The 144,179-nt window shown below is 43.1% G+C and overlaps 1 protein-coding gene across 3 annotated transcripts; it reads left to right on the top strand.

The window, feature by feature from the left end:
* Window positions 1–46,160: 46,160 nt before the first annotated feature.
* Window positions 46,161–133,645, top strand: HERC3 (HECT and RLD domain containing E3 ubiquitin protein ligase 3). Of its 3 annotated transcripts, none has more exons than XM_063458641.1 (25): window positions 46,161–46,246; window positions 72,702–72,968; window positions 76,940–77,099; window positions 88,024–88,100; window positions 90,126–90,347; window positions 93,078–93,169; window positions 95,318–95,448; window positions 104,170–104,330; window positions 107,504–107,577; window positions 110,227–110,351; window positions 110,795–110,854; window positions 111,732–111,843; window positions 114,035–114,224; window positions 116,905–117,068; window positions 117,460–117,573; window positions 122,974–122,997; window positions 123,079–123,168; window positions 123,729–123,899; window positions 124,433–124,576; window positions 124,728–124,894; window positions 126,508–126,574; window positions 127,054–127,136; window positions 127,792–127,975; window positions 129,412–129,514; window positions 132,675–133,645. In XM_063458641.1, the coding sequence occupies exons 2-25, from the start codon at window positions 72,740–72,742 to the stop codon at window positions 132,881–132,883; spliced, it is 3,153 nt and encodes a 1,050-aa protein (XP_063314711.1). In that variant the 5' UTR covers window positions 46,161–46,246; window positions 72,702–72,739; the 3' UTR covers window positions 132,884–133,645. The 3 variants fall into 3 exon arrangements, with proteins under 3 accessions (XP_063314711.1, XP_063314713.1, XP_063314712.1); XM_063458642.1 differs by lacking the exon at window positions 46,161–46,246 and adding an exon at window positions 69,451–69,520; XM_063458643.1 differs by lacking the exon at window positions 122,974–122,997.
* Window positions 133,646–144,179: the final 10,534 nt, after the last annotated feature.

Raw genomic sequence — 144,179 nt, 5'->3', positions numbered from 1 at the left:
ATAACTCCTCCCATAATAAGCTCCACCCGCACATTCTCTTGACCAATCAATACAAATAAGAATTAACTTCCTGCTTGACCGCATGGCTTGTCCAGCACAATGGAGGAGGGGAATACTACATCCGGTATTCTTGCACATGCTCCGTACACTACTGATCGTATCTTGCCACGTGCAACTAACTGATCGATACGTCAGCATATGCACGTACACATGCCACGTGGTAATCTCGGCCTACTAAATTTATTTTTACCGAGACTCCACCACATTCCCCCCTTTGATGCCTCTTGATATTTCACAATTACTTGAGGCATCACTTAACCTTGGTTTGCATACACCGCAAGTTACCATGAACCAGACCAGACTTGTCTATGATGTGAATCTTTCAACACTCATCTTCCTGCATTGGTTCTCCCTGATCTAGAGCCTTATATTTATAAATTGCCATTATCTGTGCAGCAGCCTTCCTCTCTGCTATATTTTCTATCAGGCTTTGCACAGACCTAACTACTAAGGGTATAAGACATGGCAGGGGTAGACACAACATTAAAATCAGTAGGACTCCACCTACCAATGCCTTAAGCCCTCCAAACTGCTCATACCAGCTACCAAACCAACTACTTGGATTGTACCCTTTCCATACCTGAGTAGGCACATGTGCTAGTTTAACCATATGGCTAGTAAGCTCAGCTATTGCTTGCCCTTCGTCATCTATTTGAAGACAGCAATTGCTCAGGTTAAGTTGTTATGGTACTTTTTAGCAGTAAACCAAAATGTTTAAATGTCTATCTGTTCCTGTCCAAATCAATAAAATTAAATTGCGTATATACGCTGAAGTAATTAAGTCTGACACACAAGGTTCAGGTTAAAATAACTTCGAGAAAATTTATTGGCAAGTGATTAAAAAGCGGACGCGCAGGCCCTTTTAACCCCTTAAGGACCAAACTTCTGGAATAAAAGGGAATCATGACGTGTCACACACGTCATGTGTCCTTAAGGGGTTAAGAGACATTTTACGTCATCATTGATTATTAGAATATCAGCAAATAAACATCATTAATTGGATTAATTGTTAAGTGTCGGGATTAGTGTCCACCTATCAATATTATTAATTGGCTCAAAAACTAAGTGGTTAGTCCCGTATCCACCCACCAAGAGGTGGGATTGTTCTGGACACGGGTGGGGGACAAGGGGTCTTGAGCGTCATTTTACACGGTCGGTGATCTCAGGCCTCGTGGCCAGGTGCAAGGTCTCTTATGAATAGAACATTTCATTACTACTGTGTTCTCATGGCCTTCAAATTATACTATGTTGCAAATCTAAGGAAAAGTCAGCAATTCCTGTGTTAATCATGTCTTTATAGAAAATACAGTCTTTGTCTATTGTATTAGATGTGCTGGGAAATTCTGTCATGTAAGGTAGTTTTAAAATGAACAAGTTAGGTTATGAGGACAAAATGGAGGATTGAAGAAGTCAGGTTAGGAGGACAAAATGGAGGATTGTCACAGTATAAAGTTAAAATGGAGTTAGTGCAATAATTGAATACACATACAATAAGGATTTTTAAATAATCCCACATCAGTCCCCCCTATGAAATGTTAGATTCTAAGAGATAAAACTTTATTAAGTTAGTACCAGGAAGACGTGTTAACCCAAAGGCACAGAAACCCCGTGGCCGCTAGCTAGGTGTTAATGCAAAGTGCAAGACTGTCCCTAGATCTGACCCTGATAGGCTGACTCATCCGTCAGTATGGCTCTCGAACACTTCACACCCATGGGTGTCCCATGGCGGCTAACCCACCACTTCTCCACACGGGGCCTTTACCATTCACTGACAGATGCTGTCCCTAAGCTAATCCCTTCCTAGAATTCCTGCACTTTATCAACAAAAGGGATTGTTTGCAGCGGCAGACAGGGTGAGTTGATGTCTTGGAAATCTTGGTCATCAACTTCGAGATGGGTGAAAGTGGGTGCCGCTTGGTCAACAGTCTTCATGAGGGATTTTCTCAGACATGGGAGGATACAACAAAAGAGAAGAGCAAAGATAAAAAGAAAAATTAGTATAGCCATACCAATATGCATTAAAGCCTTTTGCCATCCTGTCATCCAACCAAACCATCTTTCCCAGGGATCTTGTATCCCAGAATTCCTTTTCAACTCTATAGACAGGTCATTTAATTTCTCTATGGCTAATGTAACTTTACCATTAGGGCCTGTGTTTTCTGGGATATAGGTACAACATGTCAAGGTGTCGGGCAAAATTTTACAAACCCCTCCTTTTTCGGCTAAGATCATATCTAGGGCCATTCTATTCTGAAAAGCCATTTGGGATGTGGCCTGCAATTGTTCGGCCAATCCCTGGAGGGCGTCTCTGGTATAATTAACAAAACGCTGTTGATTATAATAAATGTAATTTATCCAATTTAAATTCTTGTTTGTGGTAACTATGGCAAAAAGTGATTCAAATCCTGCAGCAACTTCATCTCTTGCTTTAAATTCATTGGGCACCCCCCTAGGCACCCCAATGGCATCAATATAAACATGAGGATCAAAACTTCCTTTTACTGGGGCTTCACGCTTAACCTTAGTGTGCCTGGACTCATGGGTGACGAGGTGTGTATCAGAGATGATATGTATAGGCATAATTGCTAAAAACAGATTCCTCTATATCTACTGGCAGGATTAGAGGTACAGTACCCAGGTGAGGCCGGGCACCACCACACACATAGCATGCAGTTTTATTATGCTTATTAGCATTATATTTCATCCATTCTAACCATAAATTTACATCATTAAAACCTGTTTCAGCGGCCATGGTATCTTCAAAGGTGGGGTTAGCAATGGCCATCATGTCTTGAAAGGTCTGGATATGAGGTTTTAATGGGTTAGGGACCATATGGGTGGCCCCTTGCCACTCAGAAGAGTTGCACATATCTTTTAGGAAGAAATGCCCTAATTTACGGTAGGAACCCTTTTTCCAATACATTCCCATCACATACTGGTCTGCATCCGTTGGGCTTGGATGCTCAATGTTAAGGATTAATTTCATTGGCGTACCTCCCCCAGGCTTTCTCAAAGTCATTCTCTGGAGAAGGGATCTACCTTGATCATCTACTTTAGATAAGGCACTTTTTGGTTTGTAACCCCAGGCAGGCCCGGCATTCCATCCCGCCGCCCCCCAATGGTTACAATTGTGCCCCCATTGCTTGTCAACTACACAAACATATGGGTCTTTTGAATGAGGGATATCTCTGTAAATACTCTGGATTTGTGATGTGGGGAACGGGCATTCTACAATATCACAATAGTCAAAGGTGTAAGTAGCCACATGGGTGCATGATGAATTGTACCAGAAGGTATACCCACTAATATCTTTGGTGATGGCTACTTGTTGGGCCTTTATGAGGCTAATTAAGGAGAAGGTGTACCAGAGGTACATGCTTGTGCGGTATCTGCTTCCTTGGGGGCTGGAGATTTCTTGCAGTGGGAAGCGTGGATCCAATTTGGCCTACCGGCCAGTTTGACGGAGGTTGCGGTAATCAGGAGAACTTGGAATGGACCGTCAAATCTTGGTTCCAGGGTATTTTTCCGCACAAACTTCTTGACCAGAACCCAATCTCCGGGAAGCAGGTTATGGGTACCTGTATCCAATTCGGGATCTGGAATTGAAGAGAAAACTTGGGCATGTATTTTGTTTAAGGCACTTGCAAGTTCAGTTACATAATCTACTAAAACATCTGATTGGAGCTGTAACTGCTGCGGATAATAACAACCTAGTCTGGGTGCTGTCCCAAATAGAATCTCATATGGGGACAGTGAATGCTTCCCTCTAGGTGTGTGCCTAACACTAAATAAAGCTATTGACAGGCTTTCTGGCCAGGGCATTTTCGTTTCTTGTGACATTTTTAACATTCTGGCTTTTAGAGTGCCATTCATGCGCTCTACTTTACCACTACTTTGTGGGTGGTAAGGGGTGTGGAAGGCTAGGGTCACCCCTAGAGCAGTCCAAATTTCTTTAGTCACTGTTGCTGTAAAGGCTTGGCCTTGATCACTTTCAATGACTTCTGGGAGTCCGAACCTACATACTATCTCTGTAAGTAGGCGTCTTGCGGTTGTTTTTGCAGTGATATTGGCCACTGGGTAGGCCTCTGGCCATCCTGAGAACATGTCCACTATGACTAGATCTTGAAATTCTTTTTCTAGGAAGTGGCGTGGCCACGCTTCCAGAAGGTCAGTTGTTGGGTATTTGACAATACCATTTTCCTGTAGTTGTTCTTCATCCATGGTGGCCCATAGCTTTGCCATGGGCCCAAGATCATTCCATGACCTTGTCTTCAATTTGGTAACAGGAATATGTGGGATAGCAGTATCCCAATGGCGGTAGAGGTAGTTAAGTTGTTGAGGTAGTTGGACCAAGACCATGCTATTGCCTTCAGAGTCACAATAGAAATCTTGAGCAGTGAGCTTCACATCAGTCCAGTGGTAAAGCTCATCTTCATAGCAAGGTTCGGGAGTAATGTCTGGTTTGTACCACATGGTACAGAAGGCGTAATCTGGGCCTTCACAGAGAGGCTTCTCATCTTCATAAAATGTCAAATGTGGATGCATGACTTTCTTGATACATCCACAAAGCAGGTAAATGTAGGTTTCATCTGTGATAAATCCATAATAGATACCCCCCTCAGGGAGTGGAAGAAGAGTGGATGGGTTAAGAACTTGACATCTTTGGATGGAAATGTTGTCAGGTAGAAGAAGATGGCACTGGAGGCGTAGGTGTCTGGCTGGAGACACGTGCTTGAGCTGGACTTGGTTGATGATGGCAGAAATGTCATGAGGGGCCAAAACAACCAGAGGGTGGCCAAGGACCAGGTCTGAGGTTCTTTCTATGAGTTCTCTTGCAGCAAAAACAGCCCTGAGACAGGAAGGAGTCCCTCTGGCCACAATGTCCAGTTGACATGAGAAATATCCAATAGGCCTCTGGCGGCCTCTTAAGTCATTAGTTTGGGTGAGCACTCCTGTTGCGTGGCCTTGTCTTTCAGAGACAAATAATTTGAAAGGTTTTGAGTAGTCAGGTAGGCCCAAGGCAGGAGCAGAAGCAATGGCACGTTTGAGAGCATTGAAATTGTCCAGAGCTTCATTAGTCAAACAGAAAGGGTCAGACTTAAGTGCGTCATAGAGAGGTTGCATGAGCAGGGAGGCTTCTGGGATCCATGCTCTGCAGTAGGAAATGAGGCCTAGGAAGGCATGGAGAGATTTTGAAGTCCTTGGAGTTGGAATATCCAGTACAGCTCTTACCCGGTCCCGGGTAAGATGTCTGGTACCTTGAGATAGGCAATGTCCAAGGAAAATTACTGAGGGTTGACAGAACTGTAGCTTGATGAGCGAAGCTTTGCATCCTTGTTCTGCCAAATAACAAAGCAGACTAATTGAGCACTTTTCAGTAGTGGGTATATCATCTCCACAGAGCAGCAAATCATCCACATACTGGAGCAGAACAACTTCTGGGTGCTCAGCTTGCCATGGGTCAAGGATGGTGGCCATGGCCTTTGCAAATTGACTTGGTGAATTTTGTGCCCCTTGGGGCATGACAGTCCAGGTATACTGTTGCATCTCATGGGTGAAAGCAAACAGGTATTGGCAGGATGGGTCCAGTGGGACACTGAAAAAAGCATTTGCTAGGTCAATGACTGTGAAAATTTTTGCAGATGGTGGGACTCCAGAGAGCAGAGTATGGGGATTTGGTACAAGAGGGGTGTCCAGGACGGTAGCTTCATTGACAGCACGGAGATCCTGAACCATCCTGTACTTCTCTGGCTCACCTTTTGGAGTTTTCTTTTTCACAGGGAATAATGGGGTGTTGCATTCAGATTTACATTTCACCAGGGCACCCTTCTCCAAGAGTGCCTTGATGTGGGTAGAAATGGCAGCAGCCTGTGCTGGTTTTAATGGATATTGTGGTTTTCTTGGTAATTTAGCTCCTGGAATAAGCTTTACCACCACAGGGGGAACATTTAGGTGACCTATGTCCTCTGGGCCTGAGGACCATAACTTGGCGGGCACCTGTGTTTTTAATGCCTCTGGGAAATTGGACCTTAATTCTGCTGCTTTCTCACGGGGCTTTTCTAAATGCAGCATTAGAGGCAAGGAGCACAAGGCTGAGGTGTCTGATTCAGATAGAGGTGTGGACATTTCTACCTGCCCATCCGGGGTGAAGGTGATGGATGCTTGCAGGCGTGAGAGAACATCAGCACCTAACAGGTTAATTGGGCATGTGGAGGATACCACAAAGCGAGCAAGCAGGCTAGAGCCAACTCGTAATGGAGTTGTTAAAGGGCTATGTCTTGGCTGGCCATCTACTCCAACACAAGAGACATCAATATTTGACAGAAAGGATGGGTCTGGCAGGTCTTGTTCTCGCAGAACACTACGGGCTGCACCTGTGTCAACTAGAAATGTGGTAGGGTGGCCTTCAATGGGCAAAGTCACTGTGGCAAGTGGCCCCCCCTTATCCCCTGTAGACACTGCCATTACAGGGGTTACAGACACAGGCTTGCCAATTTCCTAATCATCGGGTTCCTTAATTATCGGAACCTCTTTCTCGGCCTTGGGGGCCGGGGCAGGCCTGGATGGCTTTCTTGGCTCTCTCTTGGGTTCTGGGCAATCACTTTTAAAATGCCCCTTAGCTTTACAATTAAAGCAATGGCCATCCTCCGGTCGGACGCCCTTGGGAACAGGGGTAGAGCGGGAGACCATGAGAGGAGCTGAGGTGGGTCTTCTTGGGGTCTGAGCAGATTCTAACCCTCTGGCAACTAAGAGCAGGGTATCCAGAGGAACAACCTTATATTCTGGGCGGGCAGCAATAATTCCCTTGCGTATAGAGTCTTTAACACCTTGGACAAACGCACCAGACAACATTTGTGAATGAATCTTGTCAGTAAGATCAAACCCCAAATCTGTAAACATTTGATACAGTCTTGCATGAAACCTTTCCACTGATTCTCCTTTATCTTGAATAACATCAGTAAGGCCAGCAGCCTGATCCGCAAGTTTGTCCTTAGCCCATTCTCTTAATTGGGTGCAAAAAGTTACTCCAGAGGGGTAATCAACGTCACTGCTGAGCAGATCTGTACTGAGGTGTCGGGCCATGCTTGGCCAATATGCATCCCCTGCTTTAATAGCACAAATGCTCAGTAGATCACGCCATGCGGCGGAATAAGTCTTTTGAATTTGAACTATCCCTCGGTAGAAGAGCATAGGCTGCTTTTCTGGGTCAGGGAGTGATTTCATTAGAGCACTAGCTTGAGTGGGGTTGAAAGCAACATATTTAGGAGGGGCCCGTTCTCCCCGACCCTTGTGGCCAAAGGGGTCATCGATAGAACGATGAGCTGAGGCTCCCGCAGCAACCTCCGATGAGACATGGGACACCCTGTCCTCCTCCTCATCATCGAACTCTATGATATTGGCTCTTTTACGCGGTGCAGGGCCCGCGTGAGGTGAAAGGATCGGGGGTTGGGAATGAGCCCCCGATGCAGGGGTGGCCAGTGAGTCATAACCTGGGGACAGGTAGTCACCGGGGATTACCGGCATCAGGGCTGAACTGGGGGCCGCCATATCGGAGGCGGGGAAAGGAGTTGCATTAGGATTAAGGGAAGAAGTGGCGGCCATGTTTGATATGGGCACTGTTACAAATCGCTATTTGTAACTGGCCCTTTAAATGAGAAATTGCCCTGCTTCCCTGGATTGTGGAGAAGCATGTTTGCCAGCCTCCTGCCTCATGACTATGGCCCCTGGAAGATTGTGCCCCTGAAAACTTATTAACATTTATTGGGTGTGTATGGCCCTTTAAGAACCGTCTGGGGACATATTGTGACTTTGCTGAACAATGCCCCTTTAAGACTATGTCCCCAGACCGGTAAAATAACTTGTTCCTGGCTTTCCCCCACTTGGTTCAGTAAATAGGGCTTACTGAACCAAGTACCACACAGGCGGACCACCCAGAAGCTAAAGTGTGCAGGCAATTTACCTCCCAGGCTGTGAGGTTACTGCAGGTTAATTGCACGTGGCGGCGGCCATCTTGGTTTCCTCGAATGCGGTCAGCGGTGTATGCTAACGATTCTGTGGAACCAAAATCGGCTACACATTCTGCCGAACACCGCTGACCCTTACCTTCTCCCATACGGAACTTGCAGCTCCAGAGACTAAGTCCCGTTCGAAATGGGACTTAGTCGTTTTTCCGCATGAAATTGACCGGCCGCACAGCCCAAATCTATGGAACTGTTTTGGGCAGGAAATTGTGCTTGCGGTCGGTCATAAAGGACTTCCAGCTAACTTTTGATCCACTGGAGGGATTTGGCTGATTTTTGGAAGTGTTTATGTTTGATGTATGCTGAGTCTGAATATGCAACTTTTATTGAAATTGAATGTATGGTTTTAAAGTTACAGTGTGTGTGTAAAAACTGTATTTTTATTGTATGTAATAATTGGTTTAACTGTTTATCTGAGGGGAGGGAACCTGTGGGCTGTACTATGCTGTTATTGGTTAATTTCATCCTCCCCCTGGGAGTGTCCTGTGTGTACCTTATCCTAATAAAAAGCAGGCTGGGTGTTCCAGTCCTCAGACCTCTTCTGACCCTCAATACGTAGCCGTGTCTCGTTATTGGAGGGAACTGCTATATCACACTGGGGATTGCTATGCGCTGCATATTCCCCTGAGCTCTTAATCACTTAGCTCTTGTAAGAGCTTGTTCCGGATACGCTCTCCTGGAGGAGAGGTCTTCCCCACACGGTCCTGGAGGACAGAAGCCGATCCAGGGTGGAAGGAAGACGGCGCGGCTCCAGTTAAGCTACGGCGGTTGTGGAGCCTGCGGTGGTTGTGGTGTCGTCTGCAGTGCTTGGAGTCCTCTGAGAGCGCTAGGAGCATCCATCAACGGAGGGTACTCGGTCGGGGTACCCGGAGCTCCGTTACATTGGTGGCAGCGGTGGGATGGCGTCCTAGTGCGAGGAGAAGCAGCTCAGAGACACTGGTAACGTTTGGAGTTACAATTGAGGGCAACGCTAGCCATTGGGCAGCGCCCCTGGCTACAACAGGATGGAATCAGCTGGTTTGCGGACAGCGTTCCATGATGAGGAGGAGAAGGAGGCCGCAGATTACAGGGATGCAGCCAGAAGGGAACTCTGGTATGATGCCCTGGAAGATGCCCAGTGGCGGCGAGGTGAGGACCTCCCCAGTGATGAGCAGCGGCTACAGAAGCGTGTGGCAATGCGAATATGTCTATTGGGGGAGCAGCCCCTAGATGAGTGGGTGGCAAGACTGGAGACCCTGGTATGGCGAGAGATCGGGCTAGACAACGCATACCAGGCCCTCTGGTGGCATACCATTCGACTTACTCCCTGGACGGCCGAGCACGACCTACCGGAGGGGGATGATTATGATGGTCCTGGTCTACTTCAGGATGCCATGGAGGAGGATCTTGATTTCGGCAGCACGGAGGAGTCTAGGTTTTGGGACATCTACGACTACCGGATGGGCATGTATGTCTGGGCTGACGAACGCGAGGTGAGAGAAGACATGACCCACCTGGTAACAAGGGAGTGGGAGCTAGAGCAAGACTACCTACACCTGCTCAGCTCCGTGCAGCCCCAACCTACCCGACAAGCAGAACCAGGTCTAGAGCCCTTCAGCTGGAAGGATATCGTAGAGGTTTACTGGGAAGATCCCCAACCCCAGAGTGAGTGTCAGGGAGCCGAAGGTGCCGTCCTTCCCCCCCAGCAGCAGTGTGTCCTACAGAGAGCAGAGACAGTTGGTCCCTCTCTACAGCAACAGGACAATGGTAAGGGAGTGGAGACAGCCGGTCTCCCGCTACAGCGGCAGTGTGTACCCCAGGGGGCCGAAGGTGCCGTCCTTCCCCCCCAGCAGCAGTGTGTCCTACAGAGAGCAGAGACAGTTGGTCCCTCTCTACAGCAACAGGACAATGGTAAGGGAGTGGAGACAGGCGGTCTCCCTCTCCAGCGGCAGTGTGTACCCCAGGGGGCCGAAGGTGCCGACCTTCCCCCCCAGCAGCAGTGTGTCCTACAGAGAGCAGAGACAGTTGGTCCCTCTCTACAGCAACAGGACAATGTTACGGGAGTGGAGACAGGCGGTCTCCCTCTCCAGCGGCAGCCTGTGTTTCCGGGAAAGGAGCACAGCACCCCCTCTCCCCAGCGGCAGCTTACCCTAACAAGGGGAGACACCAATCCCCCAGACGGCGCAGATGGGACCGTGGTCTCTGTGCCTGACCTACAGGGATGCTGGACAGCCTTTCCAGATCCCCAACTACCCTCACCGGGACACCCAGAGGAGGGGGTAAGTACAAATTCCCCTCCCCAGGTAACTCCTAGCGTGGCACCAGAGTTAACAGAGGCAATGTTAACCCCTTCTGACGTCCATGTTCCCTTGGCTACTGAGCCGGACTATGTCCCAAGCATCCCAGCAGACGAGCTGGCAGCTGGGCAGAGTGCAGTCGGCCTCTGCCCTACCTTTATCCCTGGTCCAGAGCCGGATGTCCCGCAGGCTACCCCAGCCGAAGAGCTGGCAGCTGGGCAGAGTGCAATCGGCCTCTGCCCTACCTTTGTCCCTGGTCCAGAGCCTGATGTCCTGCAGGCTACCCCAGCAGAAGAGCTGGCAGCTGGGCAGAGTGCAGTCGGCCTCTGCCCTACCTTTTTCCCTGGTCCAGAGCCTGATGTCCTGCAGGCTACCCCAGCAGAAGAGCTGGCAGCTGGGCAGAGTGCAGTCGGCCTCTGCCCTACCTTTTTCCCTGGTCCAGAGCATGATGTCCTGCAGGCTACCCCAGCAGAAGAGCTGGCAGCTGGGCAGAGTGCAGTCGGCCTCTGCCCTACCTTTTTCCCTGGTCCAGAGCCTGATGTCCTGCAGGCTACCCCAGCAGAAGAGCTGGCAGCTGGGCAGAGTGCAGTCGGCCTCTGCCCTACCTTTGTCCCTGGTCCAGAGCCTGATGTCCTGCAGGCTACCCCAGCAGAAGAGCTGGCATCTGGGCAGAGTGCAGTTGGCCTCTGCCCTTCAAGTACCCTCGGCATGTGGCCTCATTACCACAGCCAAATACCCAGGTGCAGTGACTGTGTGTTGTGGGTGGGCTGTTCCTGTACTTTGATGTTGTGGGGGGGCTACTCGGACATCTGTTTATTGTGGGTTGGTGGATCGACTAACGGAGGCACTGACCGACAGAAGGTCAGGTGCCTGGTTAGTCTTCCCCCCAAAGGGGAGATGTGTTACAAATCGCTATTTGTAACTGGCCCTTTAAATGAGAAATTGCCCTGCTTCCCTGGATTGTGGAGAAGCATGTTTGCCAGCCTCCTGCCTCATGACTATGGCCCCTGGAAGATTGTGCCCCTGAAAACTTATTAACATTTATTGGGTGTGTATGGCCCTTTAAGAACCGTCTGGGGACATATTGTGACTTTGCTGAACAATGCCCCTTTAAGACTATGTCCCCAGACCGGTAAAATAACTTGTTCCTGGCTTTCCCCCACTTGGTTCAGTAAATAGGGCTTACTGAACCAAGTACCACACAGGCGGACCACCCAGAAGCTAAAGTGTGCAGGCAATTTACCTCCCAGGCTGTGAGGTTACTGCAGGTTAATTGCACGTGGCGGCGGCCATCTTGGTTTCCTCGAATGCGGTCAGCGGTGTATGCTAACGATTCTGTGGAACCAAAATCGGCTACACATTCTGCCGAACACCGCTGACCCTTACCTTCTCCCATACGGAACTTGCAGCTCCAGAGACTAAGTCCCGTTCGAAATGGGACTTAGTCGTTTTTCCGCATGAAATTGACCGGCCGCACAGCCCAAATCTATGGAACTGTTTTGGGCAGGAAATTGTGCTTGCGGTCGGTCATAAAGGACTTCCAGCTAACTTTTGATCCACTGGAGGGATTTGGCTGATTTTTGGAAGTGTTTATGTTTGATGTATGCTGAGTCTGAATATGCATACTTTTATTGAAATTGAATGTATGGTTTTAAAGTTACAGTGTGTGTGTAAAAACTGTATTTTTATTGTATGTAATAATTGGTTTAACTGTTTATCTGAGGGGAGGGAACCTGTGGGCTGTACTATGCTGTTATTGGTTAATTTCATCCTCCCCCTGGGAGTGTCCTGTGTGTACCTTATCCTAATAAAAAGCAGGCTGGGTGTTCCAGTCCTCAGACCTCTTCTGACCCTCAATACGTAGCCGTGTCTCGTTATTGGAGGGAACTGCTATATCACACTGGGGATTGCTATGCGCTGCATATTCCCCTGAGCTCTTAATCACTTAGCTCTTGTAAGAGCTTGTTCCGGATACGCTCTCCTGGAGGAGAGGTCTTCCCCACACGGTCCTGGAGGACAGAAGCCGATCCAGGGTGGAAGGAAGACGGCGCGGCTCCAGTTAAGCTACGGCGGTTGTGGAGCCTGCGGTGGTTGTGGTGTCGTCTGCAGTGCTTGGAGTCCTCTGAGAGCGCTAGGAGCATCCATCAACGGAGGGTACTCGGTCGGAGTACACGGAGCTCCGTTACAGGCACTTCCGGGGCAGACTGAGCCGGACTGGGCATGACCGGAACCTGGGGAGTGGCTTGGGGAAAGGGAGGGTAACCGGGGTAGGGCAGGGCCATGGGATATGGGAAGGGGTAGGGCCAGGCAGGGGAGGGCAGGAGAGTAGGGTGGGTGGGTACATTTAAGGAGGTAGGATATTGGACTGGGGCAGAGCTGGTTATGGGAGGAGACAGGACGGGATTGGTAGGGATGGATGCAGAAAGAGGAGGGGTAGTTAGTTGGGCGGGTGCTGACGGGAGGGGATTAGCCATGGAGAGGGATTGCAGGGAGGAAATGGCAGATGAGATGTTAGGATTAGGCATGGAAGGGAGCGTGGGGATGGCTGAGGATGATGGGACTGTTAGAGAAGGGGAAGGGGTAAAGAAAGATCCGTCAGAATTCAGGACCGGGCAGACAGGGGAGGTGATGGGATGGGATTCGGGAGGATCGGGAGTGGGGAACATAGTCAGCTGGCTATCACCTATTGCTGACTGAACCTTGGGGATAGACATCCCCTGGGCGCCATTTTGGGGCGCCGGCTGAGGGTAAACCCCAGCAACACAATTCTTATGATACACAAACAATTTTACACCTTTGTGATTTATCTCTTCCTCAACCCAACCTTCTAACTGAATAGCCTTCGCTACTCTGTACCATGCTTCAGCAGTCTTTAATAAACCATTGTCTGTAAGCTTGCCTCTCATTTCTGCCAATAACTTACGCCAGCTTTCTGGTTGCAATCTTCCACATGAAGGCACAGCAATTTTACATACTTTTGCAATCTTCTCAACACCTTTAACCATTTCTTCACCCTCTCTGTTCTCTACTAAATCACATGCTAACCAGCCCTTGCTGGGCTTATCTAAATCCTGTCCCATAGTCCCTTTACCCCTATACCAGCGTCCTAGATATAGAGAGAGAGAAGGAAAATTGAACAGGAACGTCTACAATGCTCGACTGCCACCCGAGAATCGTGGGACTTTCTCAGGTGCGTCTTCCCAAAACGTAGACTAGTCACTGAATCCGCCTACCCGGGGTGGTAGACACGGATTGGAGCGAGGTGAGAAGTGTGTGACCAATCACTTCTCTTTTAAGAGGAATGGGAGTGGATAGTATAATTATATAGGAAGTGTAGAAAAGATGAAAGGCAAGGAAAAATCCTTAGAGACAGACACAGGAGTTCATGAGACTCCTCATTAAACAAACAAGACAACAATACAGTTGAAATACAGTGCATGCATCACAGTTCAAATAAAATCAACAGTAATTCCTTTCCTTTACTCGTGTGCTTACTCCAAAGTCACCTCCCTCAACCCCGTAGTGTCTCCACTACCTGCAGCCGCGGAAAACAACTGACACCGGTCCGAGTTCCGCCAGCCTCCCTCAACACAGCAGCCCACTGATAGTGTCTGCGCTACCCTCACCCTTGTAGTGCCCCTATAAAAACCCACTTTGTAAGTCTCACTACTCCGTGGCGATGAAAACAGCAATGCCTGCCCGAATTCATCCACCACAAATAAAAAAATTGGAATGGCTCCAGCTCAGCGCTCAAAGCTGGAGGGTACCACCACTCTGCAAGCAGAGTAACGTGCACAGAGAAGCTAGCTAGGCTATCAAAGTGGCACAAGAAGGACCCCCAGGAAACTATGAGTCTACACAATCTCCACAGATCCAACACACCTATTTTTCCCTACGGCCCCAGCCACGAGGCTCCTAAAAGAGTTAAACAGGAAAAGATGACCCCCAGGAACACATCCACAGGTCAACCCCCCTTTTTCCCTACAACCACAGCACCGTGGTTCCTAAAAGGAGTAAAACAGGCAACAGAAGACCCAGGCAAATCCCCTCAGGTCCACCCCCCTTTATCCCAAAAGGGGCAAAATACAAACAGATAGACAGATATACTGAAGACCCAGGCAAGTCCCCTCAGGTCCACCCCCCTTTATCCCAAAAAGGGGAAAACAAGCAAGACAGAACCCCAGGCAAATCCCCTGCAGGTCCACCCCCCCTTTATCTCAAAATGGGGAAACAGGCAAACAATTCAAACACACCCAGGCAACAGATAGACTAAAATGCAGGTAAACAAGTGAGTAACGAGGCACCGGGCAAGATATTACCTGTCTTTGATGTCCTCCCGGGAAGCAGTCACAGACACGTGGACGGGTCAATCAAAGGGGCCGGAACATACCGGTGGCTCTGCAGAAGTCTCTACCGTGTACCTGGAGGTGATCAATCTCCTTTCCTTCCCCCTGGATTCCTCCGTCCACCCTTGTCTTCCTTAGGACGGCTCACCGGCCGGACATAGCCCGGTGCCCCACGTTGGGCGCCAAGTTGTTATGGTACTTTTTAGCAGTAAACCAAAATGTTTAAATGTCTATCTGTTCCTGTCCAAATCAATAAAATTAAATTGCGTATATACGCTGAAGTAATTAAGTCTGACACACAAGGTTCAGGTTAAAATAACTTCGAGAAAATTTATTGGCAAGTGATTAAAAAGCGGACGCGCAGGCCCTTTTAAGAGACATTTTACGTCATCATTGATTATTAGAATATCAGCAAATAAACATCATTAATTGGATTAATTGTTAAGTGTCGGGATTAGTGTCCACCTATCAATATTATTAATTGGCTCAAAAACTAAGTGGTTAGTCCCGTGTCCACCCACCAAGAGGTGGGATTGTTCTGGACACGGGTGGGGGACAAGGGGTCTTGAGCGTCATTTTACACGGTCGGTGATCTCAGGCCTCGTGGCCAGGTGCAAGGTCTCTTATGAATAGAACATTTCATTACTACTGTGTTCTCATGGCCTTCAAATTATACTATGTTGCAAATCTAAGGAAAAGTCAGCAATTCCTGTGTTAATCATGTCTTTATAGAAAATACAGTCTTTGTCTATTGTATTAGATGTGCTGGGAAATTCTGTCATGTAAGGTAGTTTTAAAATGAACAAGTTAGGTTATGAGGACAAAATGGAGGATTGAAGAAGTCAGGTTAGGAGGACAAAATGGAGGATTGTCACAGTATAAAGTTAAAATGGAGTTAGTGCAATAATTGAATACACATACAATAAGGATTTTTAAATAATCCCACATCAAAACTTCCCACATACACCTCCCTCTACTGCCAATAGGTAATCCAAGGCTAATCTATTTTGGTATACTGCTGTCCTCATCCTGGTATTATGCTTCGCTAGAAGATTGAGCGCTTGTGAGGTCTCATTAGTAATAATCTCAACCACCGCCTGTAATCTTATAATACGGTTGAGCATATAAATTGGGGTTCTATAACCAAAGGTACCATCCTCTGCCCACGTGGCTGGCCCATAGTAATCTATAATACGCTGAGGAGGCCATTCATCATCTTCCCAGGCGCCTATCTCTATGGGTCCCCTTTTCTTCCTATGATTCACATCATACACTTTAACACCTAAAGTCTCACCTGTTTCGATAGGTAACAAGAAGAAGGATGGTTTGAGCATACCCAACACACATGCCCCTTCCCAGTCCTGTGGCAACTCCGAATAGGCTTTCTTACCACAGATCCAGTACAAATTTGCTGGGGCTCTCCAACTAGATGTGATGGATAGATCAAACCACACATCCTTTAAATTGGCGTATCTTGCAAACGGGTTAGATGGTTCTGAGACATTTGAAGCCGACCACCAAGTTGTATTCTTTGTATCATCATCATAAGCTTTTTGCCCTAGACAAGTTAACTCTCCTACAGAAGTATTATACATCATTCCTTTCCTCGCTATGCAAACATAACCTATGATGGAGGTCTTTAATCTCCACTCAGATTTACCTCTAACACTCATATGATAATCGGCTTGTGAAGATATTAATTGGTCAACTGCCTCAGAACCGGACATTACCTCCTTTGCTTCCCAAGGCCATTGGTCTCCCATGTTAGTACCTCCACACACATAGCAGTTGGTAACATTAAGACTACCGGCAATACTTTCAGCTAAATCAATGAACAGGTTTTTAGCATTATGGGGGATCTTATTATCTATACTCATTTCTTCATAGAAGGAATGGTATACCTGATGGGTTTGGGAGGTTACCGTATCGGTCTCTATCCCTATAAACAATACTGTCCCAGGGTCTAAACCCGTCCCATATATTTGAAACCCAAATAAATTACCATATTTATCTAAGAACTTGTCGGGGTTATTTATAAGTATATGGACTGGATTGCATTCCATAGACTTACAGTATGGATTGGTAGGCAACTTAGTCACAATCATGTCCTTGTCTGCTGTCTGTCCCCAAGTTGCCCACCCCACACAAGACCAATATGGGCAAAAGTTATAATCTCTATTTGGGCATCTAGGACTCACATACTTATTTTTACTACTGGGACAAATATATTTATCGTTAGACCCATACGTTCTCTCCCATCTAAGATCCCCACATACATTCCACGGCTTTCTACCACTTGATATCGCCTTACACGCATCAAATAGCAGAACACCCGAAGAATGTACGGATTCTAATACCGTTTTGTTAATTAGGGTCCCCTGAGGATCTCCATTCCTGAGAGTCAACCAAATTGTACGGGGTTGATACTCTGGACTGAAGCACTTAGGTTCTCCTACTCCTAAATGGCACACACTATATTCTATATTTAAGTATCTACATCTTGATACATCTCCTTTACACTCGTATTGCGAATGCCAAATTAGGGTCTGGGAAATATGGTTACCTGTTCTTGTAGTCTTAATGCATACCTCACAGCTAGGAGTGTCGGTACCTCTACCTTCCTGAATATAAAAATACACATATAAAAACATTATCAGAAACACATCTTTCGTCGTCATCGTCAATCTTCGTCCGTGCGATGGCACCTCAGCTTCCAGGATGTAAGGGCTGCAGGGAATGGAGTTCTGCTCGTCTTCACAGGGGTCCCTTCGAGACTTTTCCTGACTTTTACACTACACGTTGGTGAGCGGACAGGCTTTATTATGGCCTTCTCACTCACTTACCAATCTCTGAAACAATAAAATTTGTAATCCACAAGGTTCCTCGTCACTCCGACTGAGTCGTGCGCTTTAACCAGATCTTGCAGGGATTCTCTGGATCTGCTGTAGCTTGCCAAGAATCGACTGCTGCTGGTTTAACCCTGGAGTGATGTATCCACGGAGTCACTTCGGCCACTTTTATCGCTGTAGGGGTAGACAAAAGAACAACATAAGGACCTCTCCACTTGGGCCCTAATGGTACATTATTCCACTCTTTAATCCACACTTGGTCTCCTGGGTGGTAACTATGAACTGGGGGATAAATATTCACAGGTAATCTATCTTGTACCCATTTCTGTACCTCCTCCATAGTCTTACCCAACTCTACAACCTGCTGCCGGGTAATTCCTTCTCCCAACTGACTCAAATCCCCCCTTAAGTTACCAAGTACGGGAGGTGGTCGCCCATACATGATTTCAAAAGGAGAGAGGCCCATCCTTCTGGTAGGTGTACTGCGGATTCGCAATAGAGCTATGGGCAAGAGAACGTTCCACTTAAGTTGGGTTTCCTGACACATTTTTGCCAACTGGTTCTTAATAGTTCTATTCATTCTCTCTACCTTACCAGAACTCTGGGGTCTATATGCCGTATGAAGCCTCCACTTTATACCAAGCATATGAGTCAGTTGTTGTAGGTACTGATGAACAAAAGCTGGACCATTGTCCGATCCTATAGAGCAGGGTAGTCCATATCGGGGTATTATTTCTCGTAGCAGGAATCTCACAACTTCTCCTGCTTTCTCTGTACGAGTAGGACATGCTTCTACCCAGCCTGAATAGGTGCACAAAACTACCAGTAGGTAGCGATGTCCACCAGATTTAGGCATTACTGTATAGTCAATCTGTAGATCGGACATGGGGAGTCCCCCCATAAACTGGACTCCTGGTGGCTTTACTGGTCCTTGCCTTGCATTATTTTTAGCACACGTTACACATCTTCGTACAATGGCCTGAGTTAAGTTGGACAATCTTGGTATGTAGAAATGTTTTCTGAGAGATTCTTCTGTACTATCTCTCCCAGAATGTGTCCCGTTGTGATAGTTTTGGACAATTTCTACCGCTAGTGATGCTGGAATGACTATTCTCCCATCTTCTAACTGATACCATTTGTTCTCCAAATACTTTCCAGGTTCAGTCTTTAACCACTCCTCTTCTTGAGCTGTATAAACTGGAGTCCATTGAGACAGTGGAGTTGGTATAAGAGCAGCTATATGTTCCACATATTCCTGTCTTTCTGATTCAGCGGCACGCTTAGCTGCATTATCTGCCATCCGATTTCCTTTGGTTACATCACCATCTCCTCTCAGATGCGCTCGACAATGTATGATACCGACTTCTTTCGGTTCCCACACTGCTTCCAATAGTTGTAGGATTTCAGCTGCGTACTTGATTTCTTTGCCTTCTGAATTCAATAGTCCTCTTTCTTTATACAAAGCTCCGTGGGCATGAGTGGTTAAAAACGCATACTTGGAGTCCGTGTAGATGTTCACTCTTAAACCTTCAGCCAATTGTAACGCTCGTGTCAGTGCTATCAATTCTGCTTTTTGTGCTGATGTTCCTTTTGCCAGTGGCCGAGCTTCTATCACCTTGTCTATTGTTGTTACTGCATATCCTGCATAGCGGATCCCTTCTTTCACATAACTACTGCCGTCTGTGTAATATTGAACATCAGGGTTCTGGATGGGAAAATCACGAAGATCTGGTCTACTTGAGAATACTTCATCCATCACTTCCAAACAATCATGTTGACTTTCAGTAGGTTGTGGCAAAAGGGTAGCTGGATTTAAGGTATTAACAGTCTCTAAATGCACTCTTGGGTTTTCACACAACATTGCTTGATACTTGGTCATACGGCTGTTACTAAACCAATGATTTCCTTTGTAATCCAACAACGTCTGTACTGCATGTGGGACTCGTACATAAAGTTCTTGACCCAGAGTGAGTTTATCGGCTTCAGCTACTAGCAGGGCGGCTGCAGCTACGGCTCTTAGACAAGGTGGAAGTCCGCTGGCCACTGCATCCAGTTGCTTAGACATATAGGCAACAGGTCTTTGCCATGATCCCAAGTACTGTGTCAATACTCCCACAGCCATTCTTCTTTGCTCGTGTACATACAGGTAGAATGGTCGTGTGTGATCAGGTAGACCTAATGCTGGGGCACTCATCAAAGCCTTCTTCACATCTTCAAATGCCGTTTGTTGTTCTTGAGTCCATAAGAAGGGGTCGTGCTCTGTACCTTTGATAGCTGCATACAGAGGTTTTGCCAGTATCGCGTAACTGGGAATCCATATCCTACAGAAGCCTGCTGCCCCCAAGAATTCTCGCACTTGTCTTCTATTCTTGGGTGTCGGTATTTGGCACACAGCTTCTTTTCTCTCTGGCCCCATAATTCTTTGACCTTCAGAGATATGGAATCCCAGATATTTGACAGTTGGCAAACACAACTGAGCCTTCTTTCTAGACACCTTGTATCCTGCCTTCCAGAGAATGTGTAATAGATCGTGCGTTGCTTGCTGACATATTTCCTTTGTAACTGCTGCTATCAACAAGTCATCTACATATTGTAACAATACACACTCTCCTGGGATGGACTCAAAATCCAGTAGATCTTGACTTAGAGCTGAACCAAATAGGGTAGGTGAATTTTTAAACCCTTGGGGCAGTCTTGTCCAGGTCATTTGGCGTTTTGAGCCCGTTACAGAGTTTTCCCATTGGAAAGCGAAGATACATTGGCTTTCTGCGGCAATTCGGAGGCAAAAGAAGGCATCTTTGAGGTCTAAGACTGTAAAATAAGTAGCCCGCCCGGAATTAAAGCAAGCAGGTTATACGGATTGGGTACAACTGGATGTATACTAACAACCGCATCATTGACTGCTCTCAAGTCCTGCACAGGTCGATACTCATCTGTACCGGGCTTTTGAACAGGCAGCAATGGGGTGTTCCAGGGGGAAGTACAGAATTTTAGGATACCATACCGTATGAACTTATCCAGATAGGATTGAATGTTCTTCTTAGCCTTCTGCGGGATGTGATATTGCCGTAGGCTTACTGGATAAACCCCAAGTTTTAGTTCGATTTTAATAGGTGGAATATTGCGGGCCAGTCCTGGTGGGTTGTTCTCTGCCCAAACTCCTGGTATGTTGAATAAGGATTCATCACTCCTAGGGTTTTGGCTAGTCAACGCTGTATAAAGTCGCCACTCTTCTTCCTTTGGTACGGATAATGTCATAATACCTGAAGGTCCATTAAACTTTAAGGATGTTGTTCCGTTTGGTAGGAACGTAATCTGCGCTTGTAATTTGGAAAGCATATCACGTCCCAGCAATTGGACTGGACATTCAGGCATGTAAAGGAATTGATGTTTTACTACGTGGCCTCCCAATGTACAGAGTCGACTTTTAAGAACCGGTTTTGCAGCACTTCTTCCAGTTGCTCCTATTACGGTAATAGTTCTTCCAGATGGAGGAGCAACTAGGTTAGTCACCACCGAATGTTCAGCACCAGTGTCGATCATGAATGCACTCCTTTTTCCCCCTATTGATACATCGACCATAGGCTCCGCTCGACCAAGGGGGATGGAGCCCGGTCGGTATCAATAGTCCTCCATGACCGTGTCAGCGGAGTTTACCATTCGGGAATTGTCAGCGTCTTCCGGATTAAAGGGGGTATACAAGCGGTATGCCTCCAATAATCGGTCATAAAAGACACTGGGCGCTTCATCACTTTTCTGAATCACCTCAACTGTCTTCGACATATTAATGGCTTTCTTCCCTCCGGCTTTCATGCCAGCAATTATAGCGTCTCTATAGGCTTTTAGTTGAACCATATCTGCGCCATTAACATTCCAGTCGGGATCGGTATTAGGATAATGTGTTGCGGCCCATGCTGCTGGATTGGCTTGATTTAAAGTACGGGCGTCATCCTCTAGCGCTTTAATGGCCGCTTGGTTAATCCTAGTCCTTTCCTCATTATTGAACAATGTCATTAATAACTGCTGGCAATCAGCCCATGTCGGATTATGTGTCTGAACTATCGAGGTGAACAGATCGGTCATAGCTTGTGGTTTCTCAGTGTACGAGGAATTGTGGGTCTTCCAATTCAAGAGATCGGTAGTCGTGAACGGGACATATACGAAGACTGGGTCAGCATATACCATTTGACCTGTGGCATCGAGATAGGCTGACCCAGGATTCAAACGAAGAGGCATCTGATAATGTTTGGGTCGTTGGGTACCGGTCAGTTGTCGGGTTAGTATAGGGCTACGTGGAGGGGCGTCGGTTAGAGGTTCCGGTCGGGGGGTAGTAAGACATGAGGATGTAGAAGCTTGATTTTGGGGAAGGTCGGTGAATAGAATATTCCGAGCCGAGCTAGAAGAAGCTTGACCGGAAATTTGAAGTGGTGCCAAATCAGGATAATCGGATCTAACGGGGGTTGGTTCCGGAAGGGGAGGTTTAGTACGAAGGGGGGTGGATTCTGAACTGGAGGAGGAAGCGGAAACGGATGGGGACAATGGGGGAAGGGGTGTAGAACTTCCTGTACTCGTATCACTTCCTTCTACAGGGAAGTAAGGGGGCGGCAAAGGGATCTCGGACTCAGGGGGCGTGTCCAAAATGGGCCTAACCATAGTCCTAGTGGACAAACAAGTCCTGGCCACCATGAGGCGACATTGCTCCTCGTGGCATATCCGAATCCATCTTGGCGAGTCGTTTACGGCCTGTCTCCAACAATCAATAAATGGAAACTGTCCGTAAAGTTCAGGCCTACCTGATACAGCCACGTGTACACGCTGTACCAGAGTTGGATCCAAACTGCCACGTGGCGGCCATGCCGCAACCAAAGTAGGCCACTCCCTAGTGCACAAAGTGACCAAACGTACAGGACACATTTTAACCCCAAAATCACATGTTGTAAATCCCTTTTTAAAATTCTTTACCATACAACCTAAGGGATCCAAAATCGTCGACTCCGACGCGCCCATACTTATCAATGGAGCGTCGTTGACAACGAATACTATGCACACGTTCTATTCAACAGTCACACCCGTTTCTTCCGGCAACAGCACCACGTGGTACAGTTACCAAGTGAAACGTACACAATAACACAATAAACACTCAGGGAATTCCCGTACACACACAGCTGTTACACCAGTCACTAAATAATCAATATTATGCCCTTTGGCGAAACTATACAGTCACCCACGCTATAATTCTCTATATATGAATTACCCGTCTATAACACACCCCAGTAACATCGTCTTTTACAAACAGCGGTTACAGTACGGTTAGCATAGGTCAAAGCACAATTTAAGGTCACAATACAATTATTAGTGGTTATGGTGTTAAACATGCAATAGACGGGGGGCGGAGCCTGACCGGGGAGCTGAACAGACACGTTTACTGAGAGCTCCTGAGCCTGATCCCGGTTTTAGGCAAAAATCAGTGGGTAATCGACAATTCCTGCACCCCAGTTCGCCTTGCCTTGTCACACAGGAGCAGGGGTACCGGGGGACACCTTGAACGCCTACATGCCCGCTGTGATGCTGAACCGGAGGGCCGAGGCCTACATCTCGCAGAGCTGGAGAGAGGCGGCCGCTCTCCCAGCTCACCGAACCTCACAGCACCCGCAGTATCGGACCTCCCTCCACCCCCCAGGACCGGCGGGGGTTATCCCGGTCCCCATCAGCATGTACCATCAGCCCACAAATGATGCAAAAACCGACGACACTCCACAGCAGGTTCTGCACCAGCAGGCTGTAAACCGCAAAATGGCGACCACAACCCTTAACACAGCGCCTGCAGCCACTCAACCCCTCCATGAACGCCTGGATGCTCTGTTGAACAGTTTTTGGGAGAAACTGGAGCAGCGGCAAATACAACGAACCCCCAACCAACCTGCAGTAGTGGGGAAGCGGGAGGCCGCGAGCCGGAGAGGGCAGATCCCGGACATGGCCGCCATATACTCAATGGCGGAGTGCCCTTCTAGGCAGAGGCCCAACAGGAGAATCTCTCCAAAACACCGACCACACCGCAGGAGGGTCGACCGCCGCCGGCGGCGGAGAACCATGAGATCCCTCCACAGTGCCCACAAAGGGAAAGACCCGGCCCAGAGAGGTACCCGAGTCTGTGGACACGAGGTGTGGGCCCAATGTAAAGCCTGGAGCTGGGGAGAAGCTTCGCACCGCACTCGATCCTTCTTCACGTTTACCCCACTGACACCTACACTGCTGAACAACCGACCATCCCTCCGTCCAACACCAACCTTGATCCTGACCGGCATCGGCTGAATGATTCCAAGATCTCAGAAATAATAGGCCAGACCACAAGCTGACGGACACTTTCAACATGGCGCAATATTACCCCAGCAACCTACTTAAGGGATATGATAGTCCTCAGGTTTTGCGTTACCAAATACTACACTTACGTTTTTACTAGTTATTTAAGTTGTGTAATTCAATCATGCAGCCACCAGGTGGCATTTTCTAGTATCTTTCCGCTGTAGTAGTATGTGACGCACCCCTGACTTACTCAAATAGGCATATTACTGGGGGTAAATACTTTGGACTGCTACTGCATCCAGACTAAAACTAAGCTAACTCGAAATCCAGCAGCCTAGGCCGTCGTATGACCATTTTTCTATGCTTGCGTCCATTCTTTTAAATTCTGCGACCAGGATCGCACCTAGCCATAGTTCCGAGCATCCACCTGCCTAGCCCGCAGACTAACATGCACTTAACTTGCTAACTAAACCTGGATGTTACTCAGGTTTCAAGATTAACTGTTTTGTTTTTGCAAAGCTACCCTCTTAACTACTTCATTATACGTAATTTCAACCTGCCACTTAAATCGCCTACAGCATATCTATGGTGTTATATAGCTTACAGACTCTTTATTTTAATAACTCACCTAGATAAGCACTGTTTATGGTTATATTTGCTATGCCGTTATATACTTGTTCTTCATATAAAAGAAAAAATGAGGCTGCCGAATCTCTAAGATAATATCATTGGCGGATCCAGGGGGGGGGCAACGGGGCAATTGCCCCCCCCGAGATTCTCCCCTGCCGGCTAGTGCAGGGCTGACATTGCCCAAGTGCCAGCCCTGCATTGTGCCTGCAGACCGGGAGGGAGATCAGTGATCAGTGATCTCCCTCCCCGGTCCGCAGGCACATTACTGACAGCCGACCGGCAGGGGAGGGAGAGAGGACCCGGGAGCTGTTACCAGCAGCTCCTCCGGGTCCTCCTCTCGCGAGATTTGGAGCGTTGCCGCGGTTACCACGGCAACGCTCCAAATCTCGCGAGAGTGAACTCTAGCCCTGGAGCGCGGGCTAGAGTTCACTGGAACCACTGGACCACCAGGGATTCCCCACTGGGACCACCAGGGATCCAGAAATGTCCCCCCTCCTCCTCAATAAAGGTAAGAAGGGAGGGGGGACATAATATATTTTATTAAATACATTTTTTTTTTTTTTTATTAAAAAGCCTCCCTTCCCTCCTCCCCTCCCCCATACACACTGCCCCCATACACACTGCCCAACATACACTGCCCCCATACACACTGCCCCCATACACACTGCCCCACATACACTGCCCCCATACACACTGCCCCCATACACACTGCCCCACATACACTGCCCCCATACACACTGCCCCCATACACACTGCCCCACATACACTGCCCCCATACACACTGCCCAACATACACTGCCCCCATACACACACTGACCCCATACACACACTGACCCCATACACACACTACACACACTGACCCCATACACACACTGACCCCATACACACACTACACACACTGACCCCATACACACACTGACCCCATACACACACTGACCCCATACACACACTGACCCCATACACACACTGACCCCATACACACACTACACACACTGTCCCCATGCACACAATACACACACTGTCTCCATACACACACTACACACACTGTCCCCATACACACACTACACACACTGTCCCCATACACACACTGTCCCCATACACACACTGTCCCCATATACACACTGTCCCCATATACACACTGTCCCCATACACACACTGTCCCCATATAAACACTGACCCCATACACACACTACACACACTGACCCCATACACACACTGACCCCATACACACACTACACACACTGACCCCATACACACACTGACCCCATACACACACTACACACACTGACCCCATACACACACTGACCCCATACACACACCACACACACTGACCCCATACACACACTGACCCCATACACACACTGACCCCATACACACACTACACACACTGACCCCATACATACACACACTGACCCCATACACACAAACACTGCCCCCATACACACAAACACTGCCCCCATACACACAAACACTGCCCCCATACACACAAACACTGCCCCATACACACAAACACTGCCCCCATACACACACTGTCCCCATACACACACTGTCCCCATACACACACTGTCCCCATACACACACTGTCCCCATACACACACTGTCCCTATATACACACTGTCCCCATATACACACTGTCCCCATACACACTACACACACTGACCCCATACACACACTGACCCCATACACACACTACACACATTGACCCCATACACACACTGACCCCATACACACACTGACCCCATACACACACTGACCCCACACACACTTCCCCCATACATACACACACTGCCCCCATACACACAAACACTGCCCCCATACACACAAACACTGCCCCCATACACACAAACACTGCCCCCATACACACAAACACTGCCCCCATACACACACTGCCCCCATATACACACTGTCCCCATATACACACTGTCCCCATACACACACTGTCCCCATATACACACTGTCCCCATACACACACTGCCCCACACACACACTGCCCCACAAACACTGCCCCATACACACACTTCCCCCTTACACACACTGACCCCATACACACACTGACCCACAAACACTGCCCCACATACAAACACTACACACACTGACCCCATACACACACTGCCCCCACAAACACTGCCTCCATACACACACTGCCCCACAAACACTGTCCCCATACAACACTGTCCCACAAACACTGTCCCCATACACACTGCCCCACAAACACTGCCCCATACACATACTGCCCCGCACACACTGCACACCTATACACACACAGTGCCCTACACACCCTGCTGCCCCCCCATACACACATTGCCCCAAACACACACACACGACCCCCCCATACACACAGTGCCCCCCATACACACACTGCCCCACACAGACATACAGTGCCCCCCCATACACACACTGCCCCACACAGACATACAGTGCCCCCATACACACACTGCCCCCTAACACACACACTGCCACCCTTACGCACTCACACTCACTTCACCACTCACACACACACTGCACCTTTCACACACACTTCACCCCTAACACACACCACTTCTCCTATGCCCTATATCCCAGCAGACCCCAGGTAAGTTGTCAAACTGTTCTTAAACGGTATGACTACTTACTCCGGGGTGGGATCCTGGCACTACTGGCACCATAACTACTACACTGAGCTGTAGTGGTTATTGTGCTAGGATTATTTTTTTAAAATAATCTACAAGTGCCCCTCCCGAGATCAGGCTCTGGATCCGCCACTGGATAATATGTTTTGCGATGTGACATTCCCGACTTGTACAACTTATTATTGTCTTCCCTTCTTTATTCTGTACCCGAAACCTAATATGCCTCAATAAAACAAAGATTGACAAACATGCAATAGACGACAATGATTAGTACTTATATACAGTGTCAGTAAATATACAGGGTTATGGTACCGTGCACTATAATACAGCAACACACTATTAACACTCTCGCTAGACGGCTGAGCTCGCGCTATCTAACAAGATATACACTTTACTAACAATCTTTAACACATATACAATCCCAACTAAACTATTGGCCAGTACCTTGATGGACTACCTAAAACTATCTACATCCGTTTTGGTTAGCCACACTGCCCAAGCACCACATATAGCGAACTAGAGGGCGGAATTTACAACAGAACCCTTTTAGTCTTTCTACTCTATCAATAGTCTAGTGGGTTCCAAATTTACACGCTTTCCCACTTAGCCAAGATAGGTTGAGATCTAGCAAACGATAATGTACATCAGAGTCTGCTTAGTCTCCCGGTCCCTCCGACCTAGCGAACGAATTGTACACCCTAGAACGCTAGTCTAGACAAGACACCGGTGTCCGGCTAGGGCTATTTACACAGAACCCCGCCTGACTCCAAACCAAATCAAACGGTCTTACTAAAGAGCGTTCGATTGAGCGGTGCGCCTTCGCTCCTTCCCTCCGACAGAGGGGGCAGATTCCATACACAGATTTAAACCCCTTATGGGCCTACCGCACAATCGGTATACCCCTAGTGGGTCCGCCGTCTAAAACAGCGGTCGTCTTACCTCCTCGTTCCTGAACCTGAGTTCACACTCATCGACGGGGACACCCCAGCACTTCTTACGTAGAGGCCGATGATCTCCTGGACAACAGACCAGTGGCGCCGAGACGAAGGGAGGTCCACGCAGAAGTTCAGGGGTGCAGCCGTAGAGAACGTGGGCAAAGATAGACCGTCTCACGCCTCTGCCTCTCAGCTACCGTTGAACGATGAGCTTCCCGGCCAATGCACCAAATGATACCGGAGAAACTGACGGAAGCCAAGCACAGAGAGATGGACACAGGTTTCTTCAGGAAGGAAGAGATTCTTTATTCGGTTCACCGATCGGGACTCAGAGGGACTAATGTCACCAAAATACAGCAAGTTCTGAGCCCCGGACAATAGTGCAGGCTTCTTATATAGGCACATAACTCCTCCCATAATAAGCTCCACCCGAACATTCTCTTGACCAATCAATACAAATAAGAATTAACTTCCTGCTTGACCGCATGGCTTGTCCAGCACAATGGAGGAGGGGAATACTACATCCGGTATTCTTGCACATGCTCCGTACACTACTGATCGTATCTTGCCACGTGCAACTAACTGATCGATACGTCAGCATATGCACGTACACATGCCACGTGATAATCTCGGCCTACTAAATTTATTTTTACCGAGATTCCACCACAATATAAAAAAGGTTAGAAGGATAGGCATCAAAACAACTGTACCTAAATGAAGTAGTTTCATGCCCTTGCAGTCTCACTGCTCTATTGTGCTGCCATTTTGTTTCTGTCCATACGGCCTAAGCCAGATCTCCCTGGCTTGTGATTCACACACAGTCTGCAAAAAATGTTCATTTTAATCAGATGTTAACTCACTTTAGGAGTTTTAATCTCTTTCTCTGTAATTTGAACTTTAATCACACAGGAAGCTCCTGCAGAGACTGGAAGGCTTTAAAACAGGGCAGGGTGGGCTTAGAGGAGAACATAGGCAACATTGAAGTGATTCAGTACAGCCTTTGACTTTTTGGTGCCAGCATGCTGTTGACATCAGACGCCACATTTGCACACAATTGTTATTAGCAGGCACAGATCTCTTGTTCCTGGCTGGCCAATGATGGCCAATGACACTGCGGGCACTGGAGTTACACCTATAGCAGCAGATGAGTTAATCTTGTTATGTGCAAAACGCTGAATGTACAGACTTCAAATAACTGAAGTGGTCATGGTGCTTGGAGTAACCCCAGTGGTGTACTAAGGGGGGGGGTGAGGGGGGCGGTCCGCCCCGGGTGCCATCAGGCAGGGGGGTGCCACCAGGGCTGGCCAGGCTTGGGGGTCAGTGAGTTGTGTGGCTGCACCGGTTGCCATAGCAGCAGGGGCGCCTGGCAGCCGACACAGCTCACACGCAGAGGCTGGGAGCAGGAGCTGGAGATCTAACTGCATGGCGAGTTGGGTGCGGAGCTAGAATGGCCGTGGGGGCGGAGCCAAGCTGGATGTGTGTATGTGTTACTGTCTGCCTGGGATTGTGTGTGTGTGTGACTGTCTGTGACTGTGTGTGTATGTGTGACTATCTGCCTGTGATTGCGTGTGCGTGTGTGTGACTGTGTGTTTGATTGTCTGCCTGTAACTGTGTGTGAGTGACTGTGTGTGGGACTGTGTGCATCTGACTGTGTCTGACGGTCTTCGCCCTGCAGTGAGACGGCAGCCGGGATATGGTGTCATCGCGGCCTCAGCGTCATTACAGGGCGTGCAAGGGTCCTGTGCAGGAAGAGCACAGAGATCCCAGCAGCAACCTCTGACCACCAGGGACTGAGGATCCACTCCAGCCCTTCTAGAGCAAGGTAGGGAGGCTGGGTGGACCTCTTATTTATTAAATGTGTGTATGTATGTAATGATTGTATGTGTGTGGGTCTGTGATTGTGTTTGTGTATATCTGTGATTGTGTGTGTGATTGTGTGTATCTCTGTGTATGTGTTTAGTAGATAGCTCCCTTATTTGGTGTCCTTAAATACTGCAATCTAATATAAGGATAACAAATAAGGGATTTATCTACTAAACAACTGAAAATAAGAAAAGGGCGTTTTTAATTTTGATCCTTTAGCTGTTTAGTAGATAATTCCCTGAATTGGTGCCCGTATGCGAGATTTCCATATTTAAAGATACCAAATGAGGGTGCTGTTTAGCAGATAGTTCCCTTATTTGGTGTCCTTAAATATGGCAAGCTCACATAAGGATAGCAAATAGGGAAGTTATCTGCTAAACAATGATCAAAGTTAAGAGGTGTCAGCCAGCCCACAACAAGAAATCTGGGTGGCTAATGTGAATTATATGCAAATGTGTTGTCAGATGCCAGCATGCAGAGCACAGTGTATCTGCGTGTGTGTATATGTATCTGCATGTGTGTATGTCCGTGTATGTGTATATGTGCAGACATCTCAAAATCTCGCCAACACTACACACAAATACACTCATGCATTTCAACGTCAACACTACATACAAACCATACCATTCTATATAACCACATCACTGCATTCAAATACCACACAACACACAAATGCATGCTTGCATTCAAACACCAACACTACATACAAACACACACACCCCTACATTCACTCACTCATACTCCATTCAAAAACATGCACACATTCACACACAAACACTGCTCAGTGCTAAATACATTAAAACATTTTTGATTGTTTTTAACATTTAAAGTTGGGGGGTGGGGGGGAGGTGCCAAAAATAGGACCCGCCCCGGGTGCCAAATGCTCTAGGTACGCCCCTGAGTAACCCTTTATCATCATAGACAGCCCACTTGTAATCTATACCACAAACAATCTACATACATACACATAGGCGTGCGCAGCCTGTTGCATTAGGGTGTGCACCCTAAAGCACAAACACACACGCCGCGTGTATATGTATTTTTATATACACATACACATACATATACATACATACATACACACACACACATATATACATATATATATATACATATATATATATATATATACAAATACAAATATACGTAGGTGCAGTGTGTGTGATTGTGAGCGGTGCAGTGTGTGTGTGTGATTGTGAGCGGTGCAGTGTGTGTGTGATTGTGAGCGGTGCAGCGTGTAAGGGGTGCAGTGTGTGTGATTGCGAGGGGTACAGTGTATGTAATTGTAAGAGGTACAGTTTGTGTAATTGTGAGGGATTCAGTGTGTGTGGGGTACAATTTGTATGATTGTGAGGGGTGCACTGTGTGGGCGACAGGGGTTAGGAGGGGCAGCTACAGGGGTTGCGGGGGTAGAGGGACAGGAGGTAGGGGGGTGAAGGGGCAGTGACAGGAGGTAGCGGGGGTAGACGGTTAGTGACAGGGGTTAGGGGGGTAGAGGGGTAGTGACAGGGGTTAGGGGGGTAGAGGGGTAGTGACAGGGGTTAGGGGGGTAGAGGGGTAGTGACAGGGGTTAGAGGGCTAGTGACAGGGGTTAGGGGGGTAGTGACAGGGGTTAGGGGGTTAGAGGGGTAGTGACAGGGGTTAGGGGGGTAGTGACAGGGGTTAGGGAGTTAGAGGGGTAGTGACAGGAGTTAGGGGGGTAGTGACAGGGGTTAGGGGGGTAGAGGTGTAGTGACAGGGGTTATGGGAGTAGTGACAGGGGGTAGAGGGGTAGTGACAGGGGTTAGGGGGTAGTGACAGGAGTTAGGGGGGTAGTGACAGGGGTTAGGGGGTTAGGGGGTAGTGACAGGGGTTAGGGGGTAGTGACAGGGGTTGGGGTAGAGGGCTAGTGACAGGGGTTAGAGGGGTAGTGACAGGGGTTAGAGAGGTAGTGACAGGGGTTAGAGGGGTAGTGACAGGGGTTAGAGGGGTAGTGGCAGGGGTTAGAGGGGTAGTGACAGGGGTTAGAGGGGTAATGGCAGGGGTTAGGGGGTTAGAGGGGTAGTGACAGGGGTTAGGGGGGTAGTGACAGGGGTTAGGGGGGTAGTGACAGGGGTTAGAGGGGTAGTGGCAAGGGTTAGAGGGGTAGTGGCAGGGGTTAGAGGGGTAGTGACAGGGGTTAGAGGGGTAGTGACAGGGGTTAGGGGGTTAGAGGGGTAGTGACAGGGGTTAGGGGGTTAGTGACAGGGGTTAGTGACAGGGTTTAGGGGGGTATGGGGGCAGAGGCAGGGTGGGGGGGGCAGTGAGTGACAGGGGGCAGAGGGGGGGGGTTTAAATACATGCCCTGGTGGTCCAGTGGGCGCCCTCTCTCTTCAGTCTGCAGCTCCGCCGGGAGTGAGCTGCAGACCACATGGTGAGTCTCGCGATCTCCAGTCAGAGCGTTGCCGCGGCAATGCTCTGACAGGCTGGAGATCGCGAGACACCTCAGTCTGCAGCTCACTCCCGGCGGAGCTGCAGACTGAGGATCAGGGCAGACGGACAGGATGGGCCTCGCACCCGGCGGCATTGTGGGCAAGCCGCCGGGCCCCCTCCTGTGTCGGGTCCTCGCACCCGGCAGCATTGTGGGCAAGCCGCCGGGCCCCCTCCTGTGTCGGGTCCTCGGTCATAGACCGAGGACCCGACATGTTAGTCTGCCCAGAGGTAGTGCAGCACGGGGATGATTAGGGTGTGCCCAGGCACACCCGGCACACCCCGTGCGCACGCCTATGTACATACACATAACACCATAGATAGACCCACATACAGTCATGTGAAAGCGAAAGTACACCCTCTTTGAAAAAGGTTTTACATATCAGGATATACTAACAATCATTTGTTCCTTAGCAGGTCTTAAAATTAGGTAAATACAATAGACAAACAACAATACATAACATATTACACCATGACATGATTTATTTAACAAAAATAAAGCCAAAATAAAGAAGCCATGTGTAAAATATAGTAATACAAGAAACAGCGCTCACACATACAGTATCTCACAAAAGTGAGCACACCCCTCACATTTTTGTAAATATTTTATTATATCTTTTTATGTGACAACACTGAAGAAATGACTCTCTGCTACAATGTATAGTAGTAAGTGTACAGCCTGTATAACAGTGTAAATTTGCTGTCCACTCAAAATAACTCAACACACAGCCATTAATATCTAAACCGTTGGCAACAAAAGTGAGTACACCCCTAAGTGGAAATGTCCAAATTGGGCCCGAAGTGTCAATATTTTGTGTGGCCACCATTATTTTCCAGCACTTCCTTAACCCTCATGGGCATGGAGTTCACCAGAGCTTCACAGGTTGCCACTGGAGTCCTCTTCCACTCCTCCATGACGACATCATGGAGCTGGTGGATGTTAGAGACCTTGCGCTCCCCCACCTTCCGTTTGAGGATGCCCCACAGATTCTCAATAGGGTTTAGGTCTGGCGAAATGCTTGGCCAGTCCATCACTTTTACCTTCAGCTTCTTTAGCAATGCAGTGGTCATCTTAGAGTTGTGTTTGGGATCGGTATCATGTTGGAAAACTGCCCTGCGGCCCAGTCTCCGAAGGGAGGGGATTATGCTCTGCTTCAGTATGTCACAGTACATTCATGGTTCTCTCAATGAACTGTAGCTCCCCAGTGCCGGAAGCACTCATGCAGGCCCAGACCATGACTCTCCCACCACCATGCTTGACTGTAGGCAAGAAAAACTTGTCTTTCTACTACTCACCTGGTTGCCGCCACACATGCTTGACACCATCTGAACCAAAGAAGTTTATCTTAGTCTCATTTGACCACAGGACATGGTTCCAGTAATCCATGTCCTTAGTCTGCTTGTCTTCAGCAAACTGTTTGCGGACTTTCTTGTGCATCATCTTTAGAAGAGGCTTCCTTCTGGGACAATAGCCATGCAGACCAATTTGATGCAGTGTGCGGCGTATGGTCTGGGCACTGACAGCCTGACCCCCCAACCCTTCAACCTCTGCAGCAATGCTGGCAGCACTCATCCGTCTATTTCCCAAAGACAACCTCTGGATATAACGCTTAGCACGTGCACTCAACTTCTTTTGTCTACAATGGCGAAGCCTGTTCTGAGTGGAACATGTCCTGTGAAACCGCTGCATGGTCTTGCCCACCTTGCTGCAGCTCAGTTTCAGGGTCTTGGCAATCTTCTTATAGCCTAGGCCAAGCATAGGCAACCTTCGGCACTCCAGATGTTTTGGACTACACCTTCCATGATGCATTGGCAGCACTTTGGATGTAAGAGTATTATGGGGGATTTAGTCCATAACATCTGGAGTGCCAAAGGTTGCCTACCCCTGGCCTAGGCCATCTTTATGTAGAGCAACAATTCTTTTTTTCAGATCCTCCGAGAGTTCTTTGCCATGAGGTGCCATGTTGAACTTCCAGTGACCAGTATGAGAGAGTCTGAGAGCGATAACACCAAATTTAACACACCTGCTCCCCATTCACACCTGAGACTTTGTAACACTAACGAGTCACATGACACCGGGGAGGGGAAATGGCTTACTGGGCCCAATTTGGACATTTCTACTTAGGGGTGTATTCACTTTTGTTGCCAACGGTTTAGACATTAATAGTTGTGTGTTGAGTTATTTTGAAGGGACAGCAAATTGTCACTGTAATACAGGCAGTACACGTACTACTTTACATTTTAGCAGAGTGTCATTTCTTCAGTGTTGTCACATGAAAAGATATAATAAAAGATTTACAAAAATGTGAGGGGTGTACTCCCATTTGTGAGATACTGTACATCAAGCATGTCTAACTTGCGTCCTGCGGCACGCAAGGACCGTCTTTGCGGCCCGGTGAGCCGCGAGTACATGCTGGTGTTATAGCAGAGTAGGCACCTGCTTTCCCCATATTGCAGGAGCCTACTCTGCTAACACTTAACCGGCCAGGGAGGAGGGCCAGCGGGGGAGCTCAGTGTTCCTGCTCCTCACTGCTCCCTTGCGTGCACCGTCTGAAGTGAAGCCAGGCACCAGAATATGATGGCATCACTAAACTGCGCGCGAGGGAGCAGTGAGGAGCAGGAAGGACCCCAGGGAGATGCCCCACATCGGCTCGATAAAGAAAAGTATGTGTGTGCAAGAATGTGTAAGTGTGTGAGTGAGTGTGTGAGTGTGTGTGTGATTGACTGTCAGTGTGTGTCTGTCAGTGAGTGTGTGTGTCTGTATCAGTGTGTGTGTGTCTGTCTGTCTGTCAGCGAGTGTGTGTCTGTCAGTGGGTATGTGTGTATGTCTGTTAGTGAGTATGTGTGTGTGTGTGTCTGTCAGTGTGTCTGTATGTGTGTGTCTGTCTGTCATTGAGTATGTGTGTGTGTCTGTGTCTGTCTGTAAGTATGTGTGTGTGTCTGTCAGTGTGTGTGTGTCAGTGTGCCTGTACGTGTGTGTGTCTGTCAGTGTGTGTGTGTCAGTCTGTCTGTCAGTGAGTATGTGTGTGTCTGTCTGTGTGTGTCTGTCAGTGTGTCTGTATGTGTGTGTGTCTGTCAGTGTGTGTGTGTATGTTTGTCTGTGAGTATGTGTGTGTCTGTGTATGTATCTGTGTGTGTGTCTGTCAGTGTGTGTGTGTCTGTGTGTGTGTTTGTCTGTCAGTGAGTATGTGTGTGTCTGTCAGTGAGTATGTGTGTGTCTGTATGTGTGTCTTTGTGTGTGTGTGTGTCAGCGGGAGGATCAGATTTGGCACTGGGTGGTAGAGGGGGGTGCTGTGGTTTAGTAGAGGGGAATGCTGTGGTTTAGTACAGGGGGATGCTGTTTTTTTTTTATACTGTACTTTTTAAAATAAACCTACGTTTCTATGAAAATGTAAAGTTGTTTATTTTTTGCGGCCCACATAAACTTAAAATGAGATAAAGAACAAATCCCTGAAAACAGAGATAAATTCAGTGTGTCCAGGTCGTATCTCTGTAGGGGATAACCCTTATAATGCAATACAAAAACGAAACTGGAGTGTGAACCAAGGACAGGTGTCCAGGGAACACTAGTGAGATACTGGTCTGAGTTGTTAGTCACTTAAAATAAAAAATCATTTAATCGGTATACAAAACCATGAACTTAAAGTAAATGTAAAAAGAAAAGAATATAAAAAAAGTGAAAAATAGTAAATAATAAGTGCACTCCAACAGGGAGGAGGGTAGAAAGGTAGCTCAGGGAGCGCAGGGATGAGCTTAGGCAGTGGGTAAAGGGAGGTAAAAGTAGTTTGTAGCTATATACTAGTCCTATGCAAGAGAAAACTGCTCTCTACAGAAATGGACATGAGCTATAGTGGCTACTATGAGAGCCTCTCCAATACCCAGAGCAACAATGTACACAAACTGGTAAACTCCAGGATACTGTAACAGCCTGTGTGATATAGAGTACTTCACACCTGCTATAGAAATAGAATAAATCCTTGGAGTGTACAAACAGCCCGTTAGTAGAACCCCAGTATAAGGTTACATAAGAGGATACAGTCCTAGACCCGTGTTACAAATTGCTTCACACTATCTCCTAAGGTACAATATATCCTCAAAGGCTAATGCCCTATCTGTGCCAAATCTGAGGTATAAACTCATACTGAACCCTGAATAACGCTCCAAACCGGCTACCAACCCTCCTTGCCCTGATTAAACACCCAAAACAATGGTGAAGAAAAAAGTGCTGTGCTTTAAAAGAACATTACTTCTGCCTAACGTTTTTCGGCGCTAAAGAGAGTGCCTTTCTCAAAGGCTATCAACGGAGAACTGGCTCCGGACTCGTGTTAAGTATGTAGTACTGAAAGAAATGAGCCAATCAGTGATGAGTGTGGGCGGCGTTCTATTCAGCCGCAATAGCCGTTTGTGAGTGGTTCACCAATCTGTCAATCAGATGGTGAGGCCCCAATCGGAAACAGAGGGGCGGAGCTAGGTGCCGAATCTGGAACTCATGTATAATGAGTTACCATGGGTACCTGCTCGTGTACCGGTCTCGTTCTTTATAACGTAAATGCATTCATACAGTATGGTATTGCCTTAGTGGCTCAAGAGAGACAGTAATACCCATTCTCCATGTTCTGGCAATGGATAAATCGCCCATGGGGTGGGTTTTTCCCCGGATTTATGGCAAGAACGTATTGAATGGATTACATATGAAGTGCATATGGAGACACAGTTTATCACATGGTGGCTATTAACAAAAAACACATATAGCTGTCGTAGTTCTTTTTACAACAGTCCATGAAAATGACATATTAGTATAATGATACTTGTAGGGATAAGTGACAAGCAACTAATATATATCGTATGAAGGGTTTATGATGCAATAAAAGGGGTGAATGTGAAGCCTTCATTGAGGCCACAAGGGGATAGAGTGTTCAATGTCTGGATCCAATAGCATTCTTTCTGCCTCAAAATCAGATCCAGATCTCCCCCTCTTTTTCCCACAATGACCTTCTCAACCCCTGCAAATTTGAAGCATCTAAATGTTTCACTATGGTGTCCTCTAGCATGTCTAGCCACAGGGGTATCCCTATTTGATGGAACTGAGTGGATATGTTCCATCATACGCCTCTTGAAGGGGCGTATAGTTTTTCCCACATATTTTTTACCACATTTACATGTGAGTAGGTAGACTAGTCCTGTGGAGTTACAATTAAAAAACTGTTTGATAGGGATGGTTAGTGTGCCTGAGGAGTCTGTGATGGATTTGGAGTCTTTATCTATGTAGCGACAGGCCACACAGCGTCCACATTGGTAGGTGCCGTACACATTTAACCAGTTTTCCTTGCTAGTATTGCGTTTGGAAAAGTGGCTGGGTACTAGCATGTCCTTGAGATTTTTGCCTCTTCTGGCTGTTATTGAGACATGTGGGGGGATCACATCTTTGAGGTGTCTATCTTGAGTAAGTAGTGGCCAAAACCTAGCCAAAATCTTTTTCGCTGGGTCCCATCCTGCATCGAACTTAGCCACACATCTAATAGTTTTAGGGGGGCATGGTTTGGGACGGTTGTCCAAGAGATCCTCACGTTCACTTAAGAGTGCTCTTTGGTATGCCTGTTTCAGGCATCTATTAGGATACCCTTTGGCTTTAAACCTTGCCTTCAGTATGGCTGCTTTCTCTATAAAGTCTTCCACAGATGAGCAATTTCTTTTAAGGCGCAAGTACTGTCCCACTGGAATACCCCTCTTTAGTGGGTTAGGGTGGTGACTATGCCAGTTGAGCATATTGTTAGTGGAAGTGGGTTTGCGATATAGAGTGGTCTGAATCGTGAGTTGTTCAGTAATAGTGAATGTGCAGTCTAGGAAATTCAAATATGATAGCCCAATTTCCATGGTCAGATGGAGGTTCAGGTCATTAGTATTTAAAACTTCCACAAATTCTGTGAATAGTTCTTGGGTTCCTGTCCATATGACCAGAATATCATCTATATAGCGTTTCCAAATATGGACGTAGTCCATATAATGTTTAAAGCGCTCTGAATAGACAATATGTTTTTCCCACCATCCCAGGTGCAGGTTGGCATAGGAGGGGGCACAAGACGTCCCCATCGCAGTGCCCTGCACCTGGTGATAGAATTTGTTGTTGAAAAGAAAGAAATTATGAGTCAAAATAAACTTTAAAAGGTCTAGTACAAAGGTAGTATGGTGTGAGTGGCTAGAGCCCCTTGTTTCAAGGAAAGTGCCAACGTGCTGAATCCCACCTATATGGGGTATTGAGGAGTAGAGTGCCTCCACATCGAGGCTACAAAGCATCGCCCCCTGTGGTACTTTGATTGATGTAATGCATCTTAGAGTGTCTTTTGTATCTCTGAGGTAGGACGGTAGTTTTTCTACATAGGGTCGTAGAATTTTATCTACGTAGGTGCTACCTTTGCATGTTAGATTGTTAGTGCCTGATACAATCGGTCTAGCTGTCAAGGGTTCATAGCCTTTATGTATCTTGGGGAGACAGTAGAAGGTAGATATTACTGGATTTTTTACAAAGATACTCGCATATTCGTCCTTTGTGAGTACACCGTGATCAAATGCTTTATCAAGTAGATTTATGAACTCAGAGAGGAATTTGGAAGTAGGATTTGATGGTAAGACTTTATAAGTGCTTGCATCATCGAGTATCTTTTCAGCTAGCTGAGTGTAGTGGAGTCTGTTTAGAATGACAATGTTGCCCCCCTTGTCTGCCGGTTTAATGATAACCTGTTCATTGTCCCTTAAATCGGTTATTGCTTTCCATTCCCTTTTTGTAAGGTTATGTCTCGGTTTAACCTTAAAGGTATCAATGTTCAGGTTCTTAATCATATTGGTTGTAGACTCAACGAACATGTCAATGCTTTTAAATTCACGAAAGTTCGGAGTAAATTTACTTTTTGGATGCAGATCCGTATAAGGTGGGGGGGAAGCATTATCATTGGTTTCAAGAAGGGACACCAAGTCAAGAACACATTGATATTCTCTTTCATCAAAGCCTAGTTCTTTGGCTTTTTTCTCGTCTCTCACTTTAAAGAATTTGTGAAGGGCTAGCTTTCTCCCAAACAAGTTTATATCTTTAATTCATTCAAATTTGCAGAATGGTGGAGTTGGGACGAAAGATAGACCCTTCATAATTACTTGTTCTTGTAACATGGTGAGAGGGGTGTCTGAGATATTAATTATTCTAGTGTCTCCTTCTAGTACCGTCTGCGAGTTCTCCCCCTGTTGCGAGTTTGCCTGTACTGTATGGGTTGTTCCCCCTCCCTCTGTAGTTGCCCTAAAAAAGACACTCCTTTTTTGAGGATTCCTTTGCCTCTCTGTGTGGCTTGTCTAGTTTGCGGCACTGCTGTAGGTTCACTATCTGTATCTGAGGTCTCATATTCAGAGGTAGTGCAGTAGTCCGAGTCTACTCTAGAGATTTTCTTAAAGTGTCTATAGATTCTACCTGATCTATAGTCGTCGTTATCTCTGACAAACTTCTTGTGTTTGCGTGATTTAATAACGTTCTGATACTTATTAAGGTTTTCCTGTAATCTCTGTTCTTGAGTGGCAAAGGAGGGATCGTTACTGCTTTTTTGAATATCCTCTACAGCATTGTTAACTTTTTCATCAATCTGTTTTAACCTTTCTGATTCAAATTTGACTAGAATTTCCATATATTTTGTAGAACACATATTAGATGCTTCCTCCCATTCTTTTAATAGGCTTGGGTCATCCATATGTGTATTAGGTGTGGTTTGAATCCTCAGGCCCCTTGGAATCATTGATTTCCCCAGGTAATTTTTCAAGGATGTGATCTCCCACCCAATTCTAATCTGTTGTTTGCACAGATTACTTAGCGTTCTAAATTTATAGTTGATATTGTCATGCTCGGGTAGTAGAGTGGGGTTACTGTCAGAAAAGACTGATTCTGCATCTACACACCAGGAATTCGATTCCTTCAACTGGGATAGAAAATTATTAGCCATGGCTAGTGAACTGTTAGTGCCTTCAATTTAATATATATTGACACACTTGTAGGTATTGAAACCTCTATATAATAGATTACTGGAAATGAGATAAAGAACAAATCCCTGAAAACAGAGATAAATTCAGTGTGTCCAGGTCGTATCTCTGTAGGGGATAACCCTTATAATGCAATACAAAAACGAAACTGGAGTGTGAACCAAGGACAGGTGTCCAGGGAACACTAGTGAGATACTGGTCTGAGTTGTTAGTCACTTAAAATAAAAAATAATTTAATCGGTATACAAAACCATGAACTTAAAGTAAATGTAAAAAGAAAAGAATATAAAAAAAGTGAAAAATAGTAAATAATAAGTTTGCAGGGGTTGAGAAGGTCATTGTGGGAAAAAGAGGGGGAGATCTGGATCTGATTTTGAGGCAGAAAGAATGCTATTGGATCCAGACATTGAACACTCTATCCCCTTGTGGCCTCAATGAAGGCTTCACATTCACCCCTTTTATTGCATCATAAACCCTTCATACGATATATATTAGTTGCTTGTCACTTATCCCTACAAGTATCATTATACTAATATGTCATTTTCATGGACTGTTGTAAAAAGAACTACGACAGCTATATGTGTTTTTTGTTAATAGCCACCATGTGATAAACTGTGTCTCCATATGCACTTCATATGTAATCCATTCAATACGTTCTTGCCATAAATCCGGGGAAAAACCCACCCCATGGGCGATTTATCCATTGCCAGAACATGGAGAATGGGTATTACTGTCTCTCTTGAGCCACTAAGGCAATACCATACTGTATGAATGCATTTACGTTATAAAGAACGAGACCGGTACACGAGCAGGTACCCATGGTAACTCATTATACATGAGTTCCAGATTCGGCACCTAGCTCCGCCCCTCTGTTTCCGATTGGGGCCTCACCATCTGATTGACAGATTGGTGAACCACTCACAAACGGCTATTGCGGATGAATAGAACGCCGCCCACACTCATCACTGATTGGCTCATTTCTTTCAGTACTACATACTTAACACGAGTCCGGAGCCAGTTCTCCGTTGATAGCCTTTGAGAAAGGCGCTCTCTTTAGCGCCGAAACGCGTTAGGCAGAAGTAATGTTCTTTTAAAGCACAGCACTTTTTTCTTCACCATTGTTTTGGGTGTTTAATCAGGGCAAGGAGGGTTGGTAGCCGGTTTGGAGCGTTATTCAGGGTTCAGTATGAGTTTATACCTCAGATTTGGCACAGATAGGGCATTAGCCTTTGAGGATATATTGTACCTTAGGAGATAGTGTGAAGCAATTTGTAACACGGGTCTAGGACTGTATCCTCTTATGTAACCTTATACTGGGGTTCTACTAACGGGCTGTTTGTACACTCCAAGGATTTATTCTATTTCTATAGCAGGTGTGAAGTACTCTATATCACACAGGCTGTTACAGTATCCTGGAGTTTACCAGTTTGTGTACATTGTTGCTCTGGGTATTGGAGAGGCTCTCATAGTAGCCACTATAGCTCATGTCCATTTCTGTAGAGAGCAGTTTTCTCTTGCATAGGACTAGTATATAGCTACAAACTACTTCTACCTCCCTTTACCCACTGCCTAAGCTCATCCCTGCGCTCCCTGAGCTACCTTTCTACCCTCCTCCCTGTTGGAGTGCACTTATTATTTACTATTTTTCACTTTTTTTATATTCTTTTCTTTTTACATTTACTTTAAGTTCATGGTTTTGTATACCGATTAAATGATTTTTTATTTTAAGTGACTAACAACTCAGACCAGTATCTCACTAGTGTTCCCTGGACACCTGTCCTTGGTTCACACTCCAGTTTAGTTTTTGTACCACATAAACTTAAACCTTGTTTATGTGGCCTGTGCCAGACAATGAGTTTGACATGCTTGCTGTACATAATACTACAGGCAAACCCATAATCACACACAATATATAAAACCAATTGACATACAAACCTAAACATACATGCTATGCTGCAAACCCCTCCACGCACAATACCACCATATATATACACTTGCACAGGGCCGGTGCTAGGATTTTTAGTTACACAGGCGAAGATGCATTTTGGCGCCCCCAACCCTCATTAAAAAAAAAAAAATGCATCTTCACCTGTGTGTCTTTCCTCCCAAGCCACAGGCACACAGGCATCATTTTTCAGTCACACAGTCAAAGTCATACAGGTACACTGTCATACAAAGACAGAAATAATCATACAGAGACATACAGACACATACAGTCAGAGACATACAAGCAGAGATATACATGCATACAGAGACATGCAGGCATATAAAGACATACATGCATACAGAGGCATACCGTCATACAGACACATACATACAGACAGGCATACAGAAACATACATAGAAAGACATTCAGGCACATACATACAGACATACAGGCATAAAGAAACATACATACAGAGACATACAGGCATGCAGACACATACATACATACAGAGGCATACCGTCATACAGACACATACATACATACAGAAACATGCATACAAAGACATACAGGCATACAGAGACACACACATACGTACATACAGAGACATAAAGGCATACAGTTACATACATGCATACAGAGACATATATACAGACATTCAGAGACAAACATACATCCAGTTACATACATGCATACAGAGACATACAGAAACATACGTACAAGACATACAGACACATACATACATACAGAGGCATACCATCATACAGATACATACATACAGACAGGCTTACAGAAAAATACATACTCACACACACACACAAACTCACAGACACATACTCGAACACACACATACTCACATGCACACACACACTGACAGACACACACACACACTGACAGACATACACACACACACACACACATACACACAGTAATTAATTATCTAAATAACATTTAAATTTCCCACCCAGCCTCCCTACCTGGAGTGCTGGCGTGGGTCTTTCATTGGTGGTCCAGTGGGGCTGCTGGGAGGCGTGCGGCTGAAGTTGATTAGGAGGCGGCGAGGGAGCTCTCTGATCTCTCTGACTGGCTCCCTCGCAGGCTGTTTACTGATGCCGCGGGAGCCGGAATATGACGTCATATTCCGGCTCCCGCGGCATCAGCAAAAGGCGCGTGAGGGAGCCGGTCAGAGAGATCAGAGAGCTCCCTCGCCGCCTCCTAATCAACTTGTGCCGCACGCCGCTCCGCTCCGGGGATCCAGGAGGTGACCAGGCAGGAGGGAGCACTTCCCTCCTGCCGGTCACTGGAATTTTGCGCCCCCAGCGCCGGTGCGCCCTAAGGCGGCCGCCTGTGCCGCCTTATGGACGCGCCGGCCCTGCACTTGCATAACACCACAGACACCCAACAGCAAACACCCAATATATACAGCCCACACACATACACAGCACCACTCAGAGCCCACACATAAAACCTCACAAACCAACTACTGCACCCATATATAACACAAAAACATGCCTTTATTTCAGGGCTTGACACATTTGCGTTGAATCTATGAGCCAGCTTAACAAGTTTTTTTTTTTTTTTTAAACTAACAAAGCTTCATTTTTAACAATACAAATAACTGAATGAATGTTCCCCATTGCGATACATTGATTCAGATGCTGAATGGCGCAGCACGGCAATTTGCTGCACATGCGCAATAGCCTCCCAATGCTTTCAAGATTAATTATCTTAGCCATGGAGGTGGGGCCAGCCACAGCGAGACTGACGCAGCATGGGAAAAGAGGTAAATAAAACAGCTGAGGGGTCTGCTCATCTAAATATTTTAACACATTTATTTGTTGTGGCCACGAACATGTGGAATTAGAATTAAAGTACCTATACTCACATAAACTCAGTGACAGACACATACACTAACTGATTTGACACACACTGACAGACACACACATACTCACAGACAGAAACACACTCACTAGAAAACAAACTACCCACCCCGAACTCTGGTTTCACCTATTGATCCGGCCACTCTCTCAGCACCAAGAAGAATAGAAAAATGGGCAGCACTCCAGGATACAAGTGGTCAAAGTTTATTAGAGGCAAAGGCGTGCTAAGAGGGGGGTGGTCTGCCCTGAGTACCATTCAGTTGGCGGAGTGCCTGGGGTGCACTTAGGGGCGCTCCTGTGTCTGGTGTAAGGGACCTGGGCCGCCTCTTTGGAGGGCCCAGGAGTCTCCATGTTGAATCTACTTCAGCAGCAGCTCCTCTCGCAACACGTAAGAGCGTTGCCACGGGTTGCTCAATGTTGCATGCAATGCATGCAGAGCATTGCCATGGCAACCCGCAGCAATGCTCTCATTGGTCGCGAGAGGAGCTGCTGCTGATCTAGATTCAACATGGAGACTCCTGGGCCCCTTTTCGGAATCCAGGCTGCTGTGCCATCAGACCACCAGGAAAATATAATGTCCTCCCTTCCTTACCCTCAGGTAAGAGGCAGGGTGAGTGGGATAAGCCCTCATCAATTAAAAAATGGTTCAACCGATTCCCGACCCTGTTGCCCCAACATCCCTCTGTCACCTTCCTACACCCCTCTGTCACCTTCCTACACACTGCCCCTCACTGACCCTGGCGCTGGGTCAGAGCTCGGCCTCCTTTGACGTCACCCGTTGGGGGCGCTTATGCGCATGCATGGTGAGCACTGCAAGTGCATTAGGCCTCCTCTAGAGGAAAGCAACGTACACTGGACATCCAGTCAGTAAGGCAAACAAAATTTGCCCAGCAAGTAAGAAGTGCCTCTAGTGAATAAAATGAAGAGGTTATAGTGTCCCTTTAACCTATGTATTCTACTTCTGACTCAGTGAAAAGACGTATCCTCTATATACATAGGCATTCTTCAGAGGAAACAACGTTATTAGCATTTTATTTATTGCAATGGAAAATGGATTAGAGCTGCAAAAATAGCCCTACAAAGAAGCCTCCACTGGATATACTTACCCGAATATTTATTTCCTTGGCAAAGCCATGTTTTCCTTTGACTCTGTTTTCAGCTCCAGATAGTTTAGGGTGCCAGGAGCTTCGGCCGCGAGTTATTTCACCCATGTCAATTTTATAAGCTTTCCAAATGACACTGCTTGAAAAACCTTAAAATGATGTATCTACAGAAGTCTCCATTAACGTAGATATGGGCATTTTTGTAGCAAAATCATTTGGGAAGTTTTTCTTACCGTATAGAACCATTTGGAAAGCTTATTAAACTGAAGTTGACTTTGTAATTTCAATACAAATTCCAATGCAGTGTCTTTGAATTTTTCAGAAAGCTTCTTTATAAAAAAAAAACAACTCAAAAGTGACAGCCAATTTAAAAAGCAGTAAATATATTTAGAAATTACTTTGTGCAAATAATATACTTTGATCATGAGCCAAACAACGTTATCACTGCCATAAAACACTTTTGGCACAACATGATGTCATAAAAATGTCCCAGATCATCCCCTTGACCACACCGCCACACACCTCCACTAAGAATTCCACATCCATGGCTATTGGAAAATACCGAGCCTGCAGGTATCCAGATAGTTTCCTAAAAGCAGGAAAGTGAACGAACTCTTTGTAAATGTCAATCAGCTCTCACAGTGAGAGAAGAGCAATATTTAATCCCTACTTTTATACACCCTTAACTCTCATCAATAAATTGCAGTATACTTTCTATTGTTTCTGGACTCGAACTAATCTTGATGGAGCGATGAACGATAAAGCCCGAACACAGCTCTCATCACCTAGTGGGCACAGTAAGGCGACAGCCATCATCCGCCCCATAGCCCTCAATACAGAGCTCGGCAGCCTACTGCCATTGGCCCGAACTGGCAGCCGGTCACAGGGAATAGAGGGAGGAGCCTGTGTGGGAGTCGCTCTGCAAACTTCCCTGTTATTACTGTATATGCCCGGGGCTGACGGATCGGTAACTGCAGGACACACAGGTGAGTTACCCTAACATTCCACATCAGTCGCCAACATTCCACGTTTAGAATCCTACCTGCCACTCACTCAGGGACCAGTCACGGAACTCAGTGGCAGCTTCATGTAGCTGTCAAGATCATAATGGCTGATGAAGGAGGGGTGCATTTTCCCCCTTAAAGTGAGAGATAGACATATTTCACACTGGGTACCCTCAGTTCCGCATTAAGTTGTTCTAGTACGTGGCACCATGTTAGTTCCTGTGCCAGGTGGAAGGCATGGCACGGCTTTGTGGACTGGTTGAGTGGCTTTATAGTATCTTGTGGGAACTCCTAAACAAAACAAAAACTGCCATCAGCAATGTTCGAGATATGCAGCTGGTTTTCTTATTAAGTTTTACCCCTTAAGGACCAAAACTTCTGGAATAATAGGCAATCATGACATGTCACACGTGTTATGTGTCCTTAAGGGGTTAAAAGCCAGGCTTGTGAAGTCAGTGATACTTATCTAGGAGTGATGTGCCATTCAGTTGAACACGATTTGGCAGGATTGTATTAAGTGGGATTTATGTGTTGTAAGCTGTGATCAGGACTGTATGTTCTTACACAGACGCTTCTTTCCAAGATTGGCTACTTTATTTTACAGTATGACAGACCTACAGACTTTGGTTTGTCACACACTAATACGTTTATCATCAAACGCATTCTTTTTGTATAATTGTCACAAATAATGGTTTTATTTTAATTTCCATAATTTCTGTCAGAGTTATACCCTAAAAGGGTTTATTTACTAATGTCTGAATAGTAGCAGTGAAGATCCAAATTGCAAAAACTAATCTACCATAGCCAAACTGTGGCTATAGAGTTGGATAATGTGTTCAAAAATCAGTTTTTAGCCTGTATTTTTTTTTTATTTTTTTTACTAAATTCAGAGTTTAGTGAATAACCTAGAACTGACTTTTAGTTGTTTTTTTTTTACATTCATCTCTGTTTTGGTGTAATGAACCAAAGGCAATTTGGTTCCCCCGTAAATTATGTAACGGAGCTTCCTGTACCCTGGTTGGGTACCTCCGCTGACGGATGCTCCTAGTGCTCACTGAGGAATCCGAGCACTTCTCCAGACACTATAAGCACTGCAGACCCCACAACCGCCGCAGCTTGGTTGGGGTCTCGCCGTTTCCTACCCACCCTGGACCTACGACAAGTCTCCAGGTTCCAGTGGGTGAACCTCTCTTCCTCCAGAGAGTCAAGCGGAATAGCTCTTACAAGACAAGAGCTCAGGGAATCCAAGGGAGTATAATTATTATAGCAACCCTTGTAGTGATATAGCAGTTTCCCCCAATAAGAGACAAGACTCTAGATTGAGAGTGAAGTAAGTCTGTTTAATGGAAGCCACAGCTGGCCTTTTCCCAACAAGGGTGATTCCCAGGTGGACCTTGCTAGGCACAGGGACACAAAGTGTACAAACCAATGAAAACAATGTGACGATGAATGACACTCCCACATACAGTACACAATCCCTCCCCTCTGCCTGTGATATAATTAAAGGACCACTCTAGGCACCCAGACCACTTCAGCTTAATGAAGTGGTCTGGGTGCCAGGTCCTTCTAGGGTTAACCCATTTTTTCATAAACATAGCAGTTTCAGAGAAACTGCTATGTTTGTGAATGGGTTAAGCCTTCCCCTATTTCCTCTAGTGGCTGTCTCATTGACAGCCGCTAGAGGCGCTTGCGTGACTCTCAGTGTGAAAATCACAGTGAGAGCACGCAAGCGTCCATAGGAAAGCATTATGAATGCTTTCCTATGTGACCGGCTGAATGCGCGCGCAGCTCTTGCCGCGCGTGCGCATTCAGCCGACGGGGAGGAGAAGAGGAGGATCGGAGGAGGAGAGCTCTCCGCCCACCGCTGGAAAAAGGTACGTTTTAAACACTTTCCCCTTCCCAGAGCCGGGCGGGAGGGGGTCCCTGAGGGTGGGGGCACCCTCAGGGCACTCTAGTGCCAGGAAAACGAGTATGTTTTCCTGGCACTAGAGTGGTCCTTTAAGGCAGATAATGCATTAACTTAATTATCCCCAGGCAGAAAAAACACACATTTTTACAAAGTCCAAAAGGTACACCAAAATACAACATATCCCCATATCCCCGTAAAACATATCCCCTGATAGCCCTGATCTGGGTGAGCAGCATATCCAAAAATCACCCAGATCGGTTCAGGGGTTCAGGAATTTCCTGGAGGTCATAGTTTTGACCCATGGTCAATGGTCCCATGCCCAAAACAGTTCCAGAGAATTAGGGCTAACAGTCTGTTTCTCTGTCTGGAGTACAAAAGTACATACTTCACATGAACAGAGCCTTTTAAAGTGCATTGGGCAAAGTATATTGCAGGGCCCATAGTCCTGAGGCAAGAGGCTGGCCAGCAGGCCCCTCCAAAAGCCAGTGACGAGGTTACTTTCGTCACAAATTATTTCAGTGAATAATGTAACTAAAATTTCCAACAAATCACACTAAACACCAAACTATGGGAAAATTAAATCTGAAGTACAAGATATATTTATTTGGAAAATCTCTAACTATTCTTTAATCAAAACATAGCCTAAATCTTGCAATTACATTTGAGTTCATTACAATTTGGTGTTTAGTGAATAACCTTGTATGTTGTTTTTTTTAAAACAGTTTATTCAAATAGAATTACCAATCATACTAAACACAAACAGGGTTATTTACTAAAGTGAGAATGCAAAGTGAATTTCCAATTTAAAGGAATACTATAGTCTCAGGAATACAAAGCTGTATTCCTGGCACTATCACTCCCCCTGCCTACCCCCTCCCTTGCGCCCCCCCCTTCCTGGTAAATAAAAGGTTAAAAACCCTTTATTTACTTACCTGATCCCAGCGCCGATGCCCCTCTGTGCTGGGTTGCGGCTCCTCCTCTGCCCCATGACGAGCAGGCTCTAATGGGCATGCGCGGCAAATGCCGCCAGCGCATTAGACTTCCCCATAGGATAGCATTAAATCAATGCTTTCCTATGGGGAAAAATCTGACGCTGGATGTCCTCATGCCGAGCGTGAGGACATCCAGTGTCAGATACCAGACCAAAGGTCCGTTTCAAACCAGTAAACCCTCTAGTTACTGTCTAGTAAACAGCCACTACAGGCTGACTTAGTGCTGCAATGTAAACATTGCAGTTTCTCTGGAACTGCAATGTCCAACATTGCAGCACTAGGTGCAAAAGGGACACTGCACCCAGACCACTTCAATGAGCTGAAGTGGTCTGGGTGCCTACAGTGTCCATTTAAGGCCAGAGTAGATGAATGGAAAGCATAGCTGACTGAGAGAATGTTTCCAGTTTGGCTATTTTCACCTTAAATTTCAAATTCTGTTTGACTTCATCTTGAATTCTCACTCTAGTGAATAACCCTGAAAGTTATTGTTAAGTCTGTAACACAGTCAGACATGCAGCTTGATATTATGTTTGTTTACACATGCCTCATTTCCTTGTTGGTACAATAATGAAAGTGTTTTTTTTTTCTGTGTATTTTGTTTTTATGAAAGAGTTTATACATTGTTAGGTAGTCATGTTCTGAAAAAGCAGTGTGGATTCATGGATGGATTGGAAATTTTACAAATGAGGATTTAAATATTGCCTTTTTATTGAAGTTTGTGGTCCGGGGATACAATTAAAAAATGGTCATGATGTCTTTAACTCTTTTATATAAAACACCCACTCTTTAATGGAATGCCAACTCTCCTTACTCCAAATCAGGTTAAAACAAATTAACCAATTGCACTTGGTCTAAGGATAATATAGCATGTTTTCAAAATTTTAAATCTAAGAAGGAAAATTACATAATTTAGTATGAGGAACGTTGGCTGCCCTGTTCGCTCACTGAGAATTAGGTTTTATACGGAATCAAAAGTGGGGAACATAACTAAAAAAAAAATATTTTTATATAAAAATTACAGTCTCAGTATAGAAGCACCAAGACTGTTACACTGCCAATCATAAGACTGCCAATCAGCAGGGATTACAGGGGGTTTGATGCCTTTTTCATTACTTGTGCAGATCAAGGCCATAAACGCTTGCACACTGGATGGCGGGCAGCCCTTCGAGGCATCCATGTGCAAAGTACCATTGAAGTGCTCTTGAATGGGCAATCATCATGCATTTTATAGGGACTTTTCACAAAAACTAGACTTTGCAGATAACAAATAGGGAAGATGGGAGAGTGGCCCCATATTGAGAATGTCCTGCTGTATCTGGGTCTGTTGGCATGTATAAACTTTATCAACCAATATGGACCTGACAGGGTAAGATTCCCACTTGCCCAATCTCTATTGGTGAATAAAAACTCAGCCTTGTCAAGTGAGCCATGGACATCCAATGGGTATTAAACTCGTGACAAATTGATGTTAAGTGGACTGTGGCAATTTGGAGGTAATACGATGCCAGATGTTTGTGGGTTTATAGAGGATTGTAGTTATGTGGCAAAGGTGTAAAAGTTTGTAAACTTGTTTGACGTGGGGTTTCTTTACCACTTTTTTTTGTTATATCCTGTATGTATAACCTGTATGTCAATTACTTGTCAGATATCCCCATTCTACAGTTGCAAAGTGCTGGGGAATATGTTGGCGCTATATAAATAATAATAATAATAATAATAATAATCTGTGGCACTGTTTGAATTCAGCACCTTCTTACTAACAGAGACTTTACTGGTGATGTGCAGGCAGGGCCAGATTAAGAGCCCAGTGGGCCTGGTGCTGACAATTATGATGGGGCCTAACTACAGAATCTTATCAACCAAAAACACTAAAACAGTCATACCTCTCAAGAGTCATGTATCTGATGGAGTTGGTGTTGGAGGGAAACTCAAATGATGCAGCTATAAGAAAACACATACTCTATGCTAATCTCTTTATCTAATTAATGCTTTCCTCTTTCAAGTAAATCCATTCCCCATAACAGCAGTGTCCATGGGCGGGGTAAAAGGGTGCGCCACTGACGCGAATCATATGACCAGACACTGAGAGACATGGGGACACAGAGACATGGTGTCACAGATACTTGGAGACCAGGGAACACCCGGAGCCATGGGGACACTGAGACACTAGGGACACTGGCTGGGAGACATGGAGACACTGTGTCCCTAGTGTCTCCCTATGTCTCACAGCGTCCCCATGTGTCTGTGTCCCCATGTGTCTCAGTGTCCCCACATCTCCCAGTGTCCCCACGTATCCCAGTGTCACCTAGTGTCTCAGTGTCCCCATGTCTCCCTGCTGCCTTTCCCCCCATCCTTCGCATACCTGAGCTGTAGTCTGTCTCTGCAGGCTGGGAGCTGCTGTCTGGACTCTCTGTGCTGTGTAGCTGCTCCCCCGCGGATCAGTAAGTAGAGAGAGGCAGGGAGATGCTGTAACTTGCTATCCCTGCCTCTCTCCCTACTGGCCGGTGCTGGTATTGCAGAGTAATCTCCGTTTATACAGAGACAAATATTTGCATTTGTATTGCAGGTATTACTGCAATACCGTCACGGCCAGACAGCCTCCAATACCAGCTGTGCCTTAAAATACCAGTCCGGTGGCAAAAAGAGTAGTCTGTAAAAAAAGAAAACATTTTTTTTTTACAATGGGCCTATCCCATGGGCCTGGGCCTGGAGCTGCAGCTCCATCAGCCCCTATGTTAATCCGGCCCTGTGTGCAGGCATCACGAGTGGCATTAAACAAAAGAGTCAGGCTCTGGCAGTTAAACCCCTTATCACTGGGGGGGGGGCGTATCATGCTGCCCTGCAAAAAGTGGAACTTAACGCTGCAGGACAGCATGGTACGCCCAGCGGATCACCGCTTCTCCTTGCGCCGCCATACTTACCCTCTGCTGCAATCTGATTTGGGGGCACTGCCCGGGTTGCCTGTGGCCAGTCCGGCCCTTTACAGTCACATGGCTGCAATAGCAGGCTTCAGCACTGACTGCAGGAGAACTGCCTAGGTTGTCATGCAGTCCCCCAAAGCTGTAATAAAGTTTAAAAAAAAATAGTCAGACACATTTAATTAATGATTTTAAAGCTTAGATCTTATATATGTATATACTGTATGTATACACACACACACATTCATTGTAATTGTATTTTAATATATATATATATAAAATTATATATATATTAATATCAAAATGCATCTAGAATAAAATGATAGATATAGGTATATTTTGATATTTATATATATAATTATATATATATATATAAATATATATATAAAAAAAGTTAAAAATAACCATTAAAGGAACATTTCAGACACAAAAAGCAGTTACGCATGCTGATTTATCTGTCTGGACTCAGAGTGTATATAGATCAGCCTTAGCATTAAAGGGACACTCTAGGCACCCAGACCACTTCTGCCCATTGGAGTGGTCTGGGTGCCAACTCCCACTACTCCTAACCCTGCAACTGTAATTATTGCAGTTTTTTATAAACTGCAATAATTACATTGCAGGGTTAACTCCTCCCCTAGTGGCTGTCTATTAGACAGCCACTAGAGGGAACTTCCTGGGTTCTAGCACAGGAAACCTGTGCTAGAGCGTCGCTGGACGTCCTCACGCTGTGTGAGGACCTCCAGCGTCGCTCTAAACCCCATAGGGAAGCATTGAAATGATTTTTCAATGCTTTCCTATGGGGTGACGTAATGCGCATGCGCGGCATTGCCGCGCATGCGCTTTAGGTCTCCTCGGCCGGTGGGCGAGATCAGTCTCGCCCACCGGCCAACGTAATCACTGGGAGGAGCGTCGCGGAGGCGGAGACAGCGGCGAGGGACATCGCCGCTGTCCCAGGTAAGTGACTGAAGGGGTTTTTACCCCTTCAGTAACCGGGGAGTGGGGGGTGGGAGGGAGAGGGACCCTCTAGTGCCAGGAAAACGGATCGTTTTCCTGGCACTGGAGATTCCCTTTAAAACCACTGACAGGTGAAGTAAATAACCATGATTATATTGTTACAAAGTCAACCTGTCAAGGGGTGGGATATATTAGTCAGCATGTGAACAGTCAGTTCTTAAATTTCATGTGTTAGAAGCTGGAGAAATGGGTAAGAGAAAAGATCTGAGTGACTCTGACATGTGCCAAATAGTGACGGCTAGACAGACGACTGGGTCATAGCATCTCCAAAACGTCAAGTCTTGCTGTGTGTTCCTGATATGCACTTGTTAGCACCTACCAAATGTGGTGAAAGGAAGGACAACCGGTGAACTGGTGTCAGGGTCATGGACACTTAAAGTTCATTGATGCACGTGGGGTGCGAAGGCTAGCCCACCTGGTCCGATCACACATAATAGCCACTGTAGTTCAAATTGCTGAAAGATTTAATGCTGGTCATGATAGAAAGATGTCAGAGTACACAGTGCATGACAGTTTGAGGAATGTGACAAAGAGTTCAAGGTGTTGCCTTGGCCTACAAATTCCCCAGATCTCAGTCCAATTGAGCATCTGTGGGATGTGTTGGAACACCAAATCTGATCCATGTAGTCCCCACCTTAAAACTTACAGGACTTAAAGGATCTGCTGATAATGTCTTGGTGCCAGGTATCACAGGACACATTCAGCAGCTTTGTGGAGTCCATGCATCAGCGCATGGACAGAGCTGTTATGGTAGCATGATGGGGCCTACACGATATTAGGCAGGTGGTTTTAATGTTGTGGCTGATCATTGTATGTGCTTTGCATAAAGCACAAGCTCATGTCTGACAGGCAATAAATGCAGTTTGTAATTTAGAAGTTCACGTGTACTGACTGACCTCAAGATCTGTATCTCAAGTTTCAAGACATTGTGCCATCAGGAGAAAGTACACTCAAGCCTTGTGCCCTTTAAGCTCACACAAGTACACATTTATACTATGAATAAGCATTTTCAAAACAATTTTGTATAAAATATCAACATGGCAATCGTAATACAAATCAGTAACTACATTTTCTCTCTTCATACGAATGCCTGCAGATATAGTTTATTTGTTTCATACAGTGAATTGAATACCGTAATATAAATTTCTATTCGTGAAGAGGAAATAATTTTATTTCTGTTAAAATGTAATGAATCTAGACAAAAGTGTTCTCCTGTTATCGTCTTACTGTATGCCCTTATTTACTTGCACAAGCCCATTCATTGTTTTGAGTTATTTTAAAGAGCAATCACAAAACATCATTACAATTAGTGTTAAATAATTGAAGTATAGTAAGAAACCTGTCACTACATGTCCCTGGGATTGGAGAAAAGGCTTCTTCCCAAAAAGTGTTAGATTCACGGAGCAGTGCTTTGTGTACCAGACATGAACACATTCATCTTTTGATACTATTACAAAGTAATTTTTGCTACTGCACAAAATGTACAGTACAGAGTGCATCAAATGTACAGTGTCATACACGTCGGATATTGCGTATGAAATTCTATTGAAAAGTAAAATGTTTGGAAAAATCAACAAGCACGATCCATTGTGTTCCACGGTAATATCTACTTTTAGAAAATAGTTTTGCTAAAACAGCTAGGTTCCCAAGTTATAGACCCATATTCTACCCAAAATAACCAGCCCCAGCCTGCCAGTGTTTGCATATAAATGCTTAGAATTACAAGCTTGGTGAAATAGTGACAAACAGAGTGACAAACGGCGCCCAAAAGGGGTGTAAAAATTATATAACACTTTTGTGTTTATATAAATATATATATTTTCATATGCTTCTATCGATTCAAGGTATACTGGTATTGGGTAACTTCTAATAACCTCAAAAAAGAAAAAAAAGGACAAAAAATAGTGCAATATGTATCAATATTTAGTCCAGGCAAATAACAGCAGAGCTCTTAGTAGTTCAACAAAGTGTGAGTTGGCCCTCTATACACTTTATACAAAATAGTCTAAATATTGATACATATTGCACTATTTTTTGTCCTTTTTTTCTTTTTTGAGGTTATTAAAAGTTACCCAATACCAGTGTACGTTGAATCGATAGAAGCATATGTAAATATATATATATTTATATAAACACAAAAGTGTTACATATTTTTTTACACCCTTTTGGGCGCCGTTTGTCACTATTTGTATTGCTTGTGAGGTTTTTGGAATCCTCACTGATTTACTGCTGCCCTTCTCTGTATGTATGTAGTAAGCGCTTATTTCAGTTTTTTACAAGCTTGGAGAAAGCAGATTACTAAGGCATTTTCTGTCCGCAGGAGCCTCCTGTGTGAGATTACAATTCAATTTACAGAGAAGGAGATACAAACTTCTAAAGCAAGTTAACATCTTAATGAAAATGAAACAATTCTTTTTATGCAGGATGTATAAGGTATGGTCAGGGGAGGTGTGGCTAGGCTGCATAGACTGCAGAAACAAAAGTGATTTAACTCTATAATGGCAGGGAATTGAGGAGTGAGACATAAGAGGCATGGTCTACACCCATACACTTTCATTAAGCGAAAGCTGTTTCAGTGCCTGTTTTATCCCTTTAACAGCATTATTAAGCCCCAGAGATATGTTCTTTCCCTTTAAAAATGGATTCAAGCATACAGTTGGCATCTGATTTAATATTTTTTTTTCAGTTCTAGTAAGGAACCAAAGTGGCTGCAAAATGTAAACATAATATAAATATTATATAAGTACTTTGCAGTACACTGCCATTTACTGTCATTTGGTTCACAAATTGACCAATAGAGAGAGATACAACTGGTAATAAAACCAGCATTTAGTGACTGTTCCTTAGCCGTCAATCAGCTTTTTTTTTTTATCAATCATCTCTTTTTTTGGCGCCATTGGTAGAATCCAGAATCACTTAACAAAGCGAACAAACTTGGCCATTACAGGTTTTGTTTGGTTCGTGATTCGGCTACATTTTGGCTCAGAGTTTGGGAATTCGACCAATCTTCCAATTTGGACAATTCTTGTAACTATAGAGAATTTTTCCAAGTCAGCCTTTTTTTGTTTTCAAATCATTAGAAATTGGTGTTTAGTGAATGAACTCTAGACATTCCCATAAGGTTGTGTTCATTAATCAGTAATCTCTATGGCAGTTTTTATGATGTTTTCTTAGGATCACACTCTGTGAATGCTGCATATAACTAAATTGCAATGTAAGGACAATATAAGCTGTATTTCAGCTGGCTTCTCTCCCATACTGATTGTCAGGCATTCAGGCAGTATAGCAGAGAAACATAGAAACATAGAAACATAGAATGTGATGGCAGATAAGAACCATTCGGCCCATCTAGTCTGCCCAATTTTCTAAATACTTTCATTAGTCCCTGGCCTTATCTTATAGTTAGGATAGCCTTATGCCTATCCCACGCATGCTTAAACTCCTTTACTGTGTTAACCTCTACCACTTCAGCTGGAAGGCTATTCCATGCATCCACTACCCTCTAAGTAAAGTAATACTTCCTGATATTATTTTTAAACCTTTGCCCCTCTAATTTCTAATCTCGTCTTTCCTAAAAGCTATACATGTTAAGATCCTTTAACCTCTCCTGGTAAGTATCACCCTGCAAATCATGAACCACTTCAGTAGCTCTTCTTTGAACTCCCTCGAGTATCAGTATCCTTCTGAAGGTACTGCGTACAATACTGCAAGTGAGGTCTCACCAGTGTTCTGTACAATGGCATGAGCACTTCCCTCTTTCTACTGCTAATAGCTCTCCCTATAAAACCAAGCATTCTGCCAGCATGTCCTGCTGCTCTATTACATTGTCTGCCTACCTTTAAGCCATCAGAAATAATCACCCCTAAATCCCCTTCCTCAGATGTTGAGGTTAGGACTCTATCAAATATTCTGTACTCTGCCCTTGCCCAAGATGCATTATCTTGCACTTATTCACATTAAATGTCAGTTGCCACAACTCTGACCATTTTTCTAGTTTACCTCAATCATTTGCCATTTGGCTTATCCCTCCTGGAACATCAAGCATGTGCTAGGACTTGCTGTAGCAACCCTTGACTAGCCAAGTGCATTGGGCCATTTGTTTCTAGGTGTTCTGGATAGTTACACGTGAAGCCTGAATGCACACGCACTTGTACACACTATGAAACAAGGAACGTGTACACACCCAGTGAACTATGGTAAGATGGTGGTGGAGGAAATTGTGATTTATACCTGCTTCTGCTGCACTCCTTTGTCACTTTAAAAGCTCCATCAGGTTAGGATAGAGTAGCTACAGCTGTTAGAATTGTGACATTTCTCCTTTAAAGTGAGTCACAGATCTTGGCAATAAAACAATTAAGCATGTTTAAATGGCAGTTAATGATCACTATGTCAGCTGACAGATGATGAGCAGTTTATCAGCAGTCCAGCAGAATGATCAGTGGTAATGAAATAAAAAAAGAACCCTTATGTATAGGAAATTTTCTTAAAAGTCTTGGAGCTTCCTAAAGATAATGCTATATGTCAAGACACCAGCCATTGTTTTAAGTATTTACAGTCATTTTTACTAAAAATTAGCTTCAAGTGTTACACTAAGCACCATAACATTTAAAGTGGTCATGACGCCAGAATCCTGTACTGAAACAGTGCACGTACGTTGATATTTTATATTGCTGTTGAAGGTGTAACTCCAGCTCTGGCAGCCATCATTAGTCAATCTAAGCAAGTGCTAGTTTTAAAGGGACACGCTATAGTCACCAGAACCACTACAGCTTAATGTAGTTGTTCTGGTGTCTATAGCCTGTCCTTGGAGGCTCTTTAATGTAAACACTGTCTTTTCAGACAAAATATAGTGTTTACATTACTGCCTAGGAACACCTCTAGTGGCCGTCACTCAGACTGCGTTGCATTACATAAATGCCTGGGTGAATCCCACTGGAAATTCCTAGGGGACCTCATAAAGGATCTCTTCCAGTATTGTTTGGAAAGGCATCTCTCGTTCAGAGTGAAATATCTCCCAGGTTGAGACATTTTTGTCACGGATTGGTTCTCCCACCACTGAAGAGATGCCAGCCTTTGGCAGGACCCTCTTCATCTGGATTTGTTCACTTTAAAGGTGATTTCGTCAGACGGTCGATTTCTTTAACTGGTATTTGGATCCTCTCTGTCCCGCAGTGGATGCTTTTCTCCGGATATGGTCAACTTCGGGGGCATATGAGATTCCTGCGTTCTCTATGTTCATATGGACTCTTCATCTTCTGCAGTGTCAAGATGCGACGATACTGCTGTCGCACCACTCTGTAGATCTCAACCTTTGTTCCTGCTCTTTCTATAGTTATCATGCGATGATCCCCTGTTCTTCCTCACTCACCCTTTCTCTTTTTGGATCTGGAAGGCAATCCTCATTCATTAGTCTTAAAGGATCACCTACCTCTGGTGGCCTGGACTGTGTCTGGGGATCATGGAATGTGTCAAGCCCATCACCAGCTGCTCGGGACCTGCTTTAGGACTTCTGGTAAGGGGTCTAGATTCCTTTACTGCCCCTTTTGTGACCATCTTGAATTTTCTCTCTTGCATTTTCTCTCAAAGCTAATCCTACAGGATTATCAACATTTGGGATCCTACAATTTTGTAGATTAGTTTGTGGCATCAGTCTGGACAGACCTCCCCGCCTCGCTACTCCTCCTTCCTTTCTGGAAGAATGGCTGAACAATGATGTGCTTTTTAGTTTCGCAGAGTGTCTGAACTTTTAACACCAATTCTTTTTCATTTTCACCTGATGTCTTTCATGATTTCGCATGGGACCAAGTCTAATTTGTCTTCTGTTTTCTTATCTGTTTTTTTCGGGATAGACCTTTTTGTGGCTTGCTGCCTTTGTTATTACATCTCAATTTTCTCCATGTGGTCCAATCTTGCTTTCATATGCACATCCTTTTAACCGGTTGCGACTCCCATGGTGGCTCATCTCGTGGGCATGAACGGTTCCTTTGGTGCCTACTCTGTCTGAGGTGGCTCAGTTTTTTTTTTTTTGCAGTGCAATGAGATAGTACAAACAGTCTTGAGGTGCCCCGACAGCATTCCTCAGGCATTTCCCTCGCTGAACATGCGGGGTTTTGATTTACATGCACAATTTTATAATAATATGTTATAAGTAGGCAGAAGTAGTTAAAGCATTGCAGCATCGACTTAAAGTGTAGTAATAACACGAGTTGTACAAGCTTATATTGCTGGTAAGTTACACAGGCTATTGCAGTGAAGCATGGTTACAGTAGTAATTTAGGTAAAGCTTATGGGAAAACGGTTAAACTAATTCATTGAGAAAGATGGACTGTGAGACCAGCGTTTTAAGTGCTGTATACGCCTAGATTAGTCTAGCTAGGGTAAACAATGATAAATGTAGTAGAACGATAGGAACAAATCGTAAGCAGCTCAACATTAAGTGCAGGTAAGTCATGCTAAGGTAGCTGGCATTTGAGTTAAGCAAGATCACATTTTAAATTCACATAGATAAATTCAAACGATATGCTGCCACAGCGTAAAAACAATAATGCTTATTGAGGTTATTGGCCCCGGGGAGGGGAAAACTGGTAGAGTACTATGTCTGCAGACACTGTGTGGAGATGGAAGGCGAGAGATCGGTAACCTGTAGTAAGTCCCAGTTCGTGAGAGCAGTTCACCCGATGCCTGCTAGTGTCAGGGTACGTTCCCCAAGAAGCATGTCGTCAGGGTCGTGCTTTGTCCGCCGGGTAGGTCCCTTGGGTCTTGGTACGGTAGTCTCCTGCTCGCGGTGGGTGTCGTATGGGTCTGGGTTGAGACCAGAGTTGGCGGCTCTGAGCAGGCAAGGTAAGTCCTCCCCTCCGCCCCAGGCTATCAGAAGGGCCGACATTTTAGATCCACAGGTCCGGCTTTCACTAGGGGCTGAACCTCTCTCCCTGTTGGAGTGGTAGGGGGTCCTGGTGGTCGGCCGCTGAGTGCGGCGGCAAACCCTCCTCCAGTGTGGGTCATGTCTCGAGGTAGCGCCCCGATTGGCCTTCGGCCTGGGTAGGCCAGTAGTAGATGGCACAGGCTTTTGTGGTTTTGATGGGCCCGAGGAGGTCCCCCGTGCCTTACGGCTCTCACCTCTCCGGTCTGTTTCCCGTGGCCGTGCCGGCTTGGTCGTGCAGGGATACCGCAGAGCTTTCAGACGCTGTGGTGGTGTGGGTGGACACAATTTGCTTCGCAGTTTCCGCCAAAACACTGTCCAGTCGGGTGAGTATGTCGTTGGAGTGCGGGAGCCTCGTATCCTCTGCCATTATGGTGGAGCTGCGTGTTTGTGGGTTTGGTTCAGCTTTTGCTCTCCATGGTTGCGTGAGGATTAGCTCTCTCGGCGCGGGCAGTGTGGTAGAGTCTGATCTGTTTGGTCTCTGTCTGGCTCGCCGGGCTGAGTGACAAGCTGCCGCCATTTTGGAGGCCCTTTCCCCCGTTTTGCCAGGAGCTGTTGCGGGCTCATGTGGAGGGTGCCGGGCGCTGGGCTCTCCGGCTGGCGGGGACCGGGATGTCCCCCACCGGTCCATAGGGGGGGGGGGAGAGGTACTGCACCGAGCTTACTGATTGCTTTGTGCGTCTGGCGGGAAAGCGGCCGCCTTTCTCCACCGCCTCCCTCAGTAGGCCCTAGTCTGCCGATGCGGTTCCCGGTCACCCCAGACATTGAGTTTGGTGTCTCTGGGTTCGGGTCGGTTTCCCCTCTTGGGCCCTCTTGTAGGAGGATGAGCGCAGGTTAGCCAGTTTTATTCGACGTTTTGTGCTCGGTGCCTAGGAGCTAGTTCAGAGCACGTCTGCCCTGTTTGCTAGTCAGGCCCCGCCCCCATGGCTCAGTTTTTTTTATCTGAGATTTTGTCTCCAGCTGATTGGTCCCAGGACTCAACTATTGTTAGGGACCAGGAACCAGACAAAGACAGAACTAGATGCAAAAACACCTTTATTAATAAATAGAAAATAAAGAAATAACCAAAAGCAAAGTCCAGGAGGCAAGCAGGGGTCAGGGACTACTTCCCTTAGGATGGGGTCAGGGTACTCCTGGCACCATAACCACTATTGCGGGCTGTAGTGCTTATGGAGCTAGCTGTGTTCGTTTGATATTATTAGGAAAAAAGTGCACTCACAATTTGAAGGGGTTTTTTTTATATGTAAATTTAACAAAAAGGACCAGTGAGAAAGCCACTTACCTATCAACTAAAATCTGCCAATCTGATGGTGGCTTAAAAGTTTATCACGGGAAAAAAATGATTTTGTTTGTGTTTCTTTTTTCATATATTTGAAGTGAAAACTTGTGAACCAAATAAAGAATGGAAAAAGGAACGGCAAAATAAAATAATGGAAGAAGCACAGCAAGGGATATTTTGGAACATGTACAGCATAGGAATAAACAAAAAAAAGATGCGTTGTTGCAAAGGTCCCAGTTACACAGCCTTGTGCTCTTTTTTTGCGGGACCTGTTTGACTGGTCCAGTAGGTAATTTTGGGGTGTGGCTTTAAAGCAGAGAAAATTGTGGTTTTACTAAACATCATATTTACAATAGCCAGACTTTACATCAGAAAGAAGCAAGGTGCACCATAGTTTCATGTCAGAGACAATTGAGGTTATGTAGAATTGTGGCATAAAGTCTTTAAAGAGGAACAGTCACCTTGGAAACCAATGAGAATTCACGTGAGTAGCTTCAATGTTAGAAGCTTGCTGCAGTGCAGAATTGCTCTTTTGTTTTACCTAATCTCCATTGTATTGGTATTTGCTGTGAAAGGAAAAATACACTGCACACCTGCAGTATTTACTGTAGGAAATAAATTGCATACAGTCTATTTCTTAAACTATCAACCTTTAATCATTGTGTTTCATCTTTTTTTCAAACACGAAGAGAAATAAATGTATAAAGTAAAATAGCAACCTAGTTATCATAATTAACAGAGCAGTGATAATTGTTCTCGAAACATTTTTTATAGTCAATTTGTATATGTCCACCCTGTTTTTCTATTCTGTATTTGCTCTCTTGATGACACAGAAAATGTTTGCTTTGTAGCTAAAACTGGATGACTATAGTACGTATTATTTATTATCGTCTCCTTTTAAATTCTAGAAAGACTCTCCAAAAACCATAATTGCTCGCTCTGATTGTAGTGGTTGTGGTGCATGTTTTTCGAGGTTTGTTTTGTGTCACGTGCTTTTATAAAAAAACGAAGCCTATCACGTAGTTTATGACATTATATCAGGGAGTTTCACCATCATTACTCGCTCTATATTTGTGAATCTAAGTAGAATTTACAAATGCTGATATGGTTGCTTTTAGAGTCATAATTGCAAGTACACTATAATGTTGCTGCACTGAGAGTAGAATGTTTATAGCTTTGTTTCTAATAATCATTAGAGTGCAGGGAACATTACTGTAGTTTAATGATACAGGAAACAGCAGTGTACACAATATTAGATTAGAGAAAATCATGGCCCTAACCAAGGCTACTCACACTCAGAACCCTGTTGCAACACATTCTGCAGAATGCTTTCGGCTTCCCTCCTGCATGGCTGGGAGGAAATAACACTTCTTAAGGTTAGTTCCTCCCAGTGCTGCCACAGAAGGAGGAAGAACTGAATATTAGCTGGCAGAGCGGCAATGACGCCGGGACAGAACTATCAACCTGGTGGCACGCCAGGACATGGCTCCTAACCAGGGACAATACCAGTCCAACTGGGATGTGTGATAAGCGTAGTTATGGTGCTTGGAGTGTCCCTTTAAAATGACACTCCAGACACCCCTACACATGTTAATTGCTATGTGTAGTTAAAGTTATGTTGAGTGGCTTATTAATCATCATCTTTAGAATGTATAAAATTAAAAATAATAACAACTTTTATTTTCTTCTTTTTCTTTTCAAAGTGACAAAAATAGTATAGATACAAATCTAGTCACATGTGAAGTGTAATAAACAATATCCCATAAGGCTCGTAGAGAAAGCAACCTTAAAAAACTGACTAACTTGCTCATTTTTGCTAATAAATAAACGTGTAGTGCACCCAACAAGATAAAGAAAAAGCAAAGTGTAGACGTAGAGGGTCTAGATATAAGAGAATAGTGTGTAGTACTGTGACAGGTCACAGCCATTTAACACAGCCGTGGTCAGTCAATTTCCCACAGTTGAAAAATTGCCAAAAACTCACTAGTTTGAGGGCTTAAAACTAAAAAGAACCAGGATGAACCAGCAACCTGCCTCCTGACATGCCTATCCCTGTTTTAGGTTATAGCAGGAAAGTTTAATAAAAGAGCGCAATGAAGGCGGTGTAATGGGGTATATTCATAATGTGCTCCATGCCTAAAGAAGATGGAATATTGAACAAATATTGAACAAAGCCAGTTCTTCAAAGTTATGTGGAACACTATAGCATTAGGAGTACAAATGTGATGTATAACATGGCACCCGAGATGAAGTTGTCTATGTGCCTATAGCAGGGCTTGACAAATTTACTTGGAATCTAGGAGGCAGTTAAAAAAGTTAGGAGCCAGGTATTTTAACGCCAAAAATACCACTCTTAAAGGGACACTATAATTACCAGAACCACTACAGCTTAATGTAATTGTTCTGAAGTCTATAGCCTGCCCCTACATGTTTTTCAGACAAAAGGCAGTGTTTACATTGCAGTCTAGTAACACTCAGACTATCTCTAGCGGTTCATCCTGGATCGGTGCCCCACAGTGTGCAGCACCTCCATTCAGCATCTCCATGCAGACGCTTAATGCTCCCCATACGGGTGCACTGATTCAAGCGTGTTTGCTGCACATGTGCAATAGTCTCCAAATGCTTTCCTATGAGAAAGCATTGTATTGGCCAAAATCGTCAAGTGATGATGATTTCAGCCATGGCGAAACTGGCACAGCCATAGTCCGTAAAAGCACCATTCCCATGCGATCGGAGCAGTCGGTCACCTAAACAGACACACACTCCCAGACAGACAACACAGGCAGAGAGACACACACTCACAGACAAACACACAGTCACAGACAGATACTCACTGACAGACAGCAGAAACACACTCTCACTGACAGACAGCAGACATACACTCACAAATTATGTTTTATTTAAATTTGTCCCCCAGCCTCCCTACCTTTCCCCTTGAGTCCAGTGGGGCTGCTCTGATAACCTTCCTGCTCCCTCACGCGCTGTTTAATGAGTCAGGGCCGGAGTGACATCATAGACTGGCTCCGGGCATCACAGGAGGGCACGTGAGGGAGCAGAGCAGGAAGATTACAGCTTCTTTGCCGCCGCCGTAATCAGTCAGCCGCCTGCCTGCCTCAGCTCTTGTTTAATGAGCCGTCCGCCTCTACTTACTATTAGCCCCTGCCTGTCCGTCCGCCCACCTCTGCTCACTATTATCCCATGCCTGTCCGGCCGCCCGCCTCTGCTCACTACTAGCCAATGCCTGTCCGGCCGCCTGTCTCCGCTTACTCTTAGCTACCTGCCCGTCTGACCTCCCGCTTCAACTCACAATTAGCCCCTGCCTGTACGCCCGCCTCGCCTCTGCTCTCTTACTATTAGCCACCTGCCATGTCTGCCCGCCTCCACTCTCTTTGAGCCGCCTGAGGCTTTTCCCATCTTGGGTTTCCAGTCACCTCGGGGGCTGAAGGGGCTCACTCATCCCAGGCACCAGGACACATTTCCTGTCGCCTAGGATTTGTCGAGCCCTGTCCCTTTAAAACAAACTATAGCTTTGGCAATACGCTAACGCAATAGTGTTTCTTTAAAGGGACACTATTGGCCACTTGATGAATTTAAACCCTCCAATGTAAAAATGTTTTATATTGAAGTGTTCAATGTTTTACATTTAAGTGTTAAAATATGAGGGACTTGGCACCCAGACCACATTATTGATATGACTTGGTCTATGTGCCTATAGGGTCCCTATAAAGCCTGTCTCCAGGTTTAGCAGAGCTCCCTGTATGGTCCTGTTGGTAAGTGGCTAGCCAGCCTGGCTGTAACGCCCCTTAAGTGGGCAGACAAACCCATCCATTATAGGCATTGCTGGTGATGTGAGTGCTGTTTGCATACCTCCCAATGTTGGAAGGTATGTTATGTGCAAATCTAAATCAAAGCATATTCTATTCTGTTATTGGACTGTCTGGCTATCTTCAAATTTAGAGTAACTGTCTAAGATATTTCATAATGTTTATGTAATGTTTTAATTCAAAAGTCTGTTCTCTTTCATGTTTCAATGCGGGCAATGATCAGTCGTCCCCTTAGTATTGCTGTTTTATCTCTGCTCTGGTTAATTAATGTGCTATTTGCTATATAAAAAAAATATTTCTGAAATGTTAATCTTGTTGTTGCAGTTCTTGCTTAGTTATGGTACTTTATGCCACCAATTGTAATAAGTTGGTTAATGCTGTTCGGCATCTAATGGCAAACCTTTAAACTATAACAATTCTGTTATGTGTTTTTATATACTGACATCACTTATTACCAAAATGTACCTCTTTTGGGGGTGAGTATTCCATTTTCAATGCCTCTTTTCCACCCGATTACTTTTTGTATGTTTTGTTTTCTCGTCGTTGGTTTCTAGAAGGTCATATCTATTTGTCTACATGAGTGTGACGCAGAGCTCCACAGTAATATAACTGCCAATAAGGTTTTACAACTACAATAAATAAATATTAATAGAACACTAACATTGTTAGTGTGTCCCCTGCCTTTTTGATTATGGGCTCAACATTTAAAATAAAAATGAAAAACCGCATTTTTACTCGAAGGAACCTCATGGACATTATCCGGCACAAATGAGAAAGTCTGTGCTTGGAAGGATAGGGAAGGCATACTGTAGCTGTAGATCTCGAGTTATTGCAAGCCAAGATATCAAATACCCCCAAGAAAACATACAAAAAGAATTACACAAGTGATCAGCCTGCAGTTCTTAAATTCATTTACTTTTCAGGTGAAGAGCAAAATAGTGACGTGAACGGTGATGCCAAAAGGGATTGCCCATTTTTTTTATATAAATTAAAATAAAACAGAGCATCAAATGGAAAAAAAACAAGTTAAAACAAGTGAGAGGGGATTTTCAGTGTTATATTCGTGAATTTTATTACCAGATCATTATGGCTCTCTTTCATAGTGTTGAGAAAAACTCCCGTAGTTCTGTTTATGACTACTTGGTTCTCAGTAAAATCAATTAATCTCATTGTGATAAACAACATACTGGGTGAAGTGCCACAACTTACTTCATGCCAACGTACAGTACTCCATGGGTGGGCTGCACTGCAGTCAGCAATGCCAGGCTTTTTCTTGAAGCATCACAGAAATAACTGTCTGGAGTTGACCCAGGCAAGTGCTGGCTGGCATAGTTGACCTCAATGACTGATAAGCAGCATGTGTCCTCTATTTAACACAGTACATTTCAGGATCACCACAATCACTGCATGCACTGTGCTATTACTGGAAGTCACAGCACTGAGGCTTTCCAGTAACAGTCCAAGGCAACTGCCAGGCATATGATAGTTTTGCAGTCAGTAGTGCATGCTGGGGTCAGCATCAGTGGGCTATCCCATGGGTATAGTAACCGGGGTAATCACATGTGTGACTGGGTTTATTTTAAAACCGCCCCCCCCCCTACCCATTTTCAATGACTTCTATGCCACTGCAATTTTTTTTTACAGTGTAGAATAGATGTATGGTTAATTAGGGTTAGTGAAGGATAAGTGCTGGTTATGAATAGCAAGGATTAGCGTTAGTTAGGGCTAGACAGCATAAGCAAGGATTAGCATTTAGAGGCGTAACTGGAAAGCACAGCACAACTCTCCCCCCTGTCAGGGCCGATGTACCTGGGCACCGGCTCTAAAGGTTTGCCTGCGGACCACTAATAGGGATATATAAAAACCATCAAAGTTTGACACTTGTTAGTATGATGGCACAGATTGTGTCACTTCTTCAAATAGCATCACTGGGGAAAAGCAAATAGGTATATTACAATTAGGATATGTCTAAAGTGCGATCCTATAAGATCCCCACAAACTTCGCAGTACTCTGGAAATGTGGCAGAATACAAAAGTAGCATACAAGGCCTGTGATTTAGCTTTAAAATTCAATATATAAGTGGAATAAAATGTTATATAAATGGAATAACATTTATCACAAAATTTGCTGGAAATTGGTAATAAAAGAGCCAAGTAAAAGACTCAAATAGCCTCATATGAAATGCCTAGGCCCTCTGTTTAACTGTTGTACCAGGGAATGTTAAGGACATTGACTCTAACGAGCAGCATTCGGACTTTCTGGCCCCTCTAAGGATCTTAGGACATTTAATACTTAGGGACCTCTTGAAGGTACTCTTATACATACAAGCTTGCTGCATAAGGACATTCCTTTATTTTACTTTATTCTTCTTTCATACATGGTCTTATGTTTTGTATTTATTTGGTGTAATAGTAGTTGTATTTTATATCTGTGTATAAATTTTGTATTTTATAAATTTTTCTGGTAGTGTGTTTCTAAACGCGGTTCAGGTTGCTTTCAACTATATTTAAGTTATTCTCTGATTGGCCTAATCGTGTTGCTATATCCAACATTACACGCAAACCCACCTCTTCATTCACACACACAGAATCCCTACAAAAACACAACTAGATTCAAACACACATACATCTAAACACAAATCCAACCACACAAAGATGGGCCATTGACAGATTTCCAGATGCCAAAGCATCATGGTAGTTATACAATATTTGACGATGTGATTTTATCCACCTGTACTCTATAGAGGGGCCCCAAAAATGTGGTTTACAGTTTTTTTTTTTTTTTTTTAATCTGTTATTTTGGTTTTAAAAACGGATTTGTCCTGAATGGATGACTGTCCACAAGGGAAAAATCCACACACGGTTGCATTTTGTTCTGTCCTGAAACTGAGCACCTCTCTGTCTTGGCTACCTGTCAGTCAGCATAGATACCATATAGAGAGAGCAGGAGAGACAGTCAATGTTTCTGGTTCCTATTCTTGTTGCAGTGTGCTGAAGAGTTAAAATAAGTTATCTGTCATTTTCAATGTTTTATTATATGATGTAATTTCCAGAGAAGTGACTGTCCCTCTTGAATTATTTTTTTTTTCTTAATGATTATTTAATACTTGGTTGCATACTGTAGTGAAAAACAGCACTTGATCTGATTTTGAGACATTACTTTGTAATGTATAAAGCCTGAGCCATTGTTTGTACACACGTCTAGACATATCGCCTGTATCCGAGAGGTGACTGCTAATTATGTGGCTTTGGTCATAATAATATATTCTTGTGCTAGACAGGTGACTAAACAGATACACCAAAAAAGACTTGGAGTAAAATTCTCAACATGCTGGAAACATTCATTATATTACCATTTTACTATTGATTTATATATCACAGAGCAGTATGACAGACATGTAACTGTTAGATACAGAGGCATACATACCTATGTTAAATGGCACCCAGAGCACTATGGCATTAGGAATATACATTTACATATGCTATAGTGTTCCTTTAACACTGCAGGTTAACCAGAGCACTGTGTTATACGTGATCTAGGATGTTGCAACAGTGCTGATTTAAAAGTAACACTATGGTGTCAGGGATACAAAGATATAGTGTTAAACTAACAGTTTAGGTCCCCAACCCATCTTAGATCACAATAACAAGGTGATTTTACTCACTTTTTCTCCCACGTTGTATTGGTCTCGCTGCGGCCCTTCCTGGCTTCTCTTCCATGGCTGAGATCCCAAAATTATTTGGAGCTGCGCCAATCACCTTCTCCTCATAGAGATGCATCGAATCAATGCATCTCTTTGGGGAGCGTTCAGTGTCTCCATGAAGAGCCTGGAGACGCTGAAAGTAGGTGCTGCACACAGTGAAACACTGAGATAGAGGAAGCACCTCTAGTGGCTGTCTGAGTGACTGCCACTAGAGGTGTTACTAGGCAGCAATGTAAAAACAGCTTTTTCTCTGAAAAGGCAGTGTTTACATTAAAAAGCCTGCAGATACAGGCTATAGACACCATAACCACTACATTAAGCTGACTATCATGTCTCTTTCATGTACAGCCCAGTACAGCTCCCAGGAGTGTTATGGTCACTGTTATAACAGCTGCATCTTGAGGGCAGAACATGCTGATTGAAACGCATTCCGTACATGTGACCAATGCTTCTCTATAAGAATCATGTGAAATCATTACATGTGCAGATTGGGCTGTGTTAAGTAGACGGTCTTGTCAATGAAAAAAAGACAGGAACACCTCAATGATAAAATAATGATATTTCATTTAAACATGTGGACCCCCTGTTTACTGTACCTAGAAGGGGATCCGTTACACCTCACTAAGCAGACCTTGGGTTGCTGTATCTTTCCTGCAGAAGGAACCAGTATTTTGGATCTCGCCGGCCTTTATAGGTGAGATCAGTCTTATTGACACCTCGCAACCGGCCCTATGTATGTGGGAAAGTCCCTATTTTCCACCCAAATCTCTCTGTCCCATATTTTATCATAATGTCCTTCTTTAGTGGGAGCTTAGTATTCTTGGCGTGTCTGAATTATTCCTCCACATAAATACATTTGTTTAGTCTGTGTAAATAAAATGCATTGTTCATGTTCTACATTTAGTTACATAATTAGTATTAGTAAGTCAACATACATTTCTCAGCCCTGCCAGTGACCACACCCACACAACCATAAAATTAAAGTGTCCTTCTTTGTCCATTTGAAATGTTGGAAAGTGGTATATGTAGGCTTACCGTAATTTTTAGAGTTGAAACTGGGACCAGTTGGGTGAATTACGTTCTTAGCTCAGCACCAGGTGGGGGTGTAAAAGTTCAAAAAGGTTGCCCTATAATCCCTCAGTGACAACAACTACTAGCAGGCATCCAAACCCTTACTACCCCACAGAATTGCTCCAGCCCTTAACAGTCCTGCCCGTGCCCAGGCAGCCATGACATGATTCAAGCTGCTTTGAGATGGCTTCATCCCTGAAGTTGTAAGACAATGACGGATTTGATAGGCCCTTTTATGGATGTTTGAATTCTATCTCTCCATGGCGCCTCTATGGGTGAAGGCAAGAAATCCTTCTTAAAACAGGACAGATTAGACACTTCACTGTTAATGAAGCAGTTTCGGTGCCCTGCCCCAGTCATTTTAACTCTGCAAGAGGAAACATTGCTGTTTTGGAGGGTTAACATGCTTCTAGTGGCTATCTTCCTTACAACCACAAGAGGTGCTTCTGCCCCAACAGCGGAGTGAAACTGGGCTATTCAATCAGATGGTCTCAATAAATGCTAGAAGTCGCTAGAAGTGTGGTGTTTTGCCTCAAATGTGAACTAGGCACCCAATGTTTCTTTATTAGGAAACATTGGATTGGCTGAGATCATCAGTCTTGATGATTTCAGCCAAGGGCACAGAGCTTTGACAAAGAGACCATATAAGGATACAAGTAAATCTTACCTTGGGGCATACACCTACAAAGGTAGGGGAACACTATAGTGTCAGCCATGTTCCTTTAAGGCAAATAGAATGTCTGTAATAGATGACCACAGCTGTTGATAGTGTACACTTTATATCGATTTAGAGGTTCCAGTTCCCCTTCGATTATGTGCGTGCATATCTCAGAAGCGAATAATTTTTATTTGTTTTCTCAAGTATGTGCAAGTGCAGTGTCCAGAGTTGGTAATTAAGTGATTAGTTACAGGTTCGATGAGAACATGTCATTATGCATGGTTTAATTAATTTTCACACTGGCTCTGGTGACTCTTGTGAAAAGTTTTGCTCTTTTTCGAAGTAAGATGTCTGCCATGTACATGGTGGCTTTGAATGATTGCATATCCAATGGTGCCAATACTCAATTCAGCCACTATCTGTGGATGGTTCCACGGCACCACCTAAACATCTGATATCTGTGGCTGACAGAAGTGGGATTAAACAAGGTAATCTGGTAGTCACATGCGTTTGTTATTTCATAATAGATAAGCAGCTCTGGACCCAAAAGACTTAACCCTTCTGCTTCCTTTTTCCTCAACAGCAGGCAGTCATTGTGACAATAAAAATCAAAGAAAATAGTTACTTTCGCACTATCTCAAATCCCTACGCACATTTATAATAACTGGAGGTCATTAGTATCACTCCAAGGGCCATTTAGGTGTAAGCTCACCTGCCACATGAAGGCAAAGCTCTTAGTTGAGTCCTACATTAACAGTTAAGGGTTAATAAGTATGTAGGGGTTTATAAAAATACCCCTCTCTGTCTCAATAGAGATTTTTTTGCCTGAAGCCCAAGCAAGGTGAATTGTTAGTGTAGGACCCATCTAAGAGGCTTGCCTTGACGTGGCAGGTGGGCTTACACTTTAATGACCATTGGAGTGACACAAAAAAAACTCCAGTTATTTAAATGTGCACAGGGATATGCAATAGTGCGCCAGTAAATAATTTATTTGTTTTTTTGTTGTATGTATTGGAGCTGATGTGTACTATGTTTATTGATGCCCCCAGGAGTAGTGGGAGTTTGAGCGCAGGACTTATTGTTGTGTATTAGTCTTTGTGACAGTGCCTGATTGAATCTATTTTCTTTGTCCTGGGAGAGTACACAGGCTTCGAGACTCCACAAAAATGCGATGGTTAAACAAAATAATGCAGCACCACAAATTAAAACTCTGCAGAAAGTGTAGAAATCAGTGGTTAGTCTACATCCTACAAAGGTAGGATGCAGGGAGTACTAGGCTGCAACAAACAGCCTGCATGCCTCACAGATTTTTATGAGAGAGAGAGAGATGAGTACATTTCTTTTTATTTCCGCTTATACCTTAGTATGAGTTAAGAATCTGTTGGTTTTCTATCTTTATTGTGGTAAAAAACAAAACCCCCACTTACTACATGAATAAAATGCGAAATTCAAATTACTATCAAAATATTTTCATTTTATGATTTTTTTATATTTCCTTAGCCTTTGATGCTTTGTCATTTAGCATAGTGGTAAAGACAAAAACAAATGGACTGCGTGAGTCATTTAGGTACAACGTAGCCATCTGTGATGCTTGCTGTGGGAAGTCACTTTCAGACTTGGCTCATTATTCCATTTTGAGCTCTGCAGTGCCCACCTAGAATGTGGTGTAAAAATGTGCACATGAGCTCAAACTGACTTTTTTTGTTTGTTTCAAAAATGCACACATGTCTTTGTTTAGGTTTCCTTAACAACAGCCTTCTACTTTACACATACTGTTTTAGCTGGAAGTGCAGGGTAGGATCATCGTGAACCAATGCCAGCCACGGAGACCAGTTTGTGAAATCTAACATTGTATGCATGCAAAAATAAATGAATAAACAAACTTACTTTTGTGGTCAACAATTCTAGTGCTGATCTAGGCAGAATTCTAAATTGAGATTCAAATAGAAAACAAGTGATCTGTATCAACATCTCTTGAAACTATAAGAGTCGTCACTGAGTGCCAATAACAGATATGGGCTACACAATATTTAACGGTATATATGCACATTGACTGGAAACCCCCATGTTCTTATAATTATTCTAATAGTAATATCCTTATAGTCTCACTAACCTGCTTTCTTTGTTCTTTATTCATGTGTTCCAGGTTCTTAGAGGCTTTATGACTTTCTGAATGTGTGAGCCATGTTATTATGTTGGGGTCAGTCTGTGTTTGGCCAACTTGGGATAGGCCCCAACCCACCACCCATTGTATCAGAGCCCTGCAGATCCAGATTTCCTCTGGCAGGTTCCATTAAGAAAGTGGCCTGCGGGGGACACCATTCTGTATTCGTATTGGAGGATGGCCGGGTGTACAGCTGTGGATGGAATGCTGCAGGACAGTTGGGACAGACTGAGGATGGAGTACAGCCAGGTATGTTTGATCCATGTGTTATGCCTAATAATTATGAGCTTGTTCCAATGAACAATGAGCATTATTATAGCATGTGCATACCAAGGTGTGTCTGCTTTGTACACAACTACCTTCAAAAGTCACGTTTGTGCAGTTGGCATTTCTACATAGGGCTGGATGTGTGCGTGTGTATATAAATATATATATTTTTTGTTTATCAAGGCAAACACAGGTGCTATTCTGCGGCAAATTGCTAAGTAAGATGCAATCACCATGGAAACTCATAAAACATCTCAACATTTAGAACTTTACCCCCCAAAAAAGTCATCTTTCTTTGCCTTGATAGATCTCCCCCAAGGTTTAACAAGTGAATAGACGACATGCAGATACAGTGAATAAACAGGACAAGTGTAGTTTTACATTAGTGTATATTACTAACAATTTTAGTTTCCAGTAGAATCCTTTATTTTTTAGGGATCAATTACAGTTGTTAGGTGCCTGATTCTGCCCAAACTACCAGCAATCCCAGTGCTTTTACACGAGCGTTGAGACCAACAATTGTAAGTTATTTATGTTAATTGTTTTTACTATATATACTATTCTTGTACACTGTGGTGTTAGCTTGATAAAGACCTGTTAGAGGTCAAAATGTTGCTGCTTGTGTGCTACACTATAGTCCGTTTTTTTAGAGCTGACAGTCCTGTTATTGTAGGTCCTGTTCTGATTTTACTATGGGAGATAAATAGAGCACTGACGACATCACTACATCCATTCCTGCTGAAAGGCACACCTTTACCATTAACTACATAGAAGGGGCTGAGGCAATTAAGCATGGTGGAATACCATTAGATGGAGAATGAAGAAGTGAAATTAATCCTTGACAAAACGCTTTAAAATCATTTGACAAAAAAATAGAGGGACTACGCCTGTAGCCTAATTGGTCAATAACCACCACAATTAGAAAATATGATGCTTAGAATATTCTTTATAGTGGTTCAATGAGGACTTCTTACAAATTGCATGCTTTTCACTGGGTCACCTGTGTGTGGAGTGAAGGGGAGCTTAACTCAAAGAGACTGGCCATAGCTCAAAATATTCATAAAAATAGGCAATTGGGAAAGACTGTGTATTTTTATATTATGTGTGTGTGTGTACTGAAGCCTTTCTGTGTATTTTGTGTATACTGAAGTAATGTCAGCAGTGGCACTATTAAAGGAACACATTAGGCATCTCGATGAATTGGTCTGGGAGCCATGTCCCTGCCTGCTTAAACCCTGCAATGTAAAATATTGCCACTCTGCACCTAATCTACTAACAGAGTACTACAGCGTTAGGAATACACATTTGTTTTTATAATGTTCCTTTAATTAGTAATGTATGTTCTGGGATGCACTACCCAAGCATGCATTGGTCCTTAGAATGATATTAGATAACTTTTGAAATTCTGTACAGGCAGAGACAGGGCCATATTTCCCCATAGGCATGCTGTGCACTTGCCCAGGGGCCCCACAGGCCCAGCTTGCCCGGCCGTCAGGGGAGTTCCTTTGATCTCCCCTGCCGGCCCATGGAGAGCGGGCCCTGTTTTAGGGCCATGGGCCCTCTCGGGCTGATGAGGAGATCCTTTGATCTGGGAAGCAGATCGCTACTCCCGCGAGCAGGCTGTGTGGAGCGTTGCTGCACGTAAACCATGGCAACGCTCCACACAGCATTCTGCACGCGGGAGGACAGGAGAGCCTGCAGCCAGACGAGCTGCAGGCATCATAGAAATAACCACCCCCGGACCACCAGGGCTGGCTATGTCCCCCCCTCCTTCATCAAAGGTACGAAGAAAGGAGGGGGGGATGAAGACTTTATTAATGTATAGGATTATTTAAAAAATAATAATTTGATACAATGCACTCCTCAAACTCTGCAACATACATAAATAGCATCCCTCCCCCCCAAACACAGCACCCCTCCCCCCACACACACAAAGCACGCCTCACACAGAGCACCCCCCCACACACAAATCACTCCTCACACACAGCACTCCTCACACACACACACACAGCACCCCCCACACACGCACAGCACTCCGCACATGCACACAGCACCCCCTCCCACCCACAGGGCCTTCTTTCCCCATGGGCACGCTGGGCAGTTGCCCAGGGGCCACACAGGCATGGGGGCACTACAGCCCTGCCTAGTGTGCCCAGCAGACAGGGGAGATCCTTTGATCTCCCCTGTGGCCCATGGAGAGCGGGCCCTGTTTGATAGCTGTGGACACTCTAGGGCCGGTGAGGAGATCAGTGATCTCCCTTACCGGCCCAAGGGCCCTTCGATCGTGGCAGGAGGACACGGAGGCAGGGTGAGGGATATGGGCAGCAGATCGCTCCTCCCTCGAGCTGGCTGTGGAGCAACGATCCACACCATGGCAACGATCCACACAGCTGCAGGCTACATAGAACTTACCACCACCAGACCACCAGGGCTGCCTATGTCCCCGCTCCTTCACCAAAGGTAAGAAGAAGGTAGGGGGGGAAGAAGACTTTATTAATGTATAGGATTATTATTAAAAAAATATATAATTTGCTGCCTGCATCCCTCAAACTCTGCAACATACACACACACAGCACCGCACCCCCCCACCACACACAGCACTCCTCACACACAGCAGCCCCCCCACACAGCACTCCTTACACACACACAACACCACCTCCACACACACAGCATTCCTTACACACAGCGCCCCCACCACGCACACAGCACTTCTCACACACAGCACCCTCAACACACACAGCACTCCTCTCACATACACAGCAACCACTCCCCCACACAGCACTCCTCACACACACACACACACACACAGCACCTCTCACACACAGCACCCCCACGTACAAAACACCCCTCCCCCACACACATACAGCACCTCACACACTCAGCACCCATACACACACACACACACACTTTGTACCCGCACACACAAACACATACACTGCACCCCTCATGTATTCAGCAGACTGTGTGTGTATTCAGCAGTCTGTGCGTGTGTGTGTGTGTGTTTGTGTGTATGTATTCAGCAGACTGTGTGTGTGTATTCGTCAGACTGTGTGTGTGTATTCAGCAGACTGTTTGTATGTATTCAGAAGTCTGTGTGTATGTATTCAGCAGTCGGTGTGTACTCAACAACCTATTTGTGTGTTTGTGTTAATTCAGCAGTCTGTCTGTAGGTGTATTCAGCAGTCTGTGTGTATTCAGCAGTCTGTGTGCGTGTATTCAGCGGACTGTGTGCATGTATTCAGCAGTCTGTCTGTGCGTGTTCTCAGCAGTCTCTCTGTGTGTGTATTTAGCAGTTTGTGTGTGCATTCAGCAGTCTGTGTGTGTGTGTATTCAGCAGTCTGTGAACTGTATTCAGCAGTCTGTGTGTATGTATTGTATGTATGTATGTATGTATTGCATTTCTTGGAGATACTAATCAATATAAGCTTAATTATATCTATAATTTAAATTTATATTCCTGTGAATTGTGTGTAGGCAGGGCCCCAGTGCACTGTTTTGCCTCGGGGGTCCATAATGTTGTTAAGATGGCACTGGGCAGAGGACACTTTCCTACAGGGCCTCTACTGGTATTGAAGACTTAGTGAATTATTTTGATAGTTTATGTCAAGAATTACTTGCAGTCAGTTCCATGTGAATACCTCCCAAAATGTTGCTAGAACCACAGCTGAATTGCAGAATTTTCTGCTTTGGTTATTCTGGGCTAAAATGTGAAATTTCCTTGTCCGTTCTCCAGAATTCCTGGTTTAGTGAATGAACCCCTTGGGAGTCCTGAACTCAGTGAATGTGTTCTGTTAGCCCTTCTAGATTCACCAACCCATTAAACATCTGTTTCTGTAGAGATAAGGAGGAGTTAGTGAGTAATAATCACAGTATCATAGATGCCAATGTTTTTATAATGTTAGTATTATTACCTGATTTGTCACTGCCTTTGTGTGTGTGTTTTGGTTTTTCAGGTCATGTGACCAGCTTGGGAGATAAAAAAATAATTCACGTAGCATGTGGGCAATCGCACAACTTGGCTCTCAGCTGTGAAGGTCAGGTCTTTTCTTGGGGAGCTGGGAATGAAGGACAGCTGGGTCACTCCTCCACAGAAGCTTCCATTCCAGTACCAAGGTATGTACACACCAGACCAGATTCACCACACCAGATTCACAAACAAAGCTGGTATGATATCATCAGGGATACAGGGTGAGGTGGAAGGTATTGCTCACCAGTGTGATTGACTGATCTTTCTGTGATGAGTAGTCCAACACTCAAACAATTAGGAAAGACTTATAGAGACACTCCAGACCCCTAAAGCACTTTTAAACAATAGCAATAGGCACTTTTATAAATTAACCTGGTTACACCCCACTGGCTGTCAATCATACAGCAGGTCCTGTTACTTCCTGGTTTGGTTAACTCAGTTGAGCTAAACTCAAGAGGCAGCAATTGCTCAGAGCACTTGCCTTGCAAAGCCTTCTCATTGAGCTGCATTGGGAAGTTTGTGATTGGACAGCCGCAGGAAATCTGGGCAGGATTAGCAGGGGAGCGATTGCAAAGGCAGAACTGCAACTTTTGCAAGCGGTTTTTAGATATACCTCAATGAAAATAAATTGTAATTAAATGCATGCATTTGGGGAATATCTACTAAACAGTGAGTTTTATTTATTTTGGATTTCGGTGGTGGAGTGCCCCTTTAATGTGTTGTTATAAAGGTATACCTTTAGGAGGTTTGCCAGAGAAAAGGGGTGCAGTGTTTGAATTATATTCTTTATACGCTTATCTGTTATCTCAGAACTGGCTTCTTTACAAAATAACTAAGTACCTTACAACATGGCTTGCCTGGCTGGACAACGTGTCCAAGCTTGAGAACCCAAGATGCATCTCTCCTCTATTGTGAGATGGGCGTTTCCCCTTGGTGCAGTCTTCTTCCTCTCACTCTAAGTACAAAACACAAAAATGCACAACCTAAAAATACAAAGGGAGACCAATAGTGCAGAAGAAAAAAAATAAAAACAAATAAAAAAGGAAGCTAAAATGCACTCACAAACATAGGCATACAAGGGCAGAGTATAATTCCTCTCATTCTACCCTCTACTCCATACTACACTCCTGTTTTTCCTTCTCTGCCTCCCTTTCCCTTTGTCCTCTCCCTGCACAGCTTGCCTCCCTTCACTCCCATCCTAGATTCCATTTACCCCATCCCTAAATACTGGACACTCAATGCCGAATAAGAGATGTATTTTCTCTTTATTGACAATTAGTTTCTGTCTATGATTTTACTCAAACTCGGTGTTTTGTATGTTTCTGCTTCCTTACTTACATTTGTAATCCTTTGTCATGGTATCTTGTCATTGCAAAAACATCAATAATTATTAATTGGCAATAAAGAAAAAAAACCTTGTGCAACACCATTTTTACATGCGGAGCATAATTTTTCAGAAATATATATATATATATTTTTTAAATTCTTTATTTTTAGTCGTGACACGTAGCAATGTGCAGTTGATATTACAATGGCATGGCTTGCACAGAAGCCCGTATGTGCATAATAAAACAGTTTTTATGGGTAGACAGCATTGCGGCTTACGCAGAAGCCAACATTTACACAGTGGTACAGGCTTATTTGTTCAAAGTTGCAAGTAAAGACATGTTCCGCAACTATTTTTGTATAAATATCTATGTCGGTCGTGACGACAAATGGTACCCAATTTGTGTAACACTATGAGGGCTTATGCAGAAGCCAGCATTTACTTATGCATTACAATACTTCGTGTTTACGTTGTTGCAGTTTACGCAAAAGCCTTCGTTAACATTGTATTACTGTGGTGGTTTGTGCGATCACTGCAACATAATGTATTGTCACTTTTAGGTTTTACAACTTCATAACTTCATGAAGGGTTTAACACTAAGCAAAAAAGGAAAGGAAAAGGGGGTATGAAAGAAAGGAAAACCGGGTGGATGACTGTGCTAGTCTCCCCATGGGTGGTGTTGTTTAAGGTGAGGGGCCGTGTGCGTTGGGAAAGAGGTTTATTATGTGATCCAGTCATTGGCCCATGATTACCAAGCATAGCCCGAGTATGTGCATACGCACCAAGTGCAGGCTATCGTAGTTTACCCCTTTCCCTTTGGGTTTGCCTTAGCTATTCAGTGCAACTGGCAGTGCCGTGGTATAGGGGAGAGAGTGGTGGTACGGGGGGGAGTGGTAGAGAGGGGAGATGGGTAGGACCCGCTGCCGGGAGAAGGCAGAGGTCTATAAAAGAGGGGGTGTGGAGTACGGGCTCAGGGGGTCAATGTTTTCTTCCCATGGCTCCCATACTTTGATAAAGTGTGTGTATGTGTCTCGCACCTGTGCAGTGAGTTTATCCATGAGGAAGGCTTCCTTAATGTTGCCTATAACTCTGTCCATGAGTGGAGTGTCTACCTGGAGCCACGTTTGCGCCAAGGCGCGTCTGGCCGCCAAGTTAATATTGTTCACCAGTTTCTGCTCTCTGTTCGGGAGGTTGTCAATCGGTTTGGCTAATAGACATGTCCAGGGGTCTGGCCGGATCGGTTGTTTGAGTACGTCTGTCAAGAGTTTAGCTACCTGGTCCCAATAATGGGAGACTTTCGGGCATGTCCACCACATGTGGAGGTAGGTACCCTTGTCCCCACAGCCTCTCCAGCACACATCTGATGGTGTTTTACCCATTCTGTGTAACTTTACTGGGGTGGTGTACCACCTCATCAGCGTTTTATAACATTGTTCTTGGTGAATGACACATACTGAGGACTTGGCCGCTGCCTCCCATATGTCTTGCCAATCCCCACTATCTAGGGTTTGTTGGAGTTCAGCCTCCCAGTGCAATATGTAAGAGGGTGTTTGGGAGTCTTTCGTGGGGGCGCTTAATTGCTCATATAGGCGAGTGATGAGGCCAGCACACGGTCCGTCAGACAGACATAACGCTTCATAAAATGTGGGCTTTGCTCTGGCCGCTGCTGCTATGTCGGGTTTCTTAGCAAAATCTCTAAGTTGGAGATATCGAAAGTAATCTTTGTTGGTTAGAGGGGCCCTAGTTTTTAGGTTATCAAAGGTGTGGAATATACCATCCTGAAACAGGTGGCAGTAGCATTGGGCTCCGGTGTTCTCGAGGCCTCGGAAGTCCCTAGGGGTCATGCCTGGAGGAAAGGCTTTGTTTTGGAGATAGGGTGTCAGCGGTGAGACAGGGTGCGTGAGGGCATATTTGTGTGCAATAGCGTTCCAGATCCGAATCGAGTTTAGGATGGCTGGGCAGGAGGTACGGAGCTCTGGGCGGTCGGGTCTCGGAACCCACATCCAATACTGGGGGAGGTTGGTGCACATAAGGTGCGTTTCTAGGTCAACCCATCTGTGCGTGTCAGGTGGTGAGTGCCATTCTATGATTTGTGCTAGGTGGGCTGCCAAGTAGTAGAGGTGGAGGTTCGGGAGCCCCAATCCCCCCCTGCTCTTTGGAGTATATAGTGTGTGTCTTGTTACTCAGTGCCTCTTTCCGGCCCAGGTGAAATTATCTATTGCGGTTTGTAGGGGTTTAAGATCATTTTTAGTTACAGCTACGGGTAACACCTGGAAGATGAAGAGGAGGCGTGGGAGAAGGTTAATTTTGATGGCATGCAACCGTCCCATCCATGAAATGGGCTTGTCATGCCATCTGTCTAGGCAGGGCCGGTGCAAGGATTTTTTGCTACACAGGTGAAGATGAATTTTGCCGCCCCCCCCCCCCCCCCCCCACGAATAAGATGTATCTTTAGCGGTGTCTCATATCCAGCCTTTTGAAATCCCCATGTAGTGTATTGTACCCCCCTTTAGTGTGTCTTACACCCCCTTGTATGTCTCTTACAACCCCCATGTGTATCTCCTTTCCCCCCCAGCCCCTTTGTGTGTCTTTCTTTCCCACAGCCCTTTTCTGTGGGTCTCTCCCCTCAGCCTGTTTTTTGTGTGTCCCTCTTTCCCTCAGGCTCCTTTGTGTAACTTTTCCCTCCCAAGCCATATAGACATAGATATATAGCTACACACACATACAGGCACATAGTCACAGAAATATGCAGGCGCACAATCAAACAAACACAGCCATACAGGCAAACAGTCATACAATCAACACATACAGGTACACAGACATACAGTCATACAGACACACACACAGAGACATGCAGACACTGGCATATAGATAATGAGACATGAAGATGCAGGCATACAGAGACATACAGAACAAGGCATACAGATACATACAGGCATGCAGATACATACTTACACAGGCATGCAGGGACATATATACACAGACAGTCACACAAAGATATACAGAACAAGGCATACAGAGACATATGGATACGGTCATACAGAGACATACAGACACAGGCATACAGTGACATTCAGAAACACACGGACACAGTCATAGAGACATACAGACACAGACATAGTCATACAGAGACATGCAGACAGGTATACAGAGCAGGGGCAGATCCAGAACCTAATCTTGGGGGGGGGGGGTAGTGAGTTTCAGTGGGGTAATAGGGGCTCTAATTGAGGAGTTAGGGGCTGTAGTAGGGGGACAGGGGCTGTAGTTGAGAGTTAGGGGCTGTAATTGGGGGTTTAGGAAATGTAGTGGGGAATTGGGGCTGTAGTAGGGGGTTAGGGACTGAAGTAGGTTGATGGCTGCAAGTGGGAACAGGGGCTGTAGTGTGGGGGATATGGGCAGCAATTGGGGGAGAGGGGCTGTAGTGGGGGTAAGGACTGTAGTAAGGGAATAGGGGCTGTACTGGAGTTATGGGGTGTAAAAGGGAGTGGAAGGGATGTGAAGTAAGGGAGTTAGAGGCTGTAGAAGGGAGTATAGGGGCTGTGGTGGGAGCAAAGGAGCAAAGGGGCAATGTGGTTGGAAACGGGCAGTATGGTGGGAAACAGGGGCAGTAGAGGGGGACACGGGCAGTATGGTGTGGGCACAGGCTGTAACGAGGGACACTGAGGCAATAAAGTGGTGTCACAGGGACAGTATGGTAGGGGGTAAATGGGAAGTAGAGGGGGGACAGGGGCTGTTGAGGCGGGTAGAGGAAGTAGAGGGGGAGACAGGGGCAGTAGAGGCGTGTGAAAGGGGGGCAGAGGCAGGGGCTGTAGAGGGAAATAGAGGAGGCACACGGGATAAAGAGGGGGGCACAAAAGCAATAGAGGGGGGCATGGGCAGTATAGTGGGGACAGGGGCTGTAGAGGGGGGCATGGGCTGTATAGGGGGCACATGGGCAGTATGGTGGGGCAGAGGCTTTAGAGGGAAAGAGGGGCTGTAGAGGGAAATAGAGGAGCTGTAGAGGGGCAGTATGGTGGGGCAGGAGTTATGGAGGGAAATAGAGGTGCTATAGAGTGGCACAGGGGGCAGTAGAGGACAGGGTCAGTATGGTGGGGGCAGGGGCTATAGAGGGGCACATGGGGCAGGGGCTATAGAGGGACGTAGAGGGGACATGGGCAGTATGGTGGGGCAGGGTCTATAGAGGGAAATAGAAGTGCTGGAGAGGGGCACATGGGGCAGTAGAGTGGGGACAGAGGCTATAGAGGGGCTGTTAAGGGGCAGGGGTAGTATGGTGGGGCAGGGGCTATAGAGGGGCTGTTAAGGGGCAGGGGTAGCATGGTGGGGCAGGGGCTATAGAGGGGTCAGGGTCAGTATAGTGGGGCAGGGGCATAGAGGGGCTGTAGAGGGGGTGGGGCAGTATGGTGGGGCAGGGGCTATAGAGGGACATAGAGGGTGGGGGCTATAGAGGGGCTGTAAAGGGGGCAGTATGGTGGGGCAGGGGCTAAAGAGGGGCTGTAAAGGGGGCAGGGGAAGTATGGTGGGGAAGTTTGGAGGGGCAGGGGCTGTAGAGGGGACAGGGGCAGTATGGTGGGGGCAGGGGTAGTATGGTGGGGGCAGGGGCTATAGAGGGGGCAGGGGTAGTATGGTGGGGCAGGGGCTATAGATGGGGCAGGGGCAGTATAGTGGGGCAGGGGCATAGAGGGGCTGTAGAGGGGGCGGGGGCAGGGGCAGTATGGTGGGGCAGGGGCTATAGAAGGACATAGAGGGGTGGGGGCTATAGAGGGGCTGTAAAGGGGGCAGTATGGTGGGGCAGGGGCTAAAGAGGGGCTGTAAAGGGGGCAGGGGTAGTATGGTGGGGACGTTTGGAGGGGCAGGGGCTGTAGAGGGGGCAGGGGCAGTATGGTGGGGGCAGGGGCTATAGAGGTGGCAGGGGTAGAATGGTGGGGGCAGGGGCTATAGAGGTGGCAGGGGGAGTATGGTGGGGGCAGGGGCAGTATGGTGGGGGCAGGGGGACTATAGTGGGGGCAGGGGCTGTAAAGGGGGCACTATTGTGGGGGTGGGGCAGGGGCTATAGAGGGAAATAGAAGTGCTGTAGAGGGGCAAATGGGGCAGGGGCACTATGGTGGGGCAGGGGCTATAGAGGGGCTGTAAAGGGGGCAGGGGTAGTATGGTGGGGCAGTTTGGAGGGGGCAGGGCCATAGAGGTGGCAGGGGTAGTATGGTGGGGGCAGGGGCTATAGAGGTGGCAGGGGAGTATGGTGGGGGCAGGGGCCGTATAGTGGGGGCAGGGGGAGTATAGTGGGGGGCAGGGGGAGTATGGTGGGGGGCAGGGGGAGTATGGTGGGGGCAGGGGGAGTATGGTGGGGGCAGGGGCTGTATGGTGGGGGCAGGGGCTGTATGGTGGGGGCAGGGATAGTATAGTGGGGGCAGGAGGAGTATGGTGGGGGCAGGGGGAGTATGGTGGGGGCAGGGGGAGTACGGTGGGGGCAGGGGGAGTACGTTGGGGGCAGGGGGAGTACGGTGGGGGCAGGGGGAGTACGGTGGGGGCAGGGGGAGTACGGTGGGGGCAGGGGGAGTATGGTGGGGGCAGGGGGAGTATGGTGGGGGCAGGGGGAGTATGGTGGGGGCAGGGGGAGTATGGTGGGGGTAGGGGCCGTATAGTGGGTGCAGGGATAGTATAGTGGGGGCAGGGGGAGTATAGTGGGGGCAGGGGGGAGTATAGTGGGGGCAGGGGGGAGTATAGTGGGGGCAGGGGCTGTAGAAAGGGGCTGAAAAAAAAAAGTTTTGATTTAAAAAAAAAATAAAAATAAAAATGCTTCTTCCCCACCCCCTTCCCCTCCCAGAAGCTTACCTTGGGCCAGGGAGGGAGAACCTTTCAACTGGTGGTCGGCTGGGAGGCTGGAGCTGCAGTCAGGACCGCTGGGGAGTCTGGGAGCAGTAGAAGTCCCGCCCCCTTCTGACATCATCAGAGGAGGACGGCTGACTTCACTGCCAGGCTCCTGCTGTGTGCTGGCTGCAGGGAGAGAGGTGAGATTACAAATCCGAGTCTCCAGCCAGAGGCAGGAGATTCGGATTTTTGCGCCCCCCTCTTCTGGCGCCGTAAGGCGGCCGCCTGTGCCGCCTTATGGACGCGCCGGCCCTGTGTCTAGGTCCCTTCGTAGGGCAGTGATCAGTCTTTGGTGGTTTTCTGTGTATAGGTCCGCGTAGGCTTGTGTTATCTTAACACCTAAGTATTTAATGGGCTGTGTACTAATCTTTAAGGCTGTCGTTCGCTGCAGCCATTGGATGTCTGAGTCCGAGAACCCTATTGGCATGCCGACCGAATTATCTATGTTGATTTTGTATCCAGATACCTGGTGATACATGTCGAGGATCTTAAGAACATGGGGAATAGTGTTTCTAGGGTCTGTAACAGTAATTAGTATATCATCGGCATATGTCGAGATTTTAAATTCTTCGGTCGCAACGTATCTGTACGTATGAGTTGTAATAGGGGTTCCAACGCCAAAATAAAAAGGAGGGGGGAAAGGGGGCAGCCTTGTCAGGTACCGTTCTTCAGGTCAAAAGGAGTCGGTTGCGACCCTGGGATTAGGATTTGCGCTTTTGGGGTGGTGTATAGAGCTTTGGTCGCCTTTATGAACGAGGCGGGAAGGTGCATTGCCTCCAGGAGAGCAAACATGTAGGGCCATTGTATCCTATCGAAGGCCTTCTCCGCGTCCAGGGATAGGACCAGAGAAGGTGTTCTCTTCTTGTTTGCCCACCACACTATGTCCACCGCTCGTCTCGTGTTGCCGTAGAGTTGTCTGTTAGGGACGAAACCCACTTGGTCTGCATGGACCAGCTGAGGGAGGATGAGGTTAAGTCTAGTTGCCAGGATCTTTGCATACAGGATCTTTGCATACACTTTAAGATCAAAGTTGATGAGGGAGATGGGGCGATAATTTGCCACCTTGGTGGTATCTCTATCGGGTTTGGGAATCAGGACCACGTCTGCTGTGGATAGGTCGACGTTGGGTGAGTCATCGTCTGTCCAAGTCTTGTACATCGCGGCTAGGCAGGGGATCAATTGTTCCCTGAAGGTTTTGTAATAGGAACCGTCAAACCCATCTGGGCCTGGGGCTTTCCCTCCCTTAAGGGCTGTGATTGCTCTATCTATTTCATCGTTATCTATTGGTGCTCCTAAGGGCGCGGTTTTGTGTGTCGGGGGTAGTGTCAGTTTGGCTTTCCGCAAGAATTCCACGATTTGGTCCATGTGTGTTTTATTCTCTGTCGTGAGTGCCGGGGAGTGGTTGTACATATATATATATATATATATATATATATATTTTAAGTGCACAGTTGGCATAAGTAAAAAAGGTAGCTCATATCTAATACTGTGGATTTGGCATTGCCTTTATTTGACATGTTAGTGTTTTGTTTTTCCCCACTTTCCATGTTCCAGTGGACCTATCAGACATCCTTTTAGTTCATATTAGCTAATGTTGACCATCTGGAAGAGACTCAGACTATGGAAAGTCCATTTTAATGGAGCAGTGATAATGCATACCCTACCTGCTTGAACCTAAAGTTGTGTATTACAACCTTGGCAATCCATGTTGTAATAGCATTTGTTTTCTCATGTGTTGTAGCCTCATTACATATTATTCCAGCCTTTAATTACAAAGCAGTAGCATGTAATTTGATGCAGAATTATCAAGGAGTTGGAGAGAGGGAGACAGAAAAAGCTCTATAATTATTTTTATGCTTCTACCTTAGTGGAACTTTTTCTTCTCCGGATGTTCAAAAGAAAAAAAGGGCATGAACAAAATAAAAAAAGATGACTATTGGAAGTAGTGCATTTCTGGAGCGAAGCTCTAAAGTGGAGCAGCCAGTAGGAACAATCCTCTGGTTTCCATAGTGTGTGCTTCTTATTTGGGGTTTTAATCCAGAATGGCTATGGGTCTGCCTTGGTAATTATTAGCCAGAGTAATTCTGAGTAACAAAATGTAGTGAATTTAAAAGGGACACTATAGTCACCAAAACAACTTTAGCTTAATGAAGCAGTTTGGGTGTATAGATCATGCCTCTGAAGTCTCACTACTGAATTAACTGCCATTTAGGAGTTAAGTCACTTTTGTTTCTGGTTATACAGTCCTATGATATTTCACACAGGGCAAGTTTTTTGATCCGCACTCATAGGGAATCCCCAAAAATAGTAGAAAAAAATGCACATTTATTGTAGTAAAAAAAAAAATACATGTGTCAAGATACTAGAACAGCTGTCCTCATGTATGCTATATAGGTAAAGCATGTGAAAATGAAAAAAAAAAAATTGTGAGTGAACAAAGTATAAAAAGTCCAAAACCTGAGCATTGGAGCACCCGCAGCTGCTGTACAGGGGAGAGACCACCAATGAAGCTAACCCTAAAGAAAGATTAGAGAAGCCCTGGACGCGTTTCTCACCGTTCGTGGTGCTTTCTCAACATGGGCATTCTATGGGATTCCTAAGATTTATAAAGGAAGAGGATGTGCAAAAGGGCTGGTCTGTTGAGACTCACACCCTTAATTATCTAATGGATTGACTAATTGATATGTGAAATTACAGCTTGCTTGTTGTAGCCAAACCTTTGGATTTAATTTCAGTGCAGTTAATTGCAATGCTGAAAAAAAATCAATCAAGTCCTTCGCCCTGATGGTAGTATGAAGTGTTGCTACAATAGCAGAGATATTACTGCTACTCTGCAGCTGATTATGTTGGTTTTGCCAAATGGAGGGACAACCGTGGTTTCCATGTTTGGCGAGATATTTGAGCTGGAGAGTTGTTGTAATAGTTTGGATTACATTTTGCTAAAATCCCTCTGCTTGCTTGTCAACATCAACTCACCATAACTTGGCATATACAGCCATAATGTGTTTCACATGGGAGAATTCTAGCAGAAGGTAACCCTGTTATTGTACCTATTGAACTGCTGTAAGTATGATGGAAACCAGTATATCCATTCTTATTTAATTTGGGAGTTGGCCACATGTTTTTCGTGATTGAGGGATTTTCTTCATTTACTTTCCCGCCTTTTTACTATGAAGTCTTAGCAAACTATTAACAGGAGATAAAAGAAAATTCTAAATTAAACTGAATTTGCAAAAAAAGGAACTGTAAGCATTAGAGGACTATTTACAGGAAGTGTTTAGGAAGATTGTGTAAGTCACATGCAGGAAGGTGTGACTTGGGCTGCACAAACAAAGTGATTCAACTCCTCAATGGCAGAGAATTACGCAGTGACACTGCAGGAGCATTATCTATATACCAAAACTCCTTTATTAAGCTAAAGACTATAGTCTCCCTTTAATGCACATTTATTTTGTTATCAGTAGGATTGTGCTTCTTTCAAGGTTCTGAATTTAACTTTACTTACTGAATCAGGAAAGCAATGCCAGTGCACACGTTGACTTCATAGTTCTGGGGACCCTGTGCTAGATTCTTTTTTGTGAGCCAACCTGGTGTGTACGTTTCTGGGACAAGTTACCAGATGTCTAGTAGAGTGGTTCTCTAACCAGTCCTTATGCACCGGCTCTTTGAGATTTCTCAGTTAAGTGTTATTGAGGACAAAAATTCAAGCTGTGACCCCACCATCTGTAAACCCTGTAATTACATCATTGACTATGTTAGTTATTATGCTATTTCATCGTTGTTTCTTTTCCCTCTTGCTCTCCTTTAGATTTTGAAGTAGCTGAATTAATATGTAAGCCTGTTCTATGTGAGCTAATGTAAGTTGTCTGATATTCCAGGTTAATCAAAAAATTAAGTCAGCATAAAATTCATCAAGTTTCCTGTGGAAACCAACATTGCATGGCTCTTTCAGACGGTAAGAAAATCCTGCAAATAATAATCAATACATTTCATTAAACTGTTTAGAAACACGTTTGTAATTTGTGTATTCTTCAAGACATTCTCCAGTACTGGTAGTTCATTCACATACATTGGGGATAAAACAACTGAAGCATACTTTGCATAAAATATTATATTCCCCTAATGAAGGGAAACTGTTTAATTAACTTTGGTCTCAATTGAAATGATTCCAAAAAACATTTATACTTTACAAAAATTCACCATTTAAAATGAGAAATTAATAATTTGTAATGTTTTTTTTTCTTTTCTAACACATTGGAATCATATAAATTTCTGTAGATAAATCATTAGACATTTTTTCCCCAACAGGTTTGAATAATTTCTGATACTGATACAAACAAACTAAATTGAGGCCTTTATCAATTAAATAAATCTTATGAAGAACTACCCCCAATTTTGTAATTTTTTTTTTTTGCACATTTATCTTTCAGTTTACTGTGCCTTTATTAACAGAAGATAATAAATGCTAATTTAGCATTTTCACTCCAAAGACTAGATTGTCGGTATAAAAGATTTGGCAGATGGCTTCTTCATTTTCTGTTCAGCATTGAATTGCTGTTGGACAGTCATGGCAGCTGATTCTGTTATTCTGATTTTATTATTAAAGCCTTAAAGAGCCCAGGGCACAAGTGACCTAATGAAGATTGTCTGTAGATATCTCTAATTTGGAAGAATATTTTTACAGACTGGTTTTATTGGAGTTTAAACAGGAGCTTTGATGTTTATTCATTAAAGAGACAATCCAGATCCCTAAAGCACTTTGGCTTGCTGAAAAGCTTTATGTGTGAAGAGTGTGTTCCATTTTTTTTTTTAATTTACAAAAAGTGCAGGTATCAATAGCAATTGGCACTTTTAAAAATTAACCTGCCTACACCCCCTCTCCCCCCCCAGCTGTCAATCATACAACAGGTCCTGTTACTTCCTGGTTTGATTAACTCACTGGACCTACACTCAAGGCGTCGGCAATTGCCCAGAGCACCTGCCTTGTAAAGACTTCTCGTTGAGCTGCATTGGGCAGTCTGTCATTGGACATCCACAGAAAGTCTGGGCAGGGTTAGAAGGGGAGGGATTGTAAAGGCAGAGTGGCAACTTTTGCAAGCAATTTTTAGATATACCTATAAAAAGGCATAATTACATGCATGCAACTTTCCATTTGGGGTATAGCTACTAAATATTTTTGTTTTTGATTTATTTTGTATTTGGGTAGTGAATTGTCCCTTTAATATGGAAGTGTACATACACACACACACAGTGTGCAATTCAAGTGTCTGGGTGGGGGTTAGAAGAGGAAGTCTTGCAAAGGCTGCAGAGAACTGCACGTTTTGCAAGCTGTATTTAGTTATACTTATAATGAAATACATGTATGTCTTCCCCGGGGATATATCTACTAAATATCTACTAGATATTTGAATCGGAGAGTTGTTGTAATATTTTGGATTACATTTTGCTACAATCTCTCTGCTTGCTTGTCAACATCAACTCACCATAACTTGGCATATACAGCCATAATGTGTTTCACACATAGTTGGTTTTAAATTGTGTGATGACGAAATTACTACTTTCTTAGGCCCTATCCTATACTACGTGCCAGACCTTAATAATCACTGACCACTGCAAGCAATAGCATACTCACCAGGGGTAAATGTCTACTTGCCAGGGAAAAATGCTCACTCACCGATGGCAAGTGTAAATTCTGAGCCGAGATAACTGAGATTCTTTTACTATATGAGGCATTGTATTCCACAGTTTTAGTGCATGCTTTGCTATTGATCCAGTGCTTTGCTATGAAAATAGTTTGCTGTTACAGATTCAGGATACAACAGTACAAATCGGTGCATTGCATATTTCTCTGCCACTCCAATTGCTTTCTGCTGTTTAAAGTTTATGTAAAAGTACTGAACAAGAATCTTAAATGATCCCATATTGTGTGCAGTCATTTTCTTTTTTTTGCAGTCCTAATGGTAACTTGTGCTTCTTCCAGATGGCCAGTTATTTACATGGGGGCAGAACTGCCATGGACAGCTTGGCTTGGGCAGTGGTTTTGGCTCGCAGTGCAGTGCTCATCGAGTGAAGTCCCTGGAAGGTATTCCTCTGGCCCAGATTGTTGCTGGTGGATATCACAGCTTTGCCTTGTCACTCTCTGGGGCAGTGTTTGGATGGGGAAAGAACAGTGAGGGGCAGCTTGGTCTCAGTGATGAGAAAGGTAAGATACTCATGGAGGTATGAAATCCACAAATGTTTGGAGACTTTTAAAGTATACTTAAAGGGATACTATAGTCACCAGAACAACTATAGCTTAATGTTGTTGTTCTGGTGAGTATAAACGGTCCCTGCAGGCATTTTCATGTAAACACTGACTTTTCAGAGAAACGGCAGTGTTTACATTGCCCCCTGGGGCCACTTTGACTCATTACTGCTGGGAGTTTTATCACATTCCATTATTATGGTGGCTCCAAAGTATAAAGAATCAGTATGGTGGCTGTGTGGGAGCAAGCTTGCAGCATGGTTTAATGTCATGCAATGCATGGTTGGAATACACACACCAATAGCAGAACTAATAAACAAAGGGTCCTGGTGCAAGATTTTTTTTTTGGTGCAAGGCATCTGTAAAAAAATAAGTTATACCTGTATTTAAAAGAACACTAAAGCATTAGTAATACAAATGTGTATTCCTAACACTATAGTGCCATGGTGGGCGTTTAGGACCTCGGCCCACCTGCCGGAAATAAAAAAGGTATTGCTTGAATTTTTCCCTCACAGCCAATCCTATAGGAAAGTATTTGGAGGCTAATGCGCATGTGTGGCTACTTCATAACAAGTGTGTGTGGCGAAAGTAACCTCGCCACTGGTTCTTAGAGGGGCCTGCTTGCCAGCCTCTTGCCCAAGGACTATAGCCCATGTATTAGACCTTGGTTCAGGACTGTGGAAAGGCTTTGATCGTGCCTTTTTCCTGTTATGGAACAGTATACTGGGCTTATCGAACAGATTGTACTTATTCTGTTCGGTTACCGAACAATTAGACCACCCAGAACAGGAGTGTGCTGCCCATTAACCTTCCTGACTTATGTTTAACAGCAACATTCTAAGTAGTTAGCTGGGTGGCCGTAGTTCGTATATGCGGAAACGTGGCGGCGGCCATCTTTAGCCGCGAACACATACAGCGGTGTTTTGTCGTTGAGTGCATGGAACTATAATTGGACACTCAACGGCGCGAACACTGCTGGGACTTTCATCTCTACATATGTTCGTCTGGATTCGTATGGAAAGAGCGGCGATTGGTGGGAGCAATCTCCCGAATGAGGGACATAGACTGAGCATACTCACGAACCGATACGTTTGGTATTTTGACTGTATTGAGTATTCCCGAAAGAGACCGACCGCACAGCCTGATGTTGGGCAGGAGAATCGCATGCGGTGGGTCAAAATATGACTTCCATGGAAATGACTTCCATGATTTTTGGATATGTTGGTCACCCAGATCAGGGCTATCAGGAGATGTAACTCTTGTGGGGTTTTCATGGTTTTTTTTAGGGCTACTTTTGGGGTACTGCTGAAATGTGTGTTATGTCTGGGGATAATTGAGTTAGTACAGTTCCTGATCCAATTATCTTCCATGCGTAGGGGAGGCACTATCTTATTATGTATGGGAGTGTCCTGGATCTGAGAGCCAATGTAATTGTGTACTTGTTTTGACTGTGGTTTACTTTCAGGTCCAGGGGGGAGTGCCCCTTGCATGGGGATTGACATAAAAGGCCAGTGTGGCTAACAATAAACGTATTCCTGCTTACCCTCAACATAGTCTCATCTCATGTGTGGGGGGAATGGCTGTATCACTATACTCCCCTGGGATTATAATCACTTGCTCTTCTAAGAGCATATTGCTACACTCTCTTGGAGGAGAGGTCTACCTACTGGAAGATGGATCCTGGTCTTGGGTCCAGGGTGGCTGGAGGACAGCAAGACCCCAACCAAGCTGTAACACTGGAAGTGGGGACTACAGTGCTGATGGTGTCTGGTGCGGTGCTTGTGGTACTAGGTAAGCACTAGGAGGCTGCGAGTGGCTGAGGCACCCAGTCGGGGTGCCAGGCGGTCCGCCACAAATTGCCTCTAGTCGCTGTATGAGGGACAGCCACTAGAGGCATTTTAAAGGGACACTGTAGGCACCTAGACCACTTCAGCTCATTGAAGTGGTCTGGGTGCAAACTCCCCTCACCCTTAACACCGAGCATGTAATTCTTGCAGTTTCTATAAACTGCAATAATTACTTGCTAGTCTACCAGACAGTCTACCAGACAGCATGTGCATTAGGTCATTAGGATTGTGGGCAGAGGGACATCAGCGCTGGACCCAGGTAAGTGACAGTGACAGAAGGGATTATTAACCCCTTCTGCACCACTGTAGGGGGGGAGCCCTGAGAGAGGGGGAAGCTATAGTGCCAGGAAAACAAGTTTGTTTTCTTGGCACCATAGTTTCCCTTTAAACCCTGCAATGTTAAGTTAACACTGGTCTTCTGCAGAATATAATGTCCCTTTAATGTGTATGTATATGGAATATCATCTGTAATATTTGTTTTTGTAAGTACCAGCAGTCACATCAAATGGGTCTGCTGGCATAGCAACACTGTTTCTGTATTTAGAGGGTTTTATTCATTCGTTCAACTCATGGAAACGGTTTGGTACAAACCATGCAGGCTCTTTTCACCATAACCATTAAAATAAGCTGTTGTGATAATGGTGCTTAGTGTCCCTCTTATCTATCGGCTTACTTTAAAAGTGTTATAACTTCTTTAATATTCAATGAACTACATTGATCGCATATGCTTTTAGACATGTATAAGAGCAAATTTGTTTTCAATTCATAATTATTCATAATATATTTGTTCAGTATCCAAGATGACTAACCCTGGTTCAACCATTTTATGCATTTTGTGTAGTCAGAGAGTCACCTTGTCAAGTAAAGCCTTTGAGAACACAGAAGGTTGTGTATATCAGTTGTGGAGAAGAACACACAGCCATCCTCACTAAGGTAATCAGAAGCAATCTTAACAAGCAACTAAACTTTAAGAGAGCCTCTTCTTCCTCAATAGAAGAAATATATATATATATATATGTTATAGTTATTCACTGATGAATTGTAATGAAATGAAACTAAAATGACAAAATGCAGGCTTAGCTAGGCAAGCAGTGACTATAGGTAAGTTGTGGTGTTTTTTTTTACATTGGCCATTACTGATTTTAATAACAAACATGACATGAGTTGTGCAGTTCATCATTTGTCGGCCTGTAAGTTGCAGACTTTTTTTATTATTATTATTATTTTTTTTTTTACAATAATCTTAAAATTTGCAGTAGCAATCTTGAAAGCTGCTCTGTAATTTTTTTAGGGACTACTTTTTCTTAACCTGCAGGTAGACAAAAGTTGACAAAGCGTGGAGTTTTAGTCTAGCTTCACGTCCTTTGTCAATTTTGTCAGTGACTGTGTACTTCCGGCAGCATTGCATAATTACTTAATTACAGCTCCTAGTAAGCTGCTGGCAGTCCTTCCAAGGAATGGCATAGTCAAAGGTTTCTGGTGCCCACCATGGCACCATGAATAACCGGCACAACCTAAAATAAGACGTAGCACTGTTCCAGGGATCACTAATTATCATTGGGCGATTAGAGAGATGCTTAAATAGGCTTGGCAAAGTGGGAGATATTAAAGGCTTCATCTCATTTAAGTGGTCTGGGTACAGTGTTCCTGACATTTAAAGGGACTCTCCAGTGCCAGGAAAACAAATCCGTTTTCCTTGCACTGCAGGATCCTGCAGTGCCCCCTCACTCCCACCCCCATCCCATGTTGCTGAAGGGGTTAAAAGTGACTTGCCTGAATCCAGCACCAATGTCCCTCAGTGCTGGGTCAGGCTCCACCCACACTCCTCCCCGGCCGACGTCAGCCAGCGGGGGAGACCTAATGTGCGTGCTTGGCAATGGCCGCGTGCATTAAACCTCCCCATGGGAAAGCATTATTCACTGCTTCCCTATGGGGATTTTGGCAACGCTGGAGGACCTCATGCATAGCTTGAGGACATCCAGCGTCGTTTAAAACACTTTTCGTGCTTTAAGACGCCAGAAGTCCCTCTAGTGGCTGTCTGATAGAAAACCACTAGAGGAGGACTTAACCCTGCAAGGTAATTAATGCAGTTTATAAAAACTGCAGTAATTACAGTTGCAGGGTTAAGGGTGATGGGAGTTGGCACCCAGACCACTCCAATGGGCAGAAGTGGTCTGGGTGCCTGGAGTGTCCCTTTAACTCTGCTGTGTAAAATTGTTTTAAACTGTAATGTTTATATTGCTGAGTTTAGTCCACCTCTAGTGAATGACTTCCTGACAGCTATTAGAGGTGTCTCCTTCTCCAGATCCAGTAAAACCCTCTCTGTGAATCAAATGTTGCTGGTAGCAGAAATTGATTGGATAAATGCATCATTTGGGGACATATGCATATTTCTATGTAAAGCATTGGATTAGAGGATATCACTGGTGATATCAGCTTGAATGCGGACATCACTGGAGCTAAAGGCTGAAAAAGAGGTGTTCAGAATCTGGAAACAAGGTAAGTATTCTCTTTTAAGCTTTTATTTTAGCAGCAAAGGGGGGTGGACAGAAGGGAATCTATTGTCCCTAAATACTGATTGATATTTCTGGGACTGTAGGTTCCCTTTAAGTAAGTATATTTTTTTTGAGCGTTACATTTGCTAACGATCTTGAAGCACAATGTGTAAATGTATACTTACGTGGGCATTAACTTGTCATCCACATGATTTATTGATGACTGGTCAATTGTAACTGTAATGCTAATATTGGTGTCTCGGCAAGGAGTGATCGCTGACATTGGGTACTGATCTCTGTAACTCTTACAAGATCCGTGATCCATCAAAATTCTGCTGAGACTTGATTTGTATTTGTGAGGCTTAGTGGCTGAGAACGCATCTTAAATGCCTGACTTTCTATCCACAAGTCTTCCAGGGTTATTCACTAGTGAGAATTCACTTTGAATTCAAAGTGAATTTCAAATGTAAGACCAATTGGAAAAAATTCTGCAAGCTGTGCTTCTAATTCAGCGTTCATTCTGAATTCACTTTGAATTCTTACTTAGTAAATAACCCTGTTTGTCTTTTGCTGGTTTCCTGTACAGTCTGGGGGCCTTTTCACATTTGGAGCTGGGGGCTGTGGTCAACTTGGACATGACAGTCTTCATAACGAAATAAATCCCAGGCGTGTGGTGGAGTTAATGGGCAGTGAAGTGACTCAGATTGCTTGCGGCAGGTAAGATAATCACAGAATGACTGACTAAAATCTGCTTTCCATATGAAGTCCATGGGCCCAATATTTAACTACTCTCCTGCAAAATTATATATTTTTTCTGAGATAGACTGCAGCAGAGAACTAACCCTTTAAAGCAATTTTTACCTTGTGTGGTTTATTTTTTACATTCTAAAGTTCTTATTCTGTTTGCTTTTTTTTATGTGTACAATGCTCATTTTGTTTCGAGTTTCAAAATTATTGGATACCTTTCCTATATCACAGAGTTAACTGGTTAAAATGCATCTTGAATGGTTTGACTACCTAAAGTGGGAAAGCGACAGGGCACTTCTGGCACCATAATACCTGCGTTGGAGTCTAGTGGTTATGGTGCTTAAAATATTCGTTTAAAGGAACACAAAAGAGTCAGGAGCACAAATGTGTATTTCTGATCCTATAGTGTTATAAATTCTATTTAGCTCCCCTGGCCCTCTCTTGCCACCCCTTAAATATAGTAATAATGATACCGGAGAAACTGACGGAAGCCAAGCACAGAGAGATGGACACAGGTTTCTTCAGGAAGGAAGAGATTCTTTATTCGATTCACTGACCGGGGCTCAGAGGGACTTATGTCACCAAAATACAACAAGATCTGAGCCCAGAACTAACTGTGTAAATGCATGATATAGACATATAGCTCCTCCTATAGTTAACTCTACCCCCATATACTCTTTACACAATCAGCTGAACAAAGCCTAACTTCCCTTACTTATTAGACCACATGGCTCACCCAGAACAATGGAGGAGGGGGGAAGTGTTTTCAGTTTCTGCATTCCTGCATTTGCTCAATACGGTGTTGATTGTATCTTAGCTACGTGAAACTAACTAACTGATACACCATTTACACATATGCCACATGGCAATCTTGTCCTAGTAAATTTATTTTTACTGAGATTCCACCACATTCCCCCCTTTGATGCTTCTGATATTTCACAATTCCAGATGCATCACTTAACCATAGTTTGCTTACACCTCAGGTTGCCATGAATCAGAACAGACCTCGTAAGCATCTTAGCATCCTTACAAATTCCTTCAGCACTCCTCATTCTGAATATATTCTCTCTGGGCTAAGGGTTCATACTTGCAAACAGCCATTACATGCGCAGCTGGTTTCCTTTCTGTCGTGCTCTCTATGACACTCTGTATGGACCTAATTACCAATGGAACCAAACATGGTAGAAAGAGACACACTATAATCAACATGACTCCTCCTACCAATGTCTTGATCCCTCCAAGCTGCTCGTACCTACTTCCAAACCAACTACTAGAATTGTACCCGTTCCAGGCTTAAGTCGGTACATGCGTCAGTTTAGCCATGTGGCTTGTGAGATCAGCCACTGCCTGCCCTTCATCATCTATGTGCAGACAACAGTTGCTGAGATTGAACTTTCCACATACACCTCCTTCTATTTGCACTGGAAGTGAATGGAGGACTTTATCAACAGCCCAACTGGTTTACCTGGTAATAAGGCTATGTGCTTTACAGAGGAATCCATAATTGCCTAATGGTAGAATGAGGCTTGAATCCCTGTATTAGAATACAATAACACTTCATGGGCATACAGTTTGGCTGTTAACCAGTTCCCTCACATATTACATCCCTCCTATTGGCAATGAAGCGCGCTAAGGTAGCCAGTGCCACTCATTATCTTCCCAGCTACCTACATTCAAGGATGCTAGCTTCTTTTTATGATTCACATCATAAACTTTAACTCTCAAGGTCTCTGCTGTTTCAATTGGCAACAAGAAGAAGGATGGTTTGAGCATACCTAATACACATGCCCCTTCCCAGTCCTGTGGTAACTCCGAATATACTTTCTTACCACAGATCCAGTACAAATTTGCTGGGGCTCTCCAGGTAGATGTGATGGATAGGTCAAACCACACATCCTTTAAATTGGCGTATCTAGCAAACGGGTTAGATGGTTCTGAGACATTTGAAGCCGACCACCAAGTTGTATTCTTCGTATCATCATCATAAGCTTTTTGCCCTAGACAAGTTAATTCTCCTACAGAAGTATTATACATCATTCCTTTCCTCGCTATGCAAACATAACCTATGATGGAGGTCTTTAATCTCCACTCAGATTTACCTCTAACACTCATATGATAATCGGCTTGTGTAGATATTAATTGGTCAACTGCCTCAGAACCGGACATTACCTCCTTTGCTTCCCAAGGCCATTGGTCTCCCATGTTAGTACCTCCACACACATAGCAGTTGGTAACATTAAGACTACCGCCAATACTTTCGGCTAAATCTATGAACAGGTTTTTAGCATTATGGGGGATCTTATTATCTATACTCATCTCTTCATAAAAGGAATGGTATACTTGATGAGTTTGGGAGGTTACCGTATCAGTCTCTATCCCTATAAACAATACTGTCCCAGGATCTAAACCCGTCCCATATATTTGAAACCCAAATAAATTACCATATTTATCTAAGAACTTGTCGGGGTTATTTATAAGTATATGGATTGGATTGCATTCCATAGACTTACAGTATGGACTGGTAGGCAACTTAGTCACAATCATGTCCTTGTCTGCTGTCTGTCCCCAAGTTGCCCACCCCACACAAGACCAATATGGGCAAAAATTATATTCTCTATTTGGGCATCTCGGACTCATACTTATTTTTACTACTGGGACAAATATATTTATCATTAGACCCATATGTTCTCTCCCATCTAAGATCCCCACATACATTCCACGGCTTTCTACCACTTGATATTGCTTTACATGCATCAAATAGCAGAACACCCGAAGAATGTACGGTTTCTAACTCAGTTTTATTTATTAGGGTCCCCTGAGGATCTCCATTCCCGAGGGTCAACCAAATTGTACGGGGTTGATACTCTGGACTGAAGCACTTAGGTTCTCCTACTCCTAAATGGCACACACTATATTCTATATTTAAGTATCTACATCTTGATACATCTCCGTTACATTCATATTGTGAATGCCAAATTAGGGTCTGGGAAATATGGTTACCTGTTCTTGTAGTCTTAATGCATACCTCACAGCTAGGAGTGTCGGTACCTCTACCTTCCTGAATATAAAAAGACACAAAAATACATATTATCAAAAACACTTCTTTCGACGTCTTCATCCTCAGTCTTCGTCCGTGCGATGGCACCTCAGCTTCCAGGATGTAAGGGCTGCAGGGAATGGAGTTCTGCTCGTCTTCACAGGGGTCCCTTCGAGACTTTCCTGGCTTTTAATAACACGTTGGTGAGCGGACAGGCATTATTATGGCCGTCAAAAACACTCCAAAAACACTCACTTGTAGATCTTTGTTGATGTTCCCTTTTAACAATATTATCTTCGCAAAAAAAAAACACTTTTAATCCAACTCGGTCACACGCTTCAACTGGATCTTGCAAGGATTCTCTGGATCTATGGTAGCTTGTCAGGAATCTGCCGCTGTTTTTTTTTTTTTTTTTTTACCCTAGAGTGATGAATCCACGGAGTCACTTCTACAACCTTTACAACTGTTGGGGTAGATAAAAGAACAACATAGGGACCTCTCCACTTGGAACCTAATGGAACAGTGTTCCATTTTTTTATCCACACTTGATCCCCTAGATGGCAAGAATGAACAGGTGGATAAATATTCACAGGTAATCTATCTTGTACCCATTTCTGTACCTCCTCCATAGTTTTACCCAACTCTACAACCTGCTGCCGGGTAATTCCTTCTCCCAACTGACTCAAATCCCCCGTTAAGTTACCAAGTATGGAAGGTGGATGCCCATACATAATTTTTCAGCAGTACCCCAGAAACAAAAGAAAGCATCTTTGAGGTCTAGGAAGGTATAGTAGGTTGCCCCACCTGGTATTAAAGCAAGCAGATTATAGGGGATGGGTACCACTGGGTGTATATTGACTACTGCATTATTAACTGCGTTTAGATCTTGTACAGGATGATACTCATCTGATCCCGGCTTCTGAACAGGTAATAATGGAGTGTTCCAAGGGGAGGTACAGAATTTTAGGATGTCATACTTTGCACACTTATCCACATAGGTTTGTATATTTTCCTTAGCCCTCTATAATATATGGTACTAACTAAGGCTAACAGGATATGCTCCAAGCTTTGATTCAATGTGTATTGGTGGAATATTGCGAGCAAGTCCTGGAGGATTATTCTCTGTCCATATTCTTGAAATGTCAAATAAGGATTCATCACTCTTAGGGTCTGTATTTGTTATTATAGAGTAGAAGTGCCATTCTTCTTCCTTTTGCACCGATACTGATATTATGCCTGGTGATCTATTAAACTTCAGAGACGTTGATCCGTTGGGTTTAAAAGTTATCTGGGCTTGAAGCTTTAATAATAGATCTCGTCCTAGAAGCTGAACTGGACACTCCAGCATATATAGGAACTGGTGCTTAACCAAATGGCCTCCTAGAATACAAGTATGACTCCTGAGAATTGGTCTAGCAGCGCTTTTCCCAGTAGCTCCTATCATAATTATAGTCTTCCTGAAGGAGGAGCAACTAGGTTAGTTACCACAGAGTACTCAGCACCAGTGTCAATCATGAAAAAGCTCCTCTTTCCCTCTATTGATACATCGACCATAGGCTGCACTCGGCTAAAGGGGGATGGAGCCCAGTCGGTATCAATAGTCTTCCATGACAGTGTCAGCCAGACCGACAAAATCTCTATCTTCTCTATCCCTTAATCTCTGGGTAGGGGAATAGTATCTACTTCCCTGAACACCTCCTCTGTTACTACTGTCATTCCCTCCAAGACTTTCTCTATAGCCACCTCTGTAACCATCTCGTAACCTTCTCTCTTGTCTTATCTATAACTTGCTTTATATTCCCTCTGTGGGCAGTCACTTTTCCAATATCCTTCCTCTCTACAATACGCACAGTGATTCCTACTTCCTCCCTTACTCAGGCTATTCTCAACTCCTCTATTCACCTCCCTTCCCTGTCTCTCTACACTTATGATAGCTACAGCTAGCATATCTGCCTTCATCCTCATTTTACGTTCTTCCTCCTGCTTTGTTTCAATCTCCCTGTTCATATACACCTGAACTGTGATATGGACATTCCTACAAATCCCTTTAACTTTAGCATTTTTCTTTTGATATCACCTTGGGTCTGGCTGACAAATGCTGAGTTGTTCATTCGAGAGTTCTCAGGGGCCTCTGGATTAAAAGGAGTATATAATCTATATGACTCCAGCAATCTCTCATAGAAAGCATTAGGTTACTCGTCTGCTTTCGTAAAGGAATTATGGGTCTTCCAATTAAACAGATCAGTCATGGTGAACGGGACATAAACAAATACAGGGTCTGCCAACTGTAATTGACCATTAATATCAATGTGTGGTGGACCAGGGGTAAGCTACAGTGGCATTTGTAAATGTCAAAGTTGGAGGGCACCGGTCATTTGTCAGGTTAGGGTGGGACTTAGATAGGGTTGTTTAGTCATAGGTTCCGGTCGGGGAGTGGTGAGGTAGGTGGAAATGGATAAATTAATTTTACTGGTCAGTAACTTGGTTAACAAAATGTTTCGGACAGGGCTAGGAGGAGCCTGACCAGTAACCAAAAATTGTAAAAGTGTATTCCAGCGTCCTATACCATTGACCATTTCATCCAGTTGTATTTCAAAACTAATTTACTGTTACTAAAGGCACACAAGGCTCAGTAATTATAGTGTTATGTCAGTGGTTATGGTGTTTTCAGTGATTATGGTATTATCAGTGGTTATGGTGTTTTCAGTGGTTATGGTATTATCAGTGGTTATGGTATTATCAGTGGTTATGGTGTTTTCAGTAGTTATGGTGTTTTCAGTGGTTATGGTATTATCAGTGGTTATGGTATTATCAGTGGTTATGGTAGTATCAGTGGTTATGGTGTTTTCAGTGATTATGGTATTATCAGTGGTTATGGTATTATCAGTGGTTATGGTGTTTTCAGTGATTATGGTATTATCAGTGGTTATGGTATTTTCAGTGGTTATGGTATTTTCAGTGGTTATGGTGTTTTCAGTGATTATGGTGTTTTCAGTGGTTATGGTATTATCAGTGGTTATGGTATTATCAGTGGTTATGGTATTATCAGTGGTTATGGTGTTTTCAGTGATTATGGTATTATCAGTGGTTATGGTATTATCAGTGGTTATGGTATTTTCAGTGGTTATGGTATTTTCAGTGGTTATGGTGTTTTCAGTGTTTTCAGTGGTTATGGTGTTTTCAGTGGTTATGGTATTATCAGTGGTTATGGTATTTTCAGTGGTTATGGTATTATCAGTGGTTATGGTATTTTCAGTGGTTATGGTGTTTTGTAATTGCTGAGAATTATCTGATTTCAGTGGATTCAGTTACTGTTATTAAGAATTCTCCTCACAATTTTGACTGCTAATAATAAAACTGAATACAAAGAACCAGTTGGGGGGGTAGGTAGGCACAGAAAAAGGAGGGGACAGGCATCTGAGAGCCAGAGACAATTAGAGCACAGGGGGACATACCAGCTGCACCAGTTTTTGCTAAAGAATTTAGTTGAGGGATGGTCAGATGGGTCAGATTCCATTGGGGATGGACAGACCAGTTTTGATAACCATCTAGTAACACAAACTGTGTTAACAGTCAAAAACTGGTCATTCTCTACTACATAAGGTAGTCCCCAAAATCACACACATTATATCCCTTTTTAAAGTTATTTAGCATACATTCTAAGGGATCAACAATCTTTAAATCGGCGCTGCCATACTTAGCAATGGAGCGTCTAATTCAAAGAAACACAACAAACACACCTACAACAGTCACATTTGTTTCCCTGGCAACAGCACCATGTGGCACAGTTACTAGGTCAAACTCATACAACAAAACATACAGGGAATTCCCGTACACACACAGCTGTTACACCAGTCACTAAGTAACTAATACTGTGCCCTTTGGCGAAACTATACAGTCACCCACGCTATAATTCTCTATATATGAATTACCTGTCTATAACACACCCCAGTAACATCGTCTTTTACAAATAGCGGTTACAGTACGGTTAGCATAAGTCAAAGCACAATTTAAGCTCACAATACAATTATTAGTGGTTATGGTGTGAAACATGCATTAGACGACAATGATTAGTACTTATATACAGTGTCAGTAAATATACAGGGTTATGGTACCGTGCACTATGATACAGCAACACACTATTAACACTCTCGCTAGACGGCTGAGCTCGCGCTATCTAACAAGATATACACTTTACTAAACAATCTTTAGCACATTTACAATCCCAACTAAACTATTGGCCAGTACCTTGAATGGACTACCTAAAACTATATACATCCGTTTTGGTTAGCCACACTGCCCAAGCACCACATATAGCGAGCTAGAGGACCGAATTTACACAGACGCCTCTTAGTCGATTACTATCAAAAATCTAGTGGGTTCCAAATTTACACGCCTTCCCACTTAGCCAAGATAGGTTGAGAGCTAGCGAACCGAATTTACACAGACGCCGCTTAGTCTCCCGGTCCCTCCGACCTAGCGAACGTAATATACACCCTAGAACGCTAGTCTAGACAAGACACCGGTGTCCGGCTAGGGCTATTTACACCAGAACCCCGCCTGACTAACCAAATCAAACGGTCTTACTAAAGAGCGTTCGATTGAGCGGTGCGCCTTCGCTCCTTCCCTCCGACAGAGGGGGCAGATTCCATACACAGATTTAAACCCCTTTTGGGCCTACCGCACAATCGGTATACCCCTAGTGGGTCTGCCGTCTAAAACAGCAGTTGTCTTACCTCCTCGTTCCTGAACCTGGGTTCACACTCATCGACGGGGACACCCCAGCACTTACTACGTAGAGGCCGATGATCTCCTGGACAAAAGACCAGTGGCGCCGAGACGAAGGGAGGTCCACGCAGAAGTTCAGGGGTGCAGCCGTAGAGAACGTGGGCAAAGATAGACCGTCTCACGCCTCTGCTTCTCAGCTACCGTTGAACGATGAGCTTCCCGGCCCAATGCACCAAATGATACCGGAGAAACTGACGGAAGCCAAGCACAGAGAGATGGACACAGGTTTCTTCAGGAAGGAAGAGATTCTTTATTCGATTCACCGACCGGGGCTCAGAGGGACTTATGTCACCAAAATACAACAAGATCTGAGCCCAGAACTAACTGTGTAAATGCATGATATAGACATATAGCTCCTCCTATAGTTAACTCTACCCCCATATACTCTTTACACAATCAGCTGAACAAAGCCTAACTTCCCTTACTTATTAGACCACATGGCTCACCCAGAACAATGGAGGAGGGGGGAAGTGTTTTCAGTTTCTGCATTCCTGCATTTGCTCAATACGGTGTTGATTGTATCTTAGCTACGTGAAACTAACTAACTGATACACCATTTACACATATGCCACATGGCAATCTTGTCCTAGTAAATTTATTTTTACTGAGATTCCACCACAATAACTCACCTTAATTCCAGCACTGCACGGGTCCCACGGCACTGGCTCCACACCCGATCCACCTCCTTGGCTGACCTCATCAGAATTTACCTATTTCCTATTAAGCTATAGTTGTTCTGGTGACTATAGTGTTCCTTTAATGTCTTAGCATGTAATTTTTCTTTGTGCATAGAACGTCTATGCTCTGTTCATCATTTAATCTGTGCATAAATCATGCCAATATTATTCAATTTTTCACATCTCCAGACAGCACACCATTGCTTATGTGCCTTCTTCAGGATTCCTCTATGCATTTGGCAGTGGAGATCTGGGTCAGCTCGGTACTGGGCAAACCCGTAATGTGAATTGCCCTACCATAGTGAAAGGGAAATGGGCTGCACACCGACGACAGATTCCAGCTCCAGCCGGTCAGTATATTTATTATTGCATAGAATTTGTTAATTTTTCACAATAGCCATATATAGAAATACTAAAGTAAACACACTGTGCTGTAGAATGAAGCCTTCATTCATGGAGGCTTCATTCGTATAACTACATGCTTAAAAGGTTTTTATCAATTTTTTTCCCCATTATTTTGTTTATATTTCTTTTTGCACATTTTCATAACATCTTCTCATGTGCAGTGTGTAACACAAATGGTTTATTTTATCATTTCCCAACATACTTTTAGCCATGGGCACCTTCCATTTTTCTCTTTTAATAGAGCACATTAAACACCACATAAATAGCCCATAAACAAATCTAAAAGGGATAGTGTGCTGCTATACTGCTCCAAATGAGCCGTGGGACCTACAATTTTGAAAACGAAAATGTGTAAAATTGAGAGAGCAAAGTATGTGCGGCACTGAGAAATGTTTGTTTTTTTTCCTACACAAGCGCACATTTTGTGAACAAACAAATAAAAAGTGTAATAAAAAATAAAATGACTGCATGGAACGTACTGATATACCATTGAAAGTCTTAAAATAACCAAATAAGTATATGGAATATTTTCAGGTGGTAGACTTCAAATTTGTCCACAATGAGGAACTGGACCCAATAAAGGCCTCCTTTTAATATTTTTGAATAAACTTTTGAAATTTATTTAACATTGATTAAGAAAAAATATTTAGATTTTTTTTTGTTTTTGTGGGTTTATTGATACATTTTTTAAATATGATATATTTTCGATATACTAATATTTAAAAAAAAATTTTTTAAAGTTTATGCAGATATATTAAACAAATTGAAAATCTTATCCAAAAATATTAAATTGAGACATAATTATGCGCATGCGTCATTGCTGTAATGAAGTTATGCTAATTATCTCAAACTGTGAGATTTGTCTTTAGCTGCTCTTGTTTACAAATCATCAAAGTGCAATTGGGTTAACTCAATGCTAATTTATAATTGTTTGATACATGTCTTCTATTAATAATAATTAGTAATGCATGTGTAACATGAATTGTATTTCTATGTGGGCTCTAGGACACATTTGAAATCAGAGGAAATCTCATTGTATTTTCATCATAAAATATTTTATAAATAAATATGTCAGGAGGACACTGCCTTTGCCAACATATAATATGCGTGGGTGCCCTCTGATAACGAGGGAAATTATAGCTGGACAAACACAGCAAAAGTGCCAACTATTGCTGTAGTCCGTAATTTACAAAATAATCCTGGTTGTTAAGGGGTTAATATTTATCTAGGCTTTCTACCTGCTGACTGCATTCTGTATCTTCCATGTCCTTGAGCAAAGACTAGTGCTTTGGTTTCTGCTTGGGGTTGGTAGCACAAAGCATTTGTTGAGACCAGATATGTTGTGGGAGTAGATTATCTTTATTAAAATGTGCACATTAAGCTCAGTGCTGCCCACAAAGCTTCTGGTTTTCTTAGAGTCTGTACCGGTGGCCATTTTGCACTCCTTCAGGCTTGCTGTGTCTGTCATGCAGTTATGTCATAATTAGAATACACAAAAAAATCATGAAATTGTTTAAAAGTGAACGTTCGCTAAAGTGGGAGGAAATACAATTTCTAGAACTTGTTGTGATTTTATCCACTGTACTTCTTTAAAATGAAGTCCATTGATAGCATTTTTAGTGTTCGATAATCTGTTTAAATGTCAGTATTTGATATAGTGTGTGAACATTCTTGGACTGACAAAAATGTAGAGATGGCTAACAGTGCCATTGATGGTTAATTGACAATGGATGTACAGATTTTTGGTCAAATTATCTAAACTGGGCGCAGTCTATATAACATGGCAACGTGACAGATTTTGTTTCTAGTGTGGCTATTTTTATGCAGCCCGAGTCTCCGCTTCCCTGGCTGAGACTCACACAGCCTCCATAAATGAAGGTTTCATTTTACAGCACAGTGTGTTTACTTTAGTAGTTCTTACCGTGTAGTTTAGAAGTTCTTTTCTCAAGCTTTATTAATTGAACTTTAATCACACATGAGCCAGCTGCAGGCTTTACCAGGTAAATCACAGAGTAGGAGATAAAAAACTGTCACGGTTAGTAACCCAAATACAGAGAGTATGAATCCAGAAAGGTAAGACAGGTTCAAGATCGTGTTGCCGGTCCTTAGAGGTGGCTGGGCTTCACGAAATACAGAGAAATAGATAAACTATCCAAGATCAAGGTATTCCAGAAAGAAGGTCAGTGAGAAAACTAAGCCGGATCAAGATTATCAGAGGTCAGAATAGACAAATGGATAGGAAAGAATCACTATAAAGGACACTAGCAACATACTAAAGGGATCAAGAAACCACAATAGGGCAAGGAACAATGGATTTGGTGTTTATACTATTTAGTATAGCCATGACCCCAAAATGTAGGGGGGGGGAGGGTTGAGAATGATGCAGACCTGGGGCGTGTGGTCACTTCATCATAAGAGGAGGCAGAGAGGAGGAGGGACTTGGTTTGCCAAATCAGCGCACCACATGATCGGCTAAGGGTTGAATATGTGTGCTGGGGTTCTGACAAATACATTGTGCAATGAGGGAAGTTTGAAAATTAGACGTCTTTTTCAGGAGTTTTGTAGGTAGGCTGCATGAGTCAGAATTTAGACAGGTGCGACTAGGGGTGCATAAACAAAGTGATTTAAACCCTAAATATAAAAAAAAAAAATGGGCAGTCAATCTGCAGGGGCATGATCTATACATAAAAACCACTTCAATAAGCTAAAGTAATGGAATGTATTGCTCCAGTGGGTAGGCATCATTTTTAAGTGCTTGCACTAAGCCCTCATAGGGATCATTGATTTAGCTTTTAGATTGCCATTCCACCTCTTCCATGTGTCGTGGAGATGATTCATTACCCTGATTCACTAATCTGTGGTATCACTCCAACATCCCAAAAACATTTGGGGGAAAAAAGGCAAATAGATGTGTCCTTGATTTTTGAGGAATTCACAGTTCGTGTCTAATTTGGTCACTATGTAAATACAATTATGTTTAAAAACAAACTGTGCTTGAAATTATTATAAGGCAAGTTTTATAACTTATCCATTTTTCTCCAGCTGTTTGTAGGGTTTTACCCTTAGGAATATAGTTCATAAAATCCTTCTAATTGCATATTGGTTTTCTCTCTGCTAGATCCCACTTCATATAACATCAAGCAGATATTCTCTGGATGGAATAAAGCATTTGTTCTCTGTTCAAAGTTAGAGGTAAGCCATGGAGTCTTGTAAACTGTATCAACACAACCGACTAGTAACAAAGTAAGGACTGAGATTTACTTTCTCAAAGGAGAGTAAGTTAGGAAGCAGACATATTTCACTAGAGATGAATATCCTAGTTTTTCTGTGTTTTTTTTTAACATAGAACATTCATTTTAGCAGAACCAGCATTTGTCACTCTGGGGATTTGAGTAATAATGCTACCAGGGGATTTTCAGTAGTATTCCTTGAAAGTAACTTGAGCTCAGTAAAGTTGGTAAAAGGTTTAAACAACATATTCCTCTGTTCTGTCATATTCTGAAAAGTCCCATCCTGCTTCTTGCACTAAAGTAGATTGGTCAGGTTTTTTTTTTTTCAAAATGTGTCCCATTTTAAAGTTAGTCTTTGTAAATGTAGTTACTATTTAAAACTATGGGATTCACCCCTTATAATGGGTGTCAGAATGTTTAACAGTATTCCCCTAGCTTATAACGTGACTTAAGTAAGCCAACAGTTACATTTAAAATATCTTGAGAGAGAGAGCTTGGAGGGACACTGTAAGCTCCACAACCTACAATTCATTATCCTAGTCCTTTAAGGACAGTTTAGAGTGGAGTGAGCAGGTACGGTAGCTGTGATTGTGTGGCTCCCACATAGACAGCCTGGTTGCTAGGCATTGTTCTCAGAATGCTGTATAAGGGCTGCTCAGTTGTGACTCTCACACCCATTGGTCCACCAAATTAACGTTGAAGGAAGCGGTTGCCGGGATGTACCATCATATTCAGCTGAAGGGGAGCAGGAAGGGAAACTGCTCAGTGCTAATCCGAGTTAGTGTGAGTCTGTGTATGATTGGTATGACTGTCACTGTATGTCTGTATATGTATTGCTAGTGCGACTCTGTGTATGAGTGTCAGTGTGTGTGTGTCTGTATATGTATTGTTAGTGTGACTCTGTGTATGAGTGTCAGTGTGTGTGTGTCTGTATATGTATTGCTAGTGCGACTCTGTATGAGTGTCAGTGTGTGTGTCTGTATATGTATTGTTAGTGTGACTCTGTGTATGAGTGTCAGTGTGTGTCTGTATATGTATTGCTAGTACGACTCTGTGTAAGAGTGTCAGTGTGTGTGTGTCTGTATATGTATTGTTAGTGTGACTCTGTGTATGAGTGTCAGTGTGTGTGTGTCTGTATATGTATTGCTAGTGCGACTCTGTATGAGTGTCAGTGTGTGTGTCTGTATATGTATTGTTAGTGTGACTCTGTGTATGAGTGTCAGTGTGTGTCTGTATATGTATTGCTAGTACGACTCTGTGTAAGAGTGTCAGTGTGTGTGTGTCTGTATATGTGGTACTGTGTATCTATGTATGCCTGTTGCTGTATGTCTGTGTATCTATGTATGACTGTCATTGTGTGACTATGTATGTGTATCAGTGTTTGGTGTGTGGCTTTGTATGCGCATTATCTGTGTATGATTATTGCTCACAAAAGGGTGTTCCTGAAAATATAAATCCTCACTGTTTCTGTGATTTAATTCTAAATCTGCTCGACGTAGGACCATCCCACTTCCCCACTTCCTACTGAAGAAGCTTTCCCCTTTGGGACATCCCAAGTACTATTACCATACCCATCTGTTTGTGCAAATTAAGTCAGTCTTCTTAAGATGAAGGATCTGCCCCAGGCTGTAGCACTGCTCACTGTCTGGCTCAGAGCACACATATTTTTGTGGTTATGGTGTTTTGACTGTCCTTTTAAACAATGAAAGCGATGAAATATTCTCCAAACATGCCTTTATATTAGGAAGTTCTTTATTTTCCATACAAATAACTGGATGCAATTGAAAAACAAAATAAATTAACATATCGCCATATTGTCATAAAGGTTTTAAGAAAAAAACACAAATGTATCAGCTGTGCCCAAGTAATTTATGTGCTAAACTACTTTATTGTCGTGAAATGAATCAGCACGTGTTAAAATGAAAATGTATTATAGATTGACCTGTTGTCTAAAATATATTGGGTGAGATGTATTCGTGCTGTGTCAGAAAAGTGATGCAAAACATAAAAATGAAATAATCATCAATACAATGTGTCTCCTGGCTCCATTGGTTTCCATGGTGATTGCCTCCCTTTTAATAGCATTTTGATTAAAATCTCCCCAGCCAATCAAAAATTAAAGTCTAGGTGGATGGGGAGAAATGTATTTTAATACAAGAATGTGTTTTTTTGTTTTTTTTTGTGACAGTGGTGAAGGCACTAACATGTTTAAAGTGGCTCTATCATCAGAACATTTCTTTGAAATCTATAATACTTCACCAAAGGAGGTGTATTCATCTTTTTTTAAATGTATTTTTTTTTTGAGTTTTAGAACTATTAACATCAACATTTTAGAAATAGACTAAACAAATTGTAATGAACAATCATTGAGGATAATATAGAAATATAAAAGGATAAAGGAAGCAAACCACATCCCTAAGACACTTGCAAATCAATAGTTAAGTGCTGACTAATAGGATATACATTACACAGCAGTATCTCTGTTACCCTCAGTCTACAGAGCTAACACACTTTCACTCGCTGTTTACATTGAGGTGAGGTGGAGTAACGTCTGCATTATTTGGTGGATTCTGGTGTAATATTTCCTTTTTGTCTGATGTTTCTTTTTCAGAACGTCCAGCCTACTGTTGACTTTCGTTCCTGCACCAATAGAAATGACATCAATCTGATTAATGCAGAGACCATTGATGTGTGGAGGCAAAAAGTAATGGAGCATAGTAACTCCAATTCTATCAAGTATGTTACTTTAATCAATTGATATCTTGTGTATAACATAATGATGTGGTGCTGTTACTAGGCCTGCTCATTTGTCAAATACTGGGCAATGGGCAAAATATGAGATTTAATTTTAAGCAAAACATCCTTCTTGGTGTATAAACTATTCCAATATTAAATTTAATTTTCTGTCTGTTTCCAGTCTGTTTAATGACAATATAACTGCTCACAACTGTTCTGTGCAGTAGGCAAGGTGGGAATGCAGTGGTGTAGCCCATACTCTGTATAAGCCATGTCCCTTGCACCTAACATATCCATTAGTTGTGCCAATTGGCATGCATATTGCAAGAAAAACTGCTTTGTTTAAAATAAACTATGATAGCAACTATGTATTTGTGCGATCACTTATAGGAATACTTATCTCCTTTTTCTCTTTTCCTCTCGTTGCCTTTTGTGTCTTCAAGTTGCATTGTGCAAACCTTGTCGTCCTCTGCATGCTGGAATGGGAGCTTTCTGGAGAAGAGGTTGGTATAGTCTTATCATGGGACAGCCCACCATCAATCCGTCCATCCATCACTTCTTTTCATAAATCATTTTTTTTAACAGGTGCTGCGAGGTATGCTGAATGTTAGAATAGTGGGTCAAATCTCTTTTTTTATAGTTACATAGAAAATAAATGTACACAATTAACAGTTAACTAAAAATTATAATATGACAATATATCTGTCTTATATTTAAGATATTCCCACATAAATCGAGAAAGTGAAAGAATGAGAATGAGTGATAGGTGTAGGCCAACTGGCTGTAGCTTCTTGAGGATCCTGGAAGAAAATAAAAAAAACACCTGACAAACTCATCTAGATCAACAAATGACATGCATATTTGGTTAACTGTGTCCAGTACTAGGTAAATGGACTTTAGCTGTGAATGCTTGGCTTGCAGAACATGGCTGTCTGTCACAAATAATTCCAATGAGTTAGTGTCTATAACAGGGCTAGGCAGCCTTTGGCACTCCAGATGTTGTGGGCTACATCTCCCATGATGGTCTTTCAGGGGATTTGGTTTGGGACTGGCATTCAGGTGATGCAATTCACTTCACTGGTGACATCACATAAAAGGGGCACGTTGTTCCAGCAAATGTGTGCCTTGATGAGAGACAGTACACGCAGCTGCAGAACTCCCCATGTGCAGAGAGCTGCTGAAGTTCTCATGTATAGGTAGAAGGGCTCTTGGTTTACCCTTACACAGCACTTGCTCTAAACCTCAAAACCTGAACTAAAAACCTGTAACTGTGACTGTCCTGTCAAATGAAGGGCAGTTGACAGGTATTCAATAAGGCTCATTTATAAAATATTTTTTCCATATGCTTAGGCAATTTTTATGTTTTTCCAATGTTTGTAGAAATGATGACCATTTTAAAACAAGTCCGAAAATACCTGGAATCAACATGTGCTCCGTGAAACTTTTGTTTGAGAAGCTCCTGAACTCTCATCAGTCCAGACTGCTCGAGCAGGTAACGCACATCCAGGGGTGTGGGTCAATTAAAAGACTATTTACAGTATTTTAATCATTTTCTAAATAAGGGGAAAAAGGCAAAAGTTGTGTGTGTGGTTTTTTTTTTTTAAAGGAAGGAAAGATTATAAATGAAAGGTCACTAGATAAAAATGAATAAAGTCAATGCAAAACAGAGGCTTAAAAGTGTATCATACTTTTTCTGTAGTGAGTTTTTTTTACATATACTGCTTGTTTAAAATGTTGGGAATCTGAATCATTAGCTAGGCCAGGGGTAGTCAACAAGGTCTCTATCGCCCACTAGTGGAAGGTTTGGGATTTCAGGTGGGCGGTGGTGGGTTCTGCAGAAAAAGCCCAGTGGGCCTCAATGGCCGTGGACCAAGGCCAGCAGGATCTCCCTGCCGGCCTATGCAGAGCCAGCCTTGCTGTAAGCCCTCTCGGGCTGGCGAGGAGATCAAAGATCTCTCTCACCGGCGTGCTGACACTTAGTTCCAGGAGAGGGAGGGTAGGGCCTTGGATGCTCTGTGTTCCTCTAGCAAGCAGGCTGGTCGGAGCGTTGCATGTTACCATGGCTCCGATACAGTGCTGTGCTCGCAGGAGGACAGGAGAGTCAGCTGCAGGAACTGCAAGCTAAAGTGAACATGACATCACTGGACCCCCAGGGCTTGCAGAATTATGTCCCCCCACTCTGGTAAGAAGAAGATAAGACTAGATAGATTTTCACATCTCACCCACCTACACACAGCAAAGACCCTATGCACCCCTCACACACACTACCCCGGCTCACACACACACACTGCACCCTCACACACACAGACTGCCCCCTCCCATGGACTACACCCCTCCAACACACAGAGACTGCCTCCTCACACAGACCACAACTCTCTCACACGCACCGCAACCCTTCACACGCGCACAGCAACCTCACACATTCACTGCCCCCTTACATGCACCCTTCACACACACTATACCTCTCACACGCACACACTATACCTCTCACACGCACACACACTACACCCTTCACACACACACAACTTTACAGACACACATAGAAAAAAAATGTAATATAAAACAGTCCTTTCTAAAAAAAGAAAAAAAAAGAATTGCACTTGCGCTATAAAATGAGTTACTGCAGCACTGGTGTGTGGTAAGGAAATTTTACCATCAACAAAGATACAAAATTGGGTAGTAGGTATTAAAAGGTTGACTACTGCTGAGCTAGACACTAAAAATCTTTGCGAAAGAAGGCAAAAACAACAAATCAAAGCAATATCCCACTGTGCCCCAAAAGGAAAAAAAATCCTTGACACAATATTGGCTACTTGAATTGGCAAGCTGTTACCAGACATACTAACCATTTTAACATTTGTTAAAATGGTATTTGTTTTGGTGACTATAGTGTCACTTTAAGTCCCAATGGATTATTATTTTCTTATTAAACCCTGCAAATGAACAGGCTACTATAGATATGTGTGTACTGACCCTGGGCATATTTTTATGATGCTATCATATCTTCTGAGAGATGCCCTTTTTTTTTCTAATGCAAACAAGTTCACATTTTCCATCCTTTCTTTATTTTTTATTTTGGTTTGTCAATCTTTGTTTATTATAATATTTTTCAAAGTATTAAGTGGTACAGAAAATAGAAATAGAATAGCATTTAAACAACACATTAAGGTAAGTAAATACATCCTTCAGGCTGCTACCCCCATCTAAGCGTACACATCAGGGGTTATGTGGCTGGGTATTTACGTGTAGCCTTTCTTTATAATTAAATCTTCCATTCCCCTTATTGTAGCATGGCTCTGCACTTTTTTCCAGTTCTTTAATATCCTTCTTTAAAATCTGTGCCCTGAACTGTGCTGCGTATTCAATGTGGCATCATATCATTGATTTATAAAGAGGCAAAGTAGTTTAGTAATGTTGATATTTGTTTATATAAAAATTGAAGGTAACCAATATTATTTTAGAATTCCTTAGTGTTTTATATAAAGATATGCTGGTTTTGTAATTCCCTTTACTGTATGGTGTGGGTCTAAATCAGAGTACCTCGAACACTGCACCCACTTTCCACACTCAAGAGTATCTGCATTTTGAGAAGAAGCTTGCAGCATATCTTTCACACTGCTTTCAACCTGATAGACCAGGACGTATTTTGACTGTTGCATTACCATTAATATTTTTTCTCTTAGATTATTAAAGGTTTTGAAAGCTTTCTGATACCACAACTACCCAGCTCTCCACCTGATGTGGAAGCAATGAGGATCTACCTCATTCTCCCAGAATTTCCTTTGCTTCAGGATTCCAAATATTACATCACGCTAACACTTCCATTAGCCATGGCGATCTTGCGACTCGATGCCAACCCAAGCAAAGTTCTGGGTGAGATCACAATAAAAGAAATTGGCATTATGGAACTTTATAGACATCACAGTTTCATCTACATATTGTGTAGATATAAATTGTATTTATTGTTGACAAGTTAAGCTTTTTAATCACAGCAGTGAACACTGGTGGCCCAATCCAGAATACGGAGTATATTCTAAACCTGTTAATTTTGCTAACACAATGTAAAGTATAAATTGTAAAATTGAATGGAGTACATTTCATCCACTCATTTATGGACGATATATCCAATTTATTGATATTTCTAAATGTACCATTGATATGTAGCACCTAAATAATTCAAGCTTATCACATCACACTATTTTAGATATGGTGATAGTTGAACCTTGGCGCCGTCTGGCACTATGCTGTCAGACAATTTGTGAACACTTTGACACAAACGTTGCTGCGTTAGCTGGTGTCTGTCAACCAATAAATACTGATTAAACGTGATGTAAGTTGATATGGTAATGCGGAAAATTTAACTTCTGCTGTCTCAGGCCACCTCTCATCAGGAGAACCACCCATGCCCTACACAGCAAGTCAAGTGTCAATCGTTTTATAAACATTTCAATGGATTACAGCCAGATGATGCTTGGAGACTTCTTGCACCACAACCATTACAGCAATCAGCATGGTTATGGTGCCTTTAGTGTCCCTTTTAAATTGTGTCCTCTCATGCACAGATTATTACAGTATATAAAACCATATTGGAGCACGGACTTTTAGAGCACAACATCACATTTAGTTATGTTGTTAATAGAGGCAGATGATTGCATAGTCCTTAAATGCCAGGTGCATGGCTTAGACCAGTCTTTCCTACATTCCCTTGCCTCGAGAAAGCAATTTCTATGAATTTTAAATTCCAAATGAAATGTGTAAACACTGATTAAGTTAATTCTATATTGAGAACAAGCCTGATTAACTTTAGGACTGAGCAAATTGTACAAGTTGTGATCAATCAAAACGTAAACAAAACCTTGAATTTGCGCTATATGTCTGTTCAGGCGTATTTAACCTCTTTAATATTATGTGTAGCCGCACTTATCATATATCATTTTGTTCAGGAGAAATGGGGCTTTCATGACACATCAACTATTTGTATATTAAGCATAATTTAATATGAATAAAATATAAAAAAATGTGAGAAAATAAGAAATTGTATTTTTTTAGTTCTGCATGACATTTTAACTGTGATTGTACCCAATACTGTTAGCGGTTACTGCAATAAAGTACACATATTTGTATTCAGCGATGTCTCACGGGTAAAATAGTACCCCCAATTTACAGGTTTTATGGTGTTTTTGAAAGTTACAGGGTGAAATATAGCACATTACATTTTTCAGTTTATACACATTGAAATTTGCCATACTGGTTATGTTGCCTTTAAGACCAAATGGTAGCCCAGGAATGAAAATCATCCCCATGATGGCATACCATTTGCAAAAGTAGGCAACGCAAGGTATTACAAATGTGGAATGTCCAGTCTTTTCTAGTAGCCACTTAGTCAGAAACACTGGCCAAACTAAGCGTTCATGTTTGTGTGTGAAAAATGCAAAAAACTCAATTGAACGCTGATTTTGGCCAGTGTTTGTGACTAAGTGGCTACTAAAAAAGACTGGACATACCCCATTTGGAATACCTTGGGATGTCTACTTTTGCAAATGGTATGCCATCATGGGGGTAATTCTCATTTATGGGCTAGCATATGGTCTCAAAAGCAACATACCTGTACATGGGGGGTACGGTTAAACTCGGGAGACTAAGCTAAACACAAGTATAAGGCTGCTGCAATGACTTTATATAGAATGTACATTAAGAACTTTAATCAAACAATATAACCATATTATTGGTCCATTTACTATATACATGTGTGAAAATGCCCAAATTTCAAGTGGTGTAATTTGAATTTTGCCCAAATAAGCACTGTTCAGCCTTTTAAAAACTAATTTTGAGAGTTTTATAAGTATGCATAAATATCGATTTACCATTACATTGCTATTATGGCTTTGCCTTTTTTGCCATTTTCTACAGGTATGTATATGTTTAACTTGCAACTTAAAGGACCACTACAGTGCCAGGAAAACAAACTCGTTTTCCTGGCACTATAGGGTCTTTAGGTCCCCCCCCCACCCTCAGGGTTGTCCTCCCGCCGAGCTGAAGGGGGAGAAAGGGGGGACTCTCCTCCCTCCTCCGATGTCAGCGCTGAATGCGCGCGCACTTTCAATCAGTCCATAGGAAAGCATTTCTCAATGCTTTCCTTTGGACATCCAGCGTCTTCTCACTGTGATTTTCACAGTGAGAAGCACGGAAGCGCCTCTAGTGGCTGTCAATGAGACAGCCACTAGAGGCTGGATTAACCCTGCAGTGTAAACATAGCAGTTTCTCTGAAACTGCTATGTTTACAGCTGCAGGGTTAACCCTAGATGGACCTGCACCCAGACCACTTGATTAAGCTGAAGTGGTCTGGGTGCCTAAAGTGGCCCTTTAAGTCACTTTTTCATTAAGATTGTTTTATTGAAAATTCCCAAGTGACATATCCTTTCTAACATTGAGAATAGTATGTACGTGAGCAAACACATAATGTCCACTTTTAGTATGTATTTGTCTCACTGAGTCTGCAAAAAATTGGCAAAATCTTTTTTTTTTTTTTAAACCAATATATCTGTTCTTTCAGATAACTGGTGGTCTCAGACTTCTCCCAACTACTTCTTCAGATTAGTAGACCTGTATAAAGCTACAGTAGTTTATCTACTAAATTCAAAGAAGACGCTGTTGATCCCAGTACTGTTTACCAGCTATATCACCGCTGCACTGAGACTTCTAGAGAAACTGCACAAGGTATTTTTAGGCATGTTCTGATGATCTCAGCATGTTTGTGTTCAACCCTTATATGGAAACATAAAAAAACATTAATCAAATAAACTGATGGTAACTGCATTCTTGTATCATATTTCAGAGTAGATATATGCCTGTTTAGAGAGAGGTGTTTCTTGAATACTTAAATATCTTCATAAGTAAATTATATTTTAACAGTGAGTAGTAGTGCATTGAAAAGCTAGTTGTAACTTATAGCCCAAAGTTGCTGAATTGGAAAATTCTCAACTTGATTTTTTAATTTTTTTTTATTTGCAATTTTGTTTTCATTTCACCCCACTTTGCAGTTTAGTGCATAAACGATTGCAATTATTGCTGTAGCTAAACTAATCCAAAGATCTCTCCCTCATTCCAGGTGAACGAGAAGGTACGACATGTGGAACATGATAAATTTTACATCCCAGAGATCTCCTCCTTAGTGGACATTCAAGAAGATTATCTCATGTGGTTCTTAAACCAAGCAGGACTGGTAAGATATCACATGGTGCTCTCTCTAGTTGGATGGAATCTCTTTAGAACTGTTCTAGTATAAACCCCTGACCGCTGTGTTATTATAATATACGTAAATTATTGCTCTTTTAATAAACATAAGTAAAACAACCTGAAAACCAGACGCAAAGGACCGATAATGCATTTTAAAGCAACAACCACTTTATTATTTTCAACACTAGATGTTCCATTGTAACAATTAATTAAAACACCCAGTAATAACTCAGTCTAAACTGTTCTCCAGTGAGACTGTGAGGTCCCGCAAGTCCTGATTTCTCATATTGTTAATCATTTTCTCACTCAGTTCTGCTGGGTGCATTGTGTGTCCCACCATGTTACATTTACGGTTAGCTTAGAGCAAGCATGTCAAACTCAAAGGCTAAAACGGGACAAATAAAGTTTATGTGGGCTGCAGAAAAACAAAAACAGTTTTCATAGAAGAATAGGTGTATTTCGTAAAGTACAAAACGGACACTAGACGTCCTCACACTCGTAGGGCTTCAAAGTAAACAAAAGACTGAATTTATTAATATACTGCCTTCCCTCCCCCAAATGAATACACTGCCCCTTCCATCTCTGAAATGAATACACTGCCCTCCCAGAATTTAACACACTCCCACCACTCTAATACACTTCCCACTCCCTCCCCCAATTTAATACATTAAAATAATACAAATATTCATTGCGGGTTGACTTAGAGGTTTGTACGGGTTTCCAACCTGTGGAAACTAAAGCTGCAGTAGTATTACTGTGCAGTTGCCAATAAAAATTAAAATGAGAGGAATATATATGACAGACATAAAACCTTTGTTGAGATCTTAAAGGTGTTTATTACGGAACAGTGAGTGCACTGAGCTAACATACGGTGTATAAACTTATGTCAAAATAACTGATTTGGAACGATCTTATCTTGTAAACCAAGACTGAGATTGTCTGTGTTGGCCTGAATTTTGGCACTTCATCGTTAACATAAATCTACTTGTTTAGTTAATACATATATTTTAAATCGTATCCTCTGCCCCCGTCTCCTAATATTTAATTAGATTCTAGAGAAATTGAATTAATGGTGAGTAAATGATATTCCTTTGCTCCATATGTGTGAGCATTTGCCCTCTTCTCTTTCTGAAAATGACCTGCTGCCTAAAAGTAATTCTGCAAAAGAACATTCACATGTCTATATGTTGTGTTGTGTTTTTTTACACAGTGTTTTGGTATTTTTTGTATTATTGTTATTTGTTGTTGTATTGGATGTTGGGTATAAAATAAACTAAGGCCTAAGTAGGAGTGATGAACCATGGACAGTCATCTACACGTATAATAAAGTGGTAATTTACACAGAGAATAAAGCAAAAACAGAAAAGAAAGTTGTAAAATCTATAAACAGTTCTGTCTCTAAGAATAATAATATAGTGACAAAAGAGAGAGCTTTTCAATAAAGTGAGAATCCAAACTGGTCACAATAGTCACTAGGACAACTGTCTAAGTCAACTATGCTTTCAGTCTTCAATTTTAAAATCACTTTCAATTCTTACTTTACAGGGTTATCTACTAAATACTGTATCTTGTCCAGATGGACAAAGTCCGGTCAAAATGACCAAATTCCAACCGCAATAGCAATTCTTATATTTGCTAAAGCCATTTGCTGTTGTGATTTGGTTGGACTGAGCAAATCTGCCGCCATTGCCTGGATGCATTCAGAATCCGGATTAAAATCTGTGTTTTTGCATCTGAAACCTAGAGAAAGTACAGGATTTGGAAGACTCATAGGGCACCGTTATTTATAAAATTCAGAACCAAATGCATCTGGCAGTATGCACATTCGCATATGATCATTATTGTTCACTTGCTTTTTTTTCTTCTCTTTTTTTTTTTTTTTCTTTCTTTTTTTTTTTTAACAAGGGAATTGATAATTTTAAACATAAAGGCTCTCAACAAGGGAGGACTAGAAAGGAATCCATGCATACAAATACACAATAATAAATACTTTATTCAGTATTTATATGAGCAAAATTTAACACAGTTGAAAATATGTGAGTGAAGAAAACCCTTAAAGAAAATACTGAACAGTAGGTAGGACAGAGAGAAGAAAAAAAACATTCCCAAAGAGTTCAAAAAGGGGATCCAATGAATACTGATCCACCAATGTCATGCTGTGAAACTACAAGGCAGATATATATACCGTATATTTATATTTATATATATAAATCATCTCCTGGAAGGAAACAGATGTCAGAGGCCCCAGTCAATTAGTTATTGGGAAATCCTGTGTTTAAATTAAAATCATACAATTCAAGGTGGAGAGATAATCTGAGTCTGTTAAAGGAACACTAGAGGCACCAAAACAACGTTAGCTTAATGAAGCAGTTTTGGTGTATAGATCATGCCCCTGCAGTCTCACTGCTCAATTTTATGCCATTTAGGAGTTAAACCACTTTTGTTTTTGTTTGTGCAGCCCTAGCCACACACACCTCCCCCCCCCCCCAGCTGTGACTCACACAGCCAGCATGACAACAGAATAGTTTAATTTCCAATCAGATGTAACTTACTTTAAAAGTTGTATCTCCTGCTCTGTAAATTGAACTTGAATGACATACAGGAGGCTCCTGCAGAGTCTAACAAGTTATTAGCAGAGCAGGATAACAAATTCTAAATTACAAATGAAAAAGAATTTGCAGTAAAGGAAGTGTAAACATTAGATGACTCTGGACAGTCACAGTCACATGCAGGGAGGTGTGACTAGGGCTGTATGAACAAAGTGATTTAACCCCTAAATGGCAGGGAATTGAGCAGTGAGACTGCATGGGGCATGATCTATGCACCAAAACTGCTTTATTAAGCTTAAGTTGTTTTGATGACTATAGTGTCCTTTTAAGGATCACCAACAGATAGTGCTAGGACACTGTAACAAGCAAATGTAACAAATGTAATGTATCAAAAAGAAACAGGATCGAAAAAACTAGTAAATAATAACAATTTCTGTTCTATTTAACCCCTTAAGGACCAAACTTCTGAAATAAAATGGAATCATGACATGTCACACATGTCATGTGTCCTTAAGGGGTTAAACAAGAATCCTTCTTTTAGGAGGACAGAAAAAGCCTCAATATGGTTGAGAAGTGAGAGAGATAGTGTTTAACCCCTTAAGGACACATGACATGTGTGACATGTCATGATTCCCTTTTATTCCAGAAGTTTGGTCCTTAAGGGGTTAAGAAGATAATATGTGGCTACATATTAAAATGTCACGCTGCTAATACTGCACATCAATAGTCTTCTTTAGTACCTCAACAGTACCTCGGAGCCATGGAGAATGGTTTAACCGAGGCCTCTATATACCACTAAATACCTATATCACAAGCCTGACTACAGATAATACTAAGTGCAAACACCCATGAAAAAGTGCCCATAAAACTCAACATAAAGCTAACGTCCGACGCACGTTTTGCCACTACATGTCTGAAGCAGAATTGGGAACTCAGGAATTTCTGCTGGTCAGTATTTTCGAAGGGCTTTCATTATTCACATACTTTTAACTGTGTTCATATAAATACTGAATAAAGTATTTATTATTGTGTATTTGTGTGCAGGGATTCTTTTTTAGTATAGTGCTCACTTGTACAGAACCTTTATATTTTAATTATTTCTTGGGTTAGGCTCAAATAATAGGGGTCCCTTGATTATGGCCATTTATGTCCCCTAGTGGAGCTCGCATTTCTTTTTGAATTGATAATTTGAAGTACTATTCACAGGCAAATAGTTAAAATCCCTTGGTAATGCAAGGGTTAATTATGTGGCTGTTGGGCAGCGCTTGCTAGTCAACTACTACTTTAAAATTTTTAAAAATAAATAAAAAGACCTGTGGGGTCAGTAAGACCCTCATATTATTAAAAGTGAGATTTTAACCCCTTAAGGACACATGACATGTGTGACATGTCATGATTCCCTTTTATTCCAGAAGTTTGGTCCTTAAGGGGTTAAACCTTTCTATGCCCTCACCTGCCATGCTGCAGGTGAAGGCATATAAACTAAATATTTAAAAGCACAGGCACCAAAAAGGCCCCATCCCTCTAGTCCATAAAACCACAACACAGAAAAAGTAATTCTGTCTTTGCTCTGTGAGGAATCTACGCAAGAATGAGACTTCAAAGACGGAAAATCCTTTATAAAGGCTTTCCCATGATTGGAATTCTCATTAGAGCGCCAACAATCATAACTCTCTGATAGGCAAGTCTCCGTAATTTCGAGACTTACTGTGGGAATTTTCCAGTCACTAGTTTTAAATATTGGGTAGATATTCCACAAGTCAGATGGGGGTATAGGGAGGTTTAAAACATCACTTGTAGTTACATGGGGCCTTATTGACCCCCATTGGGTTTTTAATCTATTTATTGTTATTTTAACATGGCTGCTGGCTAGCAAACACTGGCCAGCCACAACATAGAATGTGACGGCAGATAATAACCATCCGGCCCATCTAGTCTGCCCAATTTTCTAAATACTTTCATTAGTCCCTGGCATTATCTTATAGTTAGGATAGCCTTATGCCTATCCCACGCATGCTTCAACTCCTTTACTGTATTAACCTCTACCACTTCAGCTGGAAGGCTATTCCATGCATCCACTACCCTCTCAGTAAAGTAATACTCCCGGATATTATTTTTAAACCTTTGCCCCTCTAATATAAGACTATGTCCTCTTGTTGTGGTAGTTTTTCTTCTTTTAAATATAGTCTCCTCCTTTACTGTCTTGATTCCCTTTATGTATTTAAATGTTTCTATCATATTCCCCCCGTCTCGTCTTTCCTCCAAGCTATACATGTTAAGTTCCTTTAGCCTTTTCAATGTAACAACATAATTAACCTTCGTATTGCAGAGGGTGTTTCAACTACTTGCCAACAGGCAGCGCTAGCAGCCAGGGGCAAATAGTTAGATGTTTTTAACCTGCGCTCGGATTTAAAGCTGGTAGATAATACCGTTGGTGTACTGTAAAAAGAGCAGCATATGTTAAAAATGTTAGACATCTGTTTTCCAACTTGCGATATTAGTAAAAATGCCACTTTTTGCCCCAAGAGACTAAGCAGAAATACTCATGCCTCTACCACATTCAGGGTTATTTATTGAAGTGAGAATTCAAAGTGAAATTTTACCAGTTTGGCTTTTTTGACATTAAATTCTCTTGGAATTATTGAGTATTCTAATAGCTGAGAACACAACATATATGCATGCTTTCTTTTTTAATTATTAATGGAATTAAATGGTAGATTCACTTTACATGTTGTATTGCATGTATTTTTCATGGTAATCTGGATAATATACTGAAATTCTATATGGCAAATCATCAAGCTTTTTATTTAATTTCTTCTTTTTCTCATTTTGTATAGAAAGTTCATCCATCCATTATGCAGGTAATTTCCTTTCCATTATGTTTTCGTAACGCTGTTTTCATTATTAGTGGACATTGACACAGGAATGGAATCTTTTCACAGGATTCCGTGACTCTCTGTTCTTACCCGTTTGTGTTTGATGCCCCGGCAAAGACCAAGATGTTGCAGACGGATGCAGAGCTACAGATGCAGGTATGAAGATACAACCATCCTCTGGCTCACCAGATCTTGGTATAAACTATATAAGATGTTTCATACCCATGACTGGATAACTATTATAGATCAGCCACCTTTAACAATAGGCTGTTGAGATGGAGCACATTTGTATGTTAAAGACCCAAGTGATTATTAACATTGTAATCCTAGAATAATTCCACCATCTTACTACACATCCTGGCAAACTAGATCAGTGGTTCTCAACCCAGACCTAGTGGACCAAAAAGTGTGTATGCAATAAATGCATACACTTTTATTTGCTTTCTTAACTGTTGAGCTGGAGTGCCACCTAGTGGCATGGGATGGGTATTGCAATCCAACAGCCACATGTTGACAGAACCGCTCATTTGGTACAGTTTTTTTATTTAAAAAATTTTTTAATTACATTTTAGTCATTGTGATATTTTTTCTCGGTGCTTTGTCTCTTCTAGCTATTGTTTAACCTAAAAAGTGCCTTTAAGTTAAAATTAGTTAGAGCAAAATTACAGGACAGAGGGAATCATGACTGCTACTGTGTGCCTTCCTTCTACCTATAGGTAGCTATTAATGGAGCTAACCTGCAGAATGTCTTCATGCTACTTACTCTGGAGCCTATGCTGGCCAAGAACCCATTTTTAGTCTTGCACGTGCGCAGATCAAGCTTGGTGGCTGATGCTTTAAGGGAACTGAGTATTCACTCCGACGTGGACTTGAAGAAGCCTCTAAAGGTAGGGAGCAGTCCTCTTTGTCTTTGTCAGTTCATTGAATCCACTTAAATGGTCTATTAATAATCATCTAAAATGTTCAATCTATGTGAGCAGTTATTTTACATTCATTCATACACAGTTATAACACGAGTTACAATGATGGCTTTCCCGTAACTCGATCCATTGAGTCAATTGTTTACATACAGTAAGAGTTAAGATGCTGGACACTGCATTAAGGATTATTCAGGCCAAAATCTATCAATGCATTAGTTATATTGCTGCCCAGAATAGCTTTTTATATTATGGATTGTCAAAAAATGTGAAATCTGAACTATCAATGGACAAAAATTTTCTTAAACTCCTAAAAAAGGATAGAAAACAAGCAGCAGACTTTGCAGGAATTATTTCTCTTTTTTTTTTGCTTTTTTTCTGAAAAGTAAATAAATAAATAAGTAAAATGGATGTAAAAGTTTTAAAATTCTAGAATGATTTAGAAATTTTCACTAGGAATTTTTTGGCTGACACAAATGAAATAAATCTTAATCTTCTTCTAGGTTATATTTGATGGAGAAGAGGCTGTGGATGATGGAGGCGTCACCAAAGAATTCTTCCTTTTGCTTCTTAAAGAACTTCTGAATCCCATCTACGGAATGTTCACAGTATTCCAAGATTCCAACCTGCTCTGGTTTTCAGACATAGTAAGTATATGGTGATAAAATGCCTATCCTACCGAGCACTGTCCTTTAGAGCTTTAACATTTTAGGCTACTGATGGAAACTGTATTAACTGTTGAACCAGCTGCAGTCGATATGCAGCCTAGTAACCACTTTATAACTTTTCTCTCAATAGTGTTTTGTAGAGCACAACTGGTTTCATCTGATCGGCATTATGTGTGGACTAGCTATTTATAACTTCACTGTGGTAGATCTTCACTTCCCTTTAGTGATGTATAAAAAGTTACTGAATGTTCCAGCCACCTTAGAAGACCTTAAGGAGCTGTCCCCAACAGAAGGAAGGTAAATGTACACATGAAAGCAGAATGGATCTGTATACCAGTAAACCAACCAGGCATTTGAAAGAGATAATAGTGACTGTATCTTTAAATATAGCCAATATTCAGTGCATGGGAATAAATTGTTTATTACTAAACAACAATACCATAGAAGTACTTTTCCAGTGTTAAATCATTGTAAGCTTTCAGAACACTTTGTAACTATATTTTGTCTCTCACTCACATGATACGGAGCAATGTTCAGGCTCTTTGCTGCAAGGAATTAACAGAATGACTGACAGCCGCTTTCTTTATTGAGATTTTATCACTACATTTTGAATCAAATGTATTGGTTATTCATATGGGCCATTACGTTTTCTATGGAGCTTATTACGTTTTCCACGGCTCCATATAATGTGAGTGAGGCAGATCAAAGATTGCTATATTCATTTTTTTTTTTAAATGTTTGTCATTATTTTGTTTCATGGATTCCTTTCAATGTATCAGAGACTGGCTGTGTAAAATTACAAATACCTTATTCAGTGTTATTATTTCTTTAATATGTGTAGTCATTTGGTAATATTAGTACTTGGCTAGTGTTAATATAAGAAAGATATTTATTATACATATTTGCCTATGGACCAGCCTTCACTTTCCACTATTGAGTAGCAATTCTCTTGCGTAAAGATCAATCGTGTCAAAGGGTTTATTTACTAAATAATTGTAGTAAATTAAAAACTAATTTGTATAGTATAGGCCACGATATCTAATTTGGAAAAACTATCCAACTCTGCTATGTTCACAGCTGGACTATTTTGCTAAATTTAGCAGTTTGTTCACCACAATTTCCTGTTTAGTAAATAAACCCCTACATGTTTATAATTCTACAACTACTTTCTAGGACCGTTTATATATCATCTACAAAACCCATTTAGAAATAGTCTTATATCTGCCTTGGACCCTGCCCTTAATTTGCTCCAGCATTTTCTGCCCCTATGAAATCTCTGGCCATAATGTACAATCGGTTGCATGAGAGCATTCAGGGGTCTTTGTACAATAGTCAATTTTATTCAGAGTGTTGCCTTTTTCAAGATGCACAAATAAGGCGAACAGAGCTAATAAAGCTAGGACAATAGACAAACACGCTTTCTGCGTGAAACAGGGTAGAGCCAAAGAAATACAGTTACACAGGTAGAACCCGAACGTGTGTAAAGTATATGATATAATGTCTACATAGTAGATGATTAGCCACTAAATAAGTGCAACATTAAGGTGGATTGCATGTACTCTTAATTGTCTTGGATAAAACTTACATGAACTTTAACCCCTTCAGGACCAAATTTCTGGAATAAAAGGGAATCATGACATGTCACACGTCATGTGTCCTTAAGGGGTTAAAAAAATATTTTAATACTAATTTCCCTAGTACAGCGCTGAATCTCATTCATTAAACTGGGTTCACCTTTGAGAATTTCCAGGTTTTAGTATTCAGCCTTAGTGCCGTGGATTGTCTGGCTTGGTTAGATGTCTATGTCTAAATCCCATTGCTCTCCACTCTCAGAGAGTGCTACTATAGCCTAGCAGATCTATATGTCATTGACAATGCCATGATACTCCTTTTGTAACATTTTACTGTAGGAGCCTTCAACAACTCCTGGTCTACCCCGGAGACGATATCGAGGAAACGTTCTGCCTTAACTTCACAGTAAGGAAATCTAATTCAATTCACTTTACTTAAGTGCAATTTTGTAAGGATAACAGAAACATGGCTTACTTCAATGATAACTTATTGGGTGTACAGTAAAGAGCGAATAGTCAGGAATTAATAATAAATTTAATATTGTAGGCCACAATAGCCAATGAGAAAAAAATCCTCCACGTCAGCTAAGCTTTCAGTTGGACTATTCTGGCGCAAAAGTTAAATTCACTTTCAATTCCTAGCAATTCACAGCCTTGCTGCCATTTGTAAGTGAGTTTTTTGGTTACGGCCTGTATGCCTCCAATGCTCCATCGTTAGGATAGCAAGCACTGTGCAGTATGCGGTACTGTTATTCTTTATATATATCTCACTCAAACGCCTGTTGCAACCCATTACTCTTTTAAAATAGTGTCAATCTTTCAAAACAAAGAAGGAAAAAAAATAAGCATTTTCCTGTTTCTTAATTTTTGTTCTGTTTTTTTTAGATATGCAGAGAGAGCTATGGTTTGACCGAAACGAAGTTGTTAGTGCCTGGAGGAGACCAGATAACTGTGAAGAAAGACAACAGGTATTTTCCATGCTAAAAACCTGAAGCTGTTTTGCCGCACTATCACAGGTTGTTATGAGATGTAGCCAGACTGTAGCCAGACTGTGGTAAAAGTACCTCCAACATGCAAAGGGTCATTTAATTTGACAAGACATAAGCTGACAAGCTCCCACACTGTCACAGCAGCTCCTTCAGCTTCTGGGATTCTCTACTCTAGCCTAACCAGCAGGAAATCATTCTGCCATCACCACCTTTAATTCCTGGGGGGTAGATTTAGGCTACATGAGTAATTCAATCAAATATTGCAGTATTGTGTCATCACGCCTCTTGTAGCTGGCTAACTCTAAATATCACTGCATTGCAGGTATAGTATATCTCTTCTCTGTTTATAGTATTGAAGGAAATGTTAAAAGTCACTATTATTGTGGCTGCGCTCTAGACTATATGGAAATTGGAAATATGCACGTACAATTGCTAATCTCCTTACAGCACAGAACAGTAGGTTACGTACTATGAAAAACTATTAAAACTGTTTAAATCCTTTTCACCTCCAGATAAAATGTAAGATTTGTTTTTATTGAGCAGAGTGGATATATGAATGGGTGGTAGATATATAATATAAGTTTATGTTTACATATCCGTACTATTCTCTCTTTGTTTGTGATTGATATTGCAGGGAAGAATTTGTCAATGCCTACGTTAACTACGTTTTCAACCAGTCCGTGCAGGAATGGTACGAGGCATTCTCTACAGGCTTCCTGAAGGTGTGCGGCAGTAAAGTTCTGGAACTTTTCCAGCCATCTGAACTCAGGGCTATGGTAGTCGGGAGCAGTAATTACAACTGGCAGGAGTTGGAAGAGGTAAGCATAAGAAGGCTAATTACATGGCATGTTCTAGAGCAGAAGTAGACAACCTTTGGCAATCTAGATGCTGTGTTTTTTCTCCCATAATGCTGTAGTCCACAACACCCGGACTACCGAAGGTCTCCTACCCCTGTTCTAGAGCATGTGCTGATGATAATAGGTAATATGTTTTATTAACCTGTTCGAAATGAATATGAGTGTATGCTGGGTATATTGTAGATGTGTATTTGTTGTTTTTAGTTGTTCTGTGTAATATTTTCTTGATAAAGTCTATGGTAGAATTAGCAATGTTGGAAGACCATGAAGGAGCAGACAGGTGGTACTGAAGTGGTGGTGGTGATGCCATGTATCATTTTTTAAGTTGGGCGCCAAACAAAAGTTCAAACCTTGTTACTGGCTCAGACAACTTTTGTAGTATAAATTATCTTAGATTTGGTGACTTTTGTGTGAATTTACCTCTCTACAGAATGTCATATTGACTTTGTGACTGGTAGTAAATTGATCTCCCCAAGTGCATTTTATCTGAATGCGTAGGATTCCATGGATGGGAAAATGAAAATAAAAATGTAAAGAGACAAGTCCCCCCACATGGTCATGAATTTGTGTTAGAATTTTGCACTCCTGATAAAGAGAACAATGTTATGTAGGATGGGTTCAGAGTTCTTCTTTTTAATAACATACCTGGTTTGCATGTCTGCAGTTAATCTATATAAATTAAATATCTGATGAATGGAACTGTTAGAGGTCTTTGCTTCCTGCACACAAAAAGGTGTCAGTAAGTGACATTGGTCACTTCTGCAGGCACACAAAATGACAGAGATATTAGTGGTGTCTGCAGAACTGACTAAAGACTAGCCAGTTTGTGGTTAATGGTGGGACCTGCCACATGTTGCCTGCAAGTGATTGGTTGAGTTAATTTTCTCAATGCTTTCCTATGGACGTCAGCGTCTTCTCACTGTGATTTTCGTAGTGAGAAGCGCGGAAGCGCCTCTAGCGGCTGTCAGTGAGACTACTAAAGGGCTGGATTAACCCTATGTATACAGCTGCAGGGTTAACCAGGGGGACCTGGCACCCAGACCATTTCATTGAGCTGAAGTGGTCTGGGTGCCTATAGTGGTCCTTCAAGCTAGGTTCGTGTGCATAGGTAACAGTACCTACTCAACCACAAAACAAATTTTGGAAAGAGCTCTAGATATTTCAGCTCCAGCTTTGGTGACCTTCTTAGCAAGGATGGTGGCAGTAACAAAGCATTGAAGATGCTTGGTCCTTCATCCAAATATTACGATTCTTGTTGGGCCATATAAAAGGGGAAAAGGTCAAATGACACATCACCCAATGTAGTTTTTTTTCTAGTTGCGATGTAAATAGTATTGGAATTATTTATTGGAGACTCGAATGTGGATCTGATGTTGCGCATTTTGTGTTGTTTTTAGAGTGCAGTCTACAAAGGTGAATACTCAGCCATGCACCCGACAATGAGGATGTTCTGGGAGACATTTCACGAATTCCCACTGGAGAGGAAAAAGAGGTTTTTGTGTAAGTATATAAAATAACACATATATTTGAAGAGCTGTTATTGGAAAGCCTTAAATGGAAATAAATCTCAATGGAAACCAGCAGAATGTTGATTGTTCTTGTCTTAGAAATGTGCCACAGAAATGCAATCTATAGATGAAGTTGGAAACACCTGATGTGGAATACCAAGGTTACTTATTAAACTGGCTCCTCCTTTAATAGAGTATATTTTCTGGCTTCTGTATTGTTGTCATAACCATAATGGTTTCAGCTCCCTTAACCCAAGGTGAACAAAGGATGGATTCTTCAATATTATTTCAATATTAAAACTAGATCCATCTGCATCCTTGATGTCCAAAAATAATTATAGTCTGGAAAATAGTATATTCAGTATCGGTATCACTCTATCAGATATATTATTGAACAAGTTCACTTCCGTTTTCCTGGAAAGTGACCAAACACACTCACATAGTTCCAAGCATGTCATTTCATTCATTCTAAGTGGGACTGACCTGGAAACTTTGTCAGATCAGTCGTGTTTTCTATGCTATAAAGTGTCTGCCATGAGTAGTACTCTCCAATGTTTTTTTTTTTTTTTCTAATGCTTTATTTTTTGTTGTGCATGGAAACAGCGTATGTCATACTATGAGTAAATAGCCAGTAGCTGGTCCGGAGGACAGATGAAGTGTACATATAAGACAGCACATTTTTGTTTTATAATAAAGTAAAGACATTAAGAGCATGGCGCACATTTGAGCGGTCACCATCTTATTAAAACTCTTACATATTACATGCACCACTGTCAACAGAATATTCAATAACTGTGGGAACCAATAAGATTGCGTAAAGCAGTGTGCTCAGTTTTTCAATCGTGCAGTCAGTTTAACAACTAGCAGGTATAGCTGGAGTGAGTTATGATGCAGGGAACAAACTGAGATCAAACTGAGGTGGTATCGCAGGTTATCAAATGAGCACATGTGGTCGTTTGAGGTACAGTTAACGCGTAAGTCCACTGGACCACGGGGCGCACTAGCGTTAATGCAGGGGTACTCCACATTAGGAATAGTGTTTGTCTTGGGATGAAATATAAGGGAACACAATAAACATAATGTAACTCCGATAGCAGAAAACTGAAAACATAAAAAGCAATGCAAAGGCATCTGGGTATGCAGCTGCTGCCGCTGCCTGAGCAAGACTAGGAATATAGGTTCAGTCCCCTGATGATCCGATTCCTGCCAGCGGCAGGGTTGATGCGTGTGCAGGAGAAGCCGGGAAGTATGCTTTAGCGGCACAGAATATCTGGTCTTCCTCCATCTCCAAGCTTGTATGAGGGCTATCTTGGCCCGGGTAGGCGGGCATCTTTGCAACTGGGAGCTTGCTTTGCACTGTCTCCCTGAGGAGGCACATTCCGTTCTAATGGCTTGTTGATGTGTGCAACCTTACGCCGTTCTGTCAGAGAAGCTTGGGTACGCTCCTTTAATATCTGCCAAAAGCTTTGGAATATTGCATCCAGGCGTTGCAAGGTGAAGTCAGTTGAGTGACATTGATGCCTTCAGGGCGCTTGTAGGCCCTGTTTGATGGATGATAGGTCAGTCGTTATCTTGATTACCCATTGCGGGCTATGTGTTGCTTAATTTACACGTGGAGTACAGAGTAGATAAGGTAGTTAGCTCCAGTGTGTCCAGTGGGGACTGGGATTTCCCCCACCGGTCCAGAGGTGGGGGGTTGGTAGGAGTATAGCTGGGCTAAACCGGGGTCTAAGGAGTGAGGAGATCGGCTGCCTCTCCCAAGCTCCGTCCCCAGTAGGCTGCAACAGAGAGACACGGTATCCAGCGGGCTAGCTGTTCTTTAACCAAGGGATATCACCTCATATGTAGTAAAACATTTAGGAGCTCAGGCACAGCACGTCTGCTCTGCATGGAAGCCTGGCTCCGCCCCAGTACTCTCCAATATTAAAGACAAATTATACCAAAAAGAAAAAGCATTTTGATATGCAGAATGACAGTCTACAACAAAATGCTGTTTTTGATCACACACTCCTGCAGGTTCTAACAGCCAATTACCAGAACAGGATTTGAGAAATTCTAGATTAAATAGAATGTGCAATAAAGGAAGTTTAAACATTGGAACTCTCTTTACAGTAAATGTCCAAGGAGAATGTTTGTCATGCGCGTGAACAAAGTGATTTAACTGCTAAGTGGCAGAGAATTGAGAAGTGAGAGTGCAGGAGGATGATCTATACACCAACACTGCTTAATTAAGCTAAAGTTGTTTTGGTGCCTACTGTATCCCTTTAAGAAAATATATGCTTTAGGATACATTGTAAACACCTGTGTACAGGTTGCTCATGAAAGTCCTGAAGCATGATTTTTTTTCAAAGTATGCTTAATGATATAAGTAATATGAGCCTTTTTTTTTTATATAAGAAGTGTGCTAGGAAGGCACAATGGCTGCCCCCAACAGGTTAGTTTTGGTATCATTCAGCTGCTACCAGTGGTGTATCCTGGTTTTGTGCTGCCCTAGGCATTTTTACCTCCCCCCAGCCTCCTTACCTTTGGGAATGCTGGGGGGGTCTCTTTCTCCCTGGTGGTCCCGTGGCTGCTATGTTGGGATGCTGGGCTGGGCGGGTGGGCGGCGCGCGAGGGAGCACTTCCTCTGAGCTGTCTACTCAGCTCCCTCGCGCACCACCCGCAGAGTGAGGCTGGGAGCCGGAAGATGACGTCATATTCCGGCTCCCAGCCTCACTCTGCGGTGCGCGAGGGAGCTGAGCAGACAGCTCAGAGGAAGTGCTCCCTCGCCAGCCGCCCACCCCAGCATGTCAGTTAGCTGCAAGGCTAACAAGGCATTTGCCCTGGGCATTTGGGGGGGGCATTTTTTGCCGCCCCCTGGAAAATGCCGCCCAAGGCAAATGCCTTGTTAGCCTCGCGGCTAAAACGTCCCTGGCTGCTACTAAAGTGTACAACAACGGCATAAATATAGACACTAGAATATCTGCATATTTTCATATAATCAAGCACCATATATCTGTGTTTATTTCTCTGTAAGCTACATAGCAATGTACAAGATCAAATGGCTTTCATCAAATTAATAGTGTTTATTTCAAGTGGGTTCCCCTTACAAAACTATCAAGCATGTACTGTAAAATTCATATACTAACCATTTCACTGTAATCTTTCTCTAGTATTTCTCACCGGCAGTGACCGCATCCCTATTTATGGCATGTCAAGCCTACGCGTTATCATCCAGCCTGTATCGAGTGGAGAGGATCACCTCCCTGTAGCTCACACGTGTTACAACATTTTGGACCTCCCAAAATACAGCAACAAAGAAACTCTCAGAGTCAGACTCACCCAAGCTATTGATCATTACGAGGGCTTCAGCTTAGTGTGAGACAGCCTTGTGTTCCGCATCCAGCTTCTGCAAACATGCACTTTAACTCCCAGTGTAAAAATGCACCCCGTGTTCTGTATTTTAAATGCACCCGTTTCTATTTTTATAAATGAATCAATCAAAAAATGTGAAAAGAAGCTCCCATTACGGTCTTCTGACATTGGGAAGCATAAATTGTTTGTTTATTTTTATATTTCTGATTGTCTGTGATTTATTATTTTTTTTAAATGTTTGTTGTTCTTTTAATTTTACCCTTTATTTTATTAATTTATGTGCTTTTTCTCCACCATAGAAGGGAGCTGTCAGTGTCTTGTATTAAAACTGACAATACGCAACGATTGTTCTATTTGTTAGTGAATGTATGGGAGACTGTTCTAGTTTCCACATGATCCAGCTGAATTTACAATGTTACAGGAAATTGCAGTATTTAAAACTAAGCCATTACATTGACGACATATTCAATGAATGACTGACTCATGGCAAACAAATTCCAAATGTGCAGACAATACCTGGTGTAACAGCTTCCGAAACTCTCACTGTGATCTCAACAGACAGAATGTCATGGAGTTTTTAACTTTAACAAAGTTAATCAAAAACAAAAAAGCATAAATTGTCTGCAGAAACAAAGAAACCTCAAAAGAAGGTAAATGTGTATCTAATTAAAATATTACATTTTGTTTTAAATTCTTAAAACCGTAACAACTGGAAATAAAATGTAAAAAGAGAATTGCTGATCACCAATAGAACTATTAAAGCAAACAATTCTACTAATTATATGATGATACATTAAATCTAAAGATATTTGTGCAAATCCGATACCTTTTACAATTTGGATCCTGGAGTATGTGTGTTTTATTATGAAACTTTAAACTCTGTAACTCCACCTAAAGCAGTGCCATTGGGGCATCATTAGCCAGTCTTGAACAAGAATCTGGGCTGGTTAATGTTGATTCTGTGCATATTTCTATGTACAGTGTTGCATTCTGCTGAGAGGTGACTCTCTCAGGCATTACATTGTGATCAGCTTGCGGCTCCTACAGCTCCACCAAAGCCAGATTTCGTCACTGCCATGGAGACTGGCCCCTCTGTGCCTCGTAGGAGCAAAGAATTAAAAACTGCTTTGCCTCATTACTGGAGAGTGGTGCCAGAGTACTCCTGACATCATAACCACTACTGCAGGCTGTAGTGGTTATGGTTCTTGGAGTAATCCTTTACATCGCTTTTTTTCCAATTGATATGAGTTAGAAACCTTTTAGTTTACGCTTAGTGTTAATTCACTGTTTCTTTTTACTTTGTTTTATTTTGGGGTGCTTTTGTTTTTAGAAAAAAATTGTATTACTTTAATTAGATACTCATTTTATCTCTAGTAGGGGTTTCTTGGTTTATAAATATATCAGCTTTAGGGTTTAAAGCCCTTATTGTTCCCTTTTCATATCGTCTATTGAATTTCATTGTATCTGTCATTCGTCATGGAATTCCTCGTTGTTAATGATATGCGATCTACATATTTGGATCAGGTACGGCCACTGTCCTCTTTAAGTGGCCTTATTCTGAAGGACATCTAAAACCGATAACTGTTTACCTTTGCTAAATTGATCTATTGCAATATAATGAAAGTGTATGATTCAACATTTCATGCTCCGTTTTTTAGTTCCCTTTGTCAATATATCATGCTTTTGAAAAATGTGATGGATGCAAACATGAGACTTAGCACCCACACAATCTATGCAAGCAGCTATCCAGTTGAATGGATTGTATTGCTCATATTCTCTGTGGTGCAAAAGCTTTAACCCTTCCAGAACCAAAGAACTGTTATTCAAAAATGCTTAATTTCATTCTTTCAGTTTACAAAAGGCCGTAGTGGATGTTAACGCATTCCTTACCATCTAAGAACTAGACAACAAAAGTGCAAAAATATTGCAGTGCCTTTTAAAATAAATTTACTTTAAACTTGTTCAATTAGAAATCTGCTTGATTACTTACATTACGTGTCTAAATTAAGACTTTGAGGCAGTGACGGCTTTTAGGTAGAGCTCCCTTTGCAAAGCATCTTGGGAATTACCGTTTGGCAGCACAGGGTCATTTATCTTCAGGCCTGGTTTAAATGCATAAAAGCACACAAAATGGTGAAATCTTAATTGTTGTAAAGCAGGCAGTTTTGACCTTTTAGCTTTTTCTTAAATATAATTTTACAAGATTTATATCCATTTTTTCCCGTTTCATTACATTGTTACATACATTACACTTATTACATATATGCTCAAAGAGGTCAATTAACCCCTTAAGGACCAAACTTCTGGAATAAAAGGGAATCATGACATGTGTGACATGTCATGATTCCCTTTTATTCCAGAAGTTTGGTCCTTAAGGGGTTAAGCATGGCTGCCTGCCTACACATTCACAAGAAAAGTACGTCTATAACAACCCTTTAACGTTATTGATTAGAAAATACCGGTATTTTTGTAGGACACATATGTAATGTTCCTTTAAGTAATCAGTTCCCATATCTTATATATGATTGGTACTTATAATGTGGAACTGTCGTTTTGACTGTGTACTGTGTTGGCTCTATATTGAGGTTTACCTACTGCATGGGGTGCCTAAATGGTAGATCCCCAGTTTTAAAACTACATCTTCCATGATGCTTTGCCATTCTAAAGGAACCCAAAAGTCATACAAAGCATTATGGGAGTAATGTTGTAGTTCTACAGCATCTGGGGATTTACCTTTTGGGTACCCCTGTCCTACCGTTTAGGATTGAAATGCTTTATGTCTGATGTTTATAATTAAATGAACTCTCCAAGCATCATAGCTACTGCAGCCTGTTGAATAGTCTATTGTTCTGCTTATGATCCTGTGACATTGTGGGAGCAGTTCACCTAGTGTTTTGTCAAACGAGAGAATTCCTGGAATCCAACGCCCATCTCTGAAATTGCAAAGTGAAATTTCACTTCCTCTTTATCCAAAAATTTCTAAGGCATGAATGCACTTTATGTGCAAAGAGAGGCTATGAACTCTGTTGTATATGTTAAATCACCTATGGGGTGAATTGATGCAACCGTGGTCCTTATTGGTTCCACAAATTGATACAGAGATTTAATTGCATCAAAAGTGCAGCAATAATTCAGAGACACCATATACCCCAGTACTCAGTCTTTTCATTGCACAGCAAGAGCATGCAGTACATGTTCACATCATAAAGACTTTAGGACAGATAATGAAGAAGTGAAATGTTACTGTGAATTAAAATGATATGCTGGGGGAGGGGAGACTAGGGATGCCAATATATCAGTTGTTGTGTTTTTGTCAACCCTCTTAAAATATTGTGAAAGCAACCAGAAGGACTGCACGTATAGCTTAATAAAACTATAGCCATTACTATAAACTGCAGTAGTTATGGTGCCCCTTTAAAGGGAGGTTTGTCATGCTGCATCTTGAAAATAATAAACATCTAGTTACAGTATAATTTTAATATTGCTAAATTCATTGGAGTGTTTTTTAAAGGGACCCCCTAAAATAACCCACTCCATCTCATTGAAGTGGTCTGGGTGCAGGGCGCCATTAGTTTTAACCCCTTAATGTAAAACATTGCCGTTTGGAAGTACGACCAGAGGCTCTTCCACTGTGAGAAAAGAGTGAAAGTTGTTTCTTGCAGTGAACCTCCATTTTACTGGAGAAGCACATGCGCTTTTCGTCCCCAATGCTCCGCTATGACGATGTTTAGAAGCGCCAGCGTGACATCACAGGAGGCAGATTGAGTGGCTGCAGGGATTCTATGTTATAGAAAAAAGTTAATATCCTTTATTCCTGTTTTTATATAGAGTTGGATGGGGGTGGGGGTTAATCTAAATGAAGAGAACACCATAGCATTATGAATACAGTTTTGTATTCCTATGGTTATAGTGTTCCTTTAAGATATTGTTGTTTATTTGACAAACCAGGAATTGTGGACAATTCATTTGGTGTCTCTGAATTATTGCTGCATTTTTAATGCAATTAAATCTCTGTATCAATTTGTGGAACCAATAAGGACCACGGTTGCATCAATTCACCCCATAGGTGATTTAACATATACAACAGAGTTCATAGCCTCTCTTTGCACATAAAGTGCATTCATGCCTTAGAAATTCTTGGATAAAGAGGAAGTGAAATTTCACTTTGCAATTTCAGAGATGGGAGAACAATCAATTCTACAGTATTAAAGTGTTCCAAGCCTCACTCATTTTAAACAGATAGAGATCACATGAAGTGTTTTCCAGTGTAAATTGTGTAATGAAGATTAAAACAAAAAAAAGTGCTTTTCCATGCAAAATTTTTGTGCATTTCTGTTATTGTTCAACATTTCTGTGCGCTAAAAATGCCTAATGTTACTTGTGTGCTAACGAAGACAGCAGCGTCTGGACAATGAACACACTTTCTTCAATGCACCACCCTGAGAAGACAAGACAGATCTGTGCCCCCGAATCCTAGATCATATCCTGCGCTTCTATATCACTAGAGATAGAGCTTAGAATTGAACCTCCCATTTAGTTTAACATTGGTAAATCTGTGACTTAGGTGGAGCAAAAGGATTTTTTTTTTTCTCCTAAGACATAAACCATTTTGTTAATCAAATGGCGTTAAATAAAGTGTGTTTTCTTCTTAATCATTGGCAATGGATATGGGAGCTACTAAGCCATAGCCATACACTATTAGCATTAGATGCTAACTGTCAAAGAGTAGTCGGCTCTCTTTGGGTGGAATGGGTACATTAACATACAAAATGTTCTCCATTCCCGTACTATTTAATGAATGCTCTCTGCATTTACAAAGGTTGAGTTCTGCACAAGAGACTAATCAGAAGAGACTTGCCAGGGGCAACTATGCCTACAGTGATATTTGCCTTTGAGAGTCCGCTCAACAGGAGTGTGATCGGACCATGATATTAAACTAATCGTACATTCTATGATTTGGTCGATATGGGAACCAGACAGGATAAACCGATCAATCCCTGAGTAAGAGTTGTGAGCTGGAGAACAGAATGTATATTCCCTATCCCAGGATGAAAAAAAATATTTATTGCCAGAACTACAATACCTTCCCCGCACACTGCAAATTCCACTGCAGAAAGTATATTTACAACATCCACAATACTTAAAGGACCACTATAGTGCCAGGAAAACATACCAGTTTTCCTGGCACTATAGTGCCCTGAGGGTGCCCCCACCCTCATGGCCCCCCTCCCATCAGGCTCTAGGGGGTGGAAGGGGTTAAATTTACCTCTTTCTCCAGCACCGGGCGGGGAACTCTCCTCCATATCGGCTGAATGCACAGGCGCGGCAAGAGCCACGTGCGCATTCAGTCAGTCCATAGGAAAGCATCCTCAATGCTTTCCTATGGACGCTGGCGTCTTCTCACGGTGAAAATCACAGTGAGAAGCGCCTCTAGCGGCTGTCAATGAGACAGCCACTTTAGAGGCTGGATTAACCCAAATTTAAACAGCAGTTTCTCTGAAACTGCTATGTTTATAGAAGAAAGGGTTAATCCTAGCTGGACCTGGCACCCAGACCACTTCATTAAGCTGAAGTGGCCTGGGTGCCTATAGTGGTCCTTTAACAAGATTCATTTGGAACAATAAAAAGTGTGAGTAGTCTTAGAACTGCTTATAAAGCCGCTTTCATAAGTCATGTCTCTATACCAGCGTTTCCCAATTAGGGTTCCGCAAGAACAAAATTGGGCTTGCTTGGTGATTTGCCCGTCGGGTGGCCCAAGCATTTAGGGCTACCCGATGGGTGTAGCTACACAGGGGACCGGTCAGGCCCCTTGGGCGTCTTAGACCACGATCTGACCCTTGTTATATGGGATGCTGGGAGGAAGTGACAGCACTTTCTCTCAGGCAGAGCTCGCTGGCTGGAGGGAGAGAGTGCGCAGCGGAGAGTGAGTAGATGCTGACCTGGCACACCATCCTCAGCCAGCAGCCTGCAGCACTGAAGGAAGAAAAAAAAAGGTAAGTTAAACATACGTGTGTGTGTGTGTGTGTGTGTACCTGTGTCAGTGTGTGTTTCTGCTAATGTGTGTGAATCTGGGTGTGTATGTGTCAGTTTGTGCATCTGTGTGTCAAGGTGTGTGTATGTGTCAGTGTGTGTATGTATGTGCCATTGTGTGTATCTGTGTGCCCCTATGGGCCAGTGGGTGTATCTGTGTGTCAGATACACACACACCTTGAGACACAGATACACACTGTGTATCAAGCTGTGTGTATCTGTGTAACACTATGTGCCAGTGTGTCAGATACATACACAGATACACACTGTGTGCAAGTGTGTCAGACACACACTGACACACAGATACAAACACTGGCACTGGTTTTGGTAAAGCCTGTCAGACAGAGCTAGGAAAAGAGTTGACACAGCGGGAGTGGAATTGCTCATTTTTACCCCATAAGGGGCTTACATCCTGTCTCTCAAAAATCAAATTACAGTGCGAAATATAATGGAAAAAATGTATCTAGTGTTCTAAAATATGTTGGAGGTGTTTTAAGGAAGAGTGTAGCATGTACCACATTTGGTTGACATGTTTGGTCCTGCAGCCCTACTGGTCTATGGTTGCCCAGATCTTGAACTCCAACCACAACCGGAGATTTATATTCTATTTATGCTATCACAAGATATGAATATTACATCTTAAATTGACTTGCCAAGTATTGACAGCAGCTAACACGCGGATAGCCAGGCTAAGGATATCTAGTAAAGTCCCCTCACATCAAGACCTCCTTAACAAGATTACACTAAACTGGACATACGAAGGTCTGGCGGAAAGTAACATTCCTTTGTAATAATGTAGTTCGACTCCCGAACGGGTACCTCATTAGAACCCTGGAATATCGATTAAAATACGTGCAAAATCACAAAGGAAATAATTGAGGGCTTCCCCTGGGTAGCCGCCATTTCGAGTAACCAAACACAAGTGTTTGAAAGGATGGCGGCCATTTTGTATCCCAAATGCAGGCAGCGGTACTTAGTCGTTGAGTGCCTGGAACCCTTTTCGGAGTTTATCCCTGGACGGAGACCAACCGCACCAGTTTCCATGAAAATGTTTTGAGCTTTCACCTCATGGGCGGCCAGCCGGTCAGAACTTTACCCCAGTGGCGATTCTATTGAACCAAACGGATCTGAGCGCTATTTGGCCAAGTTGGGCGCTCAGATCAGGGCTATCCGGGGATATGACACTTGTAGGATTCCTGTTAATATTGGGGGTACTTTTGGGGGATTGTATAAATATTATGTATCTTTCTCTGTAAATGAGATAATTGAGCTTTAGTTTTCAGACTCAATTATCTCCCAGACACAGAGACGCCAGGGAGTGGCTTGTTATGTTTCTGTATGAAGACCCCCTGTTGGGGTCTGTGTGTAAATTGAGAGTGTTTGGCCTGAATAAACCAGACGACTCCCAGAGCTATGTCTCGCCTAGTTACTGGGGGGGATACGAGCTCAATCACACAACGGATCCAGTCTGGCTGAGAGGGTAAAAAAAAAAAGCGGAGGTAACCAGTTGGGTTACCCGGAGTCCGCTACAGAAGGTATGTCACTTAAGACCGAACATACATACGAAACATGCAAAGGATCTGTGCGGCATATTTGTATCAGATTACAAGATAGGCCCCATTAGATATTGTGGTTAAACCATGAAACCTCTAAAAACCGGCTAGGGGAGATACTCACACTCCTATAATAATCCTATAAGAATAACTCCAGATCAGTGCACACGGGCAATAATGTACTGACCACCTGTTGTTGAGTAGTTAACAATGCTGTACCCACAATACCTTATCCTATCTACACCCTGGTGTTATGGCCTCATATTAACTTGCATAATGCTTTAACTGAGAAGGCATTATTTCCCTTGTATATATTGTTGTGAACTCTACAAATGTATATCCTTGAAAAGTGGAGTTCACTTTCCTAGTTCAGCAAGGCAATATATGATTTAAAGCTGGTATATATTTTGTAGAAGTGAGATTTTGAGTTGCTACTAAAACAGGTGAAACATGGGGGTCTTCATACAATTACACACAAACTCCTCCCCTGTGCCTGGGAGATAATGGAGTCAGGAACTGTACAAACCCGCTCTCTCAGGTACAAAAAACCCATAAAATTTTAAAACACCCCACAAACACTTTGTATTTTTCAGAAGGGGTTAAGTGATTGCATGTAAGGTGAGAGCTTACAACCCAAGTTCCTCTTTAAAGCTGGGGATGCCAGCCACTCTTCCAGGTGTGAGAAGTCACGCACAAGTGGCCTGGAAGTCTGGCTTCAGCACAAACTAACTCTCCATTTGCCATATGTCTCGATTGCCTCTTAGATAGGAAGTCATTTGACATGTTAATGGTCATTAGCTTTCAAGAACAAAAAGAAACCCTTGTGTTTCAGTATCAGATCCAAAAGAGATATTAATACCCACCCACAGATCAATACTCAAGCCTCATTTTTATCATATTTAGAATGGGACAAGCACAATCTTCCAATCAAGCCCAAACATGATTTGCAAACAACGGTAGAAAACCCCAGCATGATGACCTGAAAACAATAAGCAGGCAAGGGAGTGGGCACATGTGGGCATGGTATTCAGTGACGGTGTTCCGTCACACGCTGTGTCTTTAAGACCACAATATTTAGTGCAAATATAAAACACTTCTGTGCAAAACTGCAATACATACACAAAGTGCAAAAAAAAAGCCCTTTTATAGCACTTGTGCTACATTAGATGTAAAGTGCAAAGTGCAGTGAGAAGATGTGCAGAAATAATTACAAACACTTCTCAAAAAAAAAAAAAAAAAAAAACCTTTCCTCAAACCCACTCAGAGGGATTCCACACTACACCCTGTTCCAATTATTATACAAATTATATTTAAGTGTCACAAAGATTAAATATTTTGTTTTTCAGTTTAACTCATGGATGGCATTGTGTCTCAGGGCTCTTTTGATCACTGAAAACAATCTCAGACACCTGTGATAATTAGATTGCCAGGTGAGCCCAATTTAAGGAAAAACTATTAAAGAAGGGTGTTCCACATTATTAAGCAGAGCACCATTTTCATGCAATATGGGGAAGAAAAAGGATCTCTCTGCTGCCGAAAAGAGTGACATAGCCTTGGACGAGGTATGAAAACATTAGCTATTTCACGAAAACGTAAGCGTGATCATCACACTATTAAGAGATTTGTGGCTGATTCAGAGCACAGACGGGTTGGTGCAGATAAAGGCACATTGAGGAAGATTTCTGCCAGATCCATGCATCGGATGAAGAGAGCAGCTGCTAAAATACCATTACATAGCAGCAAACAGATATTTGAAGCTGCTGGTGCCTCTGGAGTCCCACGGACATCAAGGTGTAGAGTCCTCCAGAGTCTTGCAACTGTGCATAAACCTACTATTCGGCCACCACTAACCAATGCTCACAAGCAGAAAGGGCTGCATTGGACAGAAAAATACATGAAGACTAATTTTCAAACAGTCCTGTTCACTGATGAGTGCTGTGCAACCTTGGATGTTCCAGATGGATGGAGTAGTGGATGGTTGGTGGACGGCCACCCTGTTCCAACAAGGCTGCAACGTCAGCAAGGCGGTGGAGGAGTCATGTTTTGGGCCGGAATCATGGGAAGAGAGCTGGTCGGCCCCTTTAGGGTCCCCAAAGATGTAAAGATGACCTCTGCAAAGTATGTGAAGTTTCTGACTGACCACTTTCTTCCCTGGTATAGAAGGAAGGAAGAACTATGCTTTCTGTAATAAAATCATCTTCATGCATGACAATGCACCATCTCATGCTGCAAAGAATACCTCTGCATCAATGGCTGCTATCGGGATAAAAGGAAAGAAAGTCATGGTGTGGCCTCCATCCTCTCCTGACCTCAATCCTATTGAGAACCTTTGGAGCATCCTCAAGCAAAAGATCTATGAGGGTGGGAGGCAGTTTACATCCAAACAGCAACTCTTGGAGGCTATTCTGACATCTTGCAAACAAATTCAAGCAGAAACTGTCCAAAAACTCACAAGTTCAATGGATGCAAGACTTGTGAAGTTGCTATCAGGGGTCATATGTTAACATGTAACGTGACCTGTTAAAATGTTTAAAAAGTTACAGTGTTCTTATAAGTTTGATTGAATAGCTTTTAATTTCAGTAAATATGCTGCAAACAACAAATGACAATTTCCTGTCTTTACAACCTATAAAGTGTTTTGAAACTTACTGTGCGTAATAATTTGGAAAAGTGCATTGTAAGTTTTTTAGGTTTAAAAAAAAAAAAAAATACTGTTATCATTAGGAGGTTTGTTCAATACAATTTGAATTGTACTATTAATAGTTGATAACATGAGAATTATGCTGACTTATTTACATCAATTATTTAGGTAAATGAGAAAAATATCATGTGCATAATAATTTGGAACAGGATGTATGTAGTTAGATATCCTTTCATGGAGTAAAAGAGGGCACAGGAGGGAATCAAAAGAAGAACACAGAAGTGGAGGGGGCTAAAGAGGGCACAGGAGGGGAGGTATCAAAAGAAGGAAGAGCTGGGGGAGTGGGCAAAAAAAGGGCACAGGCAGGTAGGGGTGCTAAAGAAAGTACAGAAAGTACAGGAGCTAAAGAGGGCACCTGAGGGGAGTGGGCAAAAAAAATGGCGCAGAAGTTGAGAAGGCTAAAAAGGGCACGGAAGGTAGCTAAAGAAGGGCACAGGATGGAGGGGCGGCTAAAGAGGGCACCGGAGAGAAGGGGACAAAAGAAGGGCAGAGGAGAGAGGGAAAATAAATGCACGAGAGGTGGGGCAAAAGAAAGGCAAAGAAGGGCACAAGGACAGGCTGGGAAAAAAACTCATACAGTGGGCCTGGGGGAGCACAAAGACACAGAAAAGCTGTGGGGGAAAGACACATTAAGGGTTTGGGGGAGAAACAGACACACAAAGGGTAAAGAAAGAGGCATGCCGGCCGCAGCAGCCAACCAGCCACAGTAATTAAGGTGAGAAGTGCCAGAATGGGGTGAATGGGGGCCAGAGAGACCCCTCTCCCGGACCCATTAGATTTCAGTGTAGTCTCTAATGGGACCTTGAGGGGGACTCTTTCTAACATATAGTTTACAAATGTGTGCAGTAAATATTCTTAAACATATTGACCAGCTACTGGTGTCAAATGCTCTAGGTGTGCCCCTGTGTGCTCGAGCTAGAGGTCCGCTAGAGGAGAGAAAGAGACACAGATATATATTGAATGCAGGCAAACAAAAGTATTATTTTGCACATTGCCCATCACTGCCCACTACAGGATAA

Source organism: Pelobates fuscus, chromosome 6, assembly GCF_036172605.1.
Source record: "Pelobates fuscus isolate aPelFus1 chromosome 6, aPelFus1.pri, whole genome shotgun sequence".
NCBI lineage: Eukaryota > Metazoa > Chordata > Amphibia > Anura > Pelobatidae > Pelobates > Pelobates fuscus.
The sequence above is the reverse complement of the archived record's forward strand: the minus strand, read 5'-3'. Positions and strand labels throughout refer to the sequence as shown.

What these genes read in the sequence shown, in the direction of transcription:
- HERC3 (XM_063458641.1), top strand. Translation starts at nt 72,740, where the DNA reads ATGTTATTATGTTGGGGTCAGTCTGTGTTTGGCCAACTTGGGATAGGC. An exon ending in TTCTAGAGAAACTGCACAAG is followed by an intron (nt 117,069 to 117,459) that starts GTATTTTTAGGC and finishes CCCTCATTCCAG; the next exon opens with GTGAACGAGAAGGTACGACA. An exon ending in CTGTCCCCAACAGAAGGAAG is followed by an intron (nt 124,895 to 126,507) that starts GTAAATGTACAC and finishes ATTTTACTGTAG; the next exon opens with GAGCCTTCAACAACTCCTGG.